This window comes from Typha angustifolia, chromosome 13 (genome assembly GCF_048772165.1).
Source record: "Typha angustifolia cultivar Huaian chromosome 13, ASM4877216v1, whole genome shotgun sequence".
NCBI classification, from domain to species: domain Eukaryota; kingdom Viridiplantae; phylum Streptophyta; class Magnoliopsida; order Poales; family Typhaceae; genus Typha; species Typha angustifolia.
This window is the reverse complement of record NC_133251.1, coordinates 5,265,017-5,370,466: the sequence shown is the minus strand read 5'-3', so window position 1 is coordinate 5,370,466 and position 105,450 is coordinate 5,265,017. Positions and strand designations below refer to the sequence as shown.

The 105,450-nt window shown below is 36.0% G+C and overlaps 6 protein-coding genes across 11 annotated transcripts; 4 read left to right on the top strand and 2 right to left on the bottom strand.

Annotated features, from left to right (window-relative positions):
- The first annotated feature begins 13,479 nt into the window (after window positions 1–13,479).
- On the top strand, window positions 13,480–15,201 carry LOC140774498 (transcription factor MYB20-like). Its single transcript, XM_073117516.1, has 3 exons — window positions 13,480–13,689; window positions 13,964–14,093; window positions 14,472–15,201. The coding sequence occupies exons 1-3, from the start codon at window positions 13,557–13,559 to the stop codon at window positions 15,127–15,129; spliced, it is 921 nt and encodes a 306-aa protein (XP_072973617.1). The 5' UTR covers window positions 13,480–13,556; the 3' UTR covers window positions 15,130–15,201.
- Window positions 15,202–24,797: 9,596 nt separating this feature from the next.
- LOC140772941 (probable serine/threonine protein kinase IREH1) lies at window positions 24,798–55,108 on the top strand. The gene is made up of 18 exons (XM_073115204.1): window positions 24,798–25,493; window positions 28,251–28,321; window positions 28,443–28,628; window positions 28,782–30,167; window positions 30,613–30,785; window positions 31,001–31,238; window positions 35,618–35,710; window positions 35,790–35,930; window positions 36,012–36,104; window positions 40,904–41,114; window positions 41,227–41,312; window positions 43,374–43,462; window positions 43,812–43,863; window positions 43,974–44,030; window positions 44,116–44,289; window positions 44,502–44,579; window positions 54,454–54,615; window positions 54,693–55,108. The coding sequence occupies exons 1-17, from the start codon at window positions 24,884–24,886 to the stop codon at window positions 54,535–54,537; spliced, it is 3,822 nt and encodes a 1,273-aa protein (XP_072971305.1). The 5' UTR covers window positions 24,798–24,883; the 3' UTR covers window positions 54,538–54,615; window positions 54,693–55,108.
- Window positions 55,109–58,148: 3,040 nt separating this feature from the next.
- On the bottom strand, window positions 58,149–64,971 carry LOC140774667 (leucoanthocyanidin reductase-like). The gene is made up of 5 exons (XM_073117747.1): window positions 64,669–64,971; window positions 64,438–64,578; window positions 64,126–64,363; window positions 59,828–60,031; window positions 58,149–58,698 (listed from the first exon to the last, which is right to left on the bottom strand). The coding sequence occupies exons 1-5, from the start codon at window positions 64,885–64,887 to the stop codon at window positions 58,448–58,450; spliced, it is 1,053 nt and encodes a 350-aa protein (XP_072973848.1). The 5' UTR covers window positions 64,888–64,971; the 3' UTR covers window positions 58,149–58,447.
- A 12,760-nt stretch (window positions 64,972–77,731) lies between these two features.
- On the top strand, window positions 77,732–78,810 carry LOC140774254 (phospholipase A2 homolog 3-like). Its single transcript, XM_073117171.1, has 4 exons — window positions 77,732–77,987; window positions 78,092–78,137; window positions 78,219–78,344; window positions 78,446–78,810. The coding sequence occupies exons 1-4, from the start codon at window positions 77,868–77,870 to the stop codon at window positions 78,616–78,618; spliced, it is 465 nt and encodes a 154-aa protein (XP_072973272.1). The 5' UTR covers window positions 77,732–77,867; the 3' UTR covers window positions 78,619–78,810.
- Window positions 78,811–83,847: 5,037 nt separating this feature from the next.
- On the top strand, window positions 83,848–95,871 carry LOC140773349 (uncharacterized). Its single transcript, XM_073115849.1, has 14 exons — window positions 83,848–84,139; window positions 84,888–84,978; window positions 85,112–85,196; window positions 85,405–85,489; window positions 86,422–86,488; window positions 88,083–88,152; window positions 90,229–90,274; window positions 90,361–90,610; window positions 91,700–91,905; window positions 91,997–92,071; window positions 93,498–93,567; window positions 93,730–93,810; window positions 95,285–95,364; window positions 95,582–95,871. Exons 1-14 carry the CDS (start codon window positions 84,006–84,008, stop codon window positions 95,658–95,660), a joined length of 1,419 nt encoding a protein of 472 aa, XP_072971950.1. The 5' UTR covers window positions 83,848–84,005; the 3' UTR covers window positions 95,661–95,871.
- Window positions 95,872–97,347: 1,476 nt separating this feature from the next.
- LOC140773464 (eukaryotic peptide chain release factor subunit 1-3-like) lies at window positions 97,348–103,034 on the bottom strand. 6 transcript variants are annotated; one of them, XM_073116035.1, is made up of 4 exons: window positions 102,847–103,034; window positions 101,783–102,015; window positions 97,965–99,422; window positions 97,356–97,864 (listed from the first exon to the last, which is right to left on the bottom strand). In XM_073116035.1, exon 3 carries the CDS (start codon window positions 99,380–99,382, stop codon window positions 98,069–98,071), a length of 1,314 nt encoding a protein of 437 aa, XP_072972136.1. In that variant the 5' UTR covers window positions 99,383–99,422; window positions 101,783–102,015; window positions 102,847–103,034; the 3' UTR covers window positions 97,356–97,864; window positions 97,965–98,068. The 6 variants fall into 6 exon arrangements, with proteins under 6 accessions (XP_072972138.1, XP_072972136.1, XP_072972134.1 ...); XM_073116033.1 differs by lacking the exon at window positions 101,783–102,015 and adding an exon at window positions 101,228–101,332 and having other exon boundaries at window positions 102,847–103,033; XM_073116034.1 differs by lacking the exon at window positions 101,783–102,015 and adding an exon at window positions 99,992–100,124 and having other exon boundaries at window positions 102,847–103,033.
- Between the last annotated feature and the right edge of the window lie 2,416 nt (window positions 103,035–105,450).

Here is a 105,450-nt window from a genome sequence, read left to right as displayed (position 1 = left end):
GTGGGGGAGTAACGGTCATATTTTCGAACAAAAGGGCTCGTCTTTTGTGAGATTTTACCCTCGCCAGTTTGATTTGGTGCTGCATTGTACCCAAAAAGAAGCCGTTGAGGATTTCTCCCACTGTATGTTTCGTTGTTTGATAAGACAGGTTTTTTAAAACAAAAGAAGATGATAATTTTATAAATTAGAAATATCAAATATGTGGGAAATTCACCATCCCATGTACAGTCATAACCTAAAGATTTACTTATGTTGGCAAGCCGATCAGCAGAAGAGTTAACCTCACGAAAAGAATGATTAACTTCACAATTATGATAATTGCTAGTTAAACTTAAGATATCATCTATGATGGATTTCACCAACTAGGGGATCGGAGAATTATCACTGATGATATTGATTAGGAGAAGAGAGTCGGACTCTAAGCAGATATCGGTAAACTTCTTGTTTTTCAGAAATAAAAAAGCTTTCTACGTAGCAATAGCTTTAGCTTCAGATTAAAAAAGGTTTTATCTTATGGAAAGGAAGAGATGCATGATATCATCCAATCAAATAAATAAAACAAAGCACTACTACTAGATTAAAGATAATTATTTTTGGACTATTTGTTGGAAAAAAAAATTAGGTTTTAGTAATTATAAGATTAGGCTCTTGAAGCTAAATACACTCTACTAGACCATCTTGAGTGAGAATTGAGAAAGATGGCCATTAAAGCCCTTCCAATAGAGCTTCAATACATCTATACTCCCACCACCCCACACTTGCCCGACTCTGATAAAGCTGACCCTCCCAAGTTCTCTCCTTCTCACAACACCTATGATATTGTAAAACCTCCCCGAACATCATGGGTACAATTGTTCAAAAAGGATCGAAAAATTCAACTCCTCAAGAGTGCCTTGCTATCTAGGGGATCCTTTCTCTAAAGGGCTTAAAGAGCCTCGAGTGGTACCGTCTATATAGATAAAGAAAGGTTGTAGGCTAGCAGAAAGGAATGACAGTTCTTCTTGATTGGCAAATTCCTTAGTTGTCCATCTCCTTTAGCATATTTGGTGCAAGAAACTAAAAGAGGATGGGCACCTAGGAGTGCTCCAGGTTATTAACATGGCCATCGAGTTCTTCGCTTTTAAGTTCTCAGATGAAGAAGAAATGATTAAGGTCCTAACGGGTGGTCCGTGAAGCTTTAGATACTTCATTCTTTATGTGGTGCCTTGGAAGCCTAATTTTCAACCTCTAAGAGAAGAGATACAGTCTGCCTCAGTCTGGGTCCCTTTTCTGGGTCTCCGCAGTATCGACTGATAGACATTTTTATAGAGGTGATAGCTAACTTTGGCCGCCCATTGAAAGTTGATGCTTACACCTAAACAAGATCTCATTATCAATTTCTCAAAGAGTGTTGAAATTAAAACAGTGCATCGATGTTGGGCAGCCAGTGAATAGTTTATTCCAGTCAATCGCGTACGAGAACATCTCAATAGTGTGCTTTAGATATGGTCGGATCGGTCATCATCCTGTGGGCAACCCAAAGTTTATCATTGAAAACAATGCTATGCTGGGGGACTCCGGTCTTAGACGGAGTTGGCGGCTAGACTATTCCCCTGGATGCTCAGGGAAATGATCAAAATAGAAGACGAAAGGTGGATGACCCTTTTGGTCCTTCGATACGAGTGCAAGCCTATGGTCTTGCTCTGATACAAGTTCTTAGTCGGCTAGTTCTACTGGTGGTGTGCCAGTTATGACCATGGTGCCCCCACCTATTCAGACCACTCTGGTGACGATCTGAGTTCAAGTCCAACAAATGTGGATACTAATCCAATGGACCAAGATCTGCTCACTTCCTTGGTTACCTAAAGTGTCTTTTTGGCTCTCCTTCGAGCCTCCTACCCCTGACGTGAATCACATCATGCAGGGTCCCTTACGCGCACATAGCACTTTGGCTTCCAAGCGGAAGCTTAAGTCATAGGGCATGAGGGAAACCTTGCCAACCAGCTCTTCAAGGAGCTTGTCTACTACTATTTATTGCTCATCCAAGGTGTCTACCTCTGGACCAACTTCAAAAATTATTGGAAAACATCCTTCCCTTTCAATCCTAAAAATTGTGCGGCCACCAAGTTGCCTGCGAAAGGGAAACCTCTTATCACTTCGATCTCAACCTGTCAACCCTCCCCTTCGAATACTTGGAAAAACATCTTGGACACCCATGTGTCGCTTCAAAACCCTAGGGATTTGAATTCCAATTAGACAATACTTATTGCCTTACCCGAGGTCCACCAATAGGACATCTCCTCCCATGTTAGTTCGAATCCCTCTCAAAACTCGACCCCTCCTTAACTCATATCACCATCTTCCTCCACTTCAATACCTAACCCTCTTAACCCGCGAGGAGAAGGGGGCTCCATGGCTCAACCTTCTTCCCGTGTTCCCCTACATCCTCGTAGCGCTGAAGAATGCTATTGTTAGAGCCTCAGAGGAGTTATGGACATCCCTATGGAGGAATACGACTAGATCTAGTTCCTATGATCATAGGGACCTTTTTCAAGCAAAGAAAAACTGCTCCTCTATTACCTGTTAAGGTTACGATGCTTCTCAAATTCAAGAGTAGGAATGTCAAGAAAGACACCCATATGGCCAATGCTATGGTGGAAGAGGAGACAACCGCCTCGATGGCCGGGACCCTAGTTCTCCTAACAACATAATTATCCAATTAGAGCTTTCCTTTAGAACTATCGTGGGCTAGCCCAAAAAGATTAGTGATCTTCCTTCCTCACTCTTGTTAATATGCATAATTCAAATCTTTTTATCTTAACTAAAATACAAAAATAATAATTTCCTTCACAAGTTATCCCTAAAGTGGATGGGCGCTAGGTGTACTAAGAACCGAGGCTGGTGATGAAAACATTATAGGCAGAAGATCTAGGATAGTGGAGGTCACATAGGTTCACTCATCAATCTAGGCCTTCATGCCATAATCATGTTCGAAGATAATTCTCCCTTCTTGTTTAACGCAATTTATGCTAGCACAGTCATTATTGATAGGAATTAGATGTTCCATGAGCTGAGCCATTTTAAGAACCCCTCGATTCCTTGGATGGTGTTAGGTGATTTTAATTGACCTTGGCCTATAAGATCAAACTCAGGGGGCTCCCTATTTTCTAACTCTTTACGATCTCTCTTTCATAATTTCATCTCTTCGATAGGTTTAATTGATGCTGGCTTCTCAGATCCTCCTTAAATCTCATGTGATAATGGTGATGGTCATTTTAGTTTTGATCACTGACCTCTAGTTATAACTCTTAGTGTTCATGATAATATTTAAAAAGGATTATTTCAGTTTCAGTGGTTTTGGAATGAGTACCTTGAAATTGAGAAATTTGTTAAAAAAATTTGGGTCTCTCAAAGAGAGGTATCTAGCCATTATGTGCAGGTTGATTTTCAGCAAAATCTAACTCAAATTGCTAAAGACATTTCTCACTGGAATAGCCACAACCTTGGCCACCTTGAGTTAATCTGGCGTAGATAAGAGCTGATATTATGAACCTTGCAACTAAGAAAGCACTCAATCTTTATCATAAGGGGAAAGTCGGGCCTTGGCTATTCTGTAGTGTCGTAGTGTCGTCTTATTATATTAGTTAAATTTGAAATAGCAAAGTAAGGTTAGAATTAACTAGATTAAGGATGGTGATTTAAACATCAAATTTTTTTTCAAATTTCTGCAAAATTTAGAAATCAAAAGGATCTTATTAACTCTCTAGTTTCAAAAAATGCTACTACTCTTAATAGTTTGACTGTGATTATAAATAAATTTACTAGTTTTTATGCTAATCTATGGGGTCAGGAAGGTGCTCAGTCGCATCCTAGTCTTGACTCGCTGCCTGGGTTATCTATTATCGATGCCTCTAGCTGTGATAAACTTATTCGACCTTTTTCTAATGATGAAGTGAAGTCAGCTGTGTGGTCCATGGCAGTGGACAAATCTCCTATCTTAGATGGTTCTTAGACTAAATTTATTAAAAAATATTGGCATATTATATGTAGGGACCTTATTAAAGCTTTGATTTCTTTTCAATCTAATAGTTTCAATCCTCTTTAGAATCAAATCTTTCTAATTTTTATCTCAAAGAAACCCAGCCCTACCAAGGTTGTGATTTACTAGTCGATTTTGCTTTGCAATGCGGTTTATTGCGTTTTGGGCAAGCTTCTAGCCAATAAGATCTAACCTAGACTAGTCGAGCTCTCATTGGAGCCATCTACCTTCATGGCTGGGAGGTACATACATGATAATATTTTCATTGTGTGGGAGAATTTATAGTATTTGCAACACAAAACTTGCTAATTATTACTATGTGATTAAGATCGACTTTAAGAAAGCTTAAGATAGGATTTCCTAGGCAATAGTAACTATGGCTATGTTAAAGATGAACATTCCCACTCAATTTATTAGTTGGATTAATCCATGTATTTGATTTGCGGTTTTTGTCTAGTTAACGGTTTCACTTCAAATTGGTTTTTAGGCTTCAAAGACTTATGCCAACAAGACTCATTATCTCTATATCTTTTTATCCTAGTTGCTTAAATTCTTACGTACATGTTCAATGGGTCTATAAACTATGGTGAGATAAAACCTTTTTGCATCGGCCATGCTGTCCAAACTACTCTCTTATATGATGATGACCTATTAATTACCATTGGGGTTGATGAGTATTCTATGGCTATTTCATTGAATGTTTTTGAAAACTTTTATTGCATTACGAATTTGAAAATAAATTATGGTGGATATGAGGTGTTATTTTAATCTCTTGTGTCAAATAACTTGGCTAATGATATTTTTAATCTCCTCAAAATTGAAAAATGGAAGTACTTGTTTCTTTACTTAGGGGCCTTTATTTCTCTAAAAAGATTAAAGTCGAGAGATCGTGAAGTGTTTTTATTTAAAGAAGATTGAAACTAAGTTGGCTACCTAAAAAAGATCATCTTTTACCCAAGACAAGCACCTCACACTAATAAATTGGTGCTTAATTCTATGCTGATGCACTTTCTCTTGTCTATTTGGATGTCACTCACCATAATGAACCCGATTGATAAGAGAGCTCAACAGTTTGGCTTGCCATCATAAACCTCTAATTTGTTCATTAGGCCCTAATGACCGTTGATGTGTTAAACAATTCTTACGACGTTTGGTCTCAACTAAGACCAAATACGGGAATGTTCATCCTTAGCATATTAAGAAGATAAAAATAAAAAGTTTAAAAGGCTCCTGAAAGAAGTTGCCTACATTTTTGGGTTATTTTAGGCTTGTTAAAAATAGAACTACCATTTCTATTTGGAAAGATCTTTGGCTACACGAGATATCTGGCTTGAGGATAGTGTGTTGGACTTATTTGGGCCTACGCTGAATGAGAAGGTTTTCACCATCTACCTCCCACTTAGTGAAGGACTAGATAAATGAATTTGGTGCCTGAATCCAACGAGCCAAGCTACTTCCAAGTCGGTGTATAACAGATAAATGAGATTGGACGGTGGGCCCAAAACTTTTGGAATGGTTGGAAAGCAATCTAATAGTTGAAGGTCCCGCTAAAAGTGAAAAAATTTCTTAAAAGTTAGCTTGGAACTATTTGCGTAACCATGCTAATCGAGCTAGGCCTTAGCTCCTCTAGACTTGCAAAGTCTATGGTCTTTCTAATGAAACCATTGATCATCTTTTCTTTTCACGTTCCTTTGCTTACGATATGTGACATGAATTCAACAAAACTTGGTCTGTTGGGCCGCTCTACTCGTCATAGGCTGAGGGATGCGGATCTTGATGGATAGCTCGAGCCTCAACATAAGCAAGTCCACTATGCTTTTGGTTAAAATTGTGCAGCTATAGCACACGTTGAAAATTAGAAATAATATAACTCTTAACAATGTTACGGAACATCGTAATATTATATGGGAAAGAACCTTAGCCCTCGCATATCTTCGCCCCTCTCTCTTGAAAAATTAACAACCTCGCCCGCCCTTCCCACTGGATGTCACCTATTGCTGGGTATCTCAAGCTCAACACTGATGACTCATACTCAGATCTCAAAATGACTAGCAAGGGCTTTTTCTTATGTTCCTCGTCATGCTCTTTTATTATGGTTGGCAGTTGTGTTGATATCTAGGAAAGGCCACTCTTTGCTGAAGCTATCACCTTTAAAAAGAGAGTCTACACACTATTCAGAACTTGGGGATTTCACACCTGGATGTGGAATCAGACTCTAAGTGTTTGTCAACATTCTCAATAGGGCCATCCTAGCATCCTAGACATTATCTTCACTAATCGATGACTGTATTTTTTCTACTATTTTTATTTCATATTATATGGTTAACTATGGGCCTAATTGAATCTTTTAGTATGACTTTGAATTAAAATGGTCTCTTTTTTATCAGAAAATGGGCACTACGGTTCCCTTGACTCTTAATTAAACTAGGTTCTTTCTTTTCAGAAAATTAATAAAAAAACTGAATGAATTCTTCTTTTATACTAAATTTACTTTTTTATAATAAAAAATACACAGCTTATATAAGAGTTGGAAACAATGGCCTATTTTATTATTTTAAGAAATAAAAGGCTTTTTCACAAGTGCCCTTTTTTCTTCATAAAATTTATGTATTTGACTCAAATTCTTTGGCATGTATAAGAAAATACAACACTCGATAAAGATTAATATTAAATATATATATATATATAGAGTAGTGAAAAGATATAAGAACTCGCAAATTAACCCTCTTCCACTAGTAAAGAATAGAACCGTTATGTGATATCAACACTGATTAATTTTTGTTGGAATATAAAATGTGAAATCATTGTTTCTGAGCAAGTTGCGAGTTTGAAATTTGTCATGAGAATTATCATTTAAAATATAAAACCCTTACCTATTTAGGTTAAATTCACTTGTTATGTCTATTAAAATGTCTAATAAAGAATATTGGAGGCAATTAAAAATATTATAGTTGTATATCATATGATACAATAAGGCCCACATTAAAGATGGTCATTAAGGCCCATATCTAGCTAGGCTGGGCCCAGAAGCCCACAGCTACAAAGTATGGAATCAGAAGGGAAAAGAAAAAGAAATTTGATTCAATCATTCCTAAACCATCAAACTATTCCCAACTTAACATATGAGTTTGAGAGATCTAATAATAACAGTAGGGCAATTCTAGAAATTCAATCATTTACAATTGAAATTAAAGTTGGTGTGCTCTATCGATCTTTCAAACATTCCACAGGAGGTGATTGCCACTATCCTTAACACTAGGTCTTGTTGGCCGAGCCTGCCATATCATGCAAGACAAACTTATATGGATGCATACTCCTCAAACTACGAAGAGAGTAGGAACCTCTGAACTTTGGTCTGGCACAAATGATGTTATTTTCTCGAGTTAGAGCTTTCCTTTGGTGTTTTCTGATAGGGGTGGTACCTGCGCTAGAGGCTTTAGGCAAACATATTTTAGTTATGGATACCAATTGCCCTATCTACAAGTTGGAACGAAAATAGTAGAACATATGCTACTGGGTTGCAACATGGCCAGGTTGGTATGGATTCTCTTCTATCTTAGGCCTCCAAGTTGATTAATTGCTGTCCTCTGAGGTTGGATACCTGGCTCCTTAGCTTAAGCACATATCTCCCACGCGATCTTCCCTCCTAGGCCTTCTACCTGATGTGGGCCATCTAGAAGGGAAGGAATAATATGGCATTCAAGGGAGAAGAAATTAATCCGATAGAAGTTCTGCATGAAGCTAAGAGACTGTCCAATCTTAGTAGCAATGGCATGAAGGTCTCTACTCCAGCTGCTCTAATGGCAGTGCCAATGACTCTCCGAAACCTAGCGACGTGGTCTGTTGGGTGGGACGTAAGATGGAACCGGGGCCACACTAGTGGCGTCAGAGTGGTGATCTGCAGGTTTCCAACGGAGTTCAGCTCGAGGATGTCGTTGTTCCTGGAGCACTATGAAAGTCCACTAGTTGCTGAAGAGATAGCAGCACTTCTTGAAGGCCTAAAGAAACTCTCTCTATGCTGGGTCGCATACGTCCCTGATGGCTCTTTAATGACTCGCAGTTGGTTATAAAAGCAGTAAATGACGATGGCAAACCAATTAATTGGACGATTACGATGACTATTTTAGAGTTTATCAGGTAGATCTCCGATGTAACCAGTTGTGTCAAGGTTTGCTACACAAATAGGTGCAACGACACCTTAGCTCAAACCCATACAATATCTGGACTAATCCACCTTGGGATTGGAATTGTAACCTTGATCCTGAATGAAAGATCTAGTCTGTGGACTATTTATATATATATATATATAAGAAGGAAGAAGTGGAACTTAAATTGCTTTATACCATCCATTCTTTGACTGGGGTCTAATTCCCAATCCTTTATAAAAAGGTAAATTAAAAATAAAAAGAGAAGATGTTTGAATTAGCTTGGCAGAAAATTTCGGCATTAGTGAATTAAAATAATATGTTTACCAACTATATATGATCCCACAAAAATAAAAACTTATACATTCAGTCTTTTTCTCTCTCTCTAATATAGAATGCCACCTACCATAAATGATTGTTTACATTAACTAGTACAAGGTTTGCCATCATTAATTATTTCATTTATTCCTCATTTTAATCCCAGTTTAGTGGGTCAATTAGCAACTGATAGAAGAAACATCACGACGAACATTTTTTTTTTGATAAACAATAAGCATACAAAAATAAGGTGACAATATTATTTAATGTACCTTATATTATACTTGGTACTTTATTAACTATGTCATTGTTGATTTTGTTTTGGAAGAACTAAAAAAAATATTGTTGATCTTGTTGGTCCATGCCTCACCATCGTTGACTTTTCTGCAATTAACTAAAATAGCCTTATTGATAATGACTTGATTACAGAATACAGAGGAAGAGTTTTATGGATCAAAATATTGGGGAAATATTGAGGTGGAGAGGAATAAAAAACTTCGGGTTGGACTTTTCTTTTGATACAGTAATTTCTTCGTCCACGATGTAGAAAGATTTGTGAAAGTTATATCCAGAATACAATGCTTTTACTGTCAAGTTTTCAAGGACTGTACTTTGAAAGAAGTTGAGGTTAATTATCAACTTTATATCCATAATCTTGATAGCAAAAGTCTGAGATGAGAAAGATTGTGTATTCATAATTTTACAAGGTGCTCTTGACATTTGTATTTAAAGAACTACTTTTTTAAGGATAACTTTATTTAGACCACCATGAATTATTACCATCTTGCACATATATTTTCTGAATTTTTTTTCCAACTCATACACCACCAAAATGTTTTTTAGTTTAGAGGTCATATAGTTTTTTTTTTTTTAGTTTAAGAGGGTATATGCTATGCTTTTCTTGGTTCAGAAAGTGAACGTTGTTGTTAATAAAGAAAAACTCAGCGAATATATGTGAAAATAATGATAGTTTAGGTATATATCCAAATACTAAATTTTTTGAGGAATATTATGTTGACAGTAACAATCTGATTCCAAAAGTCATAAGAAATTCGATTCAAAATAAGTAAATAAATTAAATAAACTTACAGATTACTTCTATATAATCGAGTCTAATGTTGGACATTATCTCCTTAAGATCAATTCGTCATCCATCGATTACTTTTAGAACAGTAGATGTCAGTCTCCCATAATACAACAATTGCTTACACTCGAAAAAAGCAACAATTCGCCCTCCACCAATTGCTTTTAGAACAACTATTCAAATGACTTGTTGAAAAAATAATACAGACTGATAGTTGATTAACAGTTCTAATTGAAGGGTCATACCACTTCAAGTTCAACCAACCAATTGACTCAAACCAGACCAAATCCAAACTTGTATTAGGCTAAATGAGCTAGGCTGGGCGACGTGTGCATGTGCGTTAAGTTATATAGTATAATTTATCCATAAAATAGGTATCCCTTTTGGGGCTCCAAGCTTATAAAAAATTTGACACTTATATACCATACTAATATTTCTCAAATATCCAATATGGTATTAAACTAGTTTATCTTTATTTTTCATTGTCATGATACCTACTTTAGAGCCAATTTTCATTTACTTCTCTTCATGGGTTTGAATAAGTGAATATATGACAATAAAGTACTCTTTAAGCTAAATTAATTTTATCATTAATCTATCATTAATAATGTGTGGCCCCCATTTAAAATTTATCTCAAATACATGATATTTCAATCATATACATGCAAATATTAACTTTTGAATAGTGTTTAAGTTTTTCTATACAGGCAATTCACATTCATAAATTATACGAGCATGATTATAAAAGATTTGAATTTTTATTTTTATGATTTACAAGACTTAAAATACTTCAAATGTATTTAGATAGTTTCATGACGTTTCAAAGTTGTCTTCACAGGCACCCATAAATATCTAAATTGTCGTGTGTCCATGACATTTCCAATAATAGAAATGTTCTTATACAAGCGTAGGGATGTCTTCATGACAAAGCAAGTAGCAAAAGAAGAAGTCTCCGGTTGTTCGAACGCTCGAGCTAGGGTTAACCTTTTCCATATCAAAGTTTTATTAGCTTTTGGGTCTTTTTCTTCACCTATAAAATAAATTTGAAACCTTGAAAGAGATTTTATAGAGTATTTTTTGTGATCAGAGGATAGCAAAAGTCGAGTTTCTTTGAAGATCTTTCATCATTTTTATTGCATTCTTTTTTGGAGCAAGTCACTATCTCAAGAGTCACTGAGACATATCATCTAACTAATCTTGAGGGTCACTAAGAGTTGATCAATCATAATAAATAATTCATCGTGAATTCTATTGGGCAAGAGATCTACAAGTATAGATGTAAAATTAAGCAAGTAGTCTGTAACTAACTTTTATTATTTTTATATTATTTAGTGGTTGAGCCGATCGTAGAAAAATGATCCAGGGTTTTTATCATAGGTTTGTCGGTGCTTTCCATGTCAAAATTTTTGTGTGTGCATGGTTGCATTACTCTTTATTTCTAATTAATGTTATATCTTTGAATATCCACTATAATACTTTATCTCCTATATTAGGGTTTGTTGTATTGTTACACTCAAATAGGCGACTTTAGAATGATATACATGTAAAAAAAAAAAAGGTGCAAGAAATTAGCATATCTTCATGTCATATATGACCCATAGTCCGTGGCAGACAAGAATTTTTTAATACAAGGGCAAAAAATGACTACTGTACAAACTTTAATAACTAAAATTAATGCATAGAACGTCAATAATAAATAGTGCAAACTGATTTTCAAGGGCTATAAACTCCACTGAAAGAAGAATTTGCTGGATAAAACCGAGCTAGTTGGAATAATCTTTCCTTATCATACTTACAGAATGAAATATATTGTAAGATTTAAGCATGAAATACATAGAAGTAACTTTGTCTTAACCTCTGTAAAACGATCATTTAGATCCTGAAGTTGCATGCAATGATATAGTATAAAGTAATTCAACTCAATAATAATTTCTGAAGCCTTGCATTTTGGTCGATCTCGAATGCCATTAGATATCAAAAACTTTTGGTAACATTTGGTTGATAAAAAATCATCTTCATCTTTTTATCACTCTTATATATCAATGAAATCGCCGTGTTATTCTTCATCTTCGCTTTTTTTACAGTATTACTTGTACAATATAATATAAGAATTTCATCACAATTAAGTGTAGAAAAATATCTAGAAAGAAGTATTGCAGAAGATAATACCTAATTAAGAGAATCCATTTTGTCGGACTATAAAAAATCAATGATTTAATGTCAACTAGAAGCCTGATAGAAACCCTTCTTTTATTTTCTTCTCATCTATCTCATCCCCTTTTTATCTTTATTCACCCCTCAATTTTTGTTATGTGCCATCCGACTCATATTGACTTGTTTATATGTGCGTCTAAAACTCATGTCATTATTCTTGTTAAATTAGGATTGGAAGATTAGGATACACTTCTAATATCATTAAAAGATCATCCTCATTAATATCCTAATTTAATTTAGGGTTAATTACACATCTTTGGATTATCATTATTTTCTATATACACCTGCTGAAATTTCTCTTTACCATACAAACCTCTTGACTAGGAAATTCTTTACCACATAGACCCTTTGAGTTTATGTGGATTTTTTTTTTTTAATTTAGGTAGGGAGTCTGTCTATGTGCATATAAAAAGAAGTTCAGAGTGTAGAAAATGTGATAGTTTAAGGAAGCAAAATGTAATTATCCCTTTAACTAAAAAAAGGTATCACAATCTCCTATTTTATCTAAAATATTAAAGATAATATGAACTAGTATTTATGGTGGATTAGGACTTTTCATGAGGAGGCTTAATCCAATACTCTTTGTTAACTCTAATGAGCCACAAGATGATACGTAAAGACTTTCCTTTTCCATTGAAAAGTCTGAAGCCTACCTTTTTTTTTCAAGGCAAAAATAGTTCTCATTCCCTTCTTAAAGAAAGAGATATAAGGTAAAACATAATTAACAAACAATTTCAAAGAGTTAGGAATAGTAGAAATAAGTGTGTTTATATATATAATTTTTTGATACTTAGTCTAATTGCTACCTACCACTGATGATTAACAACCAGACAATGACTGAGGCGAAGACATGGAATTAAAGCCAATCATCTATGTACCTTTTTTTTTAACTCTATATTGGTATACAACTATCATCTGACTTGTATTGCTGAGCTGGTAATCATTTATATGCTCATATTGGTGAAGTCATTTGCTACGTAAGTGTACATAATTTTAATTGTGATGGAGTAGGGAGAAGCAGCTCCAGCCTCCCGCTCTAAAATATAAGATTAAAGACGGAGTCTAATTGCATAGATGTGATACGTTTGGTGGTTTAGAGTTGTATATCACCTCTCTTCTTAGTTTCTAAACATTTTAATAGGTGGTTCTTTGTGTATCTTAATGATAAAGCTATTTCTTACATTTATTAGGATCTTTTAAAATTAAAGCAAATAATAAGGATTTGTTTTATGCATTAAATCATAGAAATCTTTTTATAACATGTGAAACCATTAGGGAGCTAGTTGTGTAAATCTTGAAAAACATTTAGTATTTCTTTTTCTTCTTATAAATATCAAACCTCCTGATATTACTTATTTTCATATATCATTTTTTAACACTCACTATTTGTTTGGGAAGTGTATATATTATATTTTAACCTTGATCTTATATAATATTTTACTCATTAAACATATTTACAAGAAGAAAACAAATGGCATTTGACACTAGTTTATTTTAATATTTTGGTGTATGAGATTTAAGGACAGTGAGGTGGTGCTATCAACTTCCCAATCTTTAAATCCATTCTCTCGTAGCTTCTCCTTTGATCACGTGTGGTCGAGATAGAGAGAAGGGTAGAGCTTATTATAAAGGTTGGTGACTAGGCTAGCACATAGTAGACCCCTCTTCTCTTCTTTCCCTCTCTTTCTCCCCCCCTCGCTCAAAGTTTCTTTCTTCTTTTTGTTTGGATTAGAGGGAGAGAGAGAGAGAGAGAGAGAGAGAGAGAGAGGGTACAGAAATGGGAAGGAAGCCATGTTGTGATAAGGTGGGCTTGAAGAGAGGAGCATGGACAGCCGAGGAGGACAAGAAGTTGCTCAACTTCATGCTGACAAATGGTCGCTGCCTCTGGAGAGCTGTTCCGAAGCTTGCAGGTAATTCAATCTTCGTCGTATGCATGTTCATACTACGTTTACATCTGATATGATACAATATGACTCCCTCTATGCATTCTTGCTACTGCCAGGTTTTGAATAATAATAAGCGCATGATATAATTCTACCTTTCATTTCTCTCGTTGTTCTTTTCCAGTTGTAGCTCCTTAAGTATTGCATTGCGGTGGAGCAAAGAGAATTCTTACAACTTCTTTGTATATAGCTTCGTTCACTCCTCTATTAATTCTCAATGATGTTTATAATATCGGTGCAGGTCTATTGAGGTGTGGAAAGAGCTGCAGGCTAAGATGGACTAACTATCTCAGGCCTGATTTGAAGAGGGGCTTGCTATCAGAGGAAGAGGAAAAGCTGGTCATTGACCTCCATTGTCATCTTGGCAATAGGTAACACCTCCCTCTCTCTCTCTCTCTCTCTCTCTCTCTCTCTCTCTCTCTCTCTCTCTCTCTCTCTCTCTCTCTCTCTCTCTCTCTCTCTCTGTCTTCTTATGGGTTGTTTTTTTTTCTTCTTTAACAAACCAAGTTAAAGAACTCATTAAAGCCCGATTCTTATCATTATGCTCAATAATCTAGTTTCCAATCTATTTTTCTGGACTGGAGATTTACATATTATCTATTTCGCAGAAAAAAAGTTTTAGATATATACGTGCGTGTGTGTGTCGCACTAATTTGGTTGGTTATAATTATGTAATTAAGTACTACTAGCTGTAGGTAGGACATCTGTATCAACATATTGACTTAGACCAAGCTCTCGTTTTCTTATAGATGGTCCAAGATAGCATCTCACCTACCGGGTAGAACTGACAACGAGATCAAGAACCATTGGAACACCCACATCAAGAAGAAGCTAAGTAAAATGGGGATTGACCCCCTCACTCACAAGCCAATCGCTTCAGGTGATCATGAGCACCACCAAGCAAATACACCTAGTGGGAGCGTCTCAGAAGGTGGAGAAGATCATGAGATAATTGAGAATGCCAACTCCAATAATTGTGGTGATCACAAGTTACCACAAGAAGAAGAAGCAAAGAGTAGTACAACTCAACTTGATCATCATCTCATAGATAGTGATGAAGTCCTTCAGAAATCACCCAACTTCTCAACTAATGAAGTGCCCATGATTCAACCTCATGAGATTATAGTCCCTTGTTCCTCTACTACTTCCTCTAGTGCCAATTCAACCTCCTTTAACTCATCATCATCGACTTCTAATTCCAACTCCTCAGTTAAGGATCATGAAGAGAGGATCAAATTTCCATGCATGGAATGGCCAGAATCCATGTACTTCTGGGGACTAAATGATAACTGTGACTTGGACTGGATCTTCAATGATTACACTGGGAAAGTAACCCTAGATAGTACTCTAAGCCAGTGTCAAAGAAGTGAGCTGGATCAAGAATTATGGAACCAGGGCTCCTTTTAGTTGTATCAATATAAATAATAAGTGTAAAACCAACTCTCAATTTGTTAATTTCATTTGTACAATGCTACTGGATTCAAGTTCAAAGGATTTTTCTTTTCCATGTCTTTGAAAGAGAGCATGATGAAGAACAACTTATGTTCCTTTGATATGTCAAACTCATGGGCTTGAGCTAATCGTAGAAAAGATTCGTGGCTTATCAATTATAATTGGAACAAAATGTCAACTAGTAATAATCTGATTTTATTAAATCCAATATTCTACCTAACGCTTCCTAAAGGTACGGAATATATATATATATATACATATATATTCAATGAATCAAAGCAAACGAGAGGAGCACACCTGCTCAATATTCATTATTATTCAGTATCCTAATTCTGCTAGGGTTTGGAGGCAGTTTTTCTACCTTCCTCTAGGTTGAAGTCGGTAGAAGAAGGGAGAGTCATTTTTCTTTCCCCCTCCCCTCGACTCACATAGCTTCGCCTCCTTCTCATTGTGATCGTAGGTGTTTCGCCCTCTTGTTATATTTAATTTGTGTTCTTGGATTTGATATCTATTTTTATTCGTCGTATTGTTTTATTACTCGTAATTAAGTGTGTAACTTGTATCAAAAGATTATTGCCTTATTTTTCTCCTTTTCAGTTTATATATCTAATCGTCTTTATAATGAATAAATAAATTTGTGCCTACACGGTTTCCTTACAACAACAAAAAATAAAAATAAAAAATAAAAAAATAGAGAGCAACATATTTGTATCATAACTTGTTCCTGTGTTGCCCTACATCACTCAATTCAATCTAATCTCAAATCTCATATACTATATCAAAATGAAGTATTCTTCATCACCAAATGGGCTTTATGATGGTTATAACAGATTGGCTAGACCTAGCAAGTTGGCTGCAATTGTTATATTAAGACAGACTGATTTTTTTTATTAGTTGCACCCTTCTCTCAATGCCAACCCATCATGCAATATAAAATTAAAGCTCAGTCTTCACATCCACAAAACCCACAAAAATTAATGGAAAATGTACTTCATAAAAATAAGAAAATTGTTGTAATAATTTTGTTTCTTGATTTTAGTAGAGGGCTTGCAAATCATGTGCTTGCCAATGTTGGTAAGCTTTTTATAGTTCTAACCTTACACCCAATGATGAGACTTAGAAGAACAATCATCATCAACATCTAGCTATTGCATTGCATTGCATAAATATAGGCCATAAGTCTTATTCCTTAAATCTCTATTCAGATTTATAGGCATTAATTGTATCATTACAATACTGATGAGTTAATTGCAAACATTTATTTTACTTTCTCCCAACCTTACTCAATTTAATATTGTTGTTAAGTATATACTAGCTAGCTACCATCGTAGAATGATTGAGATGAAAAATACAAATGGCATAGGATATTAGTAGTCTTTTATCGATGGATTTAGCTGAAAAGGTTGGTGGTAATTCGTATCACTTTCGTATAGCTAATCAATCATAACCTTGTTTACAATGACTAATCCAAAACAATAATAGACACTTGAACTAGCTTGGCAAAAAAAAAGCTATGACATTACTCAGATCAAGTATATTTGACTTAATCAAGTGTTTTAAGTCATACCTACCCAATTGAAAAATGCAGAAGAACTACAAATATTTCCATATCATCATACCAAACACTTGATAGATATATGTTTGACAATTATGTGGCTCTAATTAGCTCCCAAGTACAACCCACTATCCCTTGTTTAATATAACAATCAAGATTACCCAATTTTTAATCTCCTTTTACAAACCTAGGCAAGAGATTCGTCAGAACTGATATAAATGTTTTTTTTTTTTAATATCAATCACATGATGGTTTTGTTGCAGTAAGCCTTATGTCAAGAATGCCCACTTGTTAGTATCTTTTCCATAGTCTTAGAATCTCTCTATTTTGTATTCTCCATATGTGATAAGTGTGATTGGAATAATAGTAAAAAAAAAGGAAATAATTGTGAACGGGTGTTGTGATTTCTTCAACTTGTATAATTTCCAATGGATTCTCCCTCATCCATAAATCAAGCTAGCATCATGTATACCGTTACGAAGAAAACTCGTAAAGATTTAGGATTTTTATAATTCACGCCCTATATTTTGTCTATTTTATTTTATGATTTGCGTCCTGTCTTTGAGGATTTTATAACACAACCCCTTATTTTTTCTGTAATGTTCATTTAACACCCTGAGTTAACTTAACATAATTATAATCAAACTGAATGATACCAGAAAGAGAATATTCTGTTATAATTCACTATGTAATTTATAACATTTCTAAATTATCCTTGTACTTATCTATAATTTTATTCATAACATGAACATCCATAGTTGTTGCTTTTTCTCAAACCATGGAGAATATCACCTAAATATCAAGCCAATCTTAGAGCTTCTAAATATCAAGCCATAGAGATCTTAGAGCTCCCCAAACGCCAGGCCGATTTTGTTGCTTGCGACCTTAAAGATGTGAAGGGAGATGAAGAAAATTTAGGAAAAGATGGAGAAAAAAAGGATTTGAGCTAGAGAGATGAAGAAAATTAGTTAAAATTAGAGGAAGCTTCTAAGGTTTGTACGTGGTAGGGATTTTCGTTAATTCTTGTGGGTTGTGGGTCTTGATATTATAATTTTGTGAGTTAGGATTTAGTTATAAATAAGAGGATTTAGATTTTGTGGAGTTAGGGTTTAATTTGGGGAAGAAGGATTTTGTGGGGATTTAGGTTAGGTCAGAACTTTTTAAGGGTATTTTAGTCATCTTTGAATTAGAGTCATATAAACTATATAACATAGTTAATGTCAGTTAGCTAAAGTAACGTTAGGGTGTTAAATGAACATTATAAAAAAAATGAGAGGTCGCGTTATAAAATCTCCAAAGACGGGATGCGAATCATAAAATAGACAAAATATAGGGTGTGATTTGTAAAAATCCCTAAAGATTTTAATTTAATTAAAGTCCGAGGTCTTATTTTCTAGAGAGAGAAAATGGCATACGACACAGTTAAAATGCATTACAATTTATCTCTTTTGATATGTCAAATTTATGAGCTTGAACTAATTATAATTGGAAGAAAAAGTCAACTCCCTAATATATAAAAGTTTTATTTCCAATTAATATACTAAGTAGAGTACTATATTTATAGTTTTCACATACTTCTATCTTTATTTGTTCCAGTGCTAGGTCATCCAATTCAAATTAAGTTCACACTAAAAGTTGAATCTCATATAATTTAATTCACATCAATATCAAAGATTCTTTATCACCATTGGGCTTTATACTGGTTACAATAGATTGGTTAGTACTAGCAAGTTGATTGCAATTGTTATGTTAAAACAAAGACTAGCATTTCAGCTGTACCATTATGCCAATTCAAACAAAAGATCAGACAAACTAACAAAAGCCAAGTCTTCATACTTGTGCCAATGGAAAATTTACTTCATAAAAATAATAGAAGCTTACAAGGTAGGTGCTTCATTTCACTTTAGAAATATATAATGGATAACTGAAACTAGCTTGACCAAAACCTATAATATTACTCAAATTAAGAAGAATACACTTGCAAGTAGATCATACATTCATCCCTATCTAGCTAGTCAGTTGGAAATGCAAAAGAATTACAAGTAGCTTCATAGCATCATACCAAATACTTAGTTTAGTATGACATGAAATCATATTAAGTGGAAGGGGGCTTGTAAATAAAGTTTTCTAGACGAGTAAACTTGAGCGGAGTGAATTTTGTACGTGTTAAGTCACCGATTATTCTAAATTTTTAATAATTTAAGCTCTGTGTTAGAAAATAATGGTTCCTCCGACTTCTTGACTTTGAAGTATTTATTTACGTCTAAAGGTAGATTTGACTTAAATATATATATAAGTCTTTTTTTTAAAAAAACTTTACTTGACAAGGTGGGCTCGGTGGGACTTGAAACTCAAGACGTCCAGCTTTAATATCATATTAACGCACTAGCTACTCGAAAACCTTAGATGTTAAATAACAGTCGTTTTCATCTATATTCTAACAGTAAGTATTTGATTTAAGTCCATGATTACAATAACCTACACATGCCCCTGGTTGATGACATTCATGAAATTACAAGTGATTTTTCTAAGTAATTGGAAGGCCATGATTACAAACTCTATGAGATTTACTAGAATCTCATATGTAACTTTAACCTAGATCTGCAAGAATATTGCATGACACTAAATGGCATATTTTTTTGTTGGGCTTAGGGGCCCAACATATATCAAAGTCATTAAAATCTGGGCCAACTTTTAATTGCCATCTTCTTACATTATAATTCTTTTTGTTTCAAAAAAAAAATTAACATTTTCATTTTGAAACTTGCCAATTTCTTTTTAATTGTATTCTTACTTTTATTCTAGAAAAAATTGGCCTCATATTCTTTTCAGTTTAATTTACTGGACAAAATCAGTAGTATCATATTATTTTACTTTATAGATTATAAGGAAATAAAGTAACAGATAAAACTAGAAGTAAAACAAAAAATTTCTAATCCTTGTGAAACAATATTTAACCAGAAAGATATGCTCACTATTAGTCTTAGGCTTTTGTATGAATATGTACATATATATATATATATATATATATATATATATATATATATATATATATATATATATGCAAGCACCTATAAGATAACGAATAGTTTAGACTATATTGGTTCACTATTATGTAAGTAATCCTATAATTTATTGGTATTATTCAAACATAGACTCTTGACTGTTTGATGGTGGGATGAAAAGAAATAATGATTGAATAAAGGTTAGAGGCTTATCACGGACAAAGAATGGTGTTATTCTGATTTTCTTTGGTTGCTGGAATAAAGGGTGGAAATAAGGGATAAACATCCATTTATTCTAGGAAAATGCAACCAAGCACCTGGGAAGGAATTAGGATAACAAATCTTGAGATATGTAGATTTTCATTTTCTTAATCCTAGTTCAGGTGAGATAAGAAAATCATGTAAAGAAGAGGTTTAACATGAAATAATAATAATAATAATAATAATAATAATAATAATATAAAAAAGTAAATTTTGAAAAGGCAATCGCAAACACGTAGAGAAACTCCAAACCGAATAAAAGAATCTTGCATAACCTGAACACTCATACCAAATAAAATGTATGTGAGGCTATAAAAATACGTTAAGCAATATATGCAAATGCATATTCATAGCAAACAAAACCCAAAGGACTACAAAATTATATACCTCTCACCTTCTTTTATCATAGATTGACAAATAATACAATAAATATAAAGTAAAAATAGTAAAGTATGGAAATAATATTTTGTAACACCCGCCACTAAACACATGCTCCTCACGTGGGTAGAACCCACGCGATTACTATGTGACCTACTGGTGAATATTTCAACACAATATATAAGAGAAAAACTCATATTTCTACAAATAATACAGACAAAAGAAGCACAAAACAATAAAGCTATAACAATCATAAAATACATATCTATAAGAAATAAGTCGGAGCCCACGTATGAGCTACAAGTCGTTAGCTTAATTTACATGAATATAATAAAATAAGAAAACGACGAGACTATAAACTAATCTTTGCTAGATCCTCCACGGGCCCAGTCATCTACTAATCTGAAAATAATTTCACAAAATGGTGGTAAGCACAAAACCCATTAAGTATCAACTACTATAGTTTAAAAATTATGCAATGAATGATGTAACAATAAATAAGTATAAATATGTGCATCATGAACAAATAGAATGCATTAGTACCACATACTTATTATGCTTATCCAATGCACAAATGCATTATTAGCAAACAATAACATGATATGCACCAATCCAGACTAACATGTCCTTAATCCCAAGCTCACACTAAGTTCTGCCTGAAGATCATATTAATGCTATATTATATAACATGCATCATCTCAGACTACCAAGTATGTAACTTAAGACTTTTGTAGAGCTATGTCGGTAGGCCACATCATCACTCACACTTGACCACACATATACCCCTAAAAGGGTAGACCTTAGAGGTAAAATTGTCAGCCTATCACTTAACGAATAGCACAATTGACTATCTACCACTGCAGAATGAAGGACCTTAGTCGTAAGCCCATCACAAAGGTCAGTATTGCACATCGATACTACCATCTAAGCCATTAGCTCCATATCATCGCCCCCACAGTGTAAAAATTATGAGCCTTTACTAACGAACGTCCTCATCCTATGTCATTGAGTATTGGTAGGTTTACGTCATCCTACCTTTATATCTTTATTTTAATTACCCTAAATGGTGTAACTCTCATCAATCAATAGTAAAAAACTTATCGCCCAACAAAAAGACTACTTGATTATTTATGATCAATAGATTGAGACCTCAAGCGTGGGCCCTCATATATATAAATATAATAATATCTTCCACTTTTAATCCTAGCTAGAGAGGTGTCGGGTACTATCGAGAGACAACAATCACTCCTCTTATGATTGTGCACGTGTGCAAATGATATGATATCATATAGCACAACAAGCATAATGGAACGTATATCATTATTATGTTCTACGTGCTAACACATATGTTTATGTCCAATAAATATGCATAAAAATCATGATATGTAAAATTTTACTGAACAGCAAAATAAAATAAATATGCATGACATACAAAAATAATAGTAAGAAAAATATATGCACATGCAAGCTATGAATATTATAATGTTATAATGTAAGTTATTTCATTCTCTACACTACTCTTAGATTATAAAGTTTTACTTGCCTCAACCACTTTTCTAATACTAGTTGCCACTGCTTTATGGAATTATCCTTATGTGGTATAAAGTCTATTTCGATAAGAAAAGTAATAAACAGCATAAGCACACAAATACCTCCCACTAATTAATTAAATAACTCTATTGTTTATTATAGGCTTGGGCCGGTTCATCTATGGATTTCTATTTATTAATTAAGTTGAGCTAGCATAGTTGTACTAGTGTCTAACACGTTATTAAAAGTAGTTTAAACTAATTTACCTCGAATTCTCGTTCCACTAATTATTATTGCTTAGGTAAATCACATGAGCAACACTGAATTAATCTGCTTCGTTAAATAAGATAATCTACTTAATACAATTTTCATACAATAAGTTATACTAATTCTCCAGCAGGAGCAATTAATACAGATACATCAAGATTATCGACTCATTTGCTAAGATTAATTTAATCAAAATATACTCAACTACGCTAAATCTCAACTAGAGTTAGTTCCTGATATAAGTTATTTGTAACGACACTCTGGTAATTCATTAAAATTAATTTATAAAATAATTATTACACTACTATCCGTTAAAAATGATTAATTAAGGCTCACGGTTGCCAATAATAAAAATAAATAAAATAATTTAAATAATTTAAAGGGAAATAATTTTGAGGATAATTTCTATATTTGGTGAGCACAAAGCCAAAAATAAAACCACAAAAAATTGGGCTCAAAGCCCATATTATCCAAAAAAAAACATTTAGGTTGGGCTAAAGCCCAATCCACCACCTATTTGGGCTAAACTGCTTGCAGCCTCACCCACCACAAACTTGTGCAACTTGGAACACTGGCTTGGCCACACCTAGCCCAGCACGAAACTTGGGCTAGACTGCACTCAGCTCGACCCAAAAGTTCGACACTCAGGTTGGTTGCACCCAGCCTGATCTGGCACTCAGGTTGGCTGCACCCAGCCCGAGCTAAAGACACCCTCCTCCTTTCTTCCTCACCTCGACCTAAAGGAGGGAGGAAGGAAGGATGATTGCCGGGTATGTGTGTGTCTAAATTTTCTTTTTGAAGATGTTACATATTTCATCTAAAGTTGTATTTGATTAATGTAATTATTCAATTACTCATGCTCCCTCTTAAAATTATAGTTTATTTCATATCATTTTTTAGCTAATAAATTTCAGAAAGCATTCTAAGTGTCAAATCTAGTTTTCAAGTATTCAAAGTCACAAATAGTTCACAAATTAAAATATTTAACATTTCAATTCACATATCATATTCAAATAATTTTGGATGCAAACAAGAATTTTAAATTTACTTATGAAAAAAGTCAGACTTATTATAAAGTCAATAAGAAATAAATGCACAAATATTTATATCAGCATATTATAGACTAAGTGATTTGATTACCCAAGATTGCTACGAAAAGGTTAAATTATAGTGTCTTGATATTTGCTTTAGTAAAACACTAAAACATAAGACAATTTTAAATATAAAGAAAGATATTAAACTAGTCAAACCAAACTTAGTTTATATTCATTCATTTTAATCCAAATTTTTTTTATTCTTTTTGTTATTCTCGCCTTATTTTTTCTTTATGTCGATCAATAATTTTATGACGGCTTTCACACATGAGTTAGGTAGCTCTTTCTTTGCAATGTAGCGAACTAAAAACACAAATGACTCATGAATGATATAAAGATGTACGATATTAAACTGGACAGTTTCAAAACGACTTACACACTAATTAGACGATATCTCTTTTAATTGATCCTTCAACATGGAAAATTATTATAAAAGTGAAATTAACTCAAATAATCAAACAATGAATGTTAACATAATAAGTAAGATATTTAGAGAACATCCGATAAGACAATGTTCACACAAAAGTTGAATCACAATAACTATAATAGATGTATATAGAAGTTGATACAGAATACCCAAAATTAAGCAAAAATAGTTAGAGATGATTTACTAAATATTAAAATAATTGACTATATCTATAATACTAACTCTATGATTGAACGACTTTATGTCATAAAAATCAGTTTAATTCAATAAGTGAATCAAAATTTTTAATTTTTGTTTTTCAATATAGCAAACTAATATTCAAAACAAAAATAAAAATGAGAAACTCAAAACAATTAAATCTAAAAAAAATTCTAAAACGCACAAAGGATCGATTAATCTAAAAAAAAATATAATTCAAAAGTAAGATACATAAATAAAGTATATAGCTAGAAAATATAAATAACCAATCAAACTCCCCATACCTAACATATCATACTAAGAAACCATTCAATAAAATTATCAAGTTGTATAAAAAAGTTTTCTTTCGTAATTTACACTTCTTCAGTTTTTACCACCGTATAAGAATGCATGCTTAGAATTTTGTAGTAAATTACTATACAATCTAATATGCTCTTTTAGCTCCATAGTAATGATAATTAGAAATATAATTTCTACCATTAGTTCCATTCATATAAACAATTAATTTTGTGAGTGTAAGATTTATGCTACTAAATAACATTGCTAGGTTAAAATGCCTAAAGAACAAGTCCTGTTACTGCAGTAGTAACAAGATTAAGTCTTAATATAAAATGCTATATTGATCCATAATTTAATTTAAAATAAATTGTAGATTTCTTAGATCAGATGCTAAACAATTTAATTTTTGTTTAGCGCGTGGAACATATGAAATTACACATAAATTACTCTCCATCGGTCCAACAACCACCTTCCTCTCCAAGTCCAAACTCGGAAGTCACCGTCCTGTTTCGTTTCGTTTCGTTAATTTCAACCTTGTTTCCTCTTTTTCTATTTAATTTTAATTTTAATTTTATTTGGTTTATTTCTTATTTTTGGTTATTTTATCGGAACACCGTCCCTAAATTCCCTCTCCCGAGTATATCTCTACTACGCCACTACTATACTGTCCGAAAAGTCACTTCCCACCCCCCCTTCCGCACTGCCACCGACGCAAATGGTGTTCAAGAACCGCTTCTTCTCCTCTTCCCGGAAGTCCGACTCCTCAAGCCCCGATGGATCCAACAGCCCCTCCACCCCTTCCTCCAGATCCGAGAAGAAGAAGGTCAAATCCGACCCGTCTGCCTCCTCTTCCTCCGCCGCCGCCGTCGCCATCGCCGCCAGATTTAAAAGAGTCGAGAAGGAAGCCAAAGGCAAGGAGCCTTCTAAGCCCTCTCCCCCGGCCTCGTCCGCTCCGGCCAAGCTCCGGAAAGCGGCGGTTTCCGAGATCAAGGATGGGGCGGCGGCGCCGCCTCCGGCGGCGGCCCTTTCTCCGATTCTCGCGTCGTCGCTGGGGTTGAATCGGATCAAGACGAGATCGGGGCCGTTGCCGCAGGAGGGGATTCGAGGGGAGCATCGGATGGCGGGCCTCGGTAATAGTAACCTCTCGAGAGGGCACGCGGAGGGAAGCGCCGGGTGCTCGACGTCATCCGCGGCTTCTAAGAGTAGCGGTGGCGGAGGGAAGAGCGGCGGGCGGAGCTCGTGGAAGGATGCGGGGAACCGGGGGAAGGAGTGTATGGAAGAGAAGACGCCGGAGGTGCGGGGTGGGACTTCGGCGGTGAAGACTGGTAAATATTTGGTTGCTTTATAGAATTAAGTGTACTATAGTATTAAGAAGATCACTAAAGCATGATCACTAGTAGGGGGCACAGGTTTCTGTCTAATTCAATTAAAAAAGTTACCATATTCTTATAAATTGTGGATCCATTTACGCTAGACTCACCAATATGTGATTGTTGTCTTGTTAGCTTATAACCGGTATGACAAATTAATCAATGGATGCTACTCTGTCGTGCTATCTTACAATTATGGTGAATGTTCGTCTGAAATCACAAACTACCACCAGAATGGTCACATCAAACAGGAGCTTTCATACCACTTTTTTTTATTTTTTTGTCTGAGAAGAGTGGGCAAAGCCCGTTTATAATTTATTAATTGCTTGTAACTGTTACAAGGAAAGATAGCTTTGGAACCAATTTTTGGATCAAGAGATGGGAGTCAGATCTTTTTTTGTTAAGGGCTAAACTAGTAAGTCGTAAACACATTATCCTTTAAGTTTACACGTCTTATGTCGTTATCTTTTTAGTTCCATTGGGACTTCTCGTATGTGTCTCCCAGCTCGTGGATTATTCTTCATCTATGGGATAGTCAGACATAAAGAGAAGATCTTGTGTAACTTTAGGTCAAGATGTTTTCAAGAAGCCTTTCTGAGGTGTGCTCATGACTTACCTTCGTTGAAATAAGTTCAATTGACTTCATCTAGGTCGCTGTGGTACTTCCATATTTAGTAAACACTAGGTGGAGGATAGAAATCATTGAGTCAAACTATTTATCTGATAAGAACAATAACATTTTAAATCAAATAGTCAAGAATCATGTGATTAATATTCGTGTTGGAGGGCTCGTAGTTGGTTCAAATTACTTTCCTTTTGTTAAATGATGTTCATTAAAGTTATAGCCTCATAAATATGCATTGTCCTTTTGTTACTCTTTGTCTGTTGTGTTGTCTACCGTGCCTTGGCGGAAACCAGGAATAAGAGAGGTCAATATTACTTACCTAACTTCCAGCATGCATAAAGTTTTCAGAAATAATCTATTATGGCACTGTAAAATAAAATTGTCTTTAAGATTTCATTCATTTGTTTTCCTTGGAGTGCAAACTTATGTTGAATGATTATTTTGTTTCGTCTTTCCATGAGTGTCAATAATTTTAAGATTTCTTACTAACTTTTCTGATTTTCTACAACTGATATGTATAAGTTATTATTGGTGTTGTTTTGCGTAATAACTCATAATCTTGTTTTATGTCATTCTTTCTGAACTGCTTTTCGTCTTGAGTCTGGAGTAATGGAAGCTTCTTGAACATTTAATTAATCAGGTGTGAATTGCTGCCAAAAAAAAAGTTATGAAGCCTATTCCTGTTACTCAAAGTGTTGCATTCAGTATGACTAGTGGAGCAATGTAACCTAGAGTTAGAAGGTACCACAATATTGAGTCCGGTTTTAGTTGGCAAGAACCATAGAGCAACATCAAGTCACTACTGTTTTTGAAAAAAAAAAAGGGTGAAGTGCCCGTCAGTTGTTCTACTTGGAAAAAACTGCAGATATGTTTTTCTCATTCTACCAAATGTTTATGTGATTTTTAGTGTATCAAATATTCAAATTTACTAAGAACTTAATCTGAAGCTCTTTTCAGGTTTTATATGTGCTTCTTGAAAATCTGCATATACAGTATATGCAGCAATGCAGTAAAATTGGCAGTGTAGTTGAAATCTTTAGAAGTACTGCTTGTGGGTGCACCAAGCAATGATGTGAAAGAATGATAGAATTCTCTTAAGGAAATAAGTGATATAGGTGGTATGCGTACTGGAGATTATGGTGAGAGAAATTTGATTGGTTCATAATTGTTCAAGATGTCAGTAAATAAACATGGTTGTACTTTAGTATATTGCCAATAAATCATCTATATATATCAAAACTGGATTGTTGAACTCATAGTGCTTGCCTCCTTAAGTGACTAATGTGCATGGAGTAAAAGCACATTTACTGTTTTTTGACAATTGTTACAAGTGCTGATATGTATTTGGCCAGGAAGCAACATAGGTACGGAAGTTCATAGTCAGTGAGAAAGGACAAAGTACAAATTTATAATTTTCTTTATGTAAAGCATAATACTATTTCTCATTCACTGCTACCACACTTTAGGCCATTGAGTCTCAGTGATATGGATATTATGGTCATGGAGCAAGTGCAAAGTATGAATGTTCTAGCATTATGATGTCTATTGCTATCAGTCATTGCATGAAAAGACGAAAGTTTTTGACAAACATCACTTTATCATCACTTTTGTCTTCATAGTCAAGATAGATGTAAAACAATATTGCTACTAGTAACATTGATCTGGCATATAAAATATAATTCTTTAGTTCTTATACTGTAAAATTTTGTATAATGTTATGAATTTGTTGTCATTTCATTCTAGAAGCTTTTTTCTTTGTATGAATTAGGTTTCAATTATGTAGCACCAATCTCACTGAGAAGGGTTTATACAATGACATTTCAAATTCAAAATCCTCTGTTACCTTTAGTCAACTGTGAATTCTTATTCTGTGAAAGCAGTAGTTTCTATCATAAGAGCTATTTACTAGTATCTGCTGGATGTGCATGCTTCCTGCTGTATTGTTTTCTTTCTTCTTTTGTCTGTTGTATTACAGTTTTTATCCTTGTCATTTTTGCTTTCCCCAGATTACGACATAACTATTGGAGCAGAAGAAGTTAATCTCCATGACAATTATGTCTGACATTTGGCCTCATCTTATTTTTCAGGGAAACTTAATCCGCCATGCAACTATTCTGAGGATATAAAGACTCCTGATACTTTTACCACAAAGGCACAGGTGATGAGATAACATTTTATTTGGTTCTTTTTATGCTAATAATTTGATTCTTTACTTCTGATGACATCTTAATTTTTCCTAGTAACGTCATGCCACTGATAATCTGGATTGCTTGATTCAGCATCCATATGATTCTTGCGAAACTCCAAAGGAATCAGAGTCTCCCCGTTTTAAAGCCATAATGCAGGCTACTAGTGCTCCTAGGAAGAGGGTACCTTCGGACATTAAAAGCTACTCTCATGAGTTGGATTCTAGAGGAGTTCGACCATTTCCATTCTTTAAGACTCGGGTTGGTTACAATCCAAAGGTAAGCAGATGTTCTTGTTCATGGTAGAGGTTGGGATTGGTGCTAAATTTCTAATATTACTAAATGTTCTAAAGGCTTTGAGGGTAATTTTCTTATCTGCCTGGTCTTTTGCATTTGTTGTACTCTTTATTGTATACTCTATCTTATATACAGGAGGTGTTGAAAGTCATTCAGGTGAAATTTGAGAAAGCAAAAGAAGAGGTGAACTCAGATCTGGCAATTTTTGCAGGGGACTTGGTTGGCATAATGGAAAAATATGCTGAAATTCATCCCGAGTGGAAAGAAACTCTGGAAGATTTGCTCATACTTGCTCGGAGCTGTTGTGTAATGACACCTGGGGAGTTTTGGCTCCAGTGTGAAGGAATAGTGCAGGATTTGGATGATCGTCGCCAGGAGCACCCTATGGGTGTTCTTAAAAAACTATTTACTCGCATGCTATTTATCCTTACTAGATGCACAAGGCTGCTCCAGTTCCACAAAGAAAGCGGTTTTGCTGAGGATGAAGTTGCTATGGATCTTCGAGAAGCTAAGATTATACATTCTGCTGATACACGGACTTTTGCGGAAGTTGGAAGAGATAAGAAAAGCACCAAAACTACAAAGAGCTCAACTGAAGCTGTTTCATCCAGAAAATCATATAGTCAAGAGCAGCACAACTTAAAATGGAAAAGAAGCCAGGAGATAAAGCCTGTTAATTATTTTTCACTTGACGTGGACATTGGAAAAGACACTGTCTCACCAGCTAGCAGAGAGCGTATTGCTTCTTGGAAGCCTTTTCCTTCTCCTGTTAGCAAATATCCAAAAGAAACTATATCCATTAAAGAGGAATCCAACAGGGAAGTGGATTCTTTACATCCTACGACCAAAAGAGAAGGTCCTGATGCAGTGCCAACAACAACTATTCCGGATTTACCTAGTTCTTTAGATTCTTCTGTGATTTTATCTGTTGCTTCCAAGCATCATCACAACGTCTCATGGGGTTACTGGTCTGATCAGCCGAATATTTCTGAAGAGGGTTCAATAATGTGTCGCATTTGTGAGGAGTATGTTCCGACAGCATATGTGGAGGATCATTCCAAGATATGTGCTATAGCAGACAGGTGTGACCAAAAAGGTGTAAGTGTTGATGAGCGCCTCATAAGAATTGCTGAGAACCTAGAAAAAATGATAGAATCTTGTCCACAGAAGGATATCCCAAACGCACTTGGAAGCCCGGATGTTGCAAAAGTTTCTAATTCCAGTGTCACTGAGGAATCTGATGTTCCTTCTCCGAAACTCAGTGATTGGTCTCGAAGAGGATCAGCGGATATGCTTGACTGTTGTCAGGAGGGTGACAATACTATTTTCTTGGATGATCTAAAGAATCTGCCGACAATGACTTGTAAAACTCGTTTTGGTCCAAAGTCTGATCAGGGAATGGCTACTTCATCAGCAGGTAGCATGACTCCTCGATCTCCTCTGATGACACCAAGATCTAGTCATATAGACATGCTTTTAACAGGGAAGAATGCAATTTCTGAGAGCGATGATCTTCCACAGGTAGTTGCTAGTTGCTATATGGATGAAGATACTCATTTGTAGCTTCCAATTATTTTTCTAGTGTTTATTCTCCTACATCTGAGAGTTCATCTGGATTTGCACGGCTGGTATAGTAAACTTTGAAATGCATAATAGCTGGTAATTTTGTTTTTGGTCCCTCTCTGATTAGACTGAATTCCTGACTGAGGCCAATACACATATTACACAGGTCGCCATATCAATAAGGTTAATTATTCAATAAAGCTGCCCATCTCATTGATTAATTGCTGGTAATGATCAATAAAATTGTACATACTAAGAACACCATTTTCATACTAAATTTTATGGTGCTATGTGGAAATAAATTTTATAGCAAAAGCTGCTATTTTGGGCTTTCCAAGGAACCGTCATCTTGATAAATTGGAAGTGTTCAATTGAATGCTAATTTTCCATGTGAAATTGACAGGTTGCTGAACTAGCTGATATTGCTCGTTGCATTGCTAATACTCCCTTGGATGAAGAACACTCCTTAGCATACTTGGTTTCCTGTGTAGAAGATCTACAAGAAGTCATCAATCGACGGAAGCATGAGGCACTTACCGTTCAGACATTTGGCACACGCATAGAGAAGCTTCATCGGTAAGTTGATCTTCTTAGGTTGTCTTGCACTCATACTCTTCCTCTCTCCTTTTGTCATGGAAACTAAACTTCATGCAGATTAATATTGAAGCTATTGCTTGTATGGATAGTCTTCACTTTTCAGTGTTTTTAAAGGATTTTAAAGGTTATTTTTCCGGCTCTTTATTCTATAAGTGCAGTTGTTATCTAATTTATACATTTAAATTTTACTACAGGGAGAAGTATTTGCAACTTTGCGATTCAGTTGATATTGACAAAGTTGATACAATAAGTACTGTCATGGATGAAGAAGATGATGTCGTTCGTAGTTTGCGAGCAAGCCCAGTTCACCCTATCGTTAAGGATCGGACATCTATTGATGACTTTGAAATTATAAAACCTATCAGTCGTGGGGCATTTGGTCGAGTTTTTTTAGCAAAGAAAAGAACAACAGGGGATCTTTTTGCTATAAAGGTACCATTTTTTTGATGATTTGTGGTTTTGCCCTCTCATTTTTGTTTAGAAAGCTGTTGGTGTTTTGTAGAGAACATCTCTTTGATATTAACTAGTATGAACTATGAACAATGCGGTTTTTGGATGGCCTTTCATCTGTCCTCTTGAATTATATGTTTTTATTAGTTTAAAATTTAGACTTAATATTAAACATATTCTTAACTTGAAGTTGACATAGTTGTTAATAATGAGTTTCTAAGAATCCATTCCAAATCTATGCCAGTTGAGTTATTTGTATTACATGGTGTCAATGCACAAAACTTAGTAACATAGTGTCAATTTAATTAGTTTGATGATTATCATTTGTTTTGAGTATTTTTTTATTAATTATTTCTAGTTATAAACCTTATGCATGTAAATTACTAGTCTTACCATATTTTTATGTCACATTTTGATCTTTGGTTTAGGAACTTCTAGAATATGTGACAGTCTAATTATGGCAGAAATTTCAGCCCAAAATTGTAAACTAAGTTGAGGTCAACCTAGATGAACTTAACCTTATAGACATGGATCCTAGTTTCGGATTATCTCGATCCCGGGTTGAAACCTGATCAGTTTTGGGTTTGGATTAGTCTTATCGGTCGATCCTGCTCGAGACAAGTATGGGTAAGGGAGAAAATGAGGGGGGAGAGAGGGAGAGAGGGAGAGAGAGAAAGAGAGGGAGGAGAGAGTTTATGGATTGCAACAGTAAGAGGGAGGGGAAGAAGAGAGAGAGGGGAAGAGAAGGGAGAGAGAGAAGTGGAGAAAAAAATTATGCTGGAGAATGAGGGAGGTGGTAGTTGGTGAGAGTGAGGGAAAGGGAGAGGATGAGGGAGACTTTTTCTTTAAGCAAGAGAAACTTAACAAGAGTGAGAGTTAGTAGGGGAGAGAGAGAGAGAGCTAATGGGGAGAGTTAGTGGTGGAGAGAGTTTGATAAATGATAGTCAGTGGAAGAGAGAGTTTGATAAGAAAGAGAATTAGTGGGAGAGAAGATAAAATAATTTTCTTATTTATATGAGAAGGAGAGAGTGTGTGAGCGATAGAGATTGAGAAAATCATACTTATATTTTAGTTTTTAAACTTTATATATATCTTATTATTATTATCTCTAGAAAATTTAGAATTTCTTTGTATTTTAAAATACAGATCGATACAGATGACTGATACGTATCTTTCTTTCGAATGGCCGATTTCGATACTTGGAACTTTGAATTTTCTACACTAATTCGGCTCCAATTTGAAGATTTTATGAACTTTTTTTTGAGGTAAACGGTGGAAGATCCACTCTTTTCCTTTCATAAATAGTAAAATAAAACTAGAAAACAGACACCCATGACCATAAATAAGTAAAAGGCAAGTTATTGTTCAGACATGCTGATGTGAAATATTTGGATTGTTAGGATTTTAGGAACGATGATGGTAAAAAAAGGAGAAAGAATAGGGATTTACACCTCCATTTTCAAGTAGAGTTTCACATCTAAATCTCACATTGGAGATCTCAAAAGAATTTCGTTTCTTCATTAATCTTGATTGAGTAAAAAGTTGGATTATATGTAAATCTTATAAATGACAATAAGCAAATAACATCCTAAACAATTGCGAAAAAGCAAATATAACGATAAACACTATAAATAGCAAATATATAATAAAAATAATTGGCGTAAAACTAATTTTTTGAAGGAGGAACTACACTAATACATGTGTGTGTAATATATCACTAGTCCGCATCATATTCTCTGAGTGAGAAAGAACTCGATTCTATTGAGTGTATCCCCTTTAGCATTTAGATTGCTCCGGTCTGATAGTTTCCTAACACTTTAAGTTATTTCGATCAAGTCAAACTTCATCAGATTCATGGATAGGTTAGATAGTTTTTGGATAGTTAGGATTTGTTGAGAGAGTTAGAGAAAAAAGAAGATTTGTTGAAATATCAAGGAAAGGATAAGCAACTGGAATTTGAAATTCAAAAATTCAAAATTTACAAAATTAAAAAATTTGAAATTCAAAAATGTGAAATACACGAAATTTTTTGAATTTGGAAATTTGAAATTCTTTAAGATGCGATTACTTATTTATTTTTTTTGCTCACCTATGGCAGAGAAGAAAGTTGATTTAGGTGATGATGGACTATTGGATGATGCGCGAACACTCCACGTTTGGTTGGGTCTTGCTTTGCAATTCCGGAATGATGACTAATTCTTTTGTTCCTCCACAACGATGATCTCCTTATGCGATGATGATTCGACATTTGGGATGCAAGTGTCAAATGAAGGACAAGTGTAGAGTGGCATAGAATCTAGAAAGTGGGCCGGTTATATATGGTGGAACTGGTGATAAAAGTTGGGAAAGATGGGTAGCACGAATAAATTAATGGGCGATAGAGGTAGAAAATATGGTTTGGAGAAAACTTGAATTTTAAAAAACTGGCTCCGATACCAAAATGATATGAAACAATTAGATCATTAAGATTCTAGAAACGTTGATGGTGAAAAAAGAGAGAAAGAATGAGATTTCACTAGGGGTGAAAACAGATTGGATACGGATCGGATAATAGTTAACCCACATCCGGATTTGGTTAGAATATGGATTCAGATACAAATATTTGACGGTAGTAAAAACTAAAACTATATCCTAAGAAAGTGGATACAGATAATTTTCAGATACGGATCGGATAGTTTTTTGATATGGATCGGATAGTTTTCGGATAAGGATTGAATCTTAAGCAGATACGTATCGGATCTTAAACGGATTATGGCTTTCCATTTTTCAATCCTCTTTGCTCCTAATACTTGCATTTCTTCATGGCTCATTTTTCTATCTATTATCAAATTATAAGACTAATTTTGCAATCTAATGGTTAGCATATCTAGAAACTCTCCCCTACTATTATCAAAAGAACACATAACACCCTTGTACAACGCAAAGATTAAATTATCTACAACCAATTTTGGACTTCCAAGAACTTTGAGTCCACCAAACCATTTTAAATGGAAGTTGTGCTTAACAACAACTATTGCATCAAAGCAAAACTTAACTCTTAGGCACAAAATAAGGTGATCAAACATAGGTTCAATACACTAATTGTAACACCCAAACTTGCAACCGAACTAGCAAATTTTGCTCTAGCAACCAAACTACTGATTGAAAATATTCCTGAGCCATGCTGAACGGCTAAACCCTATAACAGATCAGAAATATGTAATTTAATGCATGGATATTCTTCTATCATGAGAATGCTTGCTTCACTAATAAGAATTTCAATGCATTTTATTTGGACAAAAATATTAGAGTACCAGCAAGGTTTTGGGTGGACTATTGAGTCCCTAATGTATTATCCATTTACTAAGCAATAACACAAAATATAGCAGTAGGGAGGGCCTTCCATGAAATCTTAATACTAAGATATGGTCCGCCAAAAAAAAAAAAAAAAACACAACAATGATCACAAGAATACCTCTTCATCAGTACCTGGGAAGCTACTCCGGTTGAAGTTCTGATGCCATCCTCTTTCATAAAGAAATGAGACTAGTGGGCTCCTAATATAATCAAGATAAGATAATGGAAATTTAGCTTATTCAAAATCCAGTCTTAAAAGGTGAAATATCATTATAAAATGAGAAAGATACTACCACAAAGTTTGGAGTTTGGAGTAAAGCTTGGAGTTCCAAGTTTGGATCAAGGTTCAATGTCGCTAAATCTTCTCTTTCCTCATTTTCTTCTGCCAAGCTGGTCCCTCCTTTCTTCTCATTTGGACAGCAGAGGGAAATTGTGGGATATTGAAAGCAACCCCATAAGAGTCTACTTTGAGTCCGAAAATATGTGTATACTGACCGAATTGCTCTATAATGGCCCATATTGACCGACACTCTTGATATGATAGTGATATGGAACCTCCCATGCTTAGCTGATCAACATCAACATAGTATGATTTATGCTGGCTGGAACGACTATGGTTTGTTATGGGATTGAGCAGCAGGGAACCTGTCTAGTTGCAGAAGATGCTTAGCTCTTAATCCTTTATGGACCTTGCATTGGCAGGGCCTTCATGCATTGTGATGCCTCCTTTTGCCTTTATATTGAAGCAAAAATGTCCATGGCTAGGTGTAGTTTTTTTTACTTGGGAAAGCATATGCAACCTCATCATATATTTCTATCCTTTTGAAAGGGGTAATGTAGCATCTCTCAATTATGCTGTTCCTACTTGCTTTGGATTTTCATACCTAGGTAGAACACAGTAATGATCGTAAAACTCTCTTTCTCTCGGCATGCTTGCTCGTGGTATACTATAAGTATCTAATGTAGAATAGGTTATGAATTCTCCAGTTATGTTGTGACTGAATTTTGGTCTTCTTTCCAAGTAGGTCCTGAAAAAGGCAGATATGATTCGTAAGAATGCAGTAGAGAGTATAATAGCTGAACGAGACATCCTAATCACAGTTCGGAATCCTTTTGTGGTGAGTAATCCAAATAGTCAGAATTTTCAACCTTTTTTAAATGTTTCTTTTGGTTCTAAGTGATTTATATTTGTATAAGGTACGATTCTTTTATTCTTTTACATCTCGAGAGAACTTATATCTTGTGATGGAGTACTTGAACGGAGGGGACCTATATTCATTATTGAGAAATTTGGGTTGCTTGGATGAAGATGTTGCCCGTGTATATATTGCAGAAGTTGTAAGCTCATTCTACTTAGATATCTGTTTATTTTTATTCTTCTGCAAATTTGGCTTTTAAACTGGAAAGCAAATTATGCAGGTACTCGCTTTGGAGTACTTGCATTCCATGCGTGTTGTGCACCGAGATTTGAAGCCAGACAACTTATTGATTGCTCATGATGGTCATGTCAAGGTATTGAACACATCTGTTTTACATATGCATTCGGAGGGATACATGGTAGCTAGTCTTCTTCTCCTGAATATATGTTTCACTTATTTTAAGTGCAGCTTCAGATAATGATTGAGCTCGTATTCAGTTTTTATGTTACTTTGTATGCTTTTTGCCATTTCTATTCTTTTCTTGGTATGGTTGGGTGATAAAGGTGTAGGTTGAGGCACATGTATTATTCTGCCTTGTTGGAGCAATACTTGATCATCTTTTTTCCTGTCATTTCTAGGACTACATTATGCCTATTCATTGCTGCTTAGCTAACTTGTCCATTAATATAAATAATTAAATATAGTAAATAAGTATGGAATTCTGGTATTTTAGCTCCTTTGGATTATGTGCGAAATAGGGTTTAGAAAATTACCTTATTCTAAGCTTTGACCGTTTCCTTTCTTTGTGATGCCACTTTCTAAGGATTGGTAACTCATAGATGATCTGTCTCTTTCTAGATTTATTTAGAAGGTAGGTTTTACAAACTCTAGTGGAGTTCACAAACTTACAATTAATACGTGGACTGTGATATACTTAATTGAGGATCACCATACGGAAGAGATCAACAACATTTTAGAAGGTGATAATGAGGTCATAACAAATGCACTGATCAGAATAACCAAGTTTGACATTGAACTCTCTCTCTCTCTCTCTCTATATATATATATATATATACACACACACACACACATATGCCGGCCAAAAAGATGAACCCTACCATAATTTATATTGAATGATGGGTTAAACTTATTAATCTCCAAGAACAATCATTACGATTATAAGGAATTCCCAACTCCTTGTATTACCTAAATTAGGATTTTAGCTCTCCAAATGCTATTGAACATAATACATCAAAACCTATGTGTGTTACCTTATCTGAAGTTTGAAAAGAAAGATCCAAAATTATCATTAACTCATTAGCTACTCTAAAAGCTTCAATCGTTAGAGAATAATAGCTTTTATTTTTTATATTCAAACCTTTTCCTCAATTCTAGGCCTAAGATATTTATTTATAGGTTTAAGAAGTGGATTTGACTTTGGAGTTTTTTTTACTTAATTTAGTCTTGGTAGATTTGAACTCAAGATCTTCTGCTCTAAGACACTATTAATTAGGCTCTGTTTGGTTTGAGTCTAACCCCTAAATGCAGCTAGCTAGATTCATTTCTTAGTCTTATTTTAGGTACCTTAAACTAGACTTAAAATACATCACGAATCAGATCTGGACCGATTTGGACGTAAGAAAATTATAAAAATTTAGGTGGTGGTAGCCTCATGAGTTAGGTATCTAATGGTTCTAATTTCAAGCCAATCAAACATCTAGATGAAAAGATATAAATAAAATAGTAAAGGAATGTCGAAATAGGACAGAATTAGGTAGTGGTGGACGTTTGTATAGTAGGATGACTGTTGGTGGAAGATGGTGGCTAGGATTTGGAAGCTTGGGAGGTTCTGCAGCTATGATCTATTCCTAAAATGATAAAGACGATTTAATAACTACGATAAATATGGTAAATACGATAATAAAAAAAAACTAAACTTAATTAATTTTCAATGCTTGGATACTTGGATTCCTCAACAAAGCAACCCAACCACTCTTTATATAGAGGTCGAGCACAACGAATTCTACTCAGATTAGCTCTAAAGGCTTATACGACTCGAACTAGGACTTACCTTAAAGGCTTACATGATTTAATTGAACTTGCTTTAGAGGCTTACATGATTTAATTAACTTATCTTAATGGCTTACGTGATTTAATTAAACTTGTCTTAGTGGCTCATATGACCTAACTAGACTCGCCTTAAGGGTTTACATAAGAGATAAACATGAATTAATTAAAAGATAGACTAGATCTATCGAGCCCAATGTTCTCATAATTCGATTCGATTTGACCTGGATTGTATCAATCCACTACGGTTCCAACCACCTTGTCCTTAATGTGTCTGTGGTGGTTTTCATACCTTTCATCACTCTCGAATTGCATGTTCTCGACCTCCATATGGGTTTCGTCTACTATGATGAGGGCCCTATGGTGGGTTCTGCTCAAGGGCCCACTTGTTCGAGCAATATTCTACCCTAGTCGCGGGTGACTCGGGCCAAATCCTAGCCACGAGTGGTTCAAGCCAAGGTACTAGTGCATACCTCCACCACCAGCTACTGCCGATGATGAGCCGCCGGCGTGGGCAAAGTCATTTTTTAAAAAATTTTTAGCCGAATCAAAGGAGATTCCGAAAGGATTGAGAAGGCTCTCTAAGCTTTTACGGTAGCTATCCGGGCACATTACGACCACCCTGCACCACCAGCATTGTGGGCCACGACGAAAATAGCCCAACCACGGCCATCGACTTCAAACTGTGAGGGAGGTAGAGAGGAGACCCAACCATCGGCCAACACCCCTCTTCCGGTTGTGGAGTGCCTTCCATCCCTATAGGCCGAGCCCGTTGTCGCAGTGATGCAGGAGCAGACGATAGAGACGCCTCCAAGTCGTCTTCCCCATCCATAGTGGACGCTAAGGCTGAGAACCCTAGCTTCTCACCAGTGGCCATCCAGTCGCTTCCAGCCCCTGTCGCCACGTTTGGTCCCTTCCATAGGACCGCCGCACCCAAGCTAGGTTGGCAGCAGCCGCAATAGAAGGCTGAATAGTGTTGTTGACGACCCTCCTTGCTGCAGCAAATCCACGACAGGTGGTCGCTGGTCTGACGTTTTAGTGACCATCGGCGGCCACGGTCGACCTCCTCAAGCCGACTACCACCCAATGGTGTCCACTGCAACCGCCAGAGACCGTTGCATGGCCGATCCTGACGGCCACGCTCACAGTGTTATTGTCTAAGCGAGGCCACATTGGGTGGCTTTCACAGGCCTCGCCACTATCTCGACTCCACGGCAGTGGGACTACAGGCACCAGCGGTAGCCACCGGGGGCCGAGGGACCCATCGGAGAGGCGCCATGGACGCCGTTGCTTCAACTCGATCTCAAGCTCGATAATAGGCTTCCAACGCTCGTTGTCACTTCATCGCCGCAAGGACCACTTGGAGGTCGACTACCGGTGGCCCACAACCTTGCCCAGCCGCCGCCGGTGCCCATGCAGCCCATATCGGTGCCCTAGGCTGAAATTTAATTTCAGCCCTAGAGTTAGGTTTTTGCCTACTAAGTAGGAGAGATGGAGTGCACGTATTTCGAGGCGTGCTAAATTTTCGTGATCCGGTTCGATCAACTTGTGCGAACTAGTTGAGAGGCCATGAGCACAACTTTGAGCTCGAGGACGACTGGTGGAACGAATCGGTGGCCCCGTGTAATCAGATTGAGTCGTACTTGCATGCAGACCCGTGGGCCTACGAGCATGACATAAACCAGAAAATCTCGCTTCCATACTAGTCACCTTGAGGACAAGTTGTCGGAAACATGTTGGATTATTACGATCCAACCACATAGGTTAAGTCGAGTTAAGTCGAGTTGAGTCAAGTTAGTTAGTTTTATCTTATTATTTTAAATTTCAAATAAATTGGATAATCCACATGTGGATTCGATCCATTAAGACTATACTCCTATAAGTAGCAGTAGTCATGTATTGATTAGAGGAATCGTGGAATAAATATAAAGTTATTTCAGTATCTTGTCTTTATTTTTACCGTAGCCATTAGATCGTCCTTATCTTTTTAGGAGTAGATCATAGTCGTTGAAGCTCCTAAACTTCCAAATTCTAACCACCATCTTGCTCTAGTAGTCACCCTACTATACGGTCATCCACCACCACTCTTGGCCGTTCGCCACCCTCCGACAACCTCCGCAACATCGGATAATTTTTGTTTTAGCCCTATTTAGACCTTCCTTCACTATTGTATTTATATTTTTTCATCCAAACCTCTGATTTAGGTGAAACCAGAGCTATTAGAACCCTTACTCACGAAGCTATCACCACATAAAATATTTATTTCTGATGTGATATGAAAAAATGATAAATGTGTTGTGTTTTGGAGGAAAAATGAGGATATATAGAAAAAATGGACCAAAATGCTCTTTGACTCTTTGACTTTGAAATAAGGTAGTTATTTTTTTTTCTTTTTTGAATGATAGTTTCTTTTTCTTGTTCTTGTTTTGAAAGAAATCAAAATGATTGCGGGCTTACAAGGCTTAATTCCTTAGACATGGAGTGGAATGAATTCACGTGTAATCTGATTAGACCATGCTTTTCCAACGGGAAGAAATAGAAGTAGAAGAAGAGGAGAATTGGGAGGCTTTTATAGATGGAGGAGTTTAGGGTTAGCACGATTTCGATCACCGGGGATTTCGTGGTATCAAAATGGCTTCGAGTGGGAGAAGGAAGAAAAATAGTAGCGCACGTGCTTGTGAATTAGTACTTATGAATTATTTATATATATTTTTTCTGGTTATTACATACAAACCAGAGATTAAGGTGATTAACTGAAGCTGTTACAACATGCTTGTCCATTGCTGATGCATTCAGTTTATTAACAATTTGTTCAGAAATCATTTTCTAACCAGCTTATAAATAATTCATAAGAAGTATTAATTGCGAGCCACGTGTAAATATTTAATAATTTTTCTACTTAAAAGTTTCCTAGATCTATGACACCAAGATATGTGTACTCTTTGTGCGTGCGTGCGTGTGTGTGCGCGCACGCACGCTAGTAGTGATGGTTTTTCATGATAATATCTGGTCCTAATATGCTGCATTCTAACAATAAAGCACTTTTCTTCTATCTTGCTTCCCTCCTTGGTATCACCCTCATGGATTTGTTCTGTATGTTTTCAGTTGACAGATTTTGGACTGTCCAAGGTTGGTCTTATTAACAGTACAGATGATTTATCTGGTCCTGCTGTTAGTGGGACATCGCTGTATGGAGATGATGAGCCTCAGCTACCTGAATCTGAGAACCTAGATCAGCATGAACGGCGGAAGAAACGCTCTGCTGTTGGTACACCTGATTATTTGGCACCAGAGATCCTTTTAGGCACAGGACATGGTTCGTATAAAGTATAAACTTTTTAACATTTGGTTACAAGTATTCTTTTCCTGCTGTGGTTGAATATTCCTGTTGCTTTACAGATTTATATTCTTTCTGTTTATAAGTGCAGGTGCGAGTGCAGATTGGTGGTCTGTTGGTGTCATTCTCTTTGAGCTCATTGTTGGGATACCACCCTTCAATGCAGAACATCCTCAGGTTCTTTTCACACCTCAAGCTTGTAGAGCTATCTCATTCATGAATGACTGTTTGACTAAGTTGTCCCATTATCCCAATGACTGCAAAATTTATATCAAGAATTTTTTGGATTACCTATAGATTTAATAGAATTAAGAATAGATTTGATTGTTTGTTTTATTGATAAGATTGGAGGACTAATATAGTCAATGGAAATTTGATGATAGCATGAAATTGTAGATAGATTTTATTAATTCACCAATTAGTCTAATAGCTTAATATGTTAGAGAATGATTGTTTTCATCTTTTATATTCTGACACTTCCTGTCCGTTCTGGGCTTTATACATCCATTCTGGGCTTTATACATTTAGATTGGTCCAAGATGTGGGGTTGCCTTAAATGAGTGAATGCTTTCATTTATTTAATTGACAAGGTAGGCCTAGCAAGTTCAATCTTAAGACCTTCTTCGATACCATGTTTGCTCACCAAATAGACTAAAAGCTTATGCTTATGATGTAGCATATTGGCTGCACAAAGAAAACCATATTTCATTTGTTTTGATGTTGGCTACCTTTGTGTCACATGAACACAGATTGGAGAACATAGCTGAGCTAATTGTACTTGGAGATATAAATATCTTTACCATGTTGTTGATCATTATTTCTACTTATTTAGTATTAACCATGAATTTACCCGATCAGGTATCACTTGATTCCTCCATAACAAGATTATAATAGCAATATAGCATGTAAGAAATCTCCATAGTGGGTGAAATTTGCCTTAAATAAATTTTAATATTCTATTGGTAGCATAAGATAATCTGAATTTCCTGTCATCAAAATTTTCACTGATATGATTGGCATAATAAATTTGTTCTCCACTCTGGGTGGCATTTGAATTTAACTTCATTAATATGCTTGCACACATATAAACACATACACTCAAGTACAGGTAAAATGTAGGAAGGTTTCACATTTTATAGGTAGGGGTCTCTTAAAAGATGTATGCAGTGCACTTGGTAACGTTTACGTGGGAATTAACTTTCTAGAATCAATTAAAGTTCAACTAGAGATCATCTAGGATCAGTACTGTTCATTGATTTAAACAGTATAAAGTTTCATCTGCATCCAATTCGCTCCTGAACTGGTAATTCAACTAGCTTCTGTGGGTAAACAGTGTGTTTCTGCTGTTTCGGGCCTATTTTTGGTGAAACACCCTAGAAAGGCCTGATAACAAAATTCAGCTATGGACCAGATTTTGAGCTGAATTTGGCATCAATCCAACGAAGCAATCCCAGTAGCGACCCACTGGCTAGAATCCAATCAAGAGAATAAGAACAAATGTGATGGTTTGGCTTGACTCCAATCTGTTTCATTTTGCTCCTCACCACCTTGGAGGCTACTTTTGCTCCTAAATCCTCTCCAGTATTGGATTTTCGTCGGAGGTCGAGATCATTGGATTTTTGTTGGAGAATGCCACCGGAGGTCAAGATCACCGAAGATCTACTCAGTCGCCGGTGAAAAAGAGAGAGAGAGAGAGAGGTAGGTGGGTGGGGGTACATTAATTATTGATGTCTCCTGGGTTGGATTCAATCCGTTCCCACCCGTTTCGGTCGGGATTGGCTGAAACAACCGAAATCCCGGCTGAAACAACCGAAATCCCAGCCGAAACTAGCCAACCGGGATTGGCCGAAACTGGGAACCTTGCCACAGATTGGGTAATTGAGAGGATCATGAATCAGATATATGCGAGAGAGGAGAGAGGAAGGGATCTAACAATTGGGAATAATTAAACATTGTAAGTACCTCAATGGCCTGTTGGGAATCTTTTATGGAAGTTAGGTAGAAATCAGCCTAATTTCGTTAAACATCTGTAAGTACCTCAATGACTTGTTAGGAAACTTTTATAAAATCTTACCATATATTTGAACATCCATTGCTATCAGTACAGTTCTTCTTGCAATGTTATTTTTGAACATCCATTGCTATCAGTACAGTTCTTCTGCAATGTTATTTTTTTTTCCTTGCTCACCATATATTTTGACAAAGCAATTTTCATTTCGCTGGTCCTTGTTCTTGTAGACAATTTTTGACAACATTCTGAATCGTAAAATACCTTGGCCCCGAGTACCTGAAGAGATGAGTTTTGAAGCTCAAGATTTAATAGACAAGTAAGATATCATTCCGCTTATGTGCTCTCATTTTTAAGACATTGTTACCTACCATCATTGCTCTGAACTTCTCTATGCTGTCATCATGTTTTTGCTTACTTTTGAGTATCACTTGAGGTAATACAAAATATATATTTTCCTGGAGTACTTCCTATTTTCCTGAAATTACATCCATGATCCAAAATTGTAGAGAATAAAATATTACTTTTGTTGAAGATTGATCAGACTTTTGATATAAATCTAGCATCATACAAAATTTAAACTGGTACTTAATTCCAGCCTTTGATCATAAAGTGAGGTCCTAGATTAGCTTTATGTTGATTAATTTGTTGCTATCAACTTCCTCCAGATTGTTGACAGAAGATCCTCATCAAAGGCTTGGAGCACAAGGTGCATCAGAGGTATGCTGCTGCTACAAACTTGATAGATCTGCATTAATACTTCTGTCAAATACATGCTGGACATTGTTACACTCACATTATATTGATGTTCTAAAATCTGTATATTTCAGGTGAAACAACACATGTTTTTTAAAAATATTAACTGGGATACTCTTGCCAGGCAAAAGGTGTTGACATTGACTTTTTTTCTCTAGAGATTTTCTTGTTTACCTGTCTTGTAACTTGAAAAGGTCCTTGCCGCTGCTTTTGCAGGCTGCATTTGTTCCCTCTTCAGATAGTGTACTTGATACCAGCTACTTTACTAGCCGATATTCTTGGAATCCATCTGATGAACACATATATGAAGCCAGTGAATTTGAGGATTCTAGTGAAAGTGGAAGCATTAGCAGAAGCAGTAGTTATCTAAGCAATCGCCATGATGAAGTGGTATGTATGATAATTTGATCATTATTTGACCAAATGATTTCTTCTATGATCTACGAGAATATCCGGACAAATTAAATCGAATCTGAATACATATACTTATAATGCATTACGGATAAATTTTGTCATTCTTTCATTCATTCTCTGTTTTTCAGAAAAAAAAATTTCTGTTGAAAAGTATGCTAAGTTTCTATATTGCATCTCATGGTACACAGGGGGATGAGTGTGATGGTCTTGCTGATTTTGAAGCTGACTCATCTGTTAATTACTCATTCAGTAATTTTTCATTCAAGGTAAAATTGCAACTAAATGATGCTAGCTCTTTTCCTTCATTTTTTTTCTTTTATTCTCAATTGGAGCCATTATCTTTTATGCTTAAATATTATACGAAGCATTATATTTCCAAGATTATATGCTTAACTGTTAAAGAGTTAAGACATACTTGACAAGAGCACTTCCCTCCTAGTGTATTACAAATGATGTATTTGAAAGGAAATGTAAGTTCTGTCAGTATCAGGTGTTACTGTTATATGGTTCTCAGCGATTGCTTGTTGCACTTATGTGATAGTCCACATAACTATAAATGCCCATAAAGTCATCAATGAGGTAGGAAAGTGGCTTGTAGTATATTTCCATAAAAGTTGTCAATGAGGTGCATCTAGATGGATTCATCAAAGTGATCAAATTAAGTGATCCTAAAGATACTTAATATGTTTTACTAGTCATTGCTCTTGTCCAATTGAATTGATAGGATTTCTTGTTGATGGATATTATTTGAGCTAATATATTTAGAACCTCATAGATAGAGGCCAATTGTTCTTATCACCAGTTTATTGAAGGATAATTTAGTTATGGATGGCCGTGCCGACTACGAGCTGGCACGTGTTGCAAGAAGGGGAGAGAAAAAGAGCAGGGAGATTACTCACCTTCACTCTTTGACCTCGTCGTCGCCGCTCGCAGCCATCGTCGCCTATCGTTCGCTGTTGGAGAGCTCCGTCGCATCACATTCCATGCGGATTCCTTAGTCCTAGCTTGTGGAGGAAGAAGACCTTGGGCTAGGGCTAGGGCATCCGTGTGGGACGCAACGATGCCTCCATCAACGGAGCTCTTCGGCACGCGAAACGACAGGTGACAGAATTTTGACGACGAGCAGATAGTCGCTAGGAGGGGTGCCGTGCGGCACCCCTCGTGCCACGTGTCGGTACACCGCTGACACGACCATCATTGAATTAAGTAATTAAATAATGTGTTGAAAAATCTTAAAAAACAACATAGTTTATTTTATGAAAACAATACGGGCATATGTTGGAATAAGAACTTATTTTTCAATTATATATATATATATATATATATATATATATATAGGACATGAACTTTACCTATGTAATTATTAGTAGCAGACTAACTATTAGTTCACTAATTCACTAGACTGATTTCTTGGCTCGGTTCGATTTTGGTAATACCTATCAGGACTATGATGGGAGATAAATCTTAAGGTTCTTGATTATGATACGGATTGGATATGACCAACTCATGTCAAATTGAGTTATTTTTTATTTTGATCAAAATAAAAAATTCTGGCCGGTGTGTTTGAACGCTATAAAGGGTTGTTTAAATGCTTGCACAACGTTATCACATATAGAGCACTATTTTTACAAGATCTATGACTTGGCGCGCTTCCGTATTGACATCAACCACAAGATTCATGGCAGCATAAAGAATAGAAGAATGGGAGACATCCATATGCGCAAGAGAGAGCAACTCTACACTTCCACCTATGGACACCCAAAAGTAAGAAGACCGTGCACACACAGCGCTACCTCCAACCTCCATCATTGATCCAAACATAGAGATGCTATCAAGGTCCATTGGGAAGGTATCCATTATTCTCATCCAAATTATCAGAATCTTGTGTCAAACAATCGCGCAACAAAATACCGGTTTGTTATGGGAGATCCGAGAAAGGCCGATACGAGGACATGAGATACCCAGATCTTCCACACCTAAACCCCCCCATAATGATCCCACTGGTCGGTCAAGGACAAGAAAGAGAAACCATGCTCGAGCGAGGCTAGGTAGGCCTCGCTGGCGATCGCGGTTTAGAGATGAAGATGATGATGATCCCTGGATTAAGAGGGATGAGGATGATCGAGAAGTCGATAAAAGATGTCAGAGAAATCATATATGTCTAGAGCACCTTCCTCCGATTAGGGTTGGAGCAAGATTCGAACCAACCGCGAGATCGGCATCCGTGGGTGCATCATCTGATTGGAGTTTCCAAAATTCCGTGGTGGATATTCAGTTGATTGACTCTACTGTGCCGAACAATTTTTTATTTTCCAAGGCACGGAGGACCAAAAGGTTCTCACAACCTTCCACCTCGAGAATGTGGCTTTACGGTGGTTTTGGTTGACTACCACTCATAGGCCGATCAAAACTTGGGCGGAATTTCATTGTTTATTCTACCAAGAGGAATTTGAGCTAGTGAAGAGGTCCAGAAGGCGATAGCGAGAGCTTATCAAGAGGAATTTGAGCTAGTGTCTAGTAGCTAGTGTCCAGTAGGTGCATTTCACCATGGTCGGATATTCCGCTCAAATTCACATTTATTGCCGGCTTGTGGAGGACATTCAAGTCGACATACGAGCACTATGACCTATGGATATGGGGCAAACCATAGAGGATGTTATGCTCATGGAGGACAAACATCAAGCACTGAGATAGCACTTAAGACAACCATAGAGCAGTAAGCCACAATCGAAGTCGACGCGAGCACTCGGCAGCTCGGGTTACTTGTCGCAGGCTTCTTCATGTGCAGTGGGACAAGGGACCACCATATCGCACTTCCATTGATGTGAAGACTGCCTCTAGGCCATCTATGCATACTCTAACACCAGCCTAGGTGTAGGAGCGAAGGGCTAAAGGGTTATGCTTAAGGTGCAATGAGAAGTTCACTCCGAGGCACTGTTGTGCACGGCAAACCAGTTTGGTGATGTTTATCGATGGTGAGGCTGAGAAGGATGTATATGAGGGCTAGGTCACTCTTGATGAAGAGCATGAGGATGAGCAACAGCTAGTGGTCGATGAGACTAATCTAGAGGAGATACAAGTGGGCATCTCATTGCATGCCTACTCTGGAGTCGCTACATCGCCAAAGACTTTTCGGGTGGATGGCATCATTATGAAGCATACTGCGCGTATCCTCATTGACACACGGAGTATGCACAACTTCCTAGATGAGTGGCTGGTTTAAAAGATTGAGCTTCTTTTTGAATCGATAGTAGGCTTTGATGTCACTATTGGCGATGGGACAACGCTTAGAGCTAACAAAATTTGTAGTGCTATTTAGGTGAGTCTAGGGACGCATTTATCATGGACTTGTATCCCATTACACTTCGTGGAGCAGACATCGTTTCGGGGACAGTGGCTATAGAGCTTGGAACTAGACAAATTCAACTTTGGAGAAATGTGCCTTACCTTTAGGTACAATTGTAGGAGGGTTCGACTTGATAGCATTCGGCTACACTAGGGAGCTACCTTGCAATTGCTACTTGACTTGCTGAGCACTGTAGATCGAACTTATTTGATGTAGCTAGATCCCACTAAGCCTACTGAGACACATGAGCCAGGTATACCTGATAATTTAGCTCATGTATTGCAAGAGTTTTTGGTCTCATTTGAGGAGTCGAAAGGGCTGCCATCGGCAGATGAGGCGGACCATCGCATAAATCATGCCGGTCGTTCGACCAGTGAATATGAGGCCTTATCACTACCCTCACATTCAGGAGATCTCTAGACTAGTGACAGATATGCTGGACTAGGGGATTATACAACCTAGTTGGACGGCATATTTCCACCCTTACTGTTGGTGAGGAAGAAAGACGAAAGTTGGCAATTCTATTTAGACTACCGGATGCTGAACTCAATCATTGTCAAGGATCGATACCCCATTCCTGTAATTGAGAAGTTATTAGTTGAGTTGACGGCTCTTCTTTAGCAAAACTTGATTTGAGGGCCGGATGCCACCAAATTCGACTGCACTCGAATGATGTTCACAAAACGGCATTTTGGACAAATGATGACCACTATAAATTTTGGGTTATGCCGTTTGGTCTAACAAATGCACCGGCAACATTTCAGGGCTTGATGAACGATATCTTTCGTCCCTTGTTTCATCAGTATGTGTATGTATTTTTTGATGATATTCTTATCTATAGCAAATCTTGGGATGATCATTTGCATCACTTGAAAGATGCTGAATTTACGGAAGAAACATGAGCTCAAGGTTAAGAAATCAAAGTGTTTATATGGAGAGCAGCAGGTAGAGTATTTGGGACATATGATTTCTACAGATAGCGTGGTTGTCGACCCCGAGAAGATTTGTGACATGGTGGAGTGGCTGAAACCAAAGAATGCCCGTGAATTGCAGGGTTTTTTCAATTTGATGGGGTACTATCGTCGTTTTGTTGCTAGATAATGGAAGATAGCTACTCTACTGAGGAAGGATGGATTCTTATGGGGAGAAAAGGCAACGACGGCATTTAAGGAGCTCAAATCAGCCATGACCATAGCCCTTGTTCTTGCCTTGTCGGAATTCTCTAAACAATTTATCATTGAGTGATGTATCGGGGGTTGGAGTAGGAGTGGTGCTAATTTAAGCAAGAAGGAAGACCAGTGGCATATTTAAGCAAAGTCTTGTCGGAGAGATCAAGATAATTGTCCACCTATGAGTGGGAGATGTTGGCGATACTTTACGCGATCACCAAGTGGCATCCTTATCTCATTGGATGAAGCTTTGATCCGTATGGACCAGCAGAGCCTTCTGTATTTCTTAGGGCAACGAATACACACTCACACGCAACAGAGATAGGCATCCAAGTTGATAAGATATGACTATGAGATGGTGTACAAGAAAGGGATCGAAAATTAGGCTATTGATGCTCTATCACATAATTCGGCGTCGACCGAGCTTGTAGCGTTCTACGCTCCTACATTTCCCTTTTTAGAGGACTTAAGGCATACAAGTATAGTTAACCAAGGTTATTTCGGGTTGTTAAGAGATCATGACTGACCCGACACGACATCCATAGTTTGAGGCGTGCGATGGGTAGATTTTAGACTGTGGGTGCATTGCGTTTCTACGGACTTAGATGTGCATTGTTGGTTGTTGGAGCACTTCCATGAAACTCTAACAATGGGCCATGAAGGGGTGTTGATGACCTACAAGCAGCTTTCCCAAAGCTATAACTAGATAAGAATGAAGGCAGATGTTAAAGAGTGTCAAATATGTCAACAAGTGAGGGCTACTCGAGGTTCGGGGTATTCAGTTGTTTTCATGGTTGTCAACAGAATGAGCAAGTATGCTCATTTTTTAGCTTTAGCACATCCATTTTCAACAAGGGTAGTTGTTGAATTGTTTGTGAAGGATGTAGCAAAGCTTCACAGGATGCTAAAGACGATCGTCTCCTATAGGGACCGCATCTTCATCTATGACTTCTAGGCGAAGTTCTTCAAATTGCAAGGGACACAGTTGAGACTTAGTTTGGCCTATCATCTACAAATAAATGGCCAAATCAAGGTAATCAATCGAGACATTGAGCAATATTTAAGATACTTCATGGCGGATCAATCGAGAGAGTGGTTGCGGTATTTGCCTTGGGCAAAATGGTCCTATAATACCGCCTACCACCAAAGTATTCAGATAATTCAATTTGAAGCAATATATGGACAAACTGCCCTTGTGCTACATACATATGATCAGTTGGCAGCTGCGAAGAGAATTAAGGCGGACTTGGAGCTTATGGACCGCAATGAGACATTGAGACGACTCCGTAAGAACATCGCTACAACTCAAAGTCGAATGAATCAAGTCTCTGACCAGGGACATTGCGAGCGCGAGTTTGCAATGGGTGATTTGGTATTCGTACGGGTGTGGCCATATCGTTAGGTGATCTTACATCCCATGCAAAACTAGAAGTTGTCATATCAGTACTTTGGTCCATACAAGGTGTTGGAGCGTATTGAACCCGTAGCTTATTGCTTGGAGTTAATTGAAGGGACACGTGTACATCCGATTCTCGACGTCTCAATTCTGAAGGCAAGGATTGGACCAGATTTAACCATTGGGACTATCTTGGTGGAGCTAGCTGAAGATCATGAGATGGATGAGCCGGTGCGAGTCCTAACCAAGTGGTGATGTTGATATGATGGGCAAATGAAGACGGAGGATCTAGTAGAGTGGCTAGGACGACCCATAGATTAGGCTACGTGGGAGTTGAAGGACGACTTGATGGACCGTTTTTCTCACTTTGCACCTTGAGGACAAGATGAGAGAAGCATGGTGAATTGATGCTGTTCTTGATTATTAAACGGATTGGATATAACCAACCCGCCTTAAATTGGATTATTTTTTATTTTATTTATTATAAAAATAAGAAAGTTTGGCTGCTGTATTTGAACGCCAGGAAGGATCATTCGAATGACCAGAGAGCGTTCGCACATACAGAGTACTATTTTTGACTATTCAAACACGGTCGTGGGGTGTTCTAACGCCTACAAAGCGTTCGCACATACAGAGTATTGTTTTTGGTCGTTTGAACATGATTAAGGGGCGTTCGAATAATCGTTGGTTAAGTTGTTCTGTGTTAGGATTTATTTATGGTTTTTGGATGATTGGCTAGCCTTCAAATATGTGGAATAGCAGTCACTTTTAGATTTTAATTATTGGATCATTTGTTTTGCATCTAGGCTTAAGCTGACCTTCTCCCTTCTCCTTCCTCTCTTTTGGTATCCACCCCGATCTTCTTTCCATGGCTGAGGTTAACCCTTAGTCTCATCTCCCTCATCACTTTAACGACCAGCCATACTTGAAAGCTTTCTTTTCTCCCCTTATCTTGCCCAAGATACTATTCCACCCACCACAACCATTATTCTCTTTCATAACCCTAACCCTAACCCTAACCACATCACCAACTTCTATTATCCACGCCTATCATGTCATCTCCTGACCTTTGGTCAGTATATTCACCATAACTTTTAATCTACCAATCCGATCAACGAGATTCTAGTTGTGTTGTTTTCATGACTTCTAGAGGAATAACATATCCGAATCTCAAGTCATTCCAACGGTTAGATCGATCCTTATTGCCTTCGAAAATTCTGTGTTTAACTCTATCCAGCACTGCGACTCGGATCGCAATCATCTTCCTCGAGGGCGATTGCAACAATAAATTCTCAACAATCTTTAAAATGCACAGTAATATTTTAAATTTTATTTTGGAGATATCTAAGTGCACCTCTCTTGCCCTTATAAACTCCTCCTTTCACTACCCATGTTGGTGACCTCAAAGGCCTCTCCACTCTCGTGTTTCCACAAAGTTCTATCTTATCCATGCCCCATTGTAGTTTCAGTTTCCTGTTGTTTTTGCAATACAATCACTTCCCAGTACTTCAATTTCCTCTAACTAGTTTTACATGATCTAATTTATTCAATGGAAAATGTTTAGGGTCCTTTGTTTCTTTTAAATGCTATTGTATAAGATGTGCCATGTGACAGTGGTATGCCTAACTAAATGGCTTCATTAATAACCACCAACTTAGATGTACTATAGTTTGCCCTACTAATAACCACCATTTTCTTAAGTACATATTATGTTTTTACACTTATCACATAGGACATCCTTCAAATCAGTAGAATTTAAAAGAGTCACCACTCTTATTTGAATTTAGCAAGCCTAAGCTCATGGATGGTACTGTCTAGAGAAAGTTCCAAACCATGAAATTGTAGAATGCTTTCCCATTCTCTCTACACATTAAACAATCAAATTTCTCCTACATAATAGTCCACTCATGTACTGAAGCTATGGTTTCACCAAAATATATCTCATTTTCTTTACTGTCTTGGAAATCTTAGAATTTTTTTTCCTATTGATCTCATGTCTTAAATTCTTAATTGTCTCTCATAATTCTCTGAGCAGTCGAGATCTCCAAGTTTCTAGATTCACTTGCAATTTCTCGCTTAGTTAACCGACGTGCACTGAACCATTGACAACTTCTACTCAAACATGACATATCTTAATCATTTCAAGGTAGGCATGCTATTGTCCGATAATCCTTGACTATAATTCCCCAGTTCCTGTTGGATTATAGTAAAGTGATAACCAATGTGTCAACTTGATATTGTAGTAAAATTCATGATGATTTAAGAGATTGAATGGTAACCTATTCTGATGTCCTCTTTGGTGATGTATTCACTATTGCTGTGTGACTATTTCTATGTGCATCGTTAAATCAAACTATTATTTTAATGCAACCTCAGTCTTTCAATGATCAACATATTTTTAAGTATGTCCATTAGAACTTTTATATGGGATGTAGTGAGCAACTGATACATAATAGCTTAGTCTTTATTCAGAATCTTCTCACCAAGCATTTCATTGTTGCAATGAGGTAAAGTATATTTTATATAGGTGCTTTGCCTGCAGCTGATACTTGTAGGATTCATTGCCTACTAGAGTTCCATGGTATAGGCTTATAAATTCTTTTCTAATTACTTATTTGCTTGTAGGGAGCCTTCCGGTTGTTATCTTTACTTTCTCTTAATAGTTTCCTTAAAGTTACTTTGGTTCCTTGCTTTTGTATTAAAAGAACACTTTTGAAGGAAAAATCTAGGAAATATGGATACACTGAGACACTCGCCATATCCATATCGGATGTGATACTTGTCGGATACTTCGGATACATATTGGGAACTTCCATAAAGTATTTAACCTTTTCAAATTAAATGTTGTCATTTTGTGGATACTTCCTAGATACTTTTTGGATACTTCTGAAATTTCTATCATTATGAGTCAAATTGAAGGGAGCTATTACCTTTCATTTCTCATCAAATCTAGAAGGTTTTGTTTTTGAAAAGATTGAATTCTCTTGTTTAGTATATGATCTATATTAGGATAGCATGTTACAGTTAGTCAATATCTTCTGATTTGTAGATTAAATTCACTTGTTTATCTTACATCTTAGCTAGTAATATATGATGTAATATAGTAGGCCTTTGTTACGAATAGTAGTTCTTCTAATGGATAAATTGGAGGCTTTCTTATATAAACTATCATACACAACAATAATATGTAATTCCTCAATTAAGAAAATGCAAGTGTACAAACTCACTAATATATACGTGTAGACATACATGTTTGCATATATGAGCTATGTATGTTTAGCGTATCATTTCATTATTTTTTAAGATTTGTCATATCTATGTATTCGTTTTGTATCGGTATCCCATATTCGTTCCATGCTTCATGGAAGAACATTATAAAAACATGAGGTTTATGACGGTAACAATATAATTGGGCATGTGGTTCTGGCGTTTGGCAGAATTTATCTTAAACAACATAGTTTAAAAGTACTTCTGACATACTCAATCTCCTAATCTTTGGTAGCATGTTGGATGTTATAGGAATTAGGAAACATTCATCTGTATGCCTAAAAGATAATATGCTTATGAGAATGGATAGTTTTCTTAGGCATGTGGTTCTGCAGAATCCATCTTAAGCAATGTAAATTAATTTTTCTTGCATACTTCCTCCAGCTCTAGATCTTTGATGACGTGTGGATACTAAAATGATGCTTCTAATATGTCTAGTTAATTTTTGGAATTCAATTTGTTTCTCTTTTTTGTTCAATTCTCATTGCTATAATTGAGGTGCAGATCATTTGTCAAATTCTTGACATCACACTGCATCTCTATGTAACATTTGTTTAATTTCGGTCATGTTTCCTAGTTCAGATGAAATTGGAGCTAACAATTATTACTATACAGAAGGTTTTCTCTTAAGTATTGATTATTGATATAAGCAGATGTAACCTTAATCAGCATCAACATTTTGTATCTGAGAATGAGGATATATACATTTCTATAGTGGTAGAAAGGATAGAAAAATAACTTCTAACAGTTATCATTTTCATATGATTAGAAGGAATGCATTGTTTGAAATTGTGAGATGTACCTTGACATTTAGTTATTTTACCTAAAAGTTTGAATTAATGTATTACCTAAAAGTTTGAATCAATGTATTAGATTCATTTGTATAGATTATCACAATGTATGACTACAAATGACTGGATTTTCTCAGTGTTGCTCAGACTTTCGTTTTTTTTGGTGGTTAGAATCTGTCGCAGCTTGCATCAATCAACTATGATCTGCTCGGTAAGGGTTTGAAGGAAGATCTACCACCAAAACCTGAAACTTGAGCATTTTTCGTTGGGTGAATTTTCACATCTGAGCAGGAAGCTTATAACAATTGCTGGTTTCATGTACAGGATGTAAATGTAAGCTGACAACATTTGTTACTTTGGATTAGCATTCTTCCACACTGTAGTAACTGTAGATTGACTCTCGTTTTCAGAGGTAGGAGCTCAAAACTGCATCCAGGATGTGTCTTTGCTCATTTCGGCTACTGCGCCAGCACGTGGAGATGCCTACAGCTTTTGTGGAGACATTTACCTTTTCTTCTCTATTGCATATGATCTGTTATCCCCTAGGTTGGAAGATGCAATTTTTTAGTGACTGATCAGGTTCTTTTTCATCATCAAGCCCTTGCAGGCAGTTGAAATCATGGTCTCTATATCTTATAACACTCCTATAGAGAGATAGAGAGAGTGAGATAGAGTGATAGGGGAAGACGTATACATACATATATATATATATACATATACTTTGACAGATTAGCTCTTGGAATTAGATGGAGAAAATGCTTATTAAGGAAATAGATGAGGTTCAGTTTAATTCATCAGTTCCAGTTTAAAATTTGCTTCTTGTAAATTCTCTGTGAGCTCTACTATTTTCAGTGAGGAATGAACAATTCCAGTGCTCAGTCCAAGTATCTACTAGTAGCTAATCTTCTTAGCTCATGTGACCTCATTGAATATTGTTAAAAAAAGGAAAACGTATCAGAAATAATAAGATGTGCGCATACATTGGTAGTTCTATTATGCCCTGCTATGTGCTTGAGGTTAATTTAAACCATAGTTCTTGCAAGTAATGTCCAATTCTTCATTTAGAAGAGCATGCGGACTATCTATTTGCAGGAAAAAGATCCTTAGATTCTAGTAATAACAAGGTTGAGTTCTTAAGACTGAATGTATATTTTTATATTAAATATAATTTTCTTTTTATAGTGAAATGTGTACAATTTATACAAAAATGTGCACAAGTGCACAGAAGTAAGTAGGGTTGTCAAAATAAACAGGCAGCTGAAGCTCAACAGTTTGGCTTGAGCTGAGCCGAGCTCAAGCCTCATTTTAAGGCTTGATTTGAATTTCGAGTTGAGCCTGAGCTCGAGCCAACTTGATAGGCTCGGCTTAAGTATAATATGTATTAATACTATATATATTATATATTAACTATTAGATCTTTAAAATTAATCATTGGATCTTTATCTAATGGCTACCATTAAATCTGTAAAATTAATCATTAGATGTTTATCCAATGGCTACTATTAGATTTTTGATTATACTAATCCTAATCCTAAATCTAAGTAAAAATATTTCAACAAACCCTTCCAATCTCCTCCTTTTCTTGTCCTCTTCCTCCTCTTCCATTTATGGCTACTCCATCCTCTTGCGGCAGCGGCCTCCTCCATCGACGTCGACTTCAACCTCAACGCTGGCCTCCTCATCTTCCTTCGCCACCTTCTCCTTCACCTCATTCAACTTCCTCATTCTCCATCATAGTCTCCTCTCCATCGACCTTGCCTCCTCATCCTCCTTTGACCTCAACAAGCTACTGCCTTCTCTCATTCGGTCTCCTCATTCTCCTCCGGCCTCCTCATTCTCCTCCGGCCTCGACAAGTCATCGCCTTCTCCTCTCCATCGGCCTCCTCCTCATTTGGCCTTCTCATCCTCCTTCGGCCTCAACGAGTTGCCGTCTTCTCCTCTTATTTGGCTTCCTCATCCTCCTCTGGCATCGACAAGCTGCTTGTCAACTTTTCCTCTCATTCGGCCTCCTCTAGCCTCAGCAAGCTGCTGTTCCCCCCCCCCACCACCCCCCCCCCCCCCCCCCTCTAATCAAGCTTGTGCTCAGCTTGGGCTCAACCCAAACTTGATATGGCTCGGCTCGAGTTGAGCTCAGCCAAGCCTAAATATCTTTAGAGGACTTGAAATTAATTTTGAGCCTAACCTAAATCAGAGCCGACTTGTTAAGGCTTGGTTCATTTACACCCTTATGCAGAAGGGCCTACTTTTGCTTCTTTTTATTATTTTTATTTGTGCAAATGCCACAAGTATGCCTGGTTACACATTCTATTTGCTAGTGGGTGTTAATGCAATACACCATACCTTCGGGAAGGAAAGATGCACACCTAGCTGTGAGTTCTATTATGAATAAATGTCCCAACTAATCGTATTCCAATCTTTTCAGAGAAACGTTCTCAGGTTACATGGATTGGATATCTCAGTAAATATTTTTAGATGGGTGTTTTTAATGCATCAAAATTCACTATGAAAAGAGCCCCATCTCCTATGATGTGTATTAATTCTCAAGGCACTTAATCTTTCTTCTTTTTCCCCCTCTTGTAAGAGTATTAGTTTCTTAGTCTTTGTGTTAGAGAATTAGATGGCCATGGGAAGAGGCAATGCATCTCTGGCATGGCCTCTTGGCTTGGCATTGCTGTGCCTTTGTGTCCTTCACCACCTTCATGTTGCTGAGTCTTCAGCTTTCAAGCTTCAATGTACAGAATTGACCTAATGGCAAGAGCTTCAAGGCAGGAGATTTGCTTGGTGTAAGATCTTATTTTTACTTCCTTCTTATATTGCAATATTTGATGATTTAACTTTGTACTCTCATGGGTGAAAATGGATCGAATACGGATTAGATATAGGCAAACCCGTATGTGTATCTGTACCCGCATATTGATACTCATGGATATGGATATCAATTAGATGTATGGTACAATCTAAAATATTTATGTACCCGTATACGTTTTTCTAACAAAAGAATAATAGGGATTTGGATAGACAAATCTATAGTTTCGACCCATTTCCAACCCTAATTCTTATGTGATTGAGGTTGTTGAGAGAGTGGGTACTACAAGTGCAGCCCTAACCCTAACTCAAAGGACTTTACATCTGGGAATGATAAGATCACTCTGGCTAAAGGAAACAATTTCTTCATCTGTGGCATCCCTGGTCACTGTGACGCAGGGATGAAGATTGCAGTGAAGGCAGTATAAGGGCATGCATGGCTATTTACACCTAAGACTCGAATAAGTCTAATCTTGTGCCAATAAGATGGATAAATGATTTATTATTATTATTATTATTATTATTATTATTATTATTATTATTATTATTATAGTATTATTTTTATTATTTTATATTTTGTAGTTTCTTTTAGAAAGTATATGTTGCAGAGTATGTCAAGTTAACACGCAAGTTTCTTTGTTTGATATTTCTTTCTTTTAATATTCTTTTTCCTTGTATAATATCTACATATTTGAGACAAATACTCAGCTGAAGGCAAACAGTTTGTGAAAGTGAAGCAGATTGTAAAATTTAATCAATACTGCAAGTATGATATGAACACTTGTAATGAGATCTCAATGGTAATTTATTCAGAATATATTTTAGAGTCCGTATACTATGAATCTTATAGGTAAATTATTCTCTCATAGTTTTCTTTCTATGATAGAAATTTTCATATATATATATATATATATATATATATATATATATCTTCTTCTTTTTTATGTTTAGTGAGATCAGATCAGAATGTTTCATCGATATAACATTTAAATAAAAAAAAAAAAGAATGACTACGTATTATGGTCAAATAAAGAGAGAAACTGGACAATTAGGCGTCATCCTGCTAGTCAAAGAAATTTATTTCTAATCCTCCTTTAAAGGAGTGAGCATAATAATACATAACAGCAACATCAACTTGTAGACAGGTACCAACTGAGAGGTTCTCATACATAGATATATAGATATATAGATAAATATAGAGAGAGAGAGAGAGATAACTTTAGTACTGCAGAAGACAAATAATACGTCCTTCTAATCATGTTGATAGCAGAGCAGTAGAAGAACTACCAAACAAAATTAATTCTCTATAGAAATAGCGACAGAGAAGAGAAGGTTCATCCAATAAAGTCCAGTCCTAGTTTCAAGCACAAGTAGGTGGGACAGTCAAGCTCTCCACCTTAGGGTTTGGAGCAGTCTCTTCAATGTCTCGCTTGAGGATCAGATCAGCCACGTAGTCATCGAAGCACTCATCCACGGTTCTGAATGATGCATCAGGGTAGAGGGTGCTGATCTCAATGTCCTTGTGGTCCTCGATCGGAAAGTTGGTTTGGCATCCATTGATGAATATGTCATGGGTTAGAGCAGCAACAATGCTTGCTGGGATGCAGTTCTCTGCGTATAGACAGACAGAGAGCAATGAGTGTAAATGACCTATTTGATAGGTAGGGGTGTAAATGAGCAGAGAGAATCTGAGAGAGCCAACTAGTGCTCAGGTTCGTCTCAAAATTAATTTTTAAGTTTGAAAACTCATTTACTTTTGAGCTGAGCTGGAGTTGTAAACGAGTCGGATTCAAAGATATTTCAAACCAAGCTTATTCAAGCCTAATTTGAGCTCGGGCCTTAAATGAGCCTATTTGAAGCCTTAAAATTACGGAAAGATAATGAACCATTAGATCTGATTTAGTGGTTATAGATTATACATAATATATATTAATATTATATATTAATAATTTTGAGTCCTATTGACCTGAGCTCAGCAAGCCGGCTTGTGGTTAGGCTCGGATTGAAGTTCATTTCAAGCTTAAATCAAGCTTGGCTCATTTACTTTTGAGCCAAGCTCGAACTGCTAGTTTATTTTGACAGCCCTATTGATAGAGGATGTGAAACTATAGAATTGTCCAAATCAAAAGAATCATACTAACTGACCAAATCAAAAGAATCATACAAATTGATATACATCCTTGGTCTATTGTCTAATAGCTTGTGCTTTTGATTAATTAGTTATCTAACATGATATCAATTTTTTTTAGGGAGTCTTAACCTCTTTCCTATAATCTATTGTGGTGCTAGACGAGTCTCAAACTCAAGACCTCTATGATTTTGACTTAAAAGTTGAAGTTCTATAAAACCAAAGAATCATGCTAGTTGGTATCTTAGACACAATTGGATAACTCTCAATTAAATTTCATTTTATGTTGAGAAATATGTAAATCATTGGTATATTACCTAATAACTTAAGCTTCTAGTCAATTTATTGTCTAACATAATATCAAAGTTGATTTCTTTTTTTTGGAGATTAGGTGTTTAAACTTTGTCCAACCCATTTAAATCCTTGCTTTTTATCTATTGTGGTGGGATATGCAAAAAATTTGCATCTTATAATAATATCAATGTAATAAAAGCATGATATACATTGTTAATCTATTATCTAACAGTTTAGTTAATCAATAATATATATAATGTGCTTAATTAATTGATATGGATGGCATGAGAAGTAGTGAAAGAAATCTAAATTCCCAACCTCCAGCCATGGCAAGCAAGTCTTCCTCAGTGAGTGTGACTCGAGGTAAGGTTCGTCCGATCTTGCTCTCCCACAGGGAAGCCATCTCATTCATGTTGAGAAGATTGCAATCCGGGCGGAAATGAACAGTCTTGTTCACGGTGCGAGAATCATATGCTGCTTTGATTGTGAACATTCCAATGTCACTTCCTGCTACAAAGAAGGCTGGAGAACATGCACAAGGAAATAGATTATATATACAGAACTCAATATAGAAAAGTAGAAGAAGAAAAAAATTTGATAGTTGGAGTTACACATAACAATAATTTTTTACCTGACATGATTGACCCCAAAAATTTAAACAGGTTTGATTTTAGCATAACTGGATTTGATGGTTGATCTGGCTGACTGATTATTAAATGAGTTATGTTTGAAGAGTGGGTGCAAAAAAAAATGAGAAAAAATATAATAACTCAAGTTTATCAAAGTGCAACATAGCAAAAGGGGATTATCAAATCGATCACTGGATGAGCTCAGTGAAGTGTGAGTAGTGGAAGAAAAATGTGTTAAAAATATAGAGTAAGAAATGAAAATTTAAAAAGAAGACAGTTGGAGACATCAATCACTAATGTCTTAAGTTAGATTCATTTTAAATTTGACCTGAATATTGAAAAAAAAAATTAATTTCAACTAAGTTTCAAGCGATTCAGCCTAGACAAATCGGCTGATATAGTCAAAACTGGTCGATCCCAGATAGAAACTAGTCAGTAAACTGGTTTTGGGTCAGTATTGAAGTTAATTATAGTCGATTTTGGAAAATATGCTACATACTATTGACTCTTTAAGAAAGGAATTGAAAATGATTGCCTGAAGGAAGACAGAAACAACTACACATTTTTGTAAGCTACTCTTATTTCAGGTATATTTCGGAGACTAAATATTTTGAGATGGCCAAATTCCATTAAACATTATTAGGAAGATAATATAATAATAATACTAAAGGATTTGAGTAGTGGGTGTGATATTTTATTATCTCTTATTTGGTGGAGGATATAGAAAGAAAGGAATAATATAATATTTTAGAAGAAAGAACTCCTAAAATAGGGACTTCTTAATCATATGAATTTGCATTGGCCTTATCGGGAAGAATTTTAACCAACCTAAGAATTTTATTTCTTTCTCCTATTTTATTTTCTTATGTAATCTACTATTCTTTTTTTTTTTCTTTATACCTCTATTCTCAAGAAAAAAAAGATGATACACTATCTTAGGAATGTAAACTAGCCTAGGATGATTGAACCTAGGTCTGATCAAGCTTAATGGCTCGAAATTAATTTCAAGCCCTAAAAATATGTTTATGCTTGGCTTGATAGAATTCAAACTAAGAGTCTAATTCGAGCTCAGAGCTTTAAAACCTCAATTCAAGCCAAATTTAATACTTAATTAAGCCGTTGGCTCAAGCTTAATTTAAGCTTGAATCGAGTAAAACTTGATTTGAATTGGAACACCAATTAAGTCAACCCTAAGAGAGTAAGAGATCACATGGACCATTAAATCAAAAAATGGTCCCAAACTATACATTATATATCTAAATATAATATAAAAATCAATTCTAATCTTATCGAGCCAAGGTTGGGCAAGTCGGCTTGTGCTCCAGTTGGGCTCAAAAGTTTATTGTTCGGGTTGGGTTTACTTAATTTCAAGTCTGCCCCGAGCCGAGCTCGTGCAGCTCAATTAGTTTTACTATCCTAACTATGATTAGCAAAAAGGATACATAATGTTGTTGAAATTTTAATATCTGGATTAGTTATTTAAAATTTTTGGATCTCGTATTTCATTATCCACCCTTTTTATATTTATTTGGATCCGGACAGGATACTAGTTGACAGCCCAACCATTACTACGCAATCCCTTTCACTCTCTATTATTCCATGGATTAGTTAGCCCATCTCTATCACTCTCAACCGATCTAATTTTATATTGCGAATGACCAGAGCATGATCAATGATTAGGTTTTTAATAGAATCTTTTAATGGCAAGAAGCCAACCTTTTTAATGTCATTAATTTCATGTACCTCGAGATGAATCACCATTCATATAATAATGTCATGTTTACATATGTGATGAACTTGTATATAATTGCTATTATTTCGACTGCATTGAGATAACCTTGTACTTTTTGTTCAGAATCATAATAATCTACAGTCAGTCAGAAGTTAGAACAACCTAGTAGATTCAACTAAGCAAGAGCGAGTTTTTGACCAAATTAGCCCTCTCAGATATATTTTTTTTACACATCTTGCATATTTTAAAATTTAAATATAAGACTATATGAGCTAAAAAATTATACTGGGACATTGATTTCTAAGTGACTGACTTATATAAAATTTTAAAAAAATATTAAAACTAATTGCTAATGTGTGAGGTAAAATATTCCATATAAGTCGTTTTTCTATTAGCAACTTTTAAAAATAAATCGCTGATCCAGTTGACGATTTATTTAAAAAAAATTCTTGTCATACTAAGGTTGTGTTCACTTGTGAAATAAGGATAGAATAAACATAACTATTCTAATTTTTAATACTAAAATAAAAGAGTTAATACTAGTATAAATTATTCTATTATTTAGTTCAATAATAATATAAAGAATAATAATTATATATGATGTGACATAAAGTTGATATTAAAATATTAAAGAATAATAAAATTGTATTAAGAATTGATGATGTTTTAAACCAAATAAAGAAAAATATCTTTAAATATATGTTGAAGTAGTAGTATAAATAGTAATTTTCTAATATAATATTATATTTTACTAAAATTACGGACTTAAAATACTCTATATACCCACTATGAAGAAATAACTATGCACTATGGGGTAATGCAAAATTATAAGTCTACACTGTTAGAAAATAACTTCGCACTTTTTATAAAAAATAATTATACACTAGATAAAGTGGCATTGCAGGTTAATACAGTGTTATAAGCCCGCACTGCGGTATAATATGAGGTTATAAGCCCGCACTGTAATATAATGCGAGATTATAAGCTCGTATTCTATATAAAATAATCATACACTAAAAAAAAATAGGCACTACGGATTAATACAAGATTATAAGCTCGTATTACAGTGTAATACAATGTTATAAGCACACACTGCAATATAATGTAAGATTATAAACTCGGCACCGCAGTATAATGCGAGATTATAAGCTCGTACTACGATGTAAAGCGAAATTATAAGCCTACACTCTGTGTAAAATAACTATACACTATAAGAAATAAATAAGCACTACGAGTTAATACAGGGTTATAAGCCTGCATTATAGTGTAATACGAGGTTATAAGCCCGCATTGCACTATAATGCGAGGTTACAAGCCCGCACTTTGGAAAAAGTGTCCATACTTAATATTTTTTATTTTTATATTTGTAAAATTTACTAATTCGAAAAATAAAATCTCAACCGTAAATAGGATGACTAATATTTAAAAAAAGAAATAGACGAGAGAAAAAATATAAACTTTAGCTAGATGACCAATATTTAATAGAAAAAATAATGGAGAGAGAATCTCAACTGTAGTTGAGATGATGTATAACTAAATATTATCTAATCTAGGGGCAAAAATTATTATTAAATTATTTCTTAAAAGTTGTATGGAATAAGATGTAAAAGAAAAATGAATTACTATAATAAAAGAAGGTATAATGTTATTAAGTTACTGCACCGAAATAAGGAGGTTTATTCTAAGAATAGGCTCAGTAATTTTTTTACCCATTTTTAAATTTCGTAAGTCAAGTCAGTAGTTTTCATATTTAAAGATCACTCGCTGAGATAGTAATTGAACTCATCTAATATTATATTTAAATTTTAAGATAAATTAAGCACCTGATAAAAAAAATTGTATCTGAACTCGATTAGTTAGTCTCATTTTTTAATTAATTTTTTTAATAATAAACTTAGTTAAATATTAAAAAATAAAAATATATTAAATTATTGAAGCAGTCTAAGAATCCGCGAACAGTTCGACATGGATCCTAGACTCAAATCAAACAAACCTACATAGTAAAAAACTCAAGCAAGAGCACCCAACTCGAATTTATTAATGTTGGTGCACTTGGTACTTAACGATTCGATATCTCATTAAATGCACATCTAATGTGCCCTTGAAATAGAAAGAAAACATACGCACATCTAGTCATTTATTATTGTCCGTATATGACTAATGCTCACTTTTGGTTTTACTTTTATGCACCCAAATACTAATTATAAAGATCTTTTAAATTGTAAACTTAATTATGAAATTGCGTAAAATTTTACCTCTAACGTTGCCATCCCCGTAGATCTGAAACCGGTCGAGCGGCGGCGAGATCTCCGATGGGTGGGTGTTGTCGAAGTACGGCCAGCCGGCGATCGAGTTGCAACAAATATAGGTGTGGGGGATCCCCGCCTCCTCGATGGCTCGCCGGACTTTCCTCTTCTCATAGTAGAAACTAAGGCCGGGTTCCACCGGGTTCGCCTTATCAATATCATGCCCAAATTCGGATGGCAAGAACCTCTACGAATTGCAAAGAGAAAACCGGTGAATAATTTAAGGGAAAAAAAATACGTTGTTTAATCTTGCTAATATACCTTAACAGTGCCGACGGATTTGATGGCATCGATTAGACTGAGTTGGTCCAGAATGTTGGATCCGCCCATCACTGAGATGACAACCTCTATGCTGTGTTCCCGTAGCTTTCTCTCAATCACATCTTTACCTTTCACGGAACCCTAGAAACTCCAAAAGAATCCGAAACATTTCAAATATTCAACCGATCAATCGCGCAAAACAAAAAGGAAGGGAAAAAGAAAACCAACGACCTCAATAACTATAGCGCCCTTTTCGCGTAGGGCTTCGATGGCGGCGGCACGCACCGGGCAAGTCCCGCCGGCTCGGACGAGGATATACGTGGTCCGTCCGCTGTCGAGGCACGCCTCAGCCACGAACCGGCCGATGTAGCCGGTCGCGCCGATGACGAGGGCCGACCCGGAGCCGGAGCCGAGGGGGGAGGCGGCTGCAGAGGTGGGCATGGTCGGCATCGCCTGGAATTGGAAACTGGTTTGGTAGGGGAGTGTGGTGTGGAGCTCCAAGTAATTAGGGGAGTTAAAAAGAGATATATATATACACACACATATATATGAGAGAGCGGCCAGGGGTTGGATGCTAAAATGGAGATGCAAGAGGAGTACTACAGAGTGTCAGCTAACCACAATGACCTTACAGTCAAGACAATGATTCCTTGGGCTTTGGAGATTTGATAGAATCTGGCCCACTTTTGCTCAAAGCCAGAGGCCAGGCTTGAACAAACTTGGAAGAGTAGTTGCACACCAGTGACCCCCAAATAAAATTAAGTTAGGTGAGTACTGAAGTACAGTGCATGTAATCATATGTTAGTATCAACGGTTGCTTAGATCTGGAGTTGTATACAACCACAATTAGGCAAAATTAAGTCACACAAATTTCTCCTCAATTATTGAGAATGATGCAGGGGCAAAATTTTCGCGTACTATTTCAAAGTTGGCGGCATATTAATCGACCATCTGCTGGTCCAACTAAATTGGGAGTCCATCTGAGCTTTATAATAATCCGACAGAATAAAGTATAGTAGGCAAATGATGTCCAGATTATGTCATTCATTAAGTTGTGGGTTTTGGTATACTTTCGGATTCAAATACTTATGGTGTGAATGGGTTTTGGATTTCTCGTTCTTTTAAGTATGAGTCGTAAACTGGAGGGGAAATGCTCCCTTAACTTCGGAGCTACGTACCACGGAGATAAAAGAAATTTGCTCAAACTATGTTGTGCAAATTTCTACTGCACAAACAGGTTATTTGTATTCTTTCAACAACAACAACAACAAAAAAAAAAAAAAAAAAACCAAGTTGCTTGTATATTTTGTAAATGGAAATGAGCGTTTCTTCCCTCCCATAGAATTTAAAAGGTTTTTTCCTTGCCACCATCAAGCCTCTCCTCTCCCGTCTTGTAGCCCAAGGTGGCTAGGGAAGGGAAGAGGTTTCTTTTTTCTCTCTTTGTTTTAAATTTTTTTCTCCTCCTTTTCTTTTCTTTCTCTTCTCACCGCTGGCTAGCAAGCTTCCCCATTGGATTCATCCGCTCCCCCTTATCGCTAGTCTCGCCTTTTGTCTCCTTCATATCTATTTCATTCTCTCTTTGCTAAGTTCTTCTTCATTGTTGCCTTCCGGTCCGCCTTGCCGTCCTCTTCCTCTATCGCTACCTTGTTCTCTCTTTGCGCCGAGTTCTTCCTTGTTGCTACAGTTCCCTACTATCGTCTAGCTTGCTTTTCTCCTCTATTGTTGCTTCATTCTCTCTCGATGCCTACCCTTGGTTTGTCATCGCTTATTTATCGCCATTTGTTCACATGTGTATCTATTAGGGTTATGTTTTCTTATATATCTATTTGTGCCCTAGAGTCTGATCTCATGTTTTTATTATAGTGATGCTTCCCCACTACGAGCACAACACTAAGAAACAAGCATCACGCCTACTAGGCAAAAAGATCAAAATAAGGCAGCACACATACACAAAGTCAACTAACTGTAGCTTTATCACGATCGATAAAGATTTTGAAGTAATGTAGCTACTATGACCTTGTAGAAAATAAAAAAGAAAATGACACAATCAAACCAATTAACAATTGGTAACCAAGATCCACCTCTAGCAACAACTTTCCTAACAGAGGCATGATGTTGTAGCAAAGGCCGCTAGGGGGGAGGATTTTTGTAGAAGCGACGATGGTGAGGCTTCAACGACTTTAGCAAGAGAGGGAGAGGAGTAGTAGTGGTGAATCTCAACAACCTCGGCGGGGGAGAGAGAGGAGTCGATGAATGCATAGGCCTTGGCGACTTCAGTAGTGGAGGAGGAGAGCGGTGCTGGTGAGAATGTGGACTGATGTGAATCAGGTCAGATCCGGTTGCATCATGAAGACATTGGGCTCTATAGATCGAATCTATTTATCTTTTAATTAATTGATGTTTATCTCTTATGTAAACCCTTAAAGCAAATCTAGTTTTGTCATATAACCCTTAAGGTAAATTTAGTTAAGTCATATAAACCATTAAAGCAAGTTCAATTAAATCACATAAGTCACTAAGACAAGTTCAATTAAGTTATAGAAGCCTCTAAGGCAAATCCTATTTCGAATCGTATAAGTCCTATATATAGTGGGCTTGAGTTTCTTTGTTTATTAATCCAAACATTAAGAAATTATTTTATTCTTGAGTTTATCTTAGAAGTAAGAGTAAGATAATCTAAGAGTAAATGTAAGTTAATCATAGTTGTTTATTTTTCTAGGAGTAGATATAATTTAGAAACCCTAATTCTACCTCCAACTCATAGCTACCGTCACTTCCAATAGCCACCCTACCTTACGCCCGTCCACCATCACCCTTGGTCATCTCTCCCCACTCCCATCCCCACCCCAGCCCACCCCCTCCTCCGACGACCGTCACAACGTTAGATATTTTTCAATCTGTCATATTCTGACCTTTCTCTACCATTTTATTTATATCTTTCATCCTGACCTTTGATTTATGTTAAACTAAAACTATTAGAAGCCTAACTTCCAAGACTACTACTACTTACTTAAATTTTTATAATTTTCTTATATCAGAATCGGTTCAGATTTGATTCATAACATAGGCCTCGATGACCTCGATGGGGGAGGGAGAGGAGCAGTGGTGGCATAGATGTAGGCCTCAATAAGGGAAGGAGGAGAGTGACTGTGCTGTGGACCTCGACGATAGGGGAATGATGACAACCTCGGTTGCAAGAGGCGATGGAGACTAAGAATGTGAAAGAATAAGAGGAGAGGAAAATGAGAAATCCTCTTGAGAGACGAAATACCTCTAGCTTCCTAACAAGATTGCTAGAACAGGGGATAGGGGGAACCATACGTCGGTGGAAAATAGAACATTCCAACAAACCCTAGAGACTCCTGTTAGCTCTAAAAAGAAAATGTTGAGATAAGAAAAAGGTAAGTCAGATAGTTGATTACCCAAAAACTTTACTTGTTAAATAATTGGCCAACAATATATATGTTATGTCCATATCCATGTCTAAGCATACTCATTGGAATTGGTATTATGACACTCCTGCTAAGTCTAAAAAGAAAAAGTAAGTCAGATAGTTACCCTAAAACTTGTTAAATAATTGGCCAACAATATATATGTTATGTCCATATCCATGTCTAACCATACTCATTGGAATTGGTATTATGACATATATAGTAAAATTAAAATTTACTTCCAGTTATCTAATTCTCAAGGAATTTGAATGAGTGAAAACTTTTGGACAACAAGTTCAATTCGCTGGTAGGTGTGTGCAAGTTGTTTTGCTGGTATTTGAGCAACTGCCTACTACTGACCAACACATTTTAAATACTTTTTTTTAAAGAAAAGGAGAGTAAATATACTAGCTATGAAACTGCATGCAGTTTTAGCCTTACAATTTAGCTAAAGAGGAAGAGAAGAGGAATCTTCCTCTAAGTCCAAAATATTACAAGTTCTACTAATACAGGCAGGCAGTACAATTTGCTGCTCTATTACCTTCTCTATAGTTGTAAGTAAAAGTAACAAACTTATAGATGATAAACGTTGAGAGCATTCAGAAATGATGCTATGAATGCTCAGAGGGGCATTTGCTTCACTGATTGTGGATATAACAATGGTGGAGTCTCCATCAACAATAATCCTCTCAAAGTTGTGAGAGCCGACCAAAGATCAGATTGCCAACTTGAGAGCTCGTGCTTCTGTCTCGAGTGGGGAGGAGGAGCTCACAGCTGTGGCATCAACAAAGATCAGACTGCCACTGCTTGTCATTAATTAGGTCAAAGGACCCATCAAAGTTGATGTTTATCACATCTGTCAGTGGCCGGATCCAATTGACGGCAAGGTCCTTGGTGCAAAGGCTACTACTGGGATGATCATGATCAAAGTACTCCATGGCCATTTATATGCTTAGTTATATGCTTTAGTCAGGCAGTAATATCTGTGCTTGGTTTAAGGTTTTCAAAACATTTTGAGTACTCTTTTGGTGAAGAAAAGGCACATTTTTAATACTTTGCTCCAAAAGAAACACAATAGACGAGCTTCATGAAGAAGAAACATCTCAGGAAGAGTGAAGTGGCCTTAAAATTAGAGATCTCTCTCTATATATATAGAGGGAGAGAGTATATTTTTAGAGTTCTTGACCAAACTAGCTCTTTTTTAAACTTCTTTTTTTATCAAAATGGACGGCACATCAAACTTAATATTAAAGGGATTCATTTTACTTAGTTGTCAGTAAAACACTAGTAAAATTTATATAGATAAACTAACAAAATCATTATATCAAACAAACAAAAACTACAGGATCTCACATTGATAAGCTAACAAAAAAAATTCTTAAAATGAGATCATATCTATTACATCACTCACAAATCACAATGGACTTAGAAGGATTTAGCCGAGGATGATAATAATAGAAGTTAAATATTCGGTCTAAGATTAAACATAGTTATCAAGCAATTCAAGTTCACAAAATGGAGGAAAGAGTGGTAGAGATTTCTCTAGCATCTTCGGTATAAAAAGGGAGAAAGAAACGAATAGATTTTTAGAGCATAAAAGGAGATTGTTTAAGCAAGAGAGGAGGAGAGAAAAGTTTAAAAGAAAGGTAAAAATAGATAAGAATGTTAAAGTAAGAAAAAAAGATTATGCTAGGCTAAGAGAGAAGAAAGATGCAATTTGAATAAGAAGGGAGAAGATGGGTAAATTTGCAAGAATAATTAAAATCTCCTAGTATTTAATGCTCGGATATATTCTTTTTGTGGGTAAATTTGCAAGAATAATTAAAATAGAAAATCATATTGATTTTTTGTGCAAATTGCCCAAGAAAAAGAAGAGAACATTTTAATTGATATAGAATGCTTGCATGTCCAATTGATTATTCCTTTTGGCAGAAAGAATTAGAAGAAGAAAATTTATATCATTATTAAATACCAGTATATATAATCGAGTATAAGAAGCATTCAATATAGTTAATAAATAACTTGTATAATGGAAACCAAAATGATCCTGACTTACGAAAGTGAAAACCAACATAGTAAATCTGTTGACTTTTTTTGTGCAAATCACCCTAAGAACTATAATATTTAGTAAATATTTTTAGAATTATAGTAGCATAATAATATTTTCTACCAAGAACAATAAACTAATTGGAAAATGTCTCATAAATCACATAAGCCATCTCATATATAATTTTCTTTTTCTTGGTTAAAGAATAAAGTGGATTAGTTAGGATCCACGAGTAGAAGAAGAATCATTGATATTAGCAATCAAAAATCGTAACAAAGGGTCAGGAAAAGATATATATTAGAAACCTAAACCTTCATTTCTACCCAAGGTTACTAACTAACTAACTAACTAACTAACCAGTAATTTTGTCAACTTCCAAGTAGATACGTTTCATAGTGAGAAAAGGACTACAATAAAGTGAAAATGTTACAATCATTCGTGAGAGAAGAAACGGACCAAAGCTTTTGGTGAGATCCCTTTAGAATGTTGACCAGTAATTGGGAATTCATCTCTACCTCAGCATGAGCGAGACCATGATAGCTTTCTTTAAGACCAATGGATTCACTAGATAAAGTAGATTGGAACATGTCATAGTGATTGCCGACTATTAATGGGGAGCTTAACATGGTGCGCAGAATGGAGCCCATCCCACCGGACTCATTGCGACCGAAAGTTAGCCGTCATTGTTGAACTCTAAATACCTTGAGGGAGCGAGTATCTGACAAATGAGGCGAGGTGAAGTAGTAGAATTGATGGGGTTCGGAGAGAAAACCTCATGAGGGATAGCTTTCTTTAAGACCAATGGATTCAGTAGATAAAGTAGATTGGAACATGTCAAAGTGACTGCCGACTACTAATAGGGAGCTTAACATGGTGCGCAGGATGGAGCCCATCCCACTAGACTCATTGCGATCGAAAGTTAGCCGTCATTGTTGAACTCTAAATACCTTGAGGGAGCGAGTATCTGACAAATAAGGCGAGATGAAGTAGTAGAATTGATGGGGTTCGAAGAAAGAACATCATATTATTCATAAGCTAGGGCCAACATTTTTCTCATAGAATATCGATAAGTTATCTAGTATCATTAAAACATATATTATTTTTGTTTTCTAAGATGTGTCGAAGTATAATGGATATAATAGCAAGCTAATAAAGATACACCGCAAGCAGGGCGGAGATCCTCCTCAAAGATCTATAGCTCCTAGACTCAAGTTGTGTTCGATTGCGGAATGAATCAAAGATAGCTGATCAATTGATTCATCAAAAAGGCTGCACACTTGATAGTTTTTTGAGGAACTTGGATCCAAGTCGGCTATCATTAACTCAAAAGGCAATTCTCCGCACACAAAATAAATAAATAAATAAATAAATAAATGTAGCTAAATGAGTATATCATATTAAATAACTCTTCAAGTTGTTCAACTCATGCTCAATTTTGGGTGAAGTGCTCTTAGGCTGACCTAATAGCTGACCTATCTATCACCTCCTCTTTTTCAAAACGAAAAAAAACAAAGAAAAATAATAAAATTCAAACTCAAATTAGCTGACTTAAGACAACTGGTCTGACCGTAATCTCACCTGATCGAGTTGACTCAGCCTAATTTCATTTTGACGTGGCAAATCTTTGAGCAATATAATGGTTTGACTTAATTTTTTTCCTTGGTACAATTTCTTAAATGCATCCCATATAAGCATTAACATATTTAATTATAAAGCCTTATATTGCCATTAACTAGTTCATTGGCTCAAGGACAAGCATAACAAAATAGAGATACAAACCCTTCTTTCATACAACTAATACTTATGTTAGTATTGGTGTTAGACACGAGGAGTTTATCTTCTTTGCCCAAGTGGTACTTATTATAATGGGTAAATTTCAAATTACTTTTGAGGTTATGTCTAAAATTAAATTACCTCCTAAATTTATTTGTGTCACTTTGTTGTCCCATTGTAATTTAAAATTATTTTATACTATTAATTTAAAATATATATTATTTACCATAATGCTCTTATGACATTAATAATTCTATTGTTCGATTTAGAAATTTTCGTTCCATAATCACATATTTAAAGAAAGGTAAATTGTGATAGTTAGATAATACTAAAATTTAAGTCTTGTAACATTAAATAGGAAAAGATAAGATATAAAGTGCATTTTATTTTGAATATGAGCAATACGATCACTCTAGTAATTTTAATTTTTTTCTTTTTTTGTACTTTTTCAATAGGAAATTTGGCAATTTATTAGTCTAAATCATAGGGGGTTAAAATGATATAAATTGAACCTTAGTGGTAGTTTGTAATTTACCCTAATATAAATGTTTTTATACTTTGAAATTTCTATGAATCAATTGTGAGTACTTGATTAATGGAAATTAAATTTAATTATAATATTTTTTCTTGTCAGGAATATTAAATTTCGTTCACAATTTTTTAATATAAAATCGATAGATTTAAGTCATATTAAAATATATTTAAAAGAATATTAAAATATATTTATTATTATTATTTATTTATTTATTGGGGCTGAACTTGATTAGGATATTTGTTTTAAAATGATGTTTAATTACTGAACCAGACTATAGGTCTCTGATCAAGTTCAAAACCTATAGGGAGATTATAATTAAAAAAGCCTCGTTAAGATCTCAGGCAAATAATTAGAGAAGACAAGAGGCAGTCATAGATCTGATTAGCTTAGCAGAAAATATTAAAAGAGAAAATTATAAACTTGATATATATATATATATATATATATATATATATATATATATATTCCATCTAACTGGGTGATGATTGACACATTTGAATGCATGTCTTGCTGGTTTGAGCATCACGGAGGTTAGGTGGAAGAGAGGAGTTCTTAGTGTGCTTCGGAGAATTTGATCAAAATAGAGAGCTTTCTTGGAATATTGCCTCTGTGAAGGCCGCAGACCGACAGATGGGAATTTGGTGGTGCATTCTCTTTGTCTACGTCCATGTCTTTGTCTATGTCCATGTCCATGTCTTTTCTTCTTCACAGATTCATGTAGTAGCTAGCTAAACAAAGAACTTTTGAATATCAAAAAGGGTTAGTTCTAGGTAACACAAAGGTTTTAGATTTAAAAAATACTAAAGAGTTCAAACGTTTTATTAAAAAAAAACTGGAAAAGAAAAACTTAAGAAGTAAATTTTGGCGTTACGGTCTCTTTTTTTTTTCCGATTATGAGCACAATTGGTGCGGAAAATAATTATATATTTCAACTTATAAAATGTTTTCAAATCTTCGTATTAATATATCTCATGACTATAATCGATACGATGTTACGAGCTTTTTATTTATACTTTTACATGTATCTTTCTTATTTAACAATAAAAAGTCTAATTTTTTAATATTTTATGTGTATCGTCTTTTTTCTAGTAAATCGTTAAATTGTTCGGTGTTTATTTTTCTAATAAAATTGATGATCTAATTAGCGTTTTTATTATTCAAAGGTTTGGACTATTGAGGGCACTAAGATCAACCAAGTGATCCTTTTAAAGAGCAAAACAAAAACATCAATGTCAATAGAAAAACCCACATCTAGAAGCTCATCTATTCATCAATTTGGACAGTAATTGAATTGTGATGTGGATCTTTGAGAGCAACAAGTGATATTTTATTTGGTAAATTAAGCATATGAAAGAGTTCTTTATGGACTTTGACAATTATCAAACCATTTAAATCCATTGGATTCCAGTAATTTTAATTCGCTTTAGATTCAAACAAGTTGATGCCTTCTTCCCCAAGGATTAAGAACCTATTCTAAGAGAGAAATAAAATAAAGTGGTTGAGGCCTTGAACTTATCCGACTACATTAATTATATATGTTTCTCTAGGGCAATCTAGAAGTGATTAAGGACATTCCACTCTTATTAATTATTTTGACTCTCATTGTTGTGATGTCAGTTCTGATGATACGGTGAAGTACTTTAAACTGCCTTCCCTTAATCTAGCTTCAATAACATTTTATTAAACATGATTGGTACTATAATGACTTGGCTTAACCAAAAGTTGCAAAAATTCTAATAAGTATTTAGTCAAGAGTGATATCATTCACTGATAGCTTATGTAACAGCGTGGAGATTAAAGGTTGTAATCATATAAACAGTGGATTGTATCCAAAATTAATGCAACTATATCAATCGGGTTGGATTAGCCCGATTTCAGTCCGCTTGTATTTGGGTTGGATTAGCCAGGTTTGAGTCCTCTCTATATTTGGGTTGGGTCATAATAATGCAAACACGAATATTTTCCGTTTATTAAATGAGTAAAAAAAAAATTTAAACATGAAGATATCATTTATTAAACAGGTTGCATAGGTCATAGACGAGTTATTGATGCGAATTGGGTTAGATCGGATCGCATCATAAGGATATTGGGCTTGATGAATCGAGTTTATTTATCTTTTAATTGATTCATATTTTATCTCTTATGTAAATCTTCAAGACAAATCTAGTTAAGTCATATAAGTCACTAACACAAGTTCAATTAAGTCATGTAAGCCACTAAAGCAAATTCAATTAAGTCACGTAAGCCACTAAGGTAAGTCCTAGTTCGAATCGTATAAGTCTTTAGGACTAAGTCTGAGTAGGACTTTTTGTACCTGATATCTATATATAGAGGAGCTGGGTTTCTTTATTTATTATCCAAGCATCCAATAAAGAATTAAGAATTAAGTTTTATCCTTGGACTATTTTAGGACTAAGAGTAAGATAATTTATGAGTAAAAGTAAATTAATCATAGTCATTTATTTTCCTAGAAATATATTTAACTTAGAACTCTAATTTTACCTCCAACTCATAGCTACCATCATCTCCAACAGCCACCCTACCTTATAATTGTCCACCACTAGCCTTAGCCATTCGCCACTTTCCAACGACCACCACAACGTTAGATATTTACTATTCTACCCTGTTCTAACCTTGCTTCACTATTTTATTTATATCTTTTCAGTTCGATATCCGATTTAGGTAAAATAAAACTCATTAGAATCCTAAACTTTTATAATTTTCTTACGTCCAGATCAGTACAAATCTAGTTCATAATAGCTATTAGGTAACACAAGTTATTTAAATTTTATATAAGTTATTTGAGTAACAAATAATTTCTTAGTTATAAATGAATTGGTTGGATTGTAAATAAATTATTATATCATTAATGGGTAGGCAAACTGTGTTATAAACGAGTTGTCATGGATTGGTTGGTCGAGTTATAAATATGCTGAATAAGTTGAGGTAATATATACAAATATGGCCTATTTTATAATTAAGTTAGATGATTGATTCATTTATGACATGAATCTAATTAGATAGAGCTTCGACTCATTTTTTCAACAACCTCAAAAACTCATCTAGAGTTAACTTTGAGCAGTTCATGAGACTCATTTAGCTTTCTTGTCTCCCATAATCACAATCAATGTCATATATGGCTTAGCTATAGAGTTGATCATTAGAGCTAATCCGCCCAGACTCGGCTCGAACTTTCTTAGTTTTAACCTTGTAAGCCTAATCTAAATCTAGTTTGGGCCCGACCCACCTGAGCCCGAGATGGTAATGGGCGACATAGGCTCGGCTTTTGCCCACATGGCCCGACTCAAAAGCTTGACTGTGTATGCACACGGCTAGGCTTGTTACGTTTGCCTATTTATGTGATTTTTAAGTCTCATTTCGGATATTTAATAAATTAGATATCACTATATAAGTGTGTTTCTATGAAACCTAATTAAAATATTTTCATGAAGGTCCATTACGCTTAGCCTGATAAGATATAATAGTTTTTAAATCTGGCACGTTAAACTTGGCAATAAAGGCTAATGGGCAATAAAGGGCTATAATATTCTAGCTTGATCTGGTAAACAAATATTTAAGCTCGATTGGCTCGAAAAGCCAAACCCAAACACAACATGGCTTTTTTTTTTCTCTTTTGCATGTATACCCTTAAAATATCACCTATTTGATTGCATGCCCCTTTCAAATTAAGATTTGTGTGTACACCTCAAAATATTTGTTTTTGAATAGATACCTTCCTCTTTACTTTAATAATTTATGCAAAAATTATATGTTTTGAGAGGTATATTTTGACTCCCACAAGAATCTAATATCTCTTACTTCCATGAGTGAGAATATGGGTGTAAACGAGCCTAGCCTGAGTGAGCCGGTTTAGGCTCGGCTCGAAATTATTTTCGACCCTCATAATTTTACTCAGGCTCGGCTTGACTCAGCTCAACTCGAGCCGAGCTCGAGCTAAGCCTAACCGAGCCTAAGCAAAGCTCGGGCTTGATTAGAGGATGAGGTGGTGGTGGCGTGGGCGGTGACGGCATGGACGGTAGCTTGCCGAAGAAGTCGGAGACGAATGGAGGAGGAGGCGACGATGAGGAGATGGTGAATAAAGCAGGAGGAGGAAGCCAATGAAGTGGACGAGGAGGAGGTCGATGGAGGAGGAGGCCGACGAAAAGGAGGACGTGGCGCCACGATGGTGGCTTGTCGATGGAGGCCGACAGAGAGGGAGGAGGTGGCGGCGTGTGGGGTGAGGCTATGAGTGGTGATCGGGTGGATGAGGGTGAAGATGAGGGTGAGGGTGAGAGTAAGGGTGAAGGTGAGGGTGGGTTGGGTGAGGGAATTGAGGGTGATGGCCTGGTGGGTGAGGATGGGGAAGGTGACGTGATGAGGGAGAGTGACGTGATGGGTGAGGGTGAGGATGGGTTAGTGAGGGACACGTGGCAATATTTCTTTATGCCATGTATTCTTAATTATAGCTAGTCAAGCTATTGAGCCTATCGAGCCGAGCCTGAGCAAGCCGATTCTAGCTCAAGCTCGGTTCAATATTAATTTCGAGCCTGTTACAATGGCTTGAGCTCGGCTCAGTTTTGACCGAGCCGAGCCCGAGCTGCTCGTCAAGCCTGACAACCCTAAGTGAGAACATCAAATAACTATCTTATAATAATAATTATTTTTTCCTTCTCTAAAGTAAATGTAATAATTTAGAGTATCAATATAAAAATGAGTAATAATTTAGAGAAACTAAGTGTTATTATCTCTACAAGAATCATGACCAATAATTCATATATAACCACACATTAAAATCTAAACTATTCAACAAATAAATAAGAAAAAGGTGCTCTTTTCGAGAGGAAAAGAATTAGAACATAGTAAGTAAATTGTTTGGTTGTTTAAATATTAATATAAGTTATGTATATGTATATATATCTCAGTAACGTCTCAGTGCCTCAAGAGATCAAAGTAAAACTGGAAGAAGATATAGTTCATACTTCTTTTTTTTCTCCTTTACCTCCTCTAATGTGCTCCAAAACATAAGACAAGCATTAGCTCCTTGAGGTGATGGATCCTTGGATGGATTAGATTTTGGCAAATCTCATATAATGACTGAGAGAAACATTCTTGTCCGAATCAGATTTTGAATTTACTAGTTTTGTAAATCGAACCGATTTGAGTTCATTTCTTTTCTATTTTTCTTTTCTTTTGTTTATCTCTCTCTCTTTTTCTTTTGTTGAGGTAACACTCCTTTAAACCTTGCGTGCATACATACAATGTTCATTATTATTTTTACTTACACAGTTATGATGTCAGTTCTGATGATCTGTGAACTCCAATCTGCCTTGCCTTAATCCAGCTTCAATAACCTTTTATTAGCCTCGGTTGGTATGGTCATTGTCAATGTGTCAATGCCATTCAAAGCCCACCAAAGTTGTTTTTCTTACACTGTTTGGTGATCCAGTCCCTCTCCAAGAAGAAAAAGAAAAAGAAAAAGGTCATAATATAAGTGGCGGGTGGAGATCCTCTACAGCCATAGACTGCTATAAAACCAACCTTCAATTTCTCAACAGAAGAACATTGGCTTCAGTTCTACATTGTTCTCAATCCTCTTTTTATATCTTGTTGAACAAAACTCATATAAACAGGGGAAGAACAACAAATGGGCCATGCCAAGTTACTACTCCTTGCAGTTGTTGCCGTCGTCTTCTCCACCACTACTCCTTCCTATGCTCTCAACGTCGGCATTCACACCATCGGATATTCCGGCGACGACTCCGTGGTACGTACGTCGGAACGAAATGCAGCAAGAAACTCCTCTCCAGCCTTCTTTAATTTGCTTTTATTACTCGTACTGCAATATTCGAGTTTCGTTGGCCTTCGCAGATCGAGCAGCAGTGCAGCCGGACGTGCGAATCGGAACACTGCACAAGTGCGTATCCAAAGTTGAAAATTTTACACTTCTTCTTTTCTATCTTCTTTTCCTATCAAATTCGATTAAGTTAATGTACAGCGGCGCCGCTGTTGAGATACGGCAAGTACTGCGGCATCATGTACACTGGATGCCCAGGGGAGGAGCCATGCGACGCCCTCGACGCTTGCTGCATGATCCACGATGCCTGCGTCCAAACCAACAATGGTTACTACTCTCTCAAGATTTCTCTGTGGATTTCTTTCTGCATACTTGCCAACGTACATAATAGTTTTGATGCTTGCTAATGTGGGGAGTGGGTGTTTCAGATGATTATTTGAACACAAAGTGCAACCAAAACTTGCTCAACTGCTTGGACAAAGTGAGGGACGAGGGATCAACCTTCAAAGGGAACAAATGCATGGTGGAGGAGGTGGTGGATGTGATCGCAGTGGTGATAGAGGCTGCAGTGTTAGCTGGAAGGGTACTGCACAAGCCATAGGATTTTAGAGGAGGAGAGGGAAAGGAAATGAGTAGGTGTGGGGGCTCCATCATAAATTGATATCTTTTCCCCATTTTCACGTGTTAATCTTTATGACTCCTCGTTGTATTTAATGCGAGCTAGTTGTGGGTGGTGTTTAAATTCAAGTTGGTTTTAACCGCAATAAAAAAAATTCAAGTTGGTTTCTTTCCACCTTAGATCCTATTTTTATTCAAGTAGATCATTGGAGGTTGTTGGCTGTTTCAATCAGATAATTAATGATCGCCAATTGTACAATTTGAAGGAAGGTTTTCTTTTTACCATTCAAGAGCTTAAAATTTATTAACCTTCTATCGATAAAAATATATTTAGACTAAGTTTTAACGAATATATTAAGCTGCATAAATACCGCTAGACACGCTAATTATTAAACTAATTCTCAATTTCAGTATAGATATCTTTTATTTATTTTTTTATGACACTTTTGACTTCTTCAACTATAAAACTATAAAGTCTCTTGTGTTAAATGACCATGGGGTGATTAATTTTTCTATCAATCTTTATTTTAGAATAAAAATAGCGCCCAAATTTGATCAAATAATAATCACATAATTATTTAATTTATAATAAAAGGGAATTAAATAAATAAATAAATAAACTAAATAAGCATTTGCAAGGTTCTTTATATAGTTGGGAAGGTCTATTTCATAATGGGTGACAATTTGTGCGGGTGGGATGAAACATATTGCGTTTGGTGTTTGTTGATTAAGTATTACTTGGGTAATTGTTTTGAGTAGATTAGGCATTGTTTAATATGACAAACTTATATATATATAATAGTGATTGTATTTGCTGCTGCTGTATGTGTAGCATTTAGCAGCAATTTATTAATTTTTACCATTAAGATTTTGTGATGGCGTTTGCTGAAGCAAATAGTGTTTTTTAGTATTAAAAATTTTGTACGAAAAAGTTGACTTTGGTTAACAATTTTTTCTATCGTTGGATGACAGACTTCTTGCAGTTTACTTTTAAACTTATCTTTTAATTTGTTTTGCTAGTATTTAAATAGGATACATGCCTATATTTATTCGTATATTAAAGGAAAGAAAGAGATAAAAATTAAACATAAGATGATTATTAAATATTTTTTATTAACATTGTTAGGGAATGAGAGATATTTGATAATTATTAACTGAGTTCACTCTATTTTTATGTAAAGATGCCATCAATATTCTGTACAGGCAAGAAAGCAAGTAGTAATTTTTTGGGCTTCTTGTCTGTGGTTTAATGAGTTCTCCTTCAACTAAATAAAATATCCATATAAAAATAGGTTATAGTTCAAAATGCAATTGAATCGTATATTTGATTAGGGCTTCTATAGAAAGTGCTAAGATTTAGGGGTATACATCACCATAATCGATCTAATCACACCTAGTCAAATTATATGGACTTGCTTGTACTTTATTCCGATCACAATTACAGCCATTAGATATCATGCTCAATTGACACATTAGTGCACATTCAATAATATGTCACGCCCGATACCATGTAATAGATTTCAACAAATTGAAAGAATATTCAAGATTTTTTTTTTTTAGGGAAAGTCCATAGGAGGAGATAATTCATTTACTTTGAAAGATTACGAAAGCTTGATATACAAAGAGAATGGGAGATAGAGCGATGACTCTTTGACACAAGCCCCACACTTGACATACACTAGACATCATTATAATTTAATCCAAATGATTAAGCTCGAGGGCATAAACACAATAATAAAATAAAGAACAACCTAGGAATTTCTAGGAGCAAAGAGCCTCACATTCAGTATTGTTAGCCTAATAACTATAAGTTCCATCTGTCTAGCAGTCTAAGACTCGGTCTTGAGAATCTATAGAGGCAAAATAATTAGAAGATCACCCACCTAAGACACAAATAAAATAAGAAAAAAAACTAAACAATACTCGAACTTCATAAACATGGACTCGACGAGGAGAAGAGTTGCTATGGCGGTAGTGGTAGGGAGCAGCAGCGGCAGCAGATCTAGTGCTAAGGAGGGAGGCAGTGGGTTTGGATCTAGTAGAGGGGCGACATCCAAGCCCAAATCTAGCGAGAGAAGGGAGTAGAAGGATGATGGCAGATGCAGCGAGGGGCGGCAAAGAGGAGCAACAGCAAGCCAAGCATGATGAAGGAAGCAGTAAGAGGAGGGGAGAGGTAGCATGCTCAGATTTGGCAGAAGGATGGCATCCAAGCACAGATCTAGCGAGGGCAGGCATAGAAAGAGGATGGCAGATGCGATGAGGAGTAGTGGAGTTGAGTGGCATCAGTGAGGGGCAGTGGAGTGGAGTGGCGTCGGTGAGGGATTATAGGGCAAGGGCGTGGTGAGGAGGATCGGTTGTAGCAGGCATAGCGCGGTGTTAAGCGATAGCGGCGAGAAGGTGAGAGAGGAGGGAAGAGGCAATGGCGGACGGCGTGCGGTAGCATCAAGGGGAAGGAGGAATGATGGATAGAGTAGTGGTGAAGGAGGTTTCTTACAATGTAAGGGAGGAAGAAAGAGTGGAAAAAAAGTAGTGCTCCCTCGTGGCTTGGGGAGGGGAGAGGAGAGGGAAACCTTGTCAGCGACGATAAAGGAGGAGAACCCTTTAGGAGGGGAGGAATAAAATCTGTGCCAAATACTAGTAGAGTTAGGGCCGCGCTGAGTGGATATGATAGATTGAGGAGATATCAATCACTAGAGATGTTGTAAATAATTAGGCACATACCAAATTCAACAAACATTCCACCTATTGACACAAGATAATGCTGCAGATCAATCACATGATATATATACATCAAAGGAAATCACCATTGTTTGTTTCTTTAGTTTGCTTTATTTTCTTTCCGTACTTATAAAATCTTATAGCTGTAGAGATATTGTACTCCTATTAGACGTACTGTTAGTAATTATGTTAGCAAAATTATATTTAAAGACAAGAACTCTCAATGAAATTAATAAGTGAGTTTTCTCTTGACAATCATATAGGCTACTCTTTCATTATCATTCGACCCAAAAACTCAAGCCATAAACCTGGTCACACTTGGCTAAATTTGTTAGCTATTACGGGTTGAGGATCTAAATCCCATTCCAATCCGAGTTGTAATATTCTGTGCGTTTTCTTTTTAGTTGAGAAACTTTATCGTTAGCCTAAGGAATAAATTATTTTTCACCTCCTAAACTATTATCCTTTTTTATAATAATTATTTAAAATTTTTTTGGTACATAATTACTCTCCAAACTTTTATTTTATATATAATGATTCTGTAATATAACGAGTCAAGTGAGATAATTCTGATAATTTAAAATATCATTATGAAAAATAATAATAATTCAAAGGGTAAAAATAAAATTATCCCTTAGCCTTATCCAACATTATCGGTCAATTTTCTCAATTCACTATGAAGAATAAATAAAAGGATTTATGTATTTATGCTATGTAAGCATGATTAACCTAAGTATATCTTTTTGATTTGACGAATATTAATTAAATTACATTGCTAACAAATAAGTTTGAATTGGACTTAGATTGATCTCAAGAAGTCTAGATTGGTTAATTAAGGTGGATATATATATCCCAGAGTTATGGTCATATTGCAATCGCTAGTATTAACGGTAGCAAGTACCATTTTGTTTGAGATCAAAGTAATAAAATTAAAACTGACTCACGTTATGCTAAAAAGAAATATATTTTTATTCCAGTAGTTCTATGTTTCCTGAGAAAGGCTCCATACACCCCCCCCCCCCCCAACTTTCTCCATCCATAGGAGTCCATCCTTTAGGACTTAATGAGCAACATCGTATTTCCAAAAATCACTACGAGAAGTACACCGAGTCATGACATTAGTGGATTATAATTTGCATAAATTAAAGAAACATGAAGTCTTATTATCTTCGCCTCTGATAGTAATATAAAAGAGAGAGAGAGAGAGAGAGAGTTGCAGGATCAATAGATAGATAGATAGAAATATACTTACCTCAATCCGTCTTCCTCGATTTTGTTAACAGGGAAGAAGCCCTTGGCTAAGCTGCAGTAGTCCAAGGCGACGTTGATGCAGGAAAAGAAGTTGTCGTAGTGAGAGTCTTTGAGATTACAGACGACGGTGGAGACGTAGAAGCAGTTCTTCCGGAGGAGGCATTCCGGGAAACACCAATGCCAGTCCGGCCATTCCCACGCCTCCACCCCCTTGCTGCACCTATTGCTCACCACCACCATGCACATCACCAATAACCCCACTACTACTGCCTTCATCCCCACTCTCTCTCTTCTCTCTTCTTCTTCTTCTCTCTCTCTCTCTCTCTCTCTCTCTCTCTTCTTCTCTCTCTCTCTCTCTCTATCTTCTTCTTCTTCTTCTTCTTGGTATATTAAAGGTGCAATTGTATATACTGGTGCGAGGTGGCGAGATGAAACGTATTGCGTTTGTGGCTTAGTTGATTAATTACTTGCATGGCAGGTTGGATTGGATTGATTACCGCTTCAACAATTATGCATGGCTTAAATGCACACTTTTTATATATATATATATATATATATCCTTGGGCATGCAACGATCTCCATTTTCCTGTGCTCTTATAAAGGAATCATGACTCTATGATATTAACACATTCTTGAGTTCATAGTCTTAGGATTTTAGATAATTATGCATGTTATTCGGTTGGCGTAGATGAACAACTATAATGTCGTTAGATGAGAGTCATAACGGTTACGGTGATAAGTTGGATGTATAAGGATAGGAAGATGTAGACTTACATAGCTCTCGAATATTAATTAACAAATAAAATTTATTTATTAAATGAGTTTATAAATAAATTATTTAAGTCATAATCAAATAATTGAGTACTTATTAGGTTATTGTGTCATTAAAAAAAATCAAATTATATTTTGCATCGAGTAGTGATATGCGAACAAATACCTTTATAAATATTTTAGAAAAAAGATGACGTGGCATCATCTTATTTATTAGTAAGAGTTTATCTCCATGTAACAAGATGATGCATATCAAAGAGCGTTTTGAAGGCATAGTATTAATTCTCTTGCATAAGATCAGCGCATTCTTGGGGGCCACACCATCATCTAACGTCCCACGACGCCGCCACGAAGCGACGCACCGACACTTTAACGCGCTTCGCCGGTGACCAGACACCACCTGCCCTCTCGGTAGGCCCCACTACGAGGTCGAGCGCACCATTTCCCCCCTCTCGAGCGCACTCCTCTTTGCGTGAAAGCAAAGCTCTCCTAATATAACGTCGCGTTCTCCGCTTCAATTTCCGTGCTCTGGTGCCTTACCCGGCCCCCTTGTTGCTGTCCTTATCCGTCGTCGTCCGAAGTGCAAAAGGGGGGATAGAAGGGGATAGAAGGTGGGGAAAGGGGGTTATAATGCAGCGGCGGCGGGCGATGACGTGGGCGGGGGTGGGGAAGTCGGCCCAGGCGGTGGCGGCGCACGGCGTGCTGTTTTGCTTCACCTTGTTTCTTGCCCTTAAGATCGACCGCCGCACTTCTTATTCTTGGTGGTGAGTTAGACATGCTTTTGATCTGATTTCGCTCGGCTTTCTTTGAATTTGTTTTGTAACATGGTTAATTTCGTTGGGGAAAGCTGTGATTTTTCTCTTCTTTTCGATGAATTGAGCACCTCTAAGACAATTGACCTCGACTGATCCTTGAGGTGAACTTAGGAATTGTTATTGTGAGAATTTTTCCAGTTTGACGCTTTGTTCTGTTGAACTGAAAGGTGAAATCTTTGCTAAATATTCAAGAGGCTAAGGTTTCTTTGTCAATGGGATTGAGCTCAGTCGGTTAGGGGGGTGTGAATGAGATTTCGGGTTGGTAACATAGCAGCATCATTTAGTAGAATTACTGCGCAGTGAGCATTAGTGTCTGGTTGGGCCCTATGTGCCGAATGTTTGAGCTCTGGTGCACAACAATGGTTGTGTCGCTCATGCCTAGTTGGTTTAAAGGAAAAGAAGTTGTCAATTGGTATTGCAGTATGTGGCCCTCTTCACCGATCCATTGGAGGTGGTGGTGCTGTTCAGATCTTGTCATGCATTTCTGAAATGGAATATGAATCTATGTGATAAATTTGTTACTTCAGATCTAATGTTGATACAAGTATGTTTGGTTTTGTATATTCTCACACTGGCAATGTAGAAAAATTTGATTTGATAATACATGAGTTTATTTGATTGTTTTTTCTTTTCTATGTAGACATGCGAACAAATAATAGCTTGTTTATGCCAATGTACTTCTTTTCTAACTATGCAGGATAATTTTTGTCCCACTTTGGCTATTTCATGCTGTTGTTGCGCGAGGAAGATTCTCCCTACCAGCTCCATCATTACCTCATGGTCGTCATGTATGATTTGATTACTCTTCTATCCAAGTGCATGATTATTCAGAACCATATTGTTACTTCTCTTGTAATTTTGTTCATCTGCAATTATTGTGGATTCATTGTTTATGCCTTTGTCATCTGTATCAACATACAGTGGGCACCTTGTCATGCCGTTGTTGCGACACCGTTGCTAGTTGCATTTGAGCTGCTTCTTTGTATATATCTCCAATGTATTAGTGGTAAGTCATGGAGATGCAGGACAAGTTGGTTTACTATTTTCATATTTCATCTAGTTCTTTATTACACTTCTTTGCTGCCATATCATTTATGTACTGCACATGAACTTTTGACTAAACAATCTTTATCTAATGATAAATTTACTACACAGTAGGGTGGATTTAGTTTTTCTTGCTCATTCCTCATTCTCTTTTAAGTTTTCATGTGCAGTTGGGGATGACCCTGCAGTTAACTTAAAGATTGTTTTCCTTCCGCTGTTGGCTTTTGAAATAATCATTCTTGTTGACAATTTCAGGTACTTAATCCTAACTGCACAAGAAGTTAGTTCTTAATTTATCAGAGAACTATTCTATGACATTCTTCTTCTTTTCATGCTTAGATGTGGTAGAAATAGCTAAATTACGCCTATTACTTGTGTTCAATAACTCAGCAGAAGATTGAAACATGTCACACAATTTTCTTGTTCTTGCTTGGTGAAGTGGTTTTTGTTTGATCAATAATGAGTTTTATAGTTTCTTTATTTTCTAATTTATAACAATAATATTCAGTATGTCATGGATTATTTTTGTACATATATTTTGATTTAAGTCTTCTCAAGGAGGAAGAGTAAATAGCCTGAGTCGGTAGGATTACATATTTGCATTTTTAGCTAGAACTCTGATTACAAAATACTTTTTCAGCTGAAGCTTTAAAACTTGAATTTCAATTAGCATATATATGTGTGTGTGTGTGTATAATTTTCACCTTTTTATTGTCGACTATATATATGTGTGTGTTTGTGTGTGTGTATATAATTTTCACCTTTTTATTGATGAATATTTGTTATTTGGTTTTCAACTTTCCACTTCATTGTGAAGATGAAAAAATTGGGAAACCTATAATGAGGGCATAAATCTTGTTAATTCACCATTTATATTTATATATATGTATAATTTTCACCTTTTTATTGTCGACTATTTGCTATTTGGTTTTCAACTTTCCACTTCATTGTGGACGTGATAAAATTGTAAAACCTATTACTGGGGCATAAATCTTCTTACTTCATCATTCAAGAGGCATAATGTACTAAATGACATCTCTTTTTCATGAAAATGTCCTTTTAAAGGACAACTGCCCCAAAATATTGAACTGAAAGAGAAGAAAAAACACCCTTCAATCCAATTAGCATGGTTTTTACTATATAACTGTTACCATCTAACTTCCAAATAATTTATTTCAACTTTTCAGAATGTGTAAGACTTTGATGCCTGGAGATGAAGAAAGTTGTGAAGAAGCAATATGGGAAACACTTCCTGTAAGTTTATTTCAGTTGTTTGATTTGCTAGCAATGAGCACATGTTCTCTCAAATCTCAATTTGTTGATTTCTACTATACTTATTTACTTTTATCTTTTCTAAAATTTGATAATTGTGAATAACTTCTAACAGGGTGGTCATATATGTTCTTTAATGATAATTCATGAAGTGATATTCAAAATGAATTATTGTTTTTAATAAATTTGGACTGTATATATGGCTTTGGTTTCAAACTTTTGTAAAGCTCAGTTTTTTGTTTTCTGCATCTTAATTCTATCCAAGAACATATATGGTCAATGTTACTGGTTCATGTATAGTTCTCCTCATGCAATATGTAATATGAATAATGAGCTCACCCCTTACTAGTCTAGTGAATGATCACGATATGCAAATGCTCTAAAAGTTCATCAAGGTTTTATCAGAAAAGAATCTCATCAGCAGTATTGATTTCCAACAAACAGCAATTTCTTTAAATGAAATGAGGTTTCATACTTACATCTTTTCTCAAATTTAAGTTGTTAACTAATGGATAAAACCCAACCATATATCTCTAGCCTAAATATTTCAAAAATTAATAGAATATCATTCTAGAACTAAATTATATGTATCATGGTAAAATGTCAAGATAATAAGACATGATGACCTTCAGGTTGTAATAGAGAATGCAGGTGTGGTGAATCAGTTGTGCTACCTGCACTGAGTCTGAGGTTCCTTGGGTAATTCGTGTGCTTTTCCATCCAGTGAAATAGGTTTGAATAGGAAGTATAGATCACCCAGCTATGTAGAATTTAGTCAAAAGGATCTATGAAGCAGCAAGGCTAGTCATGGGGCGAAGAAGGTTTGTTGTCCTGGATAAGCTTCACTGAACCTAACTTAACCAATTATTAGAAGGTTTATATGACATTTGAGAAATGATCAGTTATCCAATGCAACTTATAGATAATATCAGTTATCTAAGTATAAATTTAAAAATTATTAACTGGTCTGGTGCAAGTATGCATAGTATCTGTAACCTACTGCATACTGGGCACGGATCTGCAAATTGGACCCTTTCAGACTCTGGCCCCTTCTTAATAGCAAATACTCAGTTATCTCTAAGTTTTCTTCCGTAATTTCAATCTCAGGGTCATCTCTTCATCTCAACCAACGAGATATCAGATACAAGTAAGATATGTATAGTCTGGATATTGAAATCTAGATTCTAGGGCATCTAAAACAAATGACCAGCTAATATGTCATATTGATGTAATATTTATTGCTGGAGGCTTCTTTGACATATCAAAATTGTGCATCATAAGGTTTTACTCATTATCTGCTGTTATTCTAAATTTCAGAAACCTCTTGTGATATTTAGTTATTTACACTTCTTTTCATATCTCTGTGAGGTAGCCTTCCTGATTATAAACAAGCTAACAATATTTTATCAGTTTTATCATGAATATGTTTGACGAGTATGCATGTTTTATTGGATTTAGACACCTTTTATTTCTCTGACTGCAGAATTTGATGATAAAGCTATCCAATTCTTGCTTATGTTCTCTGTTTTTATAATCATTGAAACTTATGTCTACTTTGCTAAAACTTGTGTCTCAGCACCTCTGGGTTGCGATCTCTATGGTGTTCCTTATAGCTGCGACATCATTGACAGTTCTTAAGATGGATGGTAAATTTACTATCTAAGTTTTAGAAGTTATATTACACAAAGGTGCTTTTATTTCTTTTCTTTAGATGTCATAACTATCATTTTCTGTTTGTCTTATGTTTATGAAGATCTTACTTCAATGAGGGTTATTTACTTAAGGCCTTTCATTTTTCAAATCCTCCATTAAGTTAACATGGAACGGGATACAATTACTGATTCCCCTGCTGTGGTGTTGGTGGGAGCTTATGCTATTCGCAGTACCACTTTCTTGGTCCTGCATTTTCAAATAAAATAGAAAAACAAGCTTTTTTCAAGCAGGCATTTTTCGTCACAAGTCCATTTGGAGTGTATTGGGACAGATGAGAATTTTAGGACATTCTAAGTATTTGAAACCTTTTTGGTGCATATATAAACTTGAGATGAAATATTTGATGCTTAATATAGACCCAATCGTGTTCTTTCTGTGCAACATCTAAGTGGTTAGCTGGTTACGTTAGCAGATTAATATAGACTTAATATTGTGAAAATCGGAACATACCATTGGTTTGTAAGCTCTTGCACCCACATCAGCATGTACCACTGGTTGTTCAGACTCATGTTAGCGTGTTGGTAGAATAGTAATTCTGTCTCTTGATACACTTTAGCTAACTCCCTTTTTCTGCAATAGTCCTTTACTTTTGTGAACTTGTTCTTGAATGCATTTTTATGTTTACATTCCTTGTTAATGATGCTTTGACTAGCTTATAAAGACTAAGATTGAAAAGCTCTATCTATATGAATAAAAGGTAGATTCTAAGAAAAATATTTACTCAATAAGGTGTCCAACACCAAACAATGAATTTGGTAGAAAGTAGTGTTCTTAGATGTGTGAAAATATGACCGAGAAGGAAAGAATGAACATTTTGCATAGAAAGAGCACTACATCTTAACTTGGGACTGTAGATGAGTTAGACAGAATGTTTATCATATTTTATATCCATGATAGATCTTAGGAGCCTTTAATAAGAATTTTCCCTATCAAATTAGTGGAAGATGTAATGTAGTAGGAAGATTTGCATTTAGCTGTTAATGGGCATATATACCTAAATCTACTTATCTAAGATGTACTCAGTCTACACTAGGTTCTTATGTCAATGACCATCTCTATTTGAGTAATCAATAATTCATGTCTTTTGTGTCATGAAATTTATCTGCTCAGCAGTGTACAAGAAGATATCCTTGTGTCCTATGTTGACTGATGTAGCATGGTGGTACGTTTGTACAGATCCTCAAACTTTTCTTGTTTGAAATGTCATAACCATTTTCTTGTGAATTTCTGCTGCATATAAATCTAAATTAGATAGAAAGGTAATGTTTTTAATGTTTGAAATCCCTAGAGCAGCCTTGGTTAAAGAAAAAATTGAAAGGTGCGATCATGAAAGAAGCATATGGTTTGAAAAGCAAAGTTTCAGCAATCAGAATGTTAGTGCTGAGATGAAATTCTGAAAGGAGGTTCAACAAGGAGGATTTAGTGTTTGGTCTTACTAATCTGGTTTAGAAATGTGTGGTTACCAACCCTCGGCCTGTTTTTCCTGTAAGGTTTCAAAAGAGGGAAGGCCGTTTGCAGCAGAAAATCCTTCAAATATTGCAGCAGGACAGGATTTGCTAGAATATAACATGCATTATCTATTTCATTTTCAGATGGGTGCATCTAATGCTGATTGAATTTCCATAGTTGACAATTGGGTAATTGATACCTCTTTGGGGGATTTAATCATTGTGAGGCTAAAGGTGCACTATCACATCCCATGTGTTGGTAACAACAATTCTATTAAATACATCCATGCAATCTATGTTCACACTAAGCACTCTTGTTTCATAGTTCAAACATTGGATGACATCATTAATTAGTTATAATAATAAGATATTATTGGTTTCTATTGATGAAATGTCATTAGCTGTTAGCTTATAATTCTTGATTAATGATTATCACTTATTAATAAAGAAGGAAATTTGCTTGTTGAAATAATATAATTACCTGTGTCTGATATCAAAATATTAGTGTACAAAGTTAGAATTTTGAACAACTTTCTAATGGCTGATTGCTACATACTGCAGGCGATATAAGTGCTTTGAGCTGGTGGGATTTGTTCTTAAATTTTGGGTAACATGCATCTACTTTCTTATAGATAAAGTTTGTGCATATCATGTCTATTGTACATTGTTTGACATATTTTATTTAATATACAGAATTGCAGAATGTTTTGCTTTTCTAGTTTGTACGAAGTGGTTTAATCCAATGATTCATAGGCGGCCTCATCATGGAGAGGCCAGCTCGTCCTCTACTGCAATTAGGTACCGTGACTGGGAGAGTGGTTTGATCCTCTCATCACTAGAGGATCATGAGCAGGAAAAAGTTTGTGGCCTGCAGGACATTGGAGGTCATATAATGAAAATTCCGTTCATAATTTTCCAGGTTTTGCTTTGCATGCGCTTAGAGGTATGCAAACTTGTAAAGAGCTGTCTTATTTTGTTTAGTACTAGACAGAACATGTTAGATGGCAACTGCATTTTGACACATGAACATTATTATTATTATCAGTTAACATGGGTTTCTTTTCATTTATGTGGTGAAATGATCTTTCTTTACCATGCACATCGGTCATGACATATATCAAACATATTATTTGCTAGAGGTTCGATAGGCTTGCGGAGAAGCTGATGAAATATTAAGATTATATATCTGAACTAAATTTAACATATCTTAGAGATTGAAGTTATTATCAATTGTAATTGGATTATTTCAGTATTTCTCAATTTATGGCCGCCAACATATGCGACTCCTAACAAAGCAAGTTCTGGCAAGAGGAATGCTGGCTTACAGATGATAGAGAAAAAAATGGAAAACTTTGATAAATGAAACCACATAATCTTTGAGACTCAAATATATGCTAATATCAATATATCACATTAACACTACTAGAAGATTTTAGCAATAATAAGTATATGCATATGTTCTCCTGTGAAAGATTCAATGCAACAAATGTTTATCTTATTATATTACTGTATTTCAATAGGATTGAAATTTCCCCGTTGAGATATCTGGTGTAGATTATTTTTCTATTTTAGAAGGAATGAGAGGGATATTTTTCAGTCAGTACCAAGTTGTTTCTTTATTTGTACATATTCCCTAGTTCAGTTTAGTATAATGTAGCAAACTTTTGTCTTGGACATCTCCAAGTGGTAGACTTTTAATTAATGCCAATTCCATGGCACTCAAAATGATAGTTTTAAGTACAACATATAGCAAAAGAAGGCATTAAATCTTCAAACTAAGTGCACTCTTTACAGGACCAATAATACATTAATAGAGAAGTCTGCACAATGCTTTGCCATATTGATGCCCATTTGATGTCGCAATTATTATTCTGTGACTATAAGTTCAATCGACCTTGTCATGTTGCCTTATTCTACTCTATTTCTAGTTTTGCTTGAAGTTAGACCCACATGCTAACCTGCTAATCATTAATGCATATGTGTGTAGTGCGTACAGTGGAATATAACCTAATTCTTGAATACTATCTTTCAGGGAACACCACCTAGTGCTCAATTTATTCCAATATTGGCCCTTTTTTCGCCGTTGTTTCTTTTACAAGGTGCTGGTATCCTATTTTCTGTTTCAAGATTGGTGGAGAAGCTTGTTCTTTTACTACGAACTGGACCAGTTAGCAGTAGATATCTCATGATTTCGTCAAAAACTCAGGATTGCTTTGCCTTCTTACATCATGGTTCAAGGTAGTAATTTGTGTAAGCCAAATTATCTGTTCTCATCAGTTGGAATCATCATGATTGTTTCTTTTCTGTGCTGTCATATTCTATATTGCAGACTTCTAGGTTGGTGGTCCATTGATGAAGGAAGCAAAGAAGAACAAGCTCGCCTGTTTTATGCTGAAGCCACCGGGTATCCAACACTCCATTTACATCCACATGTAGTAATAAATATGCCAGGTTACCAAAAATAGGTTTACATATCTGGATATGGTTTCCAGTGAGTTGCATTTATGTTGGCTTATTTTTCATCTTCCAAGTTCAAGGCCAACCTCTCTAACATGGGCAGGTTTTGTGCTTCCACTAGAGATTCATAATACTAAATACAGGCAATGACAAAAATCTTTGTTTTCTAATAAATAACATTGCACAAGTTGGTTCTTTGCCTGATGTTGTAATTCTAGAAATGGCGATTACCAAGTGAATTGATTTAGTGATTCTTGAAGCCTATGACAAGAGTATCTAATAATTCAAAACATGTACAATGATTGTTAACTATTTCTTTCACAAAAGATTGTTTTCACAATTTACAGCTTGCCTTCCTGAGTTTCTAGTAAGCATGATGAATATTTAAAGCTTTTCTTTTTCTTCTCTATAGAAGATGTATTCTTGTGACTGATTGCTCGTTTTATTTTAGGTTTTCCAGCAAGATTGTATTTACGTATATTTAGATTCTTGACACTTAATTACTTTTTCTTTTTCTTTTTTTCCATATTTTGAATGTCTTTTGGGTCTTGATCAATAAACACGTCATCTAGGATCTAAAATTTGTGAACTAGGACAGCCAAGGATTTCCATGTTGGTTGTGGAAGGGTCCGATTATTCAGGAAATCAGCACGATGGATGACTGGTCCAGTTGGCATGTGGCAAAGTAGATTGGTTTCAGGCTTTTAGCTGAAACTCTAAATCATAAGCAACCTATAAAGTTCAGTTAGATATTATAATGCATAAGTTGCACTGCAGACCCGCAGCTACCAAACTTCTGTTCCTAGATCCGACACAGACAATGCTTAGTCAACAGAACCAGTGTTTAGAACCAACACTTGCATGTAAAGAGAAAATTAAGAAGTGAGATATAGATAAGGGCCCTTGTGCACAAAAAAATTCATTAATTTTTAAAATAGTAAAATGGGCTTTTGTGCACATCTCTTATATAAATTGTGTGCATTTTATTCTAAAAATGTATGTATCTAATATAAAAATTGAACACGTTCAGTTTCAAGAGCCCAATTTTATTATTACTAAAATCTCAGGGCTTTTTTCTGTAAATATCCCATAGATAAGTTGTATTTTGACTAGATATTCCAGAACTTCCAAGCTATTCATCTCGCATTTAGAAATGGATTACTTTTAATAACCACTTCTATACTCTTTCTCTTTTATAGATGCTTTGGATTGACTAGTTTCTGTTTGCCTTGTAGACGAAGAAAAGCTGATCTTTTCTTCTGTATTTCTGCTTCTAGTATGCTCCGTCCTTTTATATAGCTTCCTCTCTTTTTCATGCCATGGAAGTATTAGAAGATTGGGACTGTCTATTGATTATTCAATGCAATTGGCAGGTATAATACTTTTTGCGGTTATCCACCTGAGGTGGTAAAGAAAATGCCTAAGAGAGATCTCGCTGAGGAGGTACATGTGACCTTCTACTCCCTTTATACTTTAAGTTCGCAAGAAGGTTTGGCATGTTTTTCATCTGACTTAGCTATTAACAAGTTTTTCATCTGACTTAGCTATTAACAATCTACATAGAACCTTTGCCTTTTTATTCAAGTTTTCATAATGTAACAACAGGTTTGGAGGCTACAAGCTGCTTTGGGAGAACAAACAGAAATTACAAAGTGTACCAAGCAAGAGTACGAGAGGCTTCAAAATGTATGGTGAAAGTTATTCTTTGAAGTAATATAAATGAGCAATCAAATAAGATAGTGTTTAGGTGTCATCAGCACGACATGTGACACCCCAGGGAAAACCTGGTCAAGGTGTGATATTTAATCGTGACTCATATTGTTGCATGAAGAAGTAAGTTTCACATGGCGCCAACTATGTTTCAGGGAAGCATATGGCCCATGCAGCTTGAAAAGTTCGTGGGATTAAGCCCGAGTGACTGTCACTAGTCAGTGCTTAAGACTGCAGGTCTAAGCATATATCCTACTGGCAGCTTAAGCCCCTAACCTGTGAGCCATGACAGCAGGGTTTAGGACCTGCAGATCAGGGCCATGCATTTTTATGCCCCTTACTGGCTGCAATGTTTGCTGGTCACACAGGTCTTTAGCTTCTGGCACTACACTGGCTGGTGTTAATCATCCTGGCAAGTCGCCAATAAATGCTTTCTGCTAACACTTCAAACCATAGTTAGATCTGTTATAATCTCAGCTGTGAGATATGAAGTTTATTTCTCAAGTTTTATGGACTCTGTGGAATTTCTTAGCTCAGTACCTGAAGTTTTATGTTAGTTTGCTATTTTTTTTTTGTAAGAGATAATCTGATCCTATGAATGTGGTCCATAGTCAATTTCCTTCTGACATCCGTCATAAATCGATGACTGTATATTTAGAATATCACACCAAGTTTTCTTGATAGTAGTTCCCAGGATGGGGGCATCACACATTTGATACCTAACTTTGACTTTTGGTCTAATTGTAGGGTTAGAAAAGGTCAGAGTCAGATTCAGATTATCTCTATTCAGGGATTAACCTCAAAATGGTTGGGTATTATTGTTTGAAATATTCAAAAAATGTAAATTAATCATTATTCTAAACTCACATTGTGTTTTTATGTATAGGCTGTGGCATACATTAACCATTTTTTTTTAAAATAATGAAGCACTTCATTCAAAGCATTCAATGAGTAGAGTCATACACTGCTTTTCTTACTCTTTGTAAACCATGCATTATTCTTAAGTTAGATAGTAATGTTTCTTTTTTAGGTAGTGAGTGCGAGTTTGTTTAGATAGATTTTCATTGGAGTTGTCAAATTCCACCAGTTGTGTGCTTTGGATTTTTAAGATTTCAGTAGTAGAATTGCAAAATTTAAAAAGCCTTCAATATGAATCTGAACCTGAACCTGAACCATGATAGTCAAGCCCATAAGCTACTCTGGGATTAAATAACTCTTTCATTGTTCTATACAGTAGAATGCATCCCATAAGCATTCTTTCTCCAGTCCTGAAGTTCTGATAATAGCTGAAGTCTGCCTCTTTGAATATATTTTTGTATATGCATTTGTTTTCATATTTGATCTCATAAGATCTCCAACTTGTCTTTGTTAGTGCAGCTAACTTATTTATCCAGGTCTTTGGATATTGAACTCAGTTTCTGGTGCTTTCAATGATATTGTTTCATTGCAGGAGAAAGTTCTCTGTAGGATTTGCTGTGTGGAAGAGATAAGTGTGGTCCTCCTCCCCTGCCGGCACCGCACTCTTTGCAAGTATGGTTCTATATTTGTGCTTTCCTCCTCTTCTATACATATATATGTGTGTGTGTGTGTGTGTGTGTGTGTGTATATATATTTGTTACAAGAAACTTTCCTTTTGCTGTATCTGTATCATCACGAGTAGGGATAGATATCTTTTACTTTTATTACCCTTTTTGGCATTGTGGGACTACGGATTGCTATTTGAAGTTTGTCTTGCCATTTCATGTAGGCCATGCTCTGAGAAGTGTAAGAAGTGCCCCATATGCCGTCTCATCATCAGCGAACGCATGCCTGTCTATGATGTATAAACTTCACTAACATACAGAGAAATGATAGTAACATTGTACAGGTTTTACATCAACTTGTGTGTGTGTTTGAATATTTTGTTTTCTTCATGTACATAACTTTAATTAAATATATTTGGAAGTTGAAGTAATAGCATTACAAACACACTCCCTGTAAATGTATAAGCTGTTCTCCCTTTTTCTGAGAAAAATATGAAAGAGTAGTTTGTGTTAATTTGTTGAACGTTTTTTTTTTTTTTAATTTATCGATTCTGGTATTAAGGTAGACGAAGTCCATCTAATTATGCCCTCTACTTCTTCCTTTATGAATAAAGAATCATAGGGTTCCTAAGGTTCTCGCCCGCCCAAGGGTACAAAAGCCATCGCACATGTAGTAAATCATTTTTCTCCTAAAATTGGGAAACTGAAGAAAGTAAAATCTATTGCTCGAAAGCTATACAAGCACCAACAAATTATAGTAGAGTCCGTAGGTTTTATTTTATTTTTTTATCATACTAAGGAGGTTATGAGATTGATTCTAATCCTAAATAATGGAGAAAATTATTTGGTGGCTCAGCGGCTTAGTTCAATAACTCGACTAGGTTAATAGTTCAACGATGTAGTTGAATTGGAGCATGTCTCATTTAATAGTTCAGCTACACACATGGCAATTTTAGACTAGATGGTATGAGTAAAGCTTAATGGCGCTCAAATGCCTCTATATTATGAGATTTGTCTCTTTGTCGGTCTATATCTAACCTTTCATGAATGATAAGAAAGAAAGGTAAAAAAAATTATACAAGCAACAGTATTGATGCAAGGAGCGGGCGAACACCCTACGGAAGAAGTCAGTCTTGTAATGTTAAAATCTTCCAATAGTGCGAGACTCTCAAACAGAATCCATAGTGCCGTCAGGGCTCTTGTGTTGCTTGCTTTGCAACGATGCGTTGGAATCTATCTCTTCACCACCTCTTACTTACTGGGTGTTCTCCTTCATGAAGCTGAAGCACTTGGGGGATGAGCATTGATCCTCCTCGAGGAGGTCATCAATAAGCTCCCTCCTAAGAACTCTTTTGGTGGTTTCTTTGGTAGAAGCGCAATGGAAGGACCTTTCCTTCCATAGTGGAGGAGTTCACTCCCTCTTTCCTGCCTAGTCTGTCTTTGAAGAGATTTTCACAAATAGTTGACAAGTAGTTGGATTCCCACCCTTTCTTAACTTTCATAGACTAAAAATACTCCTCTATCATTACATATTAAAAAAAATTCAAGGAATGAGATAAAAACCACCTCTAAACAAGTGTAAGAAGAAAAAAATATAAGTGTTGTTGCTCTGTCAACCTTAATGAAAACATAAAACTGGGCCAAGCTCACTTCTCTCAGAAAAATTCCTCAGTCAAACCTGTTTGACATTGAATTTCCCCATGAGTAGATAGGAGCAGCTATATCCTCTGAATAGATATTTGGTGTTCACAAGTAGGACTGCATGACCTATTAAAAATTGATCAATTTGCAACCCAAAGGTGACTAAGAAATTCAAGTATTATCTTTTTAGTTCAAAAGATGACTTGAATGCTTAAAAGTTAAAACTACCTCCTCCAAATAATAACGCATTTCACAATCATAACATTTGGAGAAATGTGGAAGTCTCTCAATATTCTGGTAGTCGAGATATCTGATTCCAGAGCTTGAAAGTCAAGAGTTTGGCCCCTTTCCATAATGTTCCCACTCTCTCATCTCTTTTCTTCAAATAAAAAGAAAATAACTTCAAACAGAAAATGCTACAAACATTACAATTAACTCTCTCATGTATCCGCAGAAATTCCTCAGTACATGTAAGCATTTCTTGATGTACTGAAATGGGAATATCATGTCCCATGTAACACTGGTCCATGTACCTCAACCCCAAAAGTGTAGAAGAAAATCATACCAAAACTGATAAATAAAACTCCCAAATCAGCCAACATTGAATTAGACAACACAATTTCAAGTAGCATCATGCTTGATTAACGTATTAAAGCACACACGAAATTCGAGTAACTGCAAGTATTTGGACTTATAAAAAGACAAGTCAAGATACCCCCCATAACTTTGATATGGTGGCAAAGACATTAAGCAGCATATACCGGAAGCTGCAAAGGTTGTTTCAGCCACAAAGAATGAAAGCTCTTCCATGTCATATGTCAAGCTGGCTGCTAAAATTTTGACTCTCATCCAACTATTCTCTGCACCTGAAACAAGAAAACCACATTGTCAGGCAAAAAGCAATTCTCTCAAATGTTGCATGTAACTAGAGATTGATGGTAACACAGAAAGAAAATTACTACAGACCCTTAATAGCTTATGAGGTAATCTAACATTACAGGTGGAACCTGGGCAATCATAGCTGTAACAAGCTTTCCTTCGGCCAGCTCTGACAGTTGTTTGGCTAATTGCTAATCAGAATCCTCGTACACTTCTCCATCATCAGACAGCTCATCAAGTGACCTTATATCAAGCTGATAGCGCAAGATACCACCGATGCCACCAAATCCTCTACAGAACTGTGATCCTTCTTGGGATTTATTGGTAACAAACTCAAGAGTGCAACCAAAGCGTTTGTATTCATTGGCAAACCACTCCAGCAGAGAGGTTTTATCCTGCACCTCTAATTCAGCATTGGTTGATGGATCACGGAAGTTACTCTGGTCAGCTTCTTGTTCCTTGTTGAAATGCTTTATTATAATCTCTCCAGTGGCACTGTTCTTTAATACGTATCTATTTATATCAAGATTTTCCCATACAATCAAGGTCTCGACCGCACCCATTTCAAGAGTTTTAAGAGTGTCATCGACACCAAACACATATTTCCCTGTGTCTTGGCTTATTTCCTCAAAATACTTGCCTATCAATCGCTTTTCTTGTATAAACTTTACATTTGATAATATCTCGGCTGACAATTCAATAGCCTGGTTGAAACCATTTTCTCCCCCATAAGAAACATCAACTACATTAAGTATTTTCGCCTGAAGGCGAGGATCAAACATGTCTGATTGGCTCAACTCTGTTTTAAAATCAGCAGAACCAGCAAGAATTAGTCCAGCTACATTAGGCTGGCTTGTGGCTGGATTTATGAAGAACTGGGTGGCAAGCTCAGCTGTCTTCCGAACGTAGTTATGACGCTTCTCCATACGAAGCCGAGCAAATCGAAGTGCTGATTGTCCTCCTCTTCCATGCTTCTTTGGAAGATCAACAGTAAATTTGTGAAGCACCTCACGTGTATTGCCACTCAGTGTCCCGAAAAGGGTTCCATTTCCATCCATAACTATGAATCCAAACTTGTCATCAGATTCCAAAAGCTCATTCAAAGCCTCTGTGTGGAACTTGTTGTCGCAAAGATAGAGTGATGCATTAATGGGCTTGAAAGGCTCAAAATCGATGGTTACCTTCTTCTCTTTTCCATCGTCAGTAACAATAGTTCCAGTATACAGAACCAGTCCATTGGGAGGAACCTTATTATAAAGTTTCAACCTCTGCTGCGCTGAGGTTATGGCTGCCAAAACAGATTGCCGATTGACTCTACTTTTTATGTTTGAAGCAGTACCATATTCATCACCCAACATCTTAGTGACTCGAGAAACTTGATCACGTGGGGGCATTATGAGAGAGATCATGCTAGTGCCATTACCTCTTGCAGATTCCAGAGCCTTGATCAGCTTCTTAATCTTCCATATTTCAATGTTCTTGTCAGTTTCATGACCATCTGCCATTTCTAAATAACTTTTATAGTGCAGAGAGACACTAATTCACCTGGAAAAGGTCAATATAGATACAAACTAAGAGACAGGGCAGAAAAAGAACATGTGGTGAAACATTTCCAACAAAGAAGTGAGTTGGATAAAATGAGTGAAAGCAAGAGGCACAAATCAAATGAAGAGGAGGCAAGCATTATATTTCAATAGACTAAAAAAGCACAAGCAAATAAAGACGCAAGATTTATGTTTCAACATACTAAGAGAGGCACAATCAAATGAAGATGGAAGCATCATATTTCAATAACTTGTTGAATGCTGAATAGCAATGCCATTTCTATTGTACCATGACGGTAGAAAATGATAATAAGTCAATTAAACAACAATTTAGTATTACTATTAACTGATGACTGCACTAACTATATTTGGACACCTCAACTGCACAAGTGCACTTTTCTATGACATTCAAGATAGTGCACAACTTCATCAACAATTTCATAGAAAAGCATGATAACAAAATAATAAACTCACAATGAATTTTCTGAACCAGACATGAATACATAATGAAAGTAAGCTATCAAAACCAATCTACATTGTATACAGCAGACAAGAAGAAAGGTTTATAACCTGTACACTGTACAATGTACACTGATAATAAAATGGGCATGATCATCCTCAGTTGATTAACTTGCATCCTGAAATCTATTGTTGTCCAAACCCTTTTGATCTCAATCGGAATCAACCTCTATAGGTCATAATTCTGTTCCAGGTCAGTATCAGTATGCGAGGTAAACTTCTGAAAGAGAATCAGTAAAAGACTATAGACACTTGATGTTAGTATCTGCACAATCCCAAGGTTGTAATATCACACCTTTATGATTAAAGTGCATTAAAACTACTTGCACCCAGCAAATCTAAAACATCATTATCTCTTTAGCTAGTACCTGCAAGTCTGCAACACTTTCTAATCTTATAGCTTCTCCTAAGTTTCTTCTATTAATATGAAACCATCTGGCGTACTGGTCATGTCCACTCAACCAAGGACCTCGTATAGATTAAGAAAACTAGACATCCAACTGACAGATCCCGCTATTTTAGCAACTTATAAATTTCAAGTTTAAGATAACGCACACTAATGATGAGCATTTAATCAGTATCATCAAATATATAAAAATTGACAAAAAGGGATAGTATAGCATTCCTAATTAGTGTGTATGTTAATTGACAAAAGAATAGATCTACAGCAGTCCAACCCAATCTCGATTTAAAAAAGAACCTAACTCGAGCAGAGCATAAAATGAATGGAAATGAAGATGATTGAAGAGTTATTCAGTACATAAACCCTTGGTTATATGTCATTACTAATAGCACGTTAGCTAATTAATAAAACATAATCAACAAAAGAATAAACCGAAGATGAAATTAATGGAACTTCTTGCTGCAGCTCATGGTTAAAACAAGTAATTAAGAAGTAAACAATTGCAAAATCTAGTAATTAACTGTGAGATTATGAAGATGATGACAATATTAGAAGCCAAAAAGGGAGGACATGTAGAACAAAAAATGTTTTTATACAAGCAAGCTACAATAAACCAAATAGAATCAACATCAAAGATAAAGACATAACAAGAACAGAGGAATTACAAGATGACGGAGGTGAAAATCTAAACTGTTGATTCTAGATAGGATGTCATGGAAACCCCCCTTGCTATCTGTGAGTAATTCTCTGTTAATTAAATGGTTATCTCAAAACTCATCTTAGTACATCATTTCAGTGTACCATCTTAGTACATCATTTCAGTGTACTGTAAGTCATATGAAAGTTGCATCAATAAATTTAAGATCCAAGGTGCAGGGGCATACTAATATTGCCACCACAATACGGTTTCACTTTCACCCAACATACACTCTAGATATTTCCCAAATCAAATGTGTTTTATTTCTTCATGGTCCCTCCCAATTTCCTTCCTGCAAAATCCATTAAAAGAATAAAAAATTAATCGCCCCTACTGACCGATGTCTCACCATTGTAAGCACAGTTCTCTTTGTGTACACAATTATAAATTGAACTTGATTAAAGCCAATTACTTTAATGGATATCATCATATCATGCTTGTAAAGTACTGTCCAAGAAACAACTTTGGTAAAGAACTATACATAATGCCCCTACTATCAAGTGGATGACACCCAAGATCTTCCTATATCTTTGCCACACTTCCCCTTTATTCTTTGACTTTGAATAAATATGAAGGGTTTTGGTAACCCCTCATTTGCTTAAATCCTCATACAGTTAGGAGACAATATTGATGAACATCTTCAACATGCTAATTCTCTCTCCATAAGCATCAACATGTTCTAGCCTAAACAATACTTATAAAGATAAATCCATGGATTCCACGTGAGGACAAAATGACTTGCCCTTTAGAACTAAGAGATCATGAGTTCAAGTCATAGAGACAGCCTCTCCCAAATTGAGTGTAACTTTGCGTTCATATTCCCACTGCAGATTTTTGGACTTTGGATTCCCTTCTTTTTATGGTTCCATGCCCTCATTTTGGAGGAAAGTTCACTGGATTTGGCTAGTTATGGTAGCGAGCCCCATGGGACCCATAGCAATTCCCAAACTGAATAGGCCTCTTTCCGGGCTAGGTCTAAACAAACAAACTGAGTCAATAGTTTGAAGCACAATAGCAGCAGCGGCTCAAAGAGATAAACACAAAATTTCCAAGAAACATCAAAATTCTAATATGGCTAATGTCTATACATCAGAAACAAAGAACCACATAAAACAAGGTAAACAAATGACAAAGTGGAGGAAAATCTAGAGAGAGAGATAATGAGACTGCAATAGAGTATACAAAAATAAAAAGGAAAAACTATGATGAACTTAAGTTGTAAATATATATAGATACCGTTGACAGATGCTGCAACGCATATATAAAAATGTAAACCATCTACAATAGAGCCTCGAATAACCTAGACCTAGTTGTTTATAAATGACAAAGAACACGAAGAAAATCCAGCAGAAACATCAAATTACTCGTCATACATTAAGCGCAGTAAACACTAATTATAGCTTAAGAACAACAGATAGGTAAGCTAAGAATGCAACCCACCAAAAACCTCATCCAAATTCCCTATACATCTGCTACCCATCCCCAGAACACAAACAAAACCAAACTATCAAACCATATGTAATCACCCGAAATGATTAAAAAAAATAAACCCTACTCTGGACGCACTAACTAATATAAATCCATATCAAAACCTAGCACTTACAAAAGCCCTAAACAACCAATCGCCACAAAACCAGCATCTTTAACGGGAAAACCCTAAAACTCCAATTCACGGAAGCTATAAATCCGACGAAACAACCCCACGTAACCCCTAATACTCCAAAGAACAATAGCATACGAACCAAATTCCAGATCAAATAATACTGTGGGATCCCAAAGTTATCAGATCAGAAGGCGAGCGATTACCAGAAGAAAGCTCGACGCCGAAGCCCTACGTTTTCTCTGGATGTGATCCGAGAGGAAGGGGATTGGAGGAGGGAGTCTTCAGTTCCCTTCTCCCGCAGTCCGCACCGGGCTTTAAAATCCCCAAAATGCCCCCGGGAAACGGACGACGAGCAAGGGGGGTAAAAAGGGAAAATAGCTTCTTCGAGCTACAGTAGAGCAAGTGGAAGATGAATCTGCAACCTTTTTCGTGCCAGCCTGCCAATAAATCGACTTGCTATTTGCTAACGCTGGTGCGGTAAACGGGTCGGGTTCGATTGATTAGGGTCGGATAGCTGACATCCGAACCTAAAGAAGACAAATTTTAGATCTAAATCTACGTTAGACCGGTAGAGTGGTAGTTGAACCAAACTTTCCTAGTTATCTTATTACCTTAAATATATTTTACCACTCAGTATTTATTGTTTTAATCTATTCATTTCAGAAAGTCTCGTACCAAAGCACGGTGCCTATTTTGATCATTTGGTAGTATTGTCTTAAAACTATATGTCTTGTCTAATAAAAATCTTAAGACGAGTCAAGCATCAGCCTAAATTTTAGGGTTGAAATTCATTTCGAGCCAAGCCTGAGTTGAAGCCGGCTCGCTCAGGCTCGGCTTCATAGGCTCGCTATAAAACCCAAAGTGTAAATCCCTAAACCCTAATTCCCCCAAATTCTCAAAGCTCAATTCATGTAGTCACGCTCTCCTCAAATCGCCGCCTCGTCATCCTCCTCATCCACTATCGGCAAGCCTCCTCTTCCTCCTCTTCTAACTATTGGCAAGCCTCCTCCTCCTCCACCGACGATAAGCTCGGCCTCCTCCTCCTCCGATCTTTAGTAAGCCTCCTCCGCTGGGACCTTCAAATTGATTAGCTTTTGTTCTAGTTACACGGGTTAACATTTTAGACTTCAGCTTAATAGGTTGTGGCTCAGCTCGATTTGAATAAGGCTTAATAATAAGCTCATTTTAGGTTCGAGCTTGACTTGGGCTCGAGCTTAGCTCAAAGTTGAGTTAGCTAAGCATAAGCACAATTATAAGGCTTAAATTAATTTTGAGCCGAATCTGAGCTAGAGTGATGGCTATGCTCAGGCTCGACTCATTTACACCCCTACCCTAACCCCATCTCTTTCATTCTCTCTTGTACGTCCTCCCTCCTTAAGACAAGCTCAACCCGGCTATAATTATCGCCACCGTCGCCCTTCCTCCTCGTCCAACCGCGCCTCTCTCAACCCTAGGGGTCAGTCCTCTCCTCCCCCTTCATCTATCTCACTCACTCACTGCCCTTAACCTATCACAACTACCGTACTATCAACCCTAACCATAGCCATAGTTTCATTCACTTTCCATCACCTGCATCCATCCGATGTTTTCAGACCTTTGGTCACTTTTTTATCATAACTCTCAATCTAACCATCCAAATATAAAGATCTTAGATGCATTAAATTCTTCTTTTCAAGGGAAACAACATATTCAAATCTCACAACAATCAAATAGATAGATTGTCCAAACTTATCTTCTCAAATTCCTCGTAAGTGATGTTCATAACCGATTGCGGATCGATTTGATTCTGTTCAAGAAGATCGTAACAATTTGGAGTGCATTTTTACTAAAAAGATTATCAATCTTATTTCTCAATATCTCAGTAACCTTAGGCACACGTATGTATTTAACATTTATGCAATGATATCGTTCGTTCGCTTAAGTAAAAGTCGGAAGAAATATTAAAAACGAAAGTAGAGATGAACACTAAGATTTTAACGTGGAAAAAATCAAACGGGAAAAAAACCACGGATCCAAACTCGGATCAAAACCAATCACTAAAATATTAGCAGTTACAAGACTGACTCACAAAACAACCCGTCGATCCACGACTTTATTCCTTTCAGTCTTGCTCGCTAGAACCCACGATTCATTGCTTCTCGTGATTGAAGTCCAACCTCAGTAGCTCTCGAGATTGATCTTTCGTCTAGATAGCCCTTAAGACGAAAGATTGAGATTTTTAGATGAGAAGGACCTTGTTTGTTAAAGAACCTATATAGCCTCAAGAAGTCTCCTTCAATAATCTTCTTCAACCACCCTAGAGATAGGGCATCACAATCCTTGTATATGATTTCCAAAATAGAGCCAAATCCAAGTCTTATCCGTACTCACGAAAGTTCAAAATTTTCAAACTTCGTTGGTGCATTCGAACGCGGTCCGGATGCGTTCGAACGGCATGACTTGATCTCATCAACTTTGCTCCAATAATTTTATAATTCTTCAAACCAGAGATTTTCTAGACTTGTATAAAGCTCATATACATATAAAAATACGCTTAAAATATTTTATACACAATTGCCAACAATTAAAAAACCTAACACGAGTTATCGAACATTTTGGGATATGCTCGTACCTTTGCTTCGGTGGCAGATTGGGGAAGGAGAGAAATAGAAGTCTTCAAATGGGAAGCTGCTGCTATCAATCAATAATTCTTCCTACTCTTAAAGCTTATTGATGGGCTATATGGAGTGCTCTTTATCCATCAAGATGCAAGCGGACATTGTTACTTTTAATTCCATTATTAATTATTAATTTTGTACGTCTTACAT

Excerpts from the sequence above, each read along its gene's own strand:
- LOC140772941 (XM_073115204.1), top strand. The coding sequence starts at position 24,884 with ATGGTGTTCAAGAACCGCTTCTTCTCCTCTTCCCGGAAGTCCGACTCC. Across the intron at positions 36,105-40,903 it reads CTCATGATGGTCATGTCAAG|TTGACAGATTTTGGACTGTC; the intron begins GTATTGAACACA and ends GTATGTTTTCAG. Across the intron at positions 41,115-41,226 it reads CCTTTTAGGCACAGGACATG|GTGCGAGTGCAGATTGGTGG; the intron begins GTTCGTATAAAG and ends TTATAAGTGCAG.
- LOC140774498 (XM_073117516.1), top strand. The coding sequence starts at position 13,557 with ATGGGAAGGAAGCCATGTTGTGATAAGGTGGGCTTGAAGAGAGGAGCA. Across the intron at positions 13,690-13,963 it reads AGCTGTTCCGAAGCTTGCAG|GTCTATTGAGGTGTGGAAAG; the intron begins GTAATTCAATCT and ends ATATCGGTGCAG. Across the intron at positions 14,094-14,471 it reads CATTGTCATCTTGGCAATAG|ATGGTCCAAGATAGCATCTC; the intron begins GTAACACCTCCC and ends GTTTTCTTATAG.
- LOC140774667 (XM_073117747.1), bottom strand. The coding sequence starts at position 64,887 with ATGCCGACCATGCCCACCTCTGCAGCCGCCTCCCCCCTCGGCTCCGGC. Across the intron at positions 64,579-64,668 it reads AGGGCGCTATAGTTATTGAG|GGTTCCGTGAAAGGTAAAGA; the intron begins GTCGTTGGTTTT and ends TGGAGTTTCTAG. Across the intron at positions 64,364-64,437 it reads AATCCGTCGGCACTGTTAAG|AGGTTCTTGCCATCCGAATT; the intron begins GTATATTAGCAA and ends TGCAATTCGTAG.
- LOC140773349 (XM_073115849.1), top strand. The coding sequence starts at position 84,006 with ATGCAGCGGCGGCGGGCGATGACGTGGGCGGGGGTGGGGAAGTCGGCC. Across the intron at positions 85,197-85,404 it reads ATATCTCCAATGTATTAGTG|TTGGGGATGACCCTGCAGTT; the intron begins GTAAGTCATGGA and ends TTTCATGTGCAG. Across the intron at positions 95,365-95,581 it reads CGGCACCGCACTCTTTGCAA|GCCATGCTCTGAGAAGTGTA; the intron begins GTATGGTTCTAT and ends CATTTCATGTAG.
- LOC140773464 (XM_073116037.1), bottom strand. The coding sequence starts at position 99,382 with ATGGCAGATGGTCATGAAACTGACAAGAACATTGAAATATGGAAGATT.
- LOC140774254 (XM_073117171.1), top strand. The coding sequence starts at position 77,868 with ATGGGCCATGCCAAGTTACTACTCCTTGCAGTTGTTGCCGTCGTCTTC. Across the intron at positions 77,988-78,091 it reads ATTCCGGCGACGACTCCGTG|ATCGAGCAGCAGTGCAGCCG; the intron begins GTACGTACGTCG and ends TGGCCTTCGCAG. Across the intron at positions 78,345-78,445 it reads CTGCGTCCAAACCAACAATG|ATGATTATTTGAACACAAAG; the intron begins GTTACTACTCTC and ends TGGGTGTTTCAG.